Genomic DNA, 120,456 nt, shown 5'->3' on the forward strand with positions numbered 1-120,456 from the left:
GCTGAGACCCCGGTAACGCTTAAGGCTTGGATATCACAACTCCGAAAACGTCAGATCAAATTTTTAAATAAGCGCTATCTTTATAAATAAACCACATTTTTGAGCTTTCAACAACTACATTGTCGACTGAAAAACTATTAAAACTACATTTCGTGACACAATAACAGTAGTATTTTTAAATTTCGCGGCTTCTCTCGTCTGTCTATGCGCGTAAGCACCAAAGTGACTGAAGGATTGCCGTAAAGCAGGTCTCTGGTCGTACGATGTGTATGACGTCATTGACATTTTATAAGACTTTTTAAAGCAAATAAGTGACTCTAAAAAATCTAACACCCAGCAATGTGTAATTTTATTTGCATCTTCTTTCGAATACAACATTCGAATTACTAGACAAAAAATTATATCCTGAGAAAAGTGGATTTTTAGGGGTATTGCTCCATAGACCTCCATTCATTCTGCACTCCGCCTGTGAGCGCCCTCATATGGACCCAGAGTGGAACTGCAACAGTTCAGAACCCAGAAGTTTAATGTGAGTGGGAGTTCTCCCCATATTAGACTTTCTCTGACTGCACGTTTTCTTTGTCTCCAGAATCAAACACACCTGATTCAACTCATCAGCTTATTATCACATGGGTTAATGAGTTGATGAGTTGAATCAGGTGTGTTTTTTTAGGGGATTCAGTTCTACACAGCAAAAAATGGATGCTGGCAATTGAAGGCATAGTCCTCTTTCCTAAGACTGACCTACCAGATATGTCTAATTATCTGCATTTGCTGTTCTCTTCGTCTGTTATTATATGCTTTACAATTGAGTACCAAGTGGAAGCAGCCACTACTTTGGAGTTCATTCAGAGGCAAGTACATCTAGGGCTGTCGCGGTGATGGAATTTCCCTTGCGGTTATTTTGAGTGGCTCAATAGCGCGATATGCGGTATTACCGCCATTTATTTATTTATATTTATTTATATTTATTTGTTGCTATATAAATACGTGTTATGATGTGGTCAGCAAACACAAAAACAATGTAACCGAAACTAAACAGCGTCACTCAGCGCGCAGTTACATTGTTACGCCAACGGACTGTCTTTGATACCCCTTTTCCACCAGCAAGAACCAGGTGCTAGTTCAGAGCTAGTACTATTGCCGGTTGGGAGTTAGTTCGACTGACGAGCTTTCTAAGAACCGGTTTGCCTTTCCACAGGCCAGAGAGCCACCACAGAGCCAGGTCTTACGTCACTGTATACATCTCATGTTGCCCAGCAACGCTAGCGCGGCAGCGCCAAACACAAACACACTAGACTTGTTCAAGATGCATTGGCTTCTCGCAGACCGATTAGCGCATGACATCAAAGCACTGCAAAAGCGATCGAAAAGCACAAGAAGTCGTATGCTCTCCACACACTCCCGCAGCTCTGATCGGTCCGCGCCGCTCCGATGCATCTCGAACAAGCCTTCTATCAGCAATGGCAGTCGTTGCGTTAACGTTACTATTGATGCTCATGGCTTTGCAAACCTAACTTACATCGGCATCCAAACACGGCGAATACAACGCGTTCGTGCAGCTTACCGTAACTTTCATAAACGGAGATTACAATCGAGCTGCTATTAGCTCGATTAGCTGCTATTTAAAAAATGGCGGTCACAAGTTTCTGTTCGTCTTGTTGGTCACGGTAACCCCGCCCCCAGCCGCTGACGTTCTTACTTCTAGACCAGCAATGATTTGGTGCCACTTAAGAACCACTTTTACTGGTTCGGAGCTGGTGCTTTGGTGGTCGAAAAACAAAGAACCGATTTGAAACTAGGCTCTGGCTCCGAACCAGCACCAGCTCTGCCTTGGTGGAATATGTGAGTCATTAAACCGTTCATTCAACGAAAACATTCAAAAAAGCTGATTAGAAAACTAGCTTATATAAATGATAGATGTAATGAAACAAGGCGTTAATTATTATTTTTTACTTTGGGCTCCACTTTTCAAGGCTCAGCTGGCCAGCAATGCTTCATTTTTGGGCAAAGCTGAAGCTTCACTTAATAGAGACCAATGGCATTGATTCAATGCGTGACTCGCTGCTTTCCCCCCACGGCTTCTTCGCGCTGTGTAATGCTGACCAGCGCTGACGCCATTCATGGTAAATACCCTTACACGTTAAAAGGGTGATACGACAAATATTTCGCTTTCCTTGGAAACGGCAACCTTTTCACGAATATACATGACTTGACTTCAAAGACAGACGCAGGTAATCGCACACGCTCAGTCGATACATTCACTGTCTGTTTAGGCTTAAGTCCAAATCCACGAAGCCTCTGTACAAATCACCATGATAAATAGTCTTGTTATCATTATTAACTTATTTAACATTCAATACACATGGTACGAAGTACGAAGGGTGGCCTTATGAAAAAAGAAAAAAAACGTGGTTCGCGGTTGCTGCGGTTACTTGCATTCGCGACAGCCCTAAGTACATCTTGCAGTGATAGTATGCTATAAAATTTAAACATTAAAGAGATAGCCCACCCAAATATGACAGGTCTGTCATCACTTACTCACCCTCATGTTTTTTTTATCAACACTTGAATGTGGGTAAGTTTAATTAAAAAAAGAAAAAGCTGATTTTTTTTTCAAAGACTACAATGAATGTGCATAAGCAATGCTTCCATCACTGCTAGAAGATCCGTAACAGCGCCCCCTATCATAGATAGAATAGATAGGATAGATAGATAGATAGATTCAAATTCACACCCATAATTTGAAAGGGAGCCATCTTTTCAATTCTTCAGGATTTTACTGTTACACGCATGGAATCAGCAGACAAAGCAGCGCTCCCAGATCCTGTCCCTCTTCTTAAACCCTCTTCTTTGTTGGTCGTTGTGTGGAAGGTGGTCGATTAGCTCATACAGTGTGAAGATGCAGAAGGAAATCTCATCATAAGCCGTCCATGTGCCGCTCTCAAACAGGCAGGCAAAGACGGCAACCGCCGGGGCATCACCAGACATCAGCTCAACATAAGCCAAGTCTGAGTATGCACTAGGGCCATCGTATATGATCCACGGTCCTGACCAGCTGTCTGGGTCTCGTGGCAGAAGACTGAGGTAGACTCCCAGGTCTCGGCGGGCGTTCGGGTGTGTGGGGTGAGAATAAACCACCCATGTTGGCGGGAGGAAGTTCTGTGAAGTGCTCAGAGCCGGGGATATGCTGAGAGCTGGTGGGCTGTAGATGGACCTCAACTGTCTCACACAGTGTTGGGATTGCCCGAGCTGGTAGACTGGGGCTGGAAATCCAATCACACTGCCATGACACCCATTGTTCTGCTCCACTAGTTTCTGCACCAGCTGGCCGTTGCGAAAAACGGCTCCATTATCAAAACTAACGGCCTGCACCCGAGACCCTGATACACTCCGGGCATTGCAGTACAAAATGTTGAGTCCGTCTTCCTCATCTACCGACACCATCTGACACTCCACGCTCTCTGGCGCGGACAGCGCCTCTCCAAAATGCCACACATTTCCATGCGTGTCACTATAAAAACAAAACGAGTGTGACGAAGTCTTGCACTTCCGTCCGAAGCAATTTCTGCAGTCGATATGGTAGGCATAGGCTGGGATTATCAGCCTTCCAGATTTTAATTGTGTGCCGTGACCTGGACCCACAGCAAAAGTGGCCCACTCTGCCAGCAATAAAACACACACAAGGGTTTCTTAATTATTTTAAAAACATGTTTGTGCAAAATATCAAACAAAGCAGTGTACATGTGGAAATTAAAGGCCATTTCACACCGTACCGACAGACACTTCGTTGGGTTTTGTTGGAGCTTGTTGTCGCCGATTGAACATGCTGAATCTGCGTTAGGATGTCTGAGCAGTGATGTGGTGTAATCCGTTGGTCTGTGTTAGGGTTGGGAATCGAAAATACTTGAGGTCCGGAATCGGATACTTGTTAAAAAAAATTATATTTCGATTCCTCTTATCGATTCCTTTGTGTGCATTTTAAACCATTCAAGCGTAAGACGCTGCCCACGAGTAACGGTATATAACAGTAATCAAACAAAAGACCAAGAAAATTCACTCGCTGTTCTTGACTGAATAACTTTTGTAACTATATTTGTAATTTATATTTTATTTTTAAAGTGCAGTGTTATTTTACCTTTGATTAGTTTGTGTACCTAAATATCTTAAAACTGTTTATTTCAAACATATATTTGTTCAGTTGTATTTATTTGCTGCGATTGATCATTTTTTGTTTTGTAATTACTGAGTCTTTAATAATGCTTGAAATTTAAATTAGATAGGATAGTTATTTCTATGGTATTTTTTTAACCATAGGCAAAAGTTCCTTGTGTAAGTTTTCTTTAGCCTGTTGATATTTGTTCATGGTATTCAGCCACACTGAAATGTTTTACAATAAGACTTAAAATAAATGTGAATGATATCTAAGGTTTATTTTTATCTTATTGGAATCGATATTAGGAAATCGATAAGAATCGTAATCGATAAGTAGAATCGTAATCGGTTAAAATTCAAACGATACCCAACTCTAGACTGTGTCTGTAGGTGCGGTGAGAATTGGGCTTAAGACTGCAGTCTATAGTTACATCCACTGGCCTCACCAAAAGGAATTAAATTGGTCAGACAAACACAAAGTCACACCATGTGTCACAAGTTGACATGATGGGCTGCTCAAGCAAACAACATTTCACGGTTTACAATCTCACCAAGGAATATTTCACCCAAAAATGAAGATGTGAAACATTATGTGAACCAAACTGGGTTGCCATTGGGTTGAATTCACCCAACAAGGACATTCATTGAAAAACCTCCAGTTGTGTTCCACAGAAGAGTGACTGAAATTACATTTTTGGGTGAACTTTACCTTTTAATCTGGGTTAAGAGAGACTATTTTAACATTGGCTTTACGTATCCGGACAGAGGACTTTACCTTTAATGGTGTCCCCTAAGAGCGTCCTGGTGAGGTCTGTGACGGAGCTCCAGGTGTCCCCTTGGTCACTGCTAGACACGTAGCACAGACGGGTCACGTTCTTCCCTGTAATTAACTGGTAAGACTCAGAGGTGTGACCCAGAACAGCAATGAAGAACAAGAAGATGGTGCCCGTAAACTCATCGTAAACGGGGCAAGGGTTCATTGAGCGGTAGCCCTCCAGTCGAGCGCTACTTAACACCTCCATGTCTTTCCACTGAGGAGAGAGAAGATGCTTTTTTTATTATCAAAAAAACATATAATCTATACGGTTAAACCTTTGGTGCTGTTTGGACCGAAATATTTTACTTTTTTTTTACTTCATTGGAATAGTACGAAAGGTTTTGGCACTTGCTATGGGAACACAAAAAAAGCATGGACATGATTTGAACAGGTTAAATGGTCCTGTAAAAAAATAGTCACACTTGTGTCTGCCTTGCTGCCTGCTGTGAGTTTGCTGTGAGTTTGTTTGCTTCGAGGCTGTAAGCTCCGTCTAAGCCTCGTATTAGCTTCGTATTTCTTTCTGTTTTGAACCATCATTTACTATAATTTTTTGTTGTTTATATACTACTAAATACAGCGTACCAAACATCTCAGATTAACCTGACATCGCTAGCTTCCGTTATTGTTAGCACAACACGCTAGTAACTCGCTAGCCTGTTAACGCACCACCCGTGCAAGGAGACAGTCTGACGGAGATTTCAAAACTAGAGACACGCATCCAAACTTTAATTGAGGATAGTAATTGTGCTGCAGTTTTAGATACTTTTTTGGATGCGCCTAGCATAGTGAACTCTTTACATGATTCGGTTCCGGCTGAATTATTGCCTGTGCAGCAAGGCAAATGGGTAACAGTTAGGGATCGCTCTTGTCGCGGATCAAAAAACCACTCGTCCGTTCTGATTACCATAACAAATCGATTTGCCCCGCTCAGTGAAACACCCACTGAGAGATCGGTTGATTGTGCCCTGGTAATTGGTGATTCGATCACAAGGAACGTGAAAATAGTGATACCAGCCACCATAGTCACATGTTTGCCGGGACCCAGAGAGCCTGACATCAAATCAAATTTAAAAGTGCTGGCTAAAAGTGCTGGCTCATCAGCTCATTAAAATGAGCTGATGAGTTGAATCAGGTGTGTTTGATTAGGGAGACAAAGAAAACGTGCAGTGTTGGGGGTCCTCCAGGACAGGTTTGAGAACCACTGGTTTAGAAGAACTTGATATTGCAACAGAAACTTTTAACTCTCTCTTTTCTAGCACTTTAGACGCAGTTGCTCCGTTGCGCTTAAAGAAGATTAAAGAAAATAGTCCAACGCCGTGGTACAACGAGCACACCCAGGCCCTTAAGAGAGCAGCCAGAAAAATGGAGCGCAACTGGAAGAAAACTAAACTAGAGGTATTTCGGATTTCATGGAAGGAGAGCTCGATTGCTTACAGAGAGGCTTTAAAAGATCTGCTTATTTTTCAACCCTATTAGAAGAAAATAAACATAATCCTAGGTATTTATTTGAACAAGTGGCTAAACTAACGAAAAATAAAGCTTCTAGCCCAGAAGTTTCTAAGCAACACAGCAGTAATGACTTTATGAACTTCTTCACTTATAAGATCGATAATATCAGAGACAAAATTATAACTATGCAACCGTCTACAACAGTATCGCATCAGGGAGTGCATTGTAGTCTCCCGGAGGAAAAATTTTATTCGTTTGTTGCCAGAGCCGGCCCGAGCCTTTTGGGGGCCCTAAGCAGAATTTGATTTGGGGGCCCCTCCCACTACGTGGAGTCACATGTGCTTGACGATTATTGACACAAATATCACGCAATAATGATACATTATAAATTAATACAATGAGGTTATGTATAAATACAAAATAAACACTTCATAAAAAAATAGATAGCCTACTTAAATATATTTTTTTACTTTTACTTTACTCTTTTACTAACTCTTTAAAACTTCTTAAAACTGTCTCAAAACATATCAAAAATAAATGATTTGCTAAAAAAAATGACAACTGAGAAATTAAAAACATAATAAGAGCAAGGGTTCAACAATGACAATTATTGTTGAAAACTGTCAAAAATATTATTATTTCTCAACTGTCTCAATACAGTGTAACTGTCCACAAAATCTTTTTCTTATTATTATTGTAACAGACTTTGTTGGATTGTACATGACAGAATCCAACAAAGTCTGTTACTATAACACCGGTAATGATGTACTGGCGCTCGTTGTATCTGTGTGTGTATGCAATGTATTTTTCCCCTCTGGGCTTGCCGTAGATAGGAATGGTTCAATGCTGCTCAAAACATACCGTAAATAATCATGCAAACATACTTTTATCTTGCTCTTTTTTTCTCCTCCTCTGTCATTTTCTTCGTTCTATTTTCGGCACCAGAGGGAAACTTTTTTGTGACTTGGCTTAACATTACCGCGAGTCCGCTACTATGCGCAGTTGCGCACGAATTGTCTATGCACGCGCGAGGTGTCTAGATTATGCGCATGACTTAAATGCTGGCAGACAGCAGCAGTTGTAGGGAGGTATATTGATCATGAAATCTTAATTTTCTTGTCTTTAATTATTCATTCATTCATATTAATTCATTCATTTATGTCACTTGTTTAAGTCATCTAAAAAAAATATTTTTCGATTTTTCGACTCGATTGGGGGGCCCCCTGGTGGCCAAGGGGCCCCAAGCAGCCGCTTAGTTCGCTTATGCCTCGGGCCGGTCGTGTTTGTTGCTATAGGAGAGGAAGAATTTTGCAAACTCGTTAAATCATCTAAAATCGACAACTTGTATGTTAGACCCTATACCAACTAAGCTACTGAAAGAGATGCTTCCAGAGGTCATAGATCCTCTTCTTACTATCATTAATTCATCTTTGTCTCTAGGATACATACCAAAAACCTTTAAGCTGGCTATGATTAAACCGCTTGTTAAAAAACCGCAACTTGATCATACAAAATTAGTCAATTACAGGCAAATCTGGAATCTACCTTTTCTGTCAAAGATATTAGAAAAAGCAGTATCCTCACAACTGTGTTCCTTTCTTGAAAGAAATGATATCAGCGAGGATTTTCAGTCCGGATTTAAACCGTACCATAGCACTGAGACTGCTCTCATTAGAGTCACAAATGACTTGCTCTTATCATCCGATCGCGGTTGTATCTCTCTATTAGTGTTACTTGATCTTAGTGCTGCATTTGACACCATTGACCACAACATTTTTTTTTAAATAGACTAGAAAACTATGTTGGCATTAGTGGAATTGCACTAGCATGGTTTAAATCATAATTATCTGACCGTTGTCAGTTTGTAGCAGTAAATGAAGAGATGTCTTATCGATCACAAGTTCAGTATGGTGTACCACAAGGCTCAGTACTAGGACTGTTGCTGTTCTCTGTACATGCTACCATTTGAAACATGAAATTAGCTTTCACTGTTATGCCGATGATACTCAGCTGTATATTTCTTCAAAACCTAACGAAACTTACCAATTCACAAAATTAACAGAATGCATAGCTGATATAAAAAATTGGATGACTAGTAATTTCCTACTACTAAATTCTGAAAAGACAGAGATTCTAATTATTGGACAAAAAACTTCCACACGTAATAACCCAGAATACTGTCTAACACTTAATGGCTGCTCTGTTAAGTCTTCGTTGTCGGTTAGGAACCTGGGTGTGCTCTTTGATACCAATCTTTCATTTGAAAGTCACATGTCTAGTATCTGTAAAACCGCATTTTTCCATCTTAAACATATATCTAAATTACGCCATAATAATGCTCTCATTGACAAATGCGGAACAATTAGTTCATGCGTTCATGACCTCAAGGCTAGATTATTGTAATGCTCTACTGGGTGGTTGCCCTGCACGCTTAATAAACAAACTCCAGCTGGTCCAAAACGCAGCAGCTCGAGTTCTTACCAGAACCAGGAAATATGACCATATTAGCCCGGTTCTGTCAACACTGCATTGGCTGCCTATTAAACATCGTATTAATTTCAAAATATTGCTGATTACTTACAAAGCACTAAATGGTTTAGCTCCAAAGTACTTGAGCGAGCTAGAATATCAAAATCGACTGCAGGCGGGAGATCCTTTTCCTATTTAGCACCAAAACTTTGGAATAGTCTTCCTACCATTGTCGGGGAAGCAGACACATTCTGTCAGTTCAAAGCTAGACTAAAAACACCTAGCATTCACATAATACATTATATTCAATATTAGGCTGCATAGATTAGGTCAGCCGGAACTGGGAACACTTCCCTTAAATCCTGATGTACTCGTTACATCATAAGAAGAATGGCATCTACGCTAACTTTAGTGTCTTTGTTTATCCCAAGGTTTTCCCGCAGCCTGCCGGATCCAGGCCGTTTCCAGATCTGACGAAGGAGATTCGCCTGGACCCGATGACAACGCAGTGCTGAAGTGCCAACTAGCCTCTCCCTATGGAGGATCCCTATTCCACTCTACAGATAAAGCGTTGTGGAAATTAGGGTTCACGTACCAACCCCGAAGTGATAAAATAAAATAAAATTCTGTATAAAATTTATAGGCAAGAAAAGTAGTTTGTTTAGGCATGGTTTGTAGGGAATTACAAACCTGCGCACATATATTCAAACGCACATAACTATAGAATCAATTCTTAATGCGCATGTGAACGCCATCAGCGTTTATCACAGGTTCACGTTTAAAGTCTGTTTAGAGAGAACGGTGTCGTCTTAGCGGCCCCTAATTTAATAACAAATGATCATTTCAACGGAAATGAATCTATCAAAACTTACTTTAGCTGGAAAATAACATTATTCAAGAACCGCTATAAAACCAAACAATCTCTGTTACCTTAAATTATATTAAGTTTATCTCTGTAAAGCTGCTTTGAAACAATCTACATTGTTAAAAGCGCTATATAAATGAAGATGACTTGACTTGTGCGGTCAATAATGAGCGCATTGGAAATGAATGGGAGATGAATTTCATCTAGTGGAAGCGACTGATGCTGCAGCCAAACAAAATCTTACTTGAAAGCTCATTTTTTAACTTTCAACTTATTTAGATTTATGGCTTTCTTGCAGGTTAAGAGTAAATGTGATTTAGTATTAATAGTATTTTGTGCATTTTTCATAACAATACATGTAAAATTCTGTTACTTTAAGTTCACTTTTTAAAACTTTTTTCACTTCAGCAATAATCTGCCAAGTGTCGTCTTTGAAAAGAGATCAAACTTCAGTCTGTGCTCTAAAGCATTCAAGATTTACCACAGTTTAAGTTGGAAATTAAATGTTCAGGTCTATGCTCAAAAAGTGAATAAATGGATTATAAATACAGCGTTGTTGCGTCAAAGAACAGAACACACAAAACATGAGCACAATGGCAGCTTTTCCTTTAAACGTTTACTTTAATCAAAGCCATGCTTTTTTGCTGTGTCATGCATTGTTTATTGTGTAAAGTAATGCATTTTTATTTTTTGTTTTAAGGTTATCAAAACATTCCCCATTCCATAGTCCCTAATCATATGTCATTCAATTCATTTCAGCTACTCTATTCAACAATTCAACTGTTTCAACATATTCAACTAATGGCATCAAAACCATCTGGAAGAAAAATAAAGCATTAAAAAGGTATTGAGTTGTCACTTTGCATCCTTCATGTGTTGAGCAAGCCTGTTTGGGCAGAGCTGAACTATTTATAACACCTAGACAACTTGACAAGCGTAAATATAATTTAGTATAAAAAACATTATCAAACTAAAATATAGCATTCACAACAAAAATAAAACATTCGGCCATTTTTTACCAACACGTGAAGAGCACAGGGGGGTTAATAGTTATAATATTGTTGATATATGTTAAAACCAGCTTACTTCCACATAGTTTTTGTAAAAGGTGCCTTTGCGCATGACCAGCAGATGTGCTTGAGCGTCAGCCGGAGTCAGTCTCTCCTCACAGAAGGCCAAGAAACAGCTGGATCGAGGAACGTAGACCAAAGCCGGCACACGGTACGTGACTCCACTCGGCTCCTTCTGGAAGAGTGTGGATCGTGCTGGGAAGTACTGAGACCCCATAGCCTCACTTTACTAAAAAATAAATTGTTCAAGTCAGTAACCTTTTTCATTTACCAATTCAAACTCGAATGCAACATTTGCAATAGTGAACCCTATAAATGTTTTCCCTCCACTGTATAGCAGCTGGTTTGATATTTTTCCACACGAGTCATGAATAATCACATCATGAATATGCATAAGCCACAGTGGCGGAAGAGATGATGTTCACTGCATGGTGGCTTAAACTTGCTTTTTTGTGCTTGACCGCTCCTGCTTGCCGTCTGATTTTCATAACGCGGAAAAGAGCAGCAAGGACATTCTGCTGAATATCTCCTGCCGTGTTTCACTAATGAACTCGTGAAGTCATTTTTAAACAAAGAAAAGCCTTCCTAAAGTCTTCCAACTTTCAAGGAAGTACCGCTACTGAAGTTCTTGGTGATAAAAATAGTGCTGAGACACACACAAAAAACATCCAGAAAGTGTGACAGTCAGTGAGGACTATTGTGTTAAAAGAAAGACAGTTGGACAGAGAGCGCAGTTCACGTCAGCATTTTTACAAAAGGCTTATTCTGGCTTTTAACTCGACTCGCAGCTGAATAGCAAAGCCTGCCAAGCTTTGTAACGGTTCTTTCTTCACAATAGTGTGTTCATCACAACCATAGTTAGTATGAAATACACAAAAACAAGTTGTTCACTTGCTGTGATAATTCTTAATATTGCTGTGATTATTTCAATAATCACTCTAAAGTCTGTCTCACAACAACAAAACAACACCCATGTCTACAAAATCCACTTTCTGGTGTGGTTTCACAGTCTTTGCTTTTGGGTAATTGTGTTAAACATGTTTTAATTTAAAAAAATATTAAAAAGAACGTAGCAAATTATTTAGCTAAAAGAAATGACTAAACACTGGAGCACAAAAAGGGTACTTACAGCGAACAGGCAGCGTCGTGAGATGAGTGTTAGATGCGCGGATGTGTGAGATCGAGAGAAAGTGTGAGAAAGTGCACGTGTTAGTCTGTGACAAGAGCATTATATAGCACAGACTATCAGATGGGGATCCATTCACTGCCATGTTCGCTGTTTGTGCATTGACCTAGAAGTGGGCTTGACTTGTCAAAAAATAAAAACCAATCCAAGACTACATCTGTACATCTATTCAGCCTGGGGTGTTTTGTTAAACGGGCTGGTTGGCTAGGGACACATTGACATTGCCACTTCATTTATATAGCACTATATAATCACAAAACTGTTCAAATGTGCTTAACAATAATGCAATGAAACTAATTACAAACATGATAATAAATAATAAAACACTTCACATTGCATCACATAATACTGCGCATTTAAACCATAAAATAACCTGACCAAAAAATTAATTTATTGAAAAGGCATAAAGAATAAATAATTTTTTAAGCTTTGGGTGCTAATCTAATGTGTTTGAAGGATTGGGACCGGCCGCCTGAAACGCTCTAGCGCTCTGGTTCTTGGACGGAGCGATTAAGGCCGAAATAAAGTGAAATGCAGTAGTCCAGATGAGATTAAATACAGTTTCTGCTTAATTCGGTTATGTTCACTCTAAGGTGACCAGATTTCTGAAATGGAAACCAGTTCAGTGATCAAAATATATTGAAAATGTATATCTCTACTTGTTATTAGCTATGAGTTGAATAATAAATGCGAAACATTTTTGCATGCTTTGTTTTTAATTGTTGTGGATTCCATATATGCTACTATTATTATAATTAATACTATATGAATAATATTATGGTGAATAGTTTGTGATTAATATTATGCTGTTTGCTGGTCAACCCTAACCACCCTTCTGAAAGAAAAAAAACGTTATCACAATATATTTCCCACTGTCGCGATCTCCAGTCACTACGTTTCCCAGAATCCTCTTGGCTCCCTCCTGCACACACTCCATCACGCGCACCTGCCACCATTCCCTCACCTCATCAGCTCCACATGAAAGCACACCCCTAAGCGTTCGTCTGGCCTTGAACAAGGAAAGACTCTCTGACCTGTTCTCAGGTTATTCCTTGTGTCTTCCCCTGGTGTTTCCCTGTCTGTTCTGGGGAAATCTACCTGCAATAGTCATCATCTCAATTGAACTGCCAGCATAGTGATGGGAAACCGAGGCTGGTGATGGCTAAATGAGGCTTCCTGAAGCACTGAGACCTCGCAGCCCATTGCTTCACCCAAAGGTTCATTACTCGAAGCTTCATTCAGCATTGCTCACTAGTGACACCTACAGTAGCTACTGTGCAAAGAAGTAGCGGACAAGTATTCATCACTTCTGATAAAAAGCGGTCCACTTCTACAGTAGTTCCACTTCTTCTAACTCATTCTACTGTGATCAATCGTGCTATCCAGCAGATGCCAAAGGTCACCTAATAGTACTACTCACTAATGTGAAAATTCACACAATAAAGAAACGTCCTACTTACTGTGGTCTGAGGATTGAGCTGCTTCTGAAGAGGCTGGCAGCTGAGCTGGGGCTGTGATACTGGAAGCAGAATGGAGACCAGAACCTCTGATTACAGTAGCACATGTAGCTCCACGTTTAGGGATATGTCCACATGTCAGAGGTTAGGCTTATAGCTGTACCTTTCTGCAACTGCTCTCTGGCCTTCTCCATTATCAACCATGACCTTCAGATAATAATAAATGCAGTTACTCTTACTTTCAACTTGTTAAATAATGATGAACCACTTAATTAAATCACATACCTTTCGAGTTGGGACAACATAAGTGGGATCCAACACATGCAGGAGCTCCCGAAACCCATCATCATCCACAATGGACAAGGGTTGGGAGTCCTTGATGACCATGTTCACCTGGGCCTCATTCACCATTTCTTTTGGAGGTGTTATTGCTGTATGTCCGCTCCTTCAGGCACAGCAAGCATTTCACATTGAAACATGGAATATTATACAGCCATATAGTGAGGATGATTATTATTATATCAGTTTATACACATACCTTATTGTGAGCAACCATTTCAAAATACTCCCGGGCAGGAGAGGACTTCCTCCGTCTTGCTGGCTCCATTACCAGCAGAAAGCAAGAGGTCACAAAGCAAACACATCCAAACACACAATCCAAATCAACCAGCAGTCCAGTCCAAATCTGAAGCAATTCAAATAATCTTAATTAATATAACAATACTATAATATAGCTACTATAATTAATAATAACAATATACTATAACTAATCTAACCTGATATAATGTAATAATATATGCCCCTAACACATATATTGCTGAGAACAGGCGCCCTCAACTCCCAAACCGTTTATAGGTGCGAGTTATAAAGAAGTTATCAAATAAAGATGGAAAACCGCACTCTCTAGTTCTTCTTCTTCTTTTGGTTTTATGGCAGGTTGCGAACCAACTTTAAAGGTGCATACCGCCACCTATTGTGATGGAGTGTGAAAAGAATGAACTAAATACTCCTATATCCTATTATATAACCCACTATTCTTAATAAATCTCATGATTGTATTTATTTGTTTTCCTGATTTTGGACCATCATTTAATAAGTTGGTTATATTCCTGGCATCCTACAGCTTGCAATTCTCCCTTAAGAATCCTCCTTTCTTTATTATAAGCCTTACATTTCTTCAATACATGTTATACTGTCTCCTCTATTAAACATACTAAACATAAACCTGTGTTATGCCTCCCTATAATGTGTAAAGTATGATTTAGATTCGAATGTCCTGTTCTTAAATGTGTGAAAATAACTTGTTCTCTTCTACTTAAGTTGTGAATTATATTGCCTCTCTTTATGTTTTTTTTGGACTTTGTAATAATGCCGACCTGTATGACACGAGCCCCAAACTGTCTGCCATTTCTTATTGCACGTTTCTAAAATAAAATGTTTTCCTTCTGCTCTACTAAGTGACATGTTTATATTTGGGTCTTTCATTTTTAATGATTCTTTGGCTATTTTGTCTGCTTCCTCATTACCTTGAATTCCCACGTGTGCTGGAACCCACTCTCTAGTTATATCTCATATATTTATTAATACCATGTCCACAAAGACACGTTTCAGCCCAAGCCATCATCAGTGTGGGGTGTGAAACACCAAAGGGATTGCTTTTAAACATCACAGGTGAACCCCATGAACGTCCTCAAATCACCGTCAGGTGCATCAGGTTACCAACATTGTAGAAACACACAAGGAATAACACAACAGAACAGGCCATAGATAATGCTCACATGTGACCCTTATAAACAATTACCAAGAAATAAAAATAGACTTTTCAAGAAACACTTTAAAGCTAATTCTTCATTTAAACCATTGGGGTATACTGTTTGAAGCGTATAAATCCAGAAAGCCTCTCGTTGAAGGAGATAGCGCTCCCTATCTCCACCCCGTTGAAGAGGTTTAACTAACTCGATGCCTTGACATTTCAAAGTACAAATATCATGCCCAAATTCATTAACATGTCTAGCCACTGGTGACTTAATGTTGTGATTATGTATGTTACTTTTGTGTTCGTGTAATCGTATTCTTAACTCTCTTTTTGTTTTACCAACATAACAAAGCCCACATGGGCATTTAAGTAAGTACACAACAAAGGACGTACGGCAAGTAATTCTCCCTCTCACAGAGAATATCTTGCCAGTCCGTGGATGTGGAAAGCCTAATCATAGCATTATAATTCACGCAACTCCTACAAGGGATATTGCCCGGATCAAGCGCTGTAAGAAAATTGATAGGCGGAGTGTAAGATAAACCAGCATATCTCTCAAATTATAGGTAAAAAGTGGAGACTGGCCGATCTGTGTATCATAAAACATCCGATTCCGATTTTAAATTCCAGACTTGACTCCATACGATTTTCCTTGGGATACAGTATGTCTTCTATATGTTAAGATTTTGAGATCTACTGGACAGGCGCTACAGACGACAGTATTTCGTAAATCCACACATAAGAATAATTTTCTACATTCTAGAAGTTACCATCCTTCATCTATGAAAAAAGCCTAATCTTATAGTCAGTTTTTGCGTAAGGAAGTGGATTTGTAGTATAGGCCTACTGATGAAGAATTCGAAAACCAGGTGAAAATAGTATATGACCATTTCCTTTCTAAAGGTTACGATAATATAAATCTGGACTCAAGTTTGGATAGGGTACGTGGCATTGAACGAGAATCACTTTATCAGAAAAAAAAAACAATTTCAGATAATCGAGTTGTCTTATCTACGACATTTTCTCCCCTTTCGGGTGAGATTAAATCAATAGTGAATAACCATTGGCATGTTTTATCTAGTGATACACAGAATATATAGAAAATATATTTCATAACTTTGTTGTTAACACAGTATTTGTTAATGTCCAATTAATATTCTCAAAATGATTATATCAATAGTATTTTATACGGAACGTTGCAGGGCAATGAATCAAACATCTAAAAAAATATATATTATTGCATCTTTAATATGAACAATATAATTTTTTCCCCCAAATTATACATGTAATAATACAATACAAATGTTTCATAATGCTCTTAATTATTCCAAAGCAAGATATGAAGAACATTAACATTCATATCAAAGATATTAAAGAACAATCGATTCACACATTAAGAAAAAAGAAGAAAAATTAAAAGATGACATAACAGAAAGAGGTATACGTGTATAATCAAAATAAAGAAGAGGAATTTAAATCTTTGTAGATGTCCATAGTTCTGGTTGCTTCGCGTTTGAAAGTCCTTGCACAGTTTCAAAGTAAATCTTCATGTCAGCCCTTAAAATGGTGATGTTGGGTTTCCTTTCAGACCATTTACATTTGATTATATCAAACTTACCAAGTAATATAATAAGATTTAACATAAAAACGTGACTCTTGTCTATCTTTTTTGTCATAATAGAAAAAACATCTATTTTCTCTATGTGAATTTTAATTCCACTTAACATATTAAATAAATATTCCACATCAATCCAAAATAATTGAACATACATACATTCAAAGAAAAGATGTAAAATAGTTTCAGTATCCTTTTTACAAAATACACAGAATTCAGAAAGGTCATTTTTATATATTTTTAGAAACTGGTGTGTTGGTTAAGTTTTATGTATAGTTGTAAAGTATATTTCACAAACTTTATTATCGATACTGTATTTGTTATTATAAGTCCAAATCAATCTCCAATTAATATTTCCAAAACGGTCATTTGAACAATATCAAATGTTACGAGGCGGAGGCGAATGACATGCAACGTCATCAGCAGGCGACACGTGACATACGCCCTCGCGACGTCATCAGCAGGCGACACGTGACGGACATAACCTGGACATAACGTACGCGCACCTGAAAATTGCATAGACAGTAAAAGAAATTTGCTCAGGATCGACTGCAATTCATAACAGGTCTGTGAAGATTAATAATCGATGTTTGTATGGAGCAAAAGAAAATAATCTATTGACGATTCACAGGAATATAAGAGCAATGTCTGTTGAATTTGACAGAATGCATGTTTGACTTCTGTAACGTTAAGTTAAGGGGATGAACGCGTTTATAGTTCCTGATGAAGACAGAACTCGTGCACTCATCCTCATGCCTTATTTAAATCACAGCTTTTCGTGTTTCTCATTAGGGTTTCGGGTTTAGTTTGTTTGACAGCTACTTTGTCAAGGTGCAAAGCATCTCTAGAGTGAGTAACCCTGTAGGTAACGTTAATACTGAACACTGTTGAACTCGTGTCTCTTTAACATGCAGAATCCGTCATGATGTCGAGGTTCCTCTGACTTCTGTCCTGGCAAAATGAAGAATGAGTCTATCACGTTAAAGATTTGTTCAAAAGCAGAGTCGTTTGCAAGCATAAACTCCCTACAGACAATCTTCGTTTCAGTGCGAGTCTTGTGTTGATGAACGATTGTTGTCATTGAGTTCTTCTCGCTGAAATCATCGGCGAGTAACTGTATAAGTATTAATATATTTATTATACCTTATCATTCATGTTAGCATGTAGTGCTAGAGAAACAACATTTAAATGTAAAAATGTATTTGTAAAAAGTGACAGTCACGTGTATATTCTTACACTTTGTTTGCTTCCATTTCAGATCACTTGATTATCTAATCACAGTATTATAGTAACGATAAAAAAAGAACTGAAATTGAATGCGTTTCTGATTTGTTTATATGTTTCTGTCGGCTGCACAACAATACAGTTTTCTTTCTCGCGTCTCTAGCTTTAAAAATGCAACTTCGCTGCTTATCGAACGCATAAAAGTAACAAGCTGGATATAAACTAAGGCAACTTAGATGGTAACGATCGTGACCGTAAACATTTGAGGTACTAATGTTAGCGTCCTGTCAGCCTCAACACACTGCTGTTCTCCACGAGTCAACAAATCAATTACTGTATACCATTTCATTGTCTGTTTTAAAGCCCCCCTGTGGTGAAAATCCAGCTTTTAATGTTGTTTATGTGGTGTTTTCAATATGGTGTTTCTTTAAGACAAGCCATGTGTAAGTTCATAAGTCGACAGCATTGCTGAGTATTTCCTCCTTAAAACTGCCGTGAACCAAAGACAGTCTCAAAAACACGGTTTGAAATCGCTGGTGTTTCTGACGTCACAAACGACCTTGTAACCAATCAGATCAACGTGTGATCGTCAACCAGTGGATCTCTGAGCTGAGGGAGTGAGTGGAGGCGGGGCTCATTTGCATATTCATAGAACCACGCATACTAAACGAGGCAACGACGTGGAGTTACATTCAAGATATAGGCCTATTAAGGCATGAAGACATTTTTTAAATGTAATTTTGGTGATCAAAGATGAGTTTTAGGGGGTAAAACTATTAACTTAACCAAATAATCCGTTACTAATCAGATTGACGGCTCAAACCGAAAAATCCTGTGAGCGCAAAGAATAAACTCCTACAGGTTTGTGTCGGGTAAGAGCAAATATATGGAGGTCAGTGTTTCCCCTACCATTGTTTTGCGACACCCGGCCTCCGCCCTAAAATGCTGACGAAATCCAGTCATAAAAACGGAATTTACTGTATAACGCGGAATTTCATGGAATTTTTGTATTTTTTGTGGAATAAATAGAAAGCAGTTCAGTACACTTGAAATCAAATTGCGATGTAAAATGTGTGTGTGGTTATTAAACCACAAAGACAATTTAAATACGAATCCTGCATGTTCTATGTGAATGAAGGGTGCAGCCGACGCGCAGTTTCATTTACCACACACACACACACGGAAGCACGTGTGACGCTTGCGCTGTATTTTTGCCTATATATGAAGACACAAATGCGTGAACTTCCTCTCCAGGCTCTAGATCCACTCCTAAAGTCACTTCGTGGTCATTTAACCACTTCATTTGAGAAAAACTATCATCATGACATAAACACACAGAAACCAAAAAGGTCTTCACGGCAACCCGTCAAAATAAAAGTTCGGTTTAACTTGACAGAAATATATTACTGTTGTACAGTAGAATTTAGATATGTCCCAATGTAATAATACACTAACACTAATCCAAATAAATTATCATCAAAATTTAGTTTAAGGAATAATCCATGTTTTAATTTTAACAGTAAAGCTCATTGTGCAGCACGTTATTTGACAAAAAGTTTATTTAATTTCATATGATTAAAATTTATGATAAATGATAAAATTTGTGTTTTATGTCTTCATTTTATTACCAGAAAAAACACAACACAGAATTAGTGTGAATTTTTTTTTTTCATTTTTTTTTTTTTTAAATGTTGTATACGTTTAATGATTCATAATACACTATTTCAATTAATTAGACATGCTTTTTGATTGCTAAAAAATTTACACCACGTATCCGTAACACGCCCGCTCCGCAACACTAGCAGTTTCAACACCACCCAATAGACCCCAAATTGATTTATAAGTGAACAAACAAGTACCAATGTTTACATCTGCGTATTGATAATGATGACCAACCAACTCTGTTGTACAGATCACAGTGATGAGTATTTGTATATGATTGATTGTCAGCTGAGCTCTGACTCTTGTGTGTGTGTAGGTCAGGATGTCCCGCGTGTGGACGGGCGGTCACTCCTCGCCGGTGCTGTGCGCTGCCGTCTCCGGTGAGTCGACGGTGGCGACCGGAGCCGAGGCCGGAGAGCTGACCCTGTGGAGCCCCGCCGGCTCTCCGCTCTCCTCGCTCCGCCTGAGCGCTGACGTCTCGGGCCTGTGCTTCTCCCCGGCCAACGCCTCGCTTCTGTACGCCTGTCACGGGCGGGCCCTGACCCTGCTGGACCTCCGCAGCCTGAAGACGCCGCTGGCGGAGCTGGGGGACGTGGCCGAGGACGAGATCAACGGTGTGTGTGTGGACGAGAGCGGGCGAACGCTCGCTGCGGGCGACGACACCGGGGCCGTGACCCTCGTGGACCTGCAGCTGATGAAGGCCAGCGGGACGCTGCGCACACACACCAACATCTGCTCGTCCGTGGCCTTCAGACCGCGCCGGCCTCAGAGCCTGGTGTCTGCGGGACTCGACATGCAGGTACGACGACTCCCAGGGTCTCTGAAGCGCTCGCTGGCGGCTCTGTGTTACAGGCGCTGTGATGCCAAGGGTTTCTTGGTGAAACTTGACGAGATCATCCTGTTTTATAAAATAGTGTCTAATGGTTGATATAAAGCCTATTTATGATATCTCACTACTTAGTAGGGCTGTCAAAATGGCTGAAAAGCTCAATTCAAAAATCTTTATTAAATATTAGCAAAATTCTAATTATATTCGAATTCTAAAGCAATATTTACTGTTAGAGGGGAAAAGTACTGTATCGTCTCTGATGCCCACAAGAGGGAGCGAGCGAGCGCAATGAGCCAATATAAACCAAATCAAGCATCACATCTTTTATTGAAATGACATTCACTTTTTAAAGTGCATTAGCTTTTGAAACAATTGTTCTTAAATAAGATATACTTTTCTTTAATGTGCACACAAGGACAATTAGGTTTTAACAGTGCATAAAACTGTAAGTGCATCAGTAACCTGAGAAAACACTTCAACACACAGCGTAATTCAGAAACACTCACTTCTACTCACTACATCTACATGATCATCACACACACCAGAAGCTCACACATACACACACACACACACACGCTGAGCACTTTCTGTTGACAGTGTTTCAGCTGATGAACAACACACACACACACACATGCTGAGCGCTTTCTGTTGACAGTGTTTCAGCTGACGAACAACACACACACACACACACACACACAGCTCTGACTGATGTGCAGGTTTTGTCGAGTGTGTTGTTGCACGATTTTGCCTCCAACTGAGAGGGTTTTCGTCAACAGGAAGAACCTTTTTCCGCATTTTTTTTCAAATATAACAAGGCATTGGGAAATACATCAATAGCCTATGCTAAAAAAAATAACTATAAAATTAACTCTATTCTGCAATTCTCTGAACTGCGGTGCGTTATAGATCAACTAACATGAATCATGATCATTATAAAGGTTTCTTAAATGACAAAACGCATTCACTTACATGTATTTAAGAATAAAAATATCAGCCAAGGACTGACTGACACGTCACGCAACCAATCACAGTTCGTTATTTGTTCCGCGTCATGTTTAGTGTGAAAATGTGAAGTCGACGTCCCTACAATAACAGACTGGCGTACATCAGTAATCATTCACAACGTTGTGCAAGTTTCCTGCAACAATAGAGCCGCGAACTTCACATACTTTTGTAAATCCATCAGTGAGCGCTCATTCACAGTTGTAAACATGACGGCGTTCTTCTTCCACGAGGGGTTTCACGTCACGGCATTCAAGGGGATGCGCTGTAAAATAACGCTCACCGTGAGCGGGACATGCAGTACGTCAGGAGAAGGGTTGTAGCGTAACAACAATACAGACTTTGCTGTTACTACTCTAGTGTTAAATTATCGCAGTTGGGTTAGGTGGCTTAGGTTTAATGTGAATTTGTTATGTAAGTTTGTTGTGTTTTGTATTAAGACTACTTATATTTCTATATTTACTAAAAAATTTTAATATATTCAATTTTACGAATTTTTATTTTTTTGTTTTTTCAATTAAAAAGGTTCTTTAATGTCATTCATCATCTTTTTTTAAAGTATTGGTTCAGGCACCGGTACCGTTTTAAAAGTATCGATTTGGCACCAGTATCAAAAACCCCAAACGTTACCCAACCCTAAACTGAAGCCACCGCTCCGTCATATTGGTATTCCCTTACATTCTATCAAATTAATAGGAAAACATCTGATATTACTGAGAAAACGGCGTTAATTCCTGCACATTATGACAGCGCAAACATTCTTCTTCGTTACAGTAGTGAACATCAGCTGACGGATGAGACGCCTCAATACTGATATTACGAATGTCACTCAATACAGATTTATGTTTTGTGCACACAGCTTAATTTGTCATTTACATAATTTGGTAACCACAGTGAAAAACCGTACAAGGTATAATATTGTTTGTAATCGTACTCTTACTGTAAATGATTCAACAGTGGTTTCATTAACAACATATTTCTAAACGGTAAGATAACGACTTTAACGTTGGCTAAATAAATATGGATGCACCGAATTCTGGATGCACTTGGCCGAAAACCGACACCAAAAATGACTTTTCTTTTAATTAATGATTTAATTGTATTAATATTAGACTTTTTAATATCATGAAATTGTATTAATCTGAATTGAAAAACGATCAATAACATAATCAAACTTTTATTGAAAGTAACAACAACAAATTGGACTAAAAATATTTTAGAACAAAATTAAATGTATTATTCTCCATTCAGGTCTTTTCAACAGAATCAAATGTAAAAAAATGTATCAATTATCCAATAAATATTATTATAAGCAAAACAGTAGTAAAGTAATGAACTCTTGTGAATACAAAACGTTTAATATGCTACACAATCATTTTAATAAAAACAACAACAGGCATGATCCTGCTGATTATGTAAACATATTTCTACTTAAATTGAAAATGACTGCAAAACGGTAATAATAATTTTAGTGATAGAACCAAAACAAACTGAGCCTCGAGTCCAGAACATAGTTTTGCAGGGCTACACAGATGATGTTAATGTAACTGCTGTACACACAGCAAAGTAGACTGCTTTCTCTTCAAGAGCAAGAGTTGCTCAGCTTTCTTTTGCCGCCAATTTTCCACAATATATTTTGAAATGTGATACACTGTCCCTGTTAGCACTGCATTTTCACCAGCTATATGTGGATGATGCAAAGCAAAACTTTAACCATGAAAACACTGACAGTGCAAAAAACCACATTACACATGAAAACTTGTGAAGCGACAGAACCACAGTCAAACATTTATTCAGACACCTTCAACATTTCTCACATTATCACAGTTTATTCGCTATTGTTAAGAAAATGGTCATTAAGCATGAGCAGAACTCAGTGGATATTTGACTGGTTTTGTCCGTCCTTCTGTTAGACTCTCACACATGAATTATGTTGAATATCTGTCAGCTGTTAAATTTAACTACACAATTAGATAATACCAGTTTAGCTCAACCAGTGACCAAGCAATGCTTCATGTTGTTCAGTCTGTGTGTAAAAAGAGCATTAGCAATTACAGAAAACACACTTCAGCAAAACATGGTCCGGTCTGGATAATGTTTGGTCCCAAATTTTTATATAGATTTGACTGGTAGAAGAATATTTGCGTATAATGTGTCACAGTTTACTTTATTTTGCTCTCCTCGCTTACATAAATGAACTATAATGTCCTGCACACACTAGTAAAAAAAAAAATCAAAAATGATATCTGGTGTCTGAATAATTGTAGGTTTGGCTGTAGGTCGACCTCCATGTAAACTGATGAGTTTGACTGGTGTCCTTCAGAAATCACTCTAATATGGTGATTTGATGCTCAAGAAACATTTATGGTTATTATCAATGTTGAAAACGGTTATTTACGGGGGTTTTCAGGATTCTTTGATGAATAGACCGTCCAAAAGAACAGCATTAATCTGAAATATAATCTTTTGTAACATTAAACTCTACCGTTCAAAAGTTCGGGGTCAGTAAGAATTATTTTTGTTTTTATGGGGACAGAAATCAATACTTGTATTCACAATGATGAATTACATTGATCAAAAGTGTCAGTAAAGACATGTGTGACAGGTGTGTGTGTGTGTGTGTGTGTGTCGCCCGCAGGTGTGTCTGTGGACCCTCCCGAAGCCCCGTCCCGTCTGGAGTGTCAGTCTGCAGGACACACAGCAGGAGCACACGGGGCAGGTGTTCAACCCTCCTCTGGCTCACTGCGTGTGTGTGTCGTCCTGCGGGGACGTGTGTGTGTGCGCGGCGGAGGACGGCGGGCTGCACCTGCTGCGTGTGTGTGCCGACGGCCGGCTCCGGGAGCGCGGGATGATCCCGGCACACAGTCAGGGGGCGTCGCAGGCTCACTTCATCAGCTTTCTCTCGCACCCGTACTGGCTCGCCAGCGGAGGCAACGACGGGCGCGTGGCGCTCTGGGACCTCAGCCGACACACACTGGTGGAGCACAGCAGGAGGAAGAGGAGGACGAGGAGGAGCCAGGACCCGCAGGACGAGGAGGAGGAGGCGATGACACCCCGCCTGTGTTTCCAGCACGCAGAGAAGGTGAACTGGGTCTGTCCCGCTGTGCTGGAGGGAAAGCCCAGTCTACTGGTGACCGACCAGACCAACTGCCCCACGGTGTACTCGCTCGAGCCACTGTAACACACAGCTGAAAGATCCTTCACATGCATTAAACTTCAAGATCTGCAGCTTATGATGCCTTCCTCAGGCGTTTGCTCCTCTGTTGATCTGATGTGTGTGTTTATCAGGCCCTCACACTGCGACTAAAGCCCTTTTCAGACGGCACTAGTTTAACATGGAGAGGGGGGGGTTGAGTAATTATTACCAGAGCTTGTCAGTGATTGTAGTCCCGTCTGAATGTGCGTCTCAGTCATCATCACGGTCAATATCAGTAAAGATTACAGAGACTTTCACCTGCTGGAAAAAGCCTCAGGTGACTCTAATCCCGTGTGAATAGACCCGCTGTAAATGTACGTAAATATTCCATCATCTCCTGTTTAGAAGTAGTTCACCGCGGTTTCTCAAGTATGGATGCGCTTGATGAAGCATCAGTTGTGTTCTAGACACTGGGAGACGTCTGTGCTAAACTCCAGTGTTTCCACACACCACTCAGAGAGCAAGAAGACCGACAGCACTCGTTAGAGGCACGACTCTTCTTCTAGCGTTAGCTAAGTGTCTATTACCAACAGAGTTTAATTAATACATCATCCAACCAGACCTAACTGTTTTATATATATAAATATAGGTTATATGTGTGTGTGCATGTGATGTCAGGAAGCAGCGTAACACACACATGACGACAGGAGTGACGGCGGTGTCTTAATCGAGTTACTCTCCCACTTCTGCTAGTTTTACTGAGATGTCTTATCCCGTGCGAACTGCCCATTATTATTACAGAGGTAAATTACTTTACTCCATCCACCCTTGTAGAACTAATCCCATCCAAATAGGGCTTAAGTGGCTGCATTTCACTGAGCTTTTCTTTGTTTTGTTTGAACTGGTGACACTTCAAAATCAACGTTCATGGCCTCATAAAAGTAAGATTTCACAAATATTAAGTTGGTAATTCACCTCTGATAACCTTACACTGTAAAAAATATTCCGTTAAAAAACGGATAATGTACCAGAAAATTACCAGGACATTTTCTGCTAAATTACGGACAGTTCCTTCAACTCTAAAGAGAGGGGGTCCAGCGAACGATCGGCAGCAGGAAGCACCTGCCAATAAAACCGGACGTCAGCTGCCGCTAATAACCGGAAGTCGGAGGTGTATGACGCTTTTAGCCAGGCAAATAAATTATCATATATAATTTTAGTACTTATTTACATAAAATACTTTTATTAGTACTTATTTTATATTATTTGATTCAAATCAAGTTACGAAGATCATAGACACAATAAGAAATAAAAAAAAAACAAGCTACACTTGAAATTATGCATTTGTACATGTATAAATATAACTTATGAATGAGTGTACATGTTTGTTAAATAATGATATTTATACCACCGCTGTTTAAATACTCGATTCTGATTGGCTGGAAGGTGTGTAGTAAAACCGTTTAATGCACAGGTAGTTCCAGTCAGTCTGATTACAGTTCGAAATTAATCCGCTACTATAAACACTGGTAACCATAGTAACACAGTTAGACTTGCAAACAGAGTGAGAGAGAGACACACATGAAAACGTTTATTTAGGTAGGCTAAATGGATGATTTTTGCATATCGTTTAATTTGTATGGTGAATATGGTAATTTTGAGAAATGGGCCCAGGCACAAGATGAAATAGAAGACTTGGAGAAGACGTTGAATGACAAAAAGCGGCACAAAGAATTAACACCGACAGAGCTAGAGAAGATTGAAGACGACAAAGATGAGGTCAATACGAAAAAGACGAATAAATGGGCAGTTAACACTTTCAGTGACTTTTTGCGCCAAAGACAGAACAATTGTGATTTCGAGACCTAACGTTACTCTGCTTCTCTTTTAAATGAGACATTGCGGGAGTTGTATGCCTCTGTTTAGTCTACCGCTGGACGCGAATACAGTGTTGCAAGTTTGATGCGTCTCAGAGCAGGTATAAACCGTCACATTACAAAATAGGTACAACATCATATGGACTTCAAGTCAAGCAATGCCGTCTTTAAATCAGTTTTAAAGCGCCACAGGAAGATTGAAAAGACACCAGCGTTCATCATCCGCGTATTACTGAGTCTGACTTGGAGAACATTAGAAATGCTGCACTCTCCCCTTTCACACCCACAGGACTGGGAAGAATAGTTTGGTTTGACATACAGCTAATTCGTTTAAATAAATGACATGATTCAAATAAAGATTGCCTTGTCACTGTCAGTGTTGCCTGTCATTCATAAATAATTTTAATAAATCCATTAAAGAATCATTAAGTTAGCTATTTGCTTAAGCAACGAGGGTTAGACTTTAGAGACGCACACAGGTAACTCGCGCACGCATCTCTCTCTCTCAATCTGTTCCTTCTCTTTCAGTTCTCTGTCTCTATCTTTTAAAAATGAATTTAAATAAATGTGATATTCATTCAAATAAAAGCAATCCGATGGCTAGAACCAACAAGCCGTAACTTAAGAAAATAACCGTCATTTTTACACGTCTGTTAAAAAATTACACCTGAAACATCAGGTGGTTCTTCGCCTCTACGTTGTGCATTAAAATCCTTTAATGCATGGCTAGCCGTGGATTATCCCTTACTTATACATGCATAAATGAATTCCTATGTACATAAACATTCTTTAAACTTAAATAATGAAAGTCCTGTCTAAAAGAAAAAAAGAACATTGTCTCATCAATGACCTTTATTTAAAATCATATTTTGCTATCATTAAGTTACATTTGCAGTACTTGAATACATTCTTGTATTTGTTTAATAAAGCAGCTGTAACTTTTTAAACAGGCTTGATATTTGTTCTGAAATCAGAATGATCAACAACAATCCTGAACAAGATGGTAAAGATCATAGAAAACTGGCTTGAAAAAGCCTAGCCAGAAAGTTTTACAATGTTCTAGCATGGTTTAACAAGATTTACCATGTTTCTAGTGTTAGGGGGTAACAGCTTAAAGACCCAGGACCAGATATGACGAAAGAAGACCAGGAGTCGTGAGGTTCAATCAAATAAGTGAACATTTACTGAAGAATAGTTTGCAGTTTCATCGGTTGAGCCAGGTTCAAAATCTCACGAGGAGGTTGCAGGCCAGAGAGTCTACCGTACATAAAGTCTCACACCAGTTATACCATTTCCAAGGGCATGAATGACATCCGTACATGCATGTTGGCTACTTCTGATTGGCTAAGAGAAAAGTCTAAACAATTCTAGACTCATGGATAGGTGGGTAAGTCGACATTAATCAAGATTATTGTCATCCGAGTCCAAGACTTGGTTCGGTGATGACCTCAGAGGTCGTAGAAATGCATCTTGGGGTCTGTTGTTGCATATCACAAGACCTGCACAGAGCATTCAACACACACACACACACACACACACACACAAGGGAATCACAGTTTCTCCAAGGTTGTAAAGGGCCTAAGCTCACCCTTATCAGGACAGGCTACCAAAACATACTGATAAAACACTCCCCCCTCAGAAAGTAGTACAGAAATGTTTACTTTATTCATTAAAGAAATACACATAAAAGTACAATTATGTGAATCCGATCACGTAAGTTAACCTGGTCAGCAGAAAACAGACTGATGAGGGTCTTCTTCAGACTTGAGCTCTTCTATTAGCAAAGTTAGAAAGAAAGAAAGAAAGAAAGAATTTTAGTTAAGTTAAAGATTAGTTATAATATAATAATAATTTATTGTCATTGCAGTGATAGAATGAAATTACATTAGGGCATCAGTCGACAGTGCAATTTCATGAGGTATAAGAGATCAACAAGAGAGTATTTTGTAAACCGGGCATAGCGGCAGGAAAAAAGAAAGAAAGTGTGAGGCGGAGAATCACTAGTTACAGGAAAAGAGAGTATACTTGTATGCGATGCAAAGTCCGGTCACAATTATTGCAATGTTGGATAATATGTATAATAGACGGATTAAGTGAGATCAACAATAGCAAGGAAACAGGGCAAATTGACATATAACAAACAAGGAAAGTGCATATGAGGTGAAGAATCACTATTAACCAGAAAATGTGTATAATTGTGTGTGTGCTGCAATGATGCAAAGTCCAGTTGACAGTTATTGCAGTTGTTGGGTAGTGTTAAGTGAGAGGAGGAGGTAGGCTTATTCAGCAGTGGCTCTGGCTGGAGCAGACCTGTACCTCCTGCCCGATGGTGTGCTGGGTGGAACCGATCTCTCGTGTTGTGTCCTACACAGTTAGATGATCAAGCAGGCTTTTAGACTGGAACTGAACGAATTTTCACTCTCCAGCAGCTGACACCAATCACTGCAAAACCCCGGATGGGTGTTTTCCGAGTAAAAGCCTTGGATTTCTCCTCGTTTTCCTCTTCCAACATAACCTAGAGGATTCATCAGAAAATTGTGACATTAATATCCAAATTACCTTATTAACAGTACACATGGATGCAGCCACATGAATGACTATTCGTATTGCATTTTGTCATTAAGCACATTTTCATTCATAATTGATACACCTGGTCAGCAGTTCTTGTAAATATCATTGCCGGGCTGCAGTGTGTACATCTGATAATATTCTTGACATGTCTTCTCTCTCCAATTTGTTACACCTGAATATTTGAGGAGCATAACAATGAGCATGATTAAAAAGAGAATAATTGAAGACATGTTGCCATACCAATACATTTCTCAGTTACCTTTTTAACCACATTTAAATCAAATGTGTAAAAGAAAGTAAATACAAACATACTGTCAAGCCAGCAGAAGTGTGCCCTCCTCCTAAACGAGTCTGTATCCACCAGACTTCTGAATTTAGATCAAACTAAAGACAGATTTAACAATCCGGAATCACCCTCCCCAAGGAACACGTGAAGAAGAATTTCAGACAGGACAGCGTCCGTCAACTATTGGGTATTACAAACAAATCAAAAAATGAATACTGCCATTTCCAAATATCATGACCTAACCTCCCTTAAAACAAAATGTGGATCCTATGGGTGCAGGTAATACCTGAAAACATTTAATTTAACAATAAGATATGTCATAAAGCTACTATAATAGTTTGTGAGATAATAAAGGCTTGGCATATTGAATGTACTACTACCATCAAGATTTCGATGTTCTGTACTTGTCCTGCCTCCTGTCGTTTTGTCTCTTCACTGATTGACATGGCTGATGTGCGCTTCCTCTTTCAAAAAACAACAAATGTATTTCATTACCAAACATTACTTAGCCAAAATAGTTTTTATTTACATATTCTATCTATACCTTCCATGTGCCATTTTTGACAAGAGCAGATTCACCCACCCCCGCCTGATATGGGCCATATCATTCTGAAAAGCAAAAGATACATTTGGAAATGGATGTTTAAAATGTACAAAAGTTATAGCTTTCCTAAAAATATTAAGAGAAGGGATAGTGCTTACCTGGGTGAAGTCAAACTCCCAGTTAAACACCTTGTACAGTGCATACTGTCAGACAGATAACACATTTTTAAAGGGGTGCTTGCTTATGATTTCACTTTTCTAACTTTAGTTGCTGTTTGAGCATAAACAACATCTGCAATATGAATAAGTTATGACGATCTAAGTTCAAAGCAAAGGGAATTTTCTTTATACAGAAATCACTTTTTAAGGACAAACAACTGGTAGGGACTACACGAGCTTCCTCCCGGGCTAGTGACATCATCACTAACCCTAAAATTTACATAAACCCACAACACAACAAAGGGCTCTATGGCTTTGCTAAGAACGAGCTGTTGAGGCTCCGCCCTCTGTCCGGGAGAAGCAGCTCATTTGCATTTAACATCAATACAAATGACAGGTGGCTGTTCCTAGACCTGCTGCCCTGCCTTTGGTTTTTCTGATGATGGCATTTCTGAGGGACAATATAAACATGTTAAAGTAGACAAAGATCAACAAATATTAAACATTCTTAAATAACAGTATCAAAGGTAAATACTGTCTGGCTTGTTGGTAATTTTGCATGTAACTGAAAGATCTGCAAAAAGGACAAAAGATGAGGTGAGTTAATCATAACTTGAATGAAATCAAAATGAAGCAAGACTTTAAAGTGTAACTAATTACATTGCACTATGATTGTGTAGGTGCTTTTAAAAGTCAGGGGCACGACACAAGATGTGCTGACACTTAGGGCAATGCGAATGGCACCTCTTTTGTTGTCGGGCATTCAAACAAAAGCAAAGAACACAATATTTTTCTAGAAAGACAAGAGAATGTTAATACATTTTAACTTACAACAAACATGTAAAATGCATGTGTGCTTTGTACAATGCTTATGGATGCCATTGTCCTCAAAATATATGGCATGCTTTACATGCTTTTCCTGAAAGTGCTCAGGCCTTGACATCACCCCAGTTGTACAGTAGGGACAACTGCCTGTCCCAGAAAAGACGACATCTTTTCCAAAAGCAAAGGGTATTCCTACACATGCAGTGTATACGAGAAAATAACATACCTCAAAATAGCAACATATATTCATTCACATATAAAGGTAGAACATTTTAGAAGTCTAATTACATCTTTAACATGGGCAGGTTTTTTGCAAGTTCTTCTCAAATGAACTTTAGTTAGTAAGATTTTGGGAAATAATTGGCTTCTTACCTGCCATAATTGGCAGTTACACAAGAGGTGTAGAGCAGGGTGTACACAGAGTTAGAGATAGAAAGGTAGTTCTTAAAAGAACAGTTTTGTCAAAAAATGCAATAGTAATAAAACAAAAATCAATAAATGGTTGGATATCAGACAATCCCCTGAAAAATTAAATACACAAAAAACGATATGGTTAGTGTTGCACGTGTAGGCTGAGCTTGTCAATAATTCCAATAAATCAGCATTACCTTTATTCTAATCCATAGATTAAGTTGACATGTTAACAAATGCTAATATTTAATGGTTGGTGATTGTAATAATAACGTAGTATTTAAAGTTAATGGTAGCCCCTCACTGTCAGGGTTCTGTCACTTCTGTCTGGTTTTATCTTAGTGGGTGACAAGAGATCTGACATTCCCGGTTTGTCATGTGCTTGTGTTCTAGTTCTGTTTATTGTGAGCACATGGCTTGTCATGTGTTTCCCTTGTGCCATGTGCTCTCCTGTTTATTGTCTAGTCCCTCCCATCTTGTTATCTGATTATTGGTTAATTTGTCCCACCTGTCCTGCTCGTTACCCTCCTTTGTTTGATCCCCTATTTAGCCTTCCTGTGTTTGTAATCCTGTGCTGGTTCGTTGTCAATGTTTCCTGTTTCCTCGTGTTTCCTGGTTTTGCCTGAAGCCTTTCTTGGCTTTCCTTGTGTTTCCTTTCTCCCTCCTAATTTGCCAGGGCTTCCGGCTGTCAATGGCAGCTACTTCCGGCTGCCGATTTTTCCGCTGAACCCCTACTGACTCTAAAACTGAAAATTCTGTATATTTACAGTACATTTTCTTTACTATTCACGGATAATCCTTGTACAGAAATGACAATTTTTATAGAATTTTTATGGCATATCTTTTGGTTGCAAATAGAATTGCAAATTGAACATGGTTTATTTTTGTAAACATTTTCACGTAAACATGCTAGAATCTTATCGCATCGCATTTGGTTAGGACACGGTGTTACTTTGATGTCTTTACTACCGTTCTGGAGCTTGAAAGTGGTAGGGTAACACTTTACTTGAAGGGGTGTGCATAAGACTGACATGACACCTTCATAATCATGACAAGAATATATAGGAGGTTTTATGCATGTTTATGACAACTGACATTAAGTGTCATTCGCTCAATTATGACATTTTTAATGCAAATATGACATTGTTTGAGATGTCTTTGTTATTGCAACTTGACATAAACCAATACATCATAACCTGTCAGTGTCTTTGTCATGACAACTTGACATTACCAAGACAACATAAATTGTCATAAATATGTCATAAACACGACATAGCAGATTAATTATCAAACTTCAGAAACCCCTTTTCTTAATGGGTTAACATTACATTAAACTGTCAGGTGGTTGGTTTTGACATTGGCTGTCATGAGGCATTATAACTGTCATGAATATTTTTCTTGACCTCAACTACAGTGGTACGAATTGAATTTGTCATTAAAATGTTATAATAGCCTCATGACAGCCAATGACAAAACCAACTACCTTCATTTATCTCCGATATTCAATTGCCTAACAAGCCAGATGGCAACTAAATAACATTACGTAAACAGCTTAAATAATTTTCGTTTTTTACCACAGAAGTGTCAGAATGGCTTCCACACATCCGAAATCCGACTTTAAAAAGCAACTTTGGCCGCTATCATCTGTGTGTGTAATGTTGCTTGCGTCTCAAACTTTTCGAGCCGATCAGGTTCTTGTTCCCACAATGCAATGCATAATTCAAAATACGGGTAAAAGACCTGTAAAAGACAAACACGGATAATTCCTTCAAATTAATATGGTATTCCGTATTTTTACGCCACTATCCCATCGCTGTGTCCAAAACCACATACTGTCACAGATGCTACTACATTTGAGTACGTTCTGTTATGTGTAAATGTAATCTGGACTACATTTACCATGTTATCATTGTCACATGAGACATCATCATCATCAGTTGATGATAGCTCACTGTCGTTCATAAATCCTCTCTCCTGTCGCCTCACAAAGTAGTAAATGCACACTTCAGAATCTCGCCGAGAGAAGTTGCTCATCCGGGTACTTTTTTCCTCTTTTATGACTATTGTGAATTCGGACTCTGCTTTATTGGCGTACTTTTCCCGGATACTGTGTAGTCAAGTCAAGTCATCTTCATTTATATAGCGCTTTTAACAATGGATTGTTTCAAAGCAGCTTTACAGAGATAAACATATAATTTAAGGTAACAGATTGTTTTGGCGTTATAGCGGTTCTTGAATAATGTTACTTCCAGCTAAAGTTAACTTTGATTGATTCACCTCCGTCGAAATGATCAGACTTTAAACGCGAACCTGTGATTAACGCTGACGGCGTTCACATGCTCATTCAGAATTCTATACTTATGTGCTTTTTAAAATATGTGCGCAGGTTTGTAATTCATACAACCCAGCCTAAACAAACTACTTTTCTTGCCTATAAATTTTGAAACAGAATTTTGTTTTATTTTATCACTTCGGGGTACACAAGCCGAAATTCACAACGCTTTATCTGTAGAGTGGGAAAGGGATAGTATGGAAGCCTCTGATTTTAGATGCATAGCATGAGAATGACAGTGAAGCGACGCAACTGACGCTGTAGGTCACATGATGATGATGACGACATGATGAATACAGTGCATCTGGATTACATTCATACTACATATATTCATACTGTTAGATCGGATGGATCTCCACATCAGATATATCAGATCCGACCTCGGGTCCGAATCCCTGCCAGAAGATATTCCTTTTGTCTGGTATCTAAAACTGAGAAAGCCAGGGAAGAGCAGAGATGAAGTGATGATAATAAAAAGTTTATTGAATCATTTTAGTTGCGTATGTCTCAATGCCCAGCCTTCATCTGGATGTTACACTTCGTCTGGTCAGTACAATTCCAACAAGTGTTATTATACCAATGGAAAAACACTGCTTCACAACATCGTCCTGTGACTTTAACAGACATTCTCTGATCTCCTTCTCATGAACACAAACATCCCTTTAAACCATGCAAACATATGATTAAACAACAATAGCAGGGAAATAAGTAATAATATAAAATGACAAGTGAATAATAAAATGATTAAATGATAAATCAAATGACAAGTACATAAATGACTAATTATAAGTGATTATAGTATTAAATTGTATAAAAACCAAGAAAATAAAGCACAGCATAGAAGTATAGTTGCTCTCTTAAATGAACACACACAGATTTCTATTGAGAATCCATAGATCATTCTGCCTGCACTGTACATGTTTACCCAATGTGTTCAATGAAGATATGCATCATCATTTTTGTGTAATTCATGCACACCATGTTTGTATATGTGACTTATGGCATGTTTTCACGACAACGATGTCCTATAAACAGACGACTGTTGTCAAAACAATCCCGTTCACACGGATCTGTGAAAACGACTAAAAAGGCTGTAACATTCACGCCAGGCCAGTATTGGTGATGTCACTTTGTCAAGAAACAGTAATGCACATGGGCATGATGTCATCGATTTACATATTTGAAAACTATTATTTCTACAGTAACAAAAGAGGGAAAAACATGAAAATCAAAGAAAATGTTTTTCTAAAGGAAACATCAATAGAAAATCACAATCAAAAGCATGATTCTAGATAAACACAAGCCTAGAATCAATTAGGCCCTACACGCAAGATTGCTCCATTGCAGTAGGTGCTTCATTGGGTATCTAAAAGAAACAAAGAACTCTTGTTAGTTTCTTAATAACAAATAAATATTGTAAAGTGTAAGAGCTACTTACAATAGTCAGTAAGAGAAAATCATCTAGAATAATTTCATTAGGACTGTCAACATTGATGCGGCAACACATGCGATTAATTTGATGTCCTTAATGCGTTAAAATTAAACAAATAAAATAATGAAGAAAAAAATTATATTATATAATAATATATTCATAAAATACCTTTCACAAATGCTAAACACAATTCATAGATTTAATTCAATTGAGTTTTTTCAGGATTGAAGTTATGAGTGTGTACAGCCTAGACACTTCAGTAAAATGCTGATAAATACCTAGAATGTGTAAGGATGAAAATCCCCAAAGGCCACGTTTACAGCTGGTATTAATAAGCGTTTCTGTCAATCGGATCACAAGTGTACGACGCTAAATACAAGTGTAAACGGGTCTAAAATGTTTTGAGTTTGTGCACTTTCCACCACTTATAGGAGTTGTTGTTAAAAACACATTCGCCCGGATTGCTTTCGTAGTGTAAATGTGGACGAATGTGTTCAAACAACCACTAAAACACGTCTTCTCTCCGCCTACTGACCTAATGAGTGAACATTATGAGAAGAGATCTAGCCAGACGGGATTTAAACTTTGTCGGCTGGAGAGTTTGGTTCGAAGATGGAAAACACAAGCACAATGTTCTCTCACCATTCCGGATTTCTAACACACACTCACAGCGATCTTGCGGCTGTCAGAGCAGAAGCGAAAGCTGATGCTCTCATATGTTTTTCCGTTGTCCCCAGGAGTGTTCATATGTAAATTGCATCATTGTCCTTTACGTCTATTGTGATCTCAAGATTTCCAGTCAGTTGATAATACCTAGAATATCTAAATCGACTGCTGGCGGTAGATCCTTTTCCTATTTAGCACCAAAACTCTGGAACAGTCTTCCTAGCATTGTCCGGGAAGCAGACACACTCTGTCAGTTCAAAGCTAGACTAAAAACACATCTCTTTAACCTGGCATACACATAGTTACATTCCTATTATTCAAATCAGTTGCATAGATTAGGTCAGCCGGAACTGGGAACACTTCCTATAACACCCATAGACAGTAAAAGAAATGGACACAGCGACCCCATAGACTTCAACGGAGAAAAGTGAAGTCAATTAGAAGCACTCACTTCCTAATTGCCAAGCGAACTGCGCAGGCTCAAACTGAGCTGGACGACGTAGATGTGACGTGAGCAACCTGTCTCACAGTTGTACGTCTTCTAGAAGCTGTGCCAAGCGGAATCTGTGCCAGCAGGAACAACTTTATGACTCTCTATGGGCTTCTCCCTTGACTTTATGCCTCCACGTCCCCCACCCGATTGCGCGGCAGCTTCTACTTCTGGCTATACGGTAATTTCTCTACTGTGCGACGGAGAGTCGCGTGTTATGACGCAATCGTTAGCCTATTTTTACAAAAAACGCTTCTACGGGGCCATAACGTAAGATACAAGGTAATGGAGCCTTTTATACATTGTCGTGTTTCTTTAGAAATAAACAATTTTGTTTGCCGTATGACATCAAGAATCGTGATAAATATTCGAGACGCTCTTGCAGTATTTTCATGTCACGCCATTCAGTCTGTGCAGCCATAGACAGTATAAGAAATGGACAGAGCCATCTCATTGGAACTCAGTTGAGACAGTTGAAGCGACAGAGAGTCGAGTGGTTATGACGCAATCGTTAGCCTATTTTTACTAAAACTGTTTCTACGGGGCCATAATGTAACATAGAAGGTAATGGAGCCCTTTATACATTGTCGTGTTTCTTTAGAAATAAATAATGGACAAATGGAGTCTTTAAACGCCTCAGATGTAAAGTTATTCGCTGTCAAAGTGACGCCAAAATGAATGGTAGTCAATGGAAATGCTAACGCAAGTGAAGTTCTGCTACAAGATGGCGGTACCCGGCCGGCTTCAACTTCCGGTCGATGGATTACCCCCTTGTGTGCAGCGCCGCATGAAGTCAATATTGACAGGGTGTGGGTTTTAATTAAACCAATGAAGACCTGCAACCTCTCGATTGGACTAGTCTTACCAATCACATTTGCCCACACAGTGCAAGGTCACTGTATATAAAAGCTGCTGACCCGCATGATGATCACTGATGATGTTTAGGCGGCATTGTGAAACGTAGTATTTGTGCACTCAAAGCAGATTTACATGTCTAAGAAAACTATTATTAATTTGAGTTCATTTTAACCCTTTATTAGTAAGACCAGCTGACAGGGCTGACTTGTATGTTTACAGCATTAGTTGGGATTTTTTTTTTCCTTGATAAAAATTAACATGTAGCTACTGTACCTGATATTTTATCCAAATTAATCGATATTGAATCAAAAATTTGAGTCAAGCACTAATAAAAAAAAAAAAGCCTACCAGTTATTGTACCATGTAAGCGTTGTAACTAAACTTAATAAAATTATTTAGTCACCAAATGTTACGAGAATCACGCTACACTTATTGTGACGCAAGGTTTTTGTGGGGGTTTTTGCCTTTTTTACACCCTGTAAAGTTCAATGAAGTTCAATGAAGATGGATCTCACACATTGTATTTATTCATAGACACATTTCAGTACGTTTCCATACATATTGAGGATAATGCTTTTATCTGACATGTGTATGTTGCTGTGTTTAGTAATTCTGAATGTAGTCCATGTACTGTAGTAGGCGTATAATTCAGGCGGTTGGTTTAGGTTTGTTTTTCTGTTTTTCTTGGAATCTTCATGTGGTCCTGTTCGATATCGAGCTTGTAAAACCTAAACAAGCTCTAAACATACTCTGTTGTTGTTGCACTGTACACAGAATTCTGAAAAGTTTTGTTCTGTAATGTGAATTTTTCATGGGTGCTTTGGTGTGCATAAATTTATGAATTAAGTGGACTCTTATGTCATTTGGTTATCAGGTGTCCTTTTGGAGTCTCCAAGTGTCCTTTTTTGGAAAGACTTAAATTTACATTGAAAAAAGCTTACAAAAAATACGTTTTGTGAGAATACCCCTTCAATCTGATGGTTTACTTTGCTGGATATAGCAAATTATGATAAAATTAACATGTTAAACATGACAAATGATGTATGATTAATTTTACGACAAGTGTGCGATTTAATCACGATTAGAAAGTGTTCTCTATTGACAGCCCTTTTGACAGTCTACTGTCATTCATTCATTCTATATTTGTAAATTAAGAAATGAAATACTCACACTCAAGTTCCTGTTCATCAAGATATTCAAATTTCTTCCTTGAGTAACCTTTCCATTCACACGCAACCCAATCGATTAAATAATCCACCTTCAGTGGCCCACAGATAAATTAAAAAGAGAATAGCATTAGTTTTTTTTTAGTTTTTTAAATGGGCTATATATAATTTTTCTATATATTTTAACAAACATGTCAGATCTAGTTCCTCCCCTTTATGACCATAATTATGAAATTTACATCTACAAAAAAAATTCTTACCACTCTTACAAACGACAAGAGTGCACCCACGTTGATAATTGTTTTTACAAAGCTGAATTTTTTTGCCTGTACAAAGATAAAAACAAAACTTTAATGAACATGTCTTAAACAACTTTTTTAGTTCCCATGCATTTAGTCACTACGAGTTACGTTAGGATCGTGCTTGAGAGTCCTATCTCCTTCCCGTGTTTATGTACCCTCGTTAATGGACATTGGCGAGTGAGATTTGCATCGCAAACCATACCCTGTGCTGCATGTATATAGGAAGCGAACCAAGAGACACTCACCAAGCTTTCGTTTTGAAGCCGAGCATTTCATCGTAGATTCAGCTCTGATTTTCATCTACGTGTGTTTTCCTCAGAACCCGGACGTGTTCCTGTGTTGGTGTGATGACGCGTCAGCGGTATCGTCTTCCTGAGGAACTCTGAAAGAGCTCTTCTCTGCACGCTGGCAGGCAATCTTCCCCTGTGCACTTCAACACAAAGAGCATTTCTTCTGAAAGAGGCCTCTTCCACCCTGAATGTTATGGCGCTTATGCAGGTCTACCAGGCCAAAGTGCTTAAAGAGCTGCACGAGAGTAGGTTTGACCAAGGTGTGATGCAGGAACTGTTCACGGCGATGGACCTTGCCCTCCGGGCGACGGAAGTCACTGAGCAGGTCCTTGGTCAAACTGAGTCCACCTAGTGGTCCAGGAGCAACATCTCTGGCTGAGATTGGGGAGGCCGACAAAGTCCGCTTTCTTGACTTCCCCCTTTCCCAGGCTGGCTTCTTGACACCGTTGAGAAGTTTGCCCAGCAGTACAAAAGCAGACGGAGGCGATAGCCCACATCCTGTCCAGGCGGGCCGTTCCTGCCTCCACCCACCGGCCAGTGACAGCCCCTCCGCCTGTTCGTAGATGAGAGCACCCCCCTGTGGCCTCCACCTTCGCTCCCGGGCAGCAAAAGCCGAAGTCCTCACACAGGTGTGTACTTGCCCCTCTCAGTCCACCTTGCCCCTCTCAGTCCCCTCTTCCATCGCCAGCAGGCAGCAGCTTGCAGTTCGAGGACGCAATGCCTTCTCACGAGAGTTCGCTCGCAAGATTGGTTTGCAGTGATCGACCTGAAGGACGCGTACTTTCATGTCTCAATTCTCCCTTGACACAGACCTTTCCTATACTTCGCATCATGGGACGGGCATAACAGTACAAAGTCCCGTTCCCCAAGAATGAGAGTGCTCAGTTAGTGCTGAACTGCTTGAATTTGTTCAAGGGCAGGACAGTGGTCCCACTGAAATTATTTCAAAGGCTCCTGGGCATATGGCGGTAATGCTCCTCTGATTGCTTCACATGAGACCACTTCAGCACTGGATACACGACCGAGTCCCGAGATAGGCATGGCACCGTGGCACGCTCCGAGTGACCATCACTCCGACCTGCCGCTAAGCTTTCAGCCCATGGTCATACTTTGCTTTTCTATGGGCCGGAGTTCCCCTAGAACAAGTGTCCAGGCATCTTGTTGTCTCAACAGATGCCTCCACCACCGGCTAGTGTGGCGTGTGCAACAGGCATGCTACCTTGGGCTCCTGGACAGGACCTTGACTGCAGTAGCTTATCAATTGCATCTAATTGCTAACAATGTTCCTTGCCTCCGCCGTTTTCTACGTTGTTGCGGCACAAGCATATACTGGTCTGGACAGACAACACATCGACCGTTGCATACATCAAAATTCAAAGTGGTCTACGCTCCTGTCGCATGTCGCAACTCGCCCTGCCATCTCCTCCTCTGGAGTCAGAAGCAATGCAGGTTATATTCCGGGCAAGCTCAATCCTGCAACCGATGTGCTCCCACGACAACTCACACTCCCGGGAGATGGAGACTCCACCCCAGGTGACCCAGCTAATTTGGAGGCGCGTCGGAGATGCTCAGGTAGACCTGTTTGTCGCTCCAGACACGTCCCACTGCCAGTTGTTCTATTGCCTGACCGATGAGACCCTCGGCACGAATGCACTGGCACACAGCTGGCCCTGGGGCCTTCCCCTAATGAGCCAACTTGCAAGGTCAGGGAGGTCCTCCGCCCTCCCTGGCGCATTCCCCTGAGGAAGTACCTGCTTTCTCAGGGACCGGGCACCATATAGCACCCGTGTCCAGACCTCTGGAAACTTCACGTGTGGTATCTGGACGGGTCACAGAGGTTTTGAGTAACCTGCCCTCAGTAGTAGTAGATACTTCAGCTAGAAATCACTTCAGCTAGAGCCCCCTCTACAAGGCGTGGTTATGCTTGGAAGTGGAACCTGTTCGTTGAATGGTGCTGTTCTCACCAAGAATACCCCCATAAATGCCAAATCAGAGTAATTCTTTCCTTTCTGCAAGATGGGTTAAAGCGAAGGTCCCTCCACCCTAAAAGTGCATGTTGCCGGCTTGCCGCTATCGCCACACATCACAACGCAGTAGAAGGTAAGTCTGTAGGAAAGTACGACCTGGTCATCAGGTTCCTGAGCGGTGCGAGGAGGTTGACCCACTCCTTTCAGGGACCAGTGGCCTCCTTCTGGGAATTGGCGCTCAACGCCTTGCTGGCAGACATCTGCAGATCTGTGGGCTGGGTGACACTTAACACATTCTTGAGGTTCTACAACCTCCAAATAGAGCTTGTTTCTTCCTTTGTGTTGTCTGAAAAACTGATGATACACGGGTGGATGGGCTTGGTGTCCTGCTTGCAGTGCCATTCCTCTCCTAGGACGTGATATGTCTGCCATTTTGCTGCACAGGCGAGTCACCCAACTGGCGAACCCTGCTTTGGTGTTTCTCGAGCACCTTCACCAGGTATATCAAGTTTCAAGTTTGTTCTTATTTATATAGCACATTCAAAAACAGCAAACGTGGCTAACCAAAGTGCTGAACAAAAGACAAGATAAAGAGACAAGGGCAAACCACACATTAATGACAGAAGCTCACAATGTATTAAAAGCTAAAGAAAGAAAGTAGATTTTAAGAGAAGATTTAAAAACAGTTAAAGACTGTGCCGATCTGATGTAAACGGAAGGCTGTTCCACACCCTAGGGCCGGCAATAGCAAAGGCTCTATCTCCTCTATGCTTTAACCGTGATCTGGGGACAGATGAAAGTCTCTTATCACCAGACCTCAGCTTTCGTGTGGGATTGTATGGACAGAGTAGCTCAGACAAATAGCTCGGTGCCAGATTATTTAAGGATTTAAAAACAAAGAGAAGAATTTTAAACTCAATTCTAAAATGCACAGGTAGCCAATGCAGCGATTTCAAAATTGGAGAAACGTGATAAAATTTACGTTTTCTTTTGAGGAACTTTGCAGCGGCATTTTGTACTAATTGGAGATGGGCAATTGAGTATTTGGATATGGCATAGTAAAGAGAGTTGCAATTATCCAAATGAGATGTAATGAGCGCATGGATAGCAATCTCTAAGGTTTTCTCAGAGAGAGAGGATTTAATCTTAGCGAGAAGACGTAACTGGAAAAAACAAGAACTAATCTTTTATTAGTTTTGAAAAACTCATTTATTTGTTTTTCAAATGTGAGGTTCTGATCCCAGAAAACACCTTCTTAATCAAGTTCTTAATGTAGGATTAAGTAAAAGGAGCAAGGTGATTCAGTTCAATGTTACTGCTCTTAAAGTTTTTATGGGGGCCAAAGACTATAACCTCAGTTTTAGATTCATTCAGAAATAAGACATTTTGAGAAAAACACATTTTCCCTTCATTTAGGCATGCAAAAAGAGATTTCAGTCCAGCATGTTTGTTGCGTTTCAGAGGTAAATTAATTTGGGTATCATCTGCATAGCAGTGAAATTATACAACATGCTTTCTGAAAATGAAGCCCAGAGGAAGTAAATACAGGGAAAAAAGAATCGGTGCAAGAATTGAACCCTGCGGTACTCCACAGTACTTACCCAGTCTAACAGAGAAACTTATATTCGTTAAATATGATTTAAACTGACTGAGTTGGTTTAACCAGTTCCCTGGATGCCCACAAAACATTTTAGTCAGGATAAGAGAATTGTATGATCAACTGTATCAAAAGCCGAGGTTAGGTCTAACAGTATTAGGATCACAGAGTCACCAGAGTCAGTCGCTAACAGTATATCGTTAAAAACCTGTAATAAAGCAGACTTGGGGCTGTGCAGAGGCTTTAAGCCAGACTGGGAAGTTTTTAAAATATGATTTGAGCTAAGAAAAGACTGGAGGTAAATGAGAACAGTTTTCTCCAAAGCTTTGGTAATAAAAGGAAGTGTTGAGATTATTATTAAATTATTAAAATCCCTATCATCAAGTGAAGGTTTCTTGAGAATAGGTGTAACAGAAGCTTGTTTTAGGCTATCAGGGATAGTCCCTGAGCACAAGCATTTATTCAGAAAAGAAACCAAGCATGTTTATATTTACATTTAGTCATTTAGCAAACGCTTTTGTCCAAAGCGATTTACAAATGAGGACTAAAGCAAGCGAGTCAGCGATCTTTCACCCACTGAACCAGTTTAAATGAATCAATAAGATTTAAAATCTCCATTGTTAGAGGTTTAGATTTATGGTTTCTGCATACATGGATATATTGAAGTCCCCTAGGAGAAGAATATTGTTATAATTAGTTACACATTCACCAACAAAAGCAGCAAATTCATTAATAAAATCTTTCACTAGGTAAGGTGGCCGATACACCAGCGCTTACAGAACAGGATCATCACATTCCAATCGTAACAGCTGTACTTTAAAGCTATTGTAAATTGTAGATGGAATAGAACGGCAGTAGCTACTAAAACTGTTTTTTTTTTTACATTACCGCTAGACCACCTCCACGGCCAGAAGAGCGAGGAGAGTTAAAAAATGTGTAGCCTGCCATTCAAGTCAGAAAAAGGACTCAAATCACCAACCTTCGTCCAAGTTTCTGTGATGCACATAAAATCCAAGGCGTGGGTAGTAAAGAAGTCATTTAAAATGAACGTCTTATTGACTAGTGACCGAGCATTAATCAGAGCCATCCTGGAAGGTGGTAAAGAGTCAGAGATAACAAGGACAATTCAATAACAAAGACTATTCAAAGAGCAAAGATTCTAAAGAGTAGCTCCACCACGGCGAACACGGATAGGAGGGTAGCAGGGGATCGTCAACAGAATCCTGGAGAATGGGCCCTCCGCGCTTACCGCATCTCCTGCGGGGCTTTCTGCACAAAACATCATGAGGCCATCTGCACAGATAATCTGGAATTTCCCAGGCAGAGTTTGAAAAGCAGGATTGTGATCCAGCCACAGAGCTTCTTAACTCTGGGTTATATGTGGCAACAAAAAAGTCTGGAATATCCAGAAATAACTGGTGATCATAAACCAGAAGTGAGTAACAGTTTGACACAGATAAAAACACAAAAATAACACAGAGTAGCAGAGATGTCAGACGGCATGCCACATACACACACACATGTGTAAGATGGCGCTGGTGTGTCACTTGTGTGCATGCCCAGTGGTCAGCCCCTATGCTAGACTAGGTGCCTATATGTTGTGATTCCCTTCGGGTGATCCCATATGTGCATTCTTCCACGGTGCGGCTTCCCGGTTGGCGAGCTTGTGTCTTTCCCTTGGCAGAGCTGCTGTCATCCCTGTTGGTGTTGCCTCCACCCTAGCTAGGTTGGATCCTCTGCAGGGACCTTCTATATGTAGCACTGCCCTCTGGCCAGTCCATTTGTGTAACTCCACATGCTACCTCCCTACGGGCAGGATCTGGTCTCTGTAGCGTCCCTTTCTGGTTGGATTAGGCACGCTTTCCCAGTGTTATCCAATATTCACACTGTGTGGGACAATTAGGAACAGCAGTGATTGACTTCTCTATGTAAGCCCTGTCTAAGGGGTGCAGGGGGATCAGGCGGCTTACGCAGAGCACTGGTGCAGCAATTGTGGCGTTTTTCTTAGGGATCCCAATTCATCAGGCACTGACGTAATTCGTAGTGACTGACTGAATGAGAACGTCTAGATTACCTATTGTAACCCTGTTCCCTGAAGGAGGGAACAAAGATGTTTTACGTCCCATCGTCACAATCCTTGTGCTCACCACTGAGCGACCGGGCACTGCTCGGATCCTCAGCAAAAACTTGGTGAGTGTCTCTCTACTCGCTTTCTAAATACCTGCAGCACAGGGTGTGGTGTGCGATGCAAATCTCTTGCCAATGTCCATTGGCTGGTTCTGTTAACTCAAGAAGGTGATGGGACTCTCAGGCACGATCCCAATTCGTCAGTCACTGACGTAACGTACTATAGGTAACCTAGACGTTTTGTTATCTGAAAATATAACTGCATTATGAACAAGTTTAATGTCATTAACAAAGGTTGAACGGTCTTTACTTCGAAAACTCACCTTGCCATAAACCAGAACATCAAAACGAATGCCATATCCCTTGATCAGGGTCCTGGTGTCTTTGCCATCACTGTTCTTGTAGTATTTAGCAAATCTGTAAAGATTACACAAAACCACTCATTTATTTGCAACATTTGTTCACTTCTGAATAATCATCTACAAGTTACTGTAAGACTGGAGCCAAGCTATCTAGACTCAGAAAGGGCTACACTCTTAGACTTTTCTGGAAATCAGCTTCTTCATTACTCTCTCTTCAACATTAGCATCATCATCTTTAGTCACTGAGTCAATCTCAATTTAATTATAAAGCCCAAAAACAACAGTGATTGACCACTGCGCTGAACATTTAGAAGAAAACAAAGACCAAAAACTAAATGACTACAAGACACAAACACACAAATGATGTTTAGACAACCCCCATTTGACTCCGTGATTATAAGCCTTCTCAAAGAGAGGTTTCTAATTTAGCTTTAAAATGTGATTCTGACAAGATTATTCAAATAGAGAGTGGTAGACTGTCCCGCAGTTTAGTGCCGACTATGGCAAAAGGTCACACTTTTTCTTCAGCCTATATATAACGACCAGTAAGCGTTTCTGATTCGATGACCTTAAACATCTAGCTGATAAGGTGCTAGTCCATTTAAAACCTTAATAACAAAGAGTACAATTTTAAACTCTTTTCTAAAACAGACAGACAGTCAGTGCAAAGAGAGTAAGACTGGGGTGATTTTTTCGTATTTGTGAGTGCCAGTCAGAAGTCTAGCAACTGTGTTTTGGACTGTTTGTAAGCGATTTATATAGGATTGGCTAATACCAACATACATTCAGTTGCAGTAGTCTAGTCGAGATGAGATAAAAGCATGTATAAAAGCATCAAACTCAAGTAGTCTTGGCTGAAAGAAACGTACTTGTTACTAACGCAACCTTGGTTCATTGAAATAACAGGAATGACTAATGCGTCGTGTAGGAAACTTATTTTCTTCTCAAGTGTAGAAAAGTCAAAGTTCAGACCAGGAGATTGTTGAGGTATAAGTTCTTTATTTCATCTCTGTAGCATCTCAATCAAATCCAACTAAGGAAAACTTTACATGGTATCTTATAGGCATTTTAGGGGGAGGGCTTTACATCAAAGGGGGGAAGACAAATGGTGATGGTAAACAGGTTTTGGAAACCTGCTTAGCAGGGGTTCACGCACTGAGACAGGAGCTTCAGGACAAATGGTCTCAGCTCAGCAGGGTTTAAACACGTGACACAGGAAAAGCAGGCCTTCTCATACAGAGACAGGAATTCACACTAATAAAGGTGCATGACTCTCCCAAAACAATGTCACCCGGGAACCATGCTCCCATAGTTTTCTCACACTGAGAAGAAACTCCCAAGATGATCAGGCATGTTTGGGACATTTTACAGTAGTTACAAAATTCACTTAATAAACGTCTATATACTATTGTAGTGGAAACCTAAATTAAACCGTAAATAAATTTGTAATCTTCCAGTCGCTAAATGCTTTAGAAAAACTACTTTTTCTCAGAATACCTAAGCCTTATTGACTCACGCAGTGAAACTTAATGAACCTATGGCTCTTCAGCCTGTCAAAACGCCTACCTGTCTTTATAATACGGTACACTCATATTGAGTCACTAGATGCTTTGGGAACACAATCCAATAGCGCCATTATAATTGCAGAACGACAATTGTTTTATGGCCCTCGCGCCTTAGACCCTTGAGGATAAGGGCCCTGAGGGCGAGGTACTCGCCCGAGACTAAGACCACTAGGTAGGAGCCTAGAGGAAAAGATTCTAGCGGGTTGAGTTCATGTAGAGTTCAAAGCACAGCTAAACAGACAGGACCCCTGCTTGGAGAGCAGAGACGTCCAAGTTGTAAAATCTGGCGAAGGTAGCCGACTGCCACACAGATGTCGCCAATGGACTCCGCTGAACCACGCCCAGGAAGAGGCAGTGCCTCTGGTGGAGTGTGCCCCATTATGATGGGGCACTGAATCTTTGCTTCATGACCGGATGCCCTTTGGGGTAGCCTCCAAAGCACATGAAGAGCTGCTCTGACTGTCTGAACTGGACAGAGCACTCAATATATACTCTTAAGGCCTGAATAGGGCAAAGTGCAAATCTTGCCTGTCCTCTTGTAAGGACTGGGCCAGGGTGAATCTGAATAACTAAATGCATCCTGCTAAAGACCCAAAAAGACTGAATGTAACACACACACACACACACGAGCCCTTCCCTCCCCCAACACACGAGTGAAGCTCCTGTTACAAAGTTATAACCCATCGGAATGTCTCTGAACAAAGAGAGGGACATTTCTGTTGGGTAAAGACATAAAAACCATTGAATATATTTTGTTAAATGTATATGTGTTTTTCCCCATGTCACAGTGAAATATCTGTGTTTGGCCACGCCATAAATAGACATTAGAAATACCTTCTTTATGCATATTAAATACCTCTGTATTTTTCCTTTGACTTTCATATGATGTGTTTGACACCTCTAAAATGCTCATGGAACGGGCTATCTGAATATGCAAAGAGATATAAAGTAAAGTGTATTTTTAATAGGTTTTACCGCCATTGAAGATTCAAACTGCTAAACTATACACCCTCCTTGAACACACCCCTCTACCACGAGGGGCACGTTCTTCCGAACAAAGGACAATAAAACCCAGGGTTCCCGCGTGCAACATCCATTCCCCGATTGGCCCAGTGAACAGGAAGGGGATGGATTCCTCCGAGGTGATAAATGTAGGAGCGCGGCTCCGCCCTCTCTCTCTCTTGCAGTCTGACCGTCTCAGAGAAACATGTGATGCTAGCGATCTCCTCATGGAGATCTGATCCCACCATGGATCTTTTCTTTTGTTCGTCTAAAGTTCGTCTCTTCTTTAACTTACTCCCGAGTTCGTCTCCCAGGAAAGGAAATGGACTTTGCCGAACTATTTCCTCGGGTAACGTCACCTCAAAGACTTTAAGCCTTTCAAACACTCGCGCCGAATGCCAACGAACGCCACGTGATCCCCCATGGAACAAAGGCGCCACGCGCAAGCGGCCAACCATGCACGCGCCGGGACGGGCCGTGCAAAAACGCTGCAGCCGCGCTCCACACGACGCGCGCAAGCAGGACAGGACCTTCGTTCAACATGCAGGCCGCTCAAGGAACGCAGCAACACATGAGAGAACCCTTCCACGTGCAAGTAAATTTGGGTTACCCTGTTTTCAGAGCATTAAGAATGTGTTTTCGTGTTGTTTCAGAAGGTTGATGTCGAGGTTTACAATTTACCAGCTCTGTCTCTCTCCCTCGCTCTCTCACCAACTTTCTCCCTTTCCTCTCTCTCTTACTCGCTCACGCGTGTACGTTATCCATTGTCCAAACTTTATGCATTTCTCGTTCATTGATGTCTTATTGTATCGTTCATTGTTGTCTATGTGTTTGTAAATACATATATCCCATGTAACCGTAGTAAATACATAAGTAGTCATGCCTCTATTAAATTAATTATATATTCATTAGATTGATGTGCTGTTTCTTTGCTCAATTTCAAGTCACTTAAGTGCCAAAGGTCTAAATGCTACAAGCTTTACGAATTACAGATACTTTAAAGAGTAACGTTAACGTTATGTGTTGATGGGCGGGAAACCCAATTCTTCTGGCCAGAGAATTGCGTTTCCTGACATCCTATAAAGTAAGATGATATTGTGGATCCCACAAATATTATCCTGACAATTGAGCTAATTCATTTTACCTGTGTGTGAAACATGGCCCGTGTAATTAACTGCAAGCAACTTGTGGTTAATTTCCGGGATTCACATGCACGCATGCAGGTAGAATGACCGATCCTCCCTTATCGGGAGATTTATTAACATGTAAGACAGATCTAATCCAAACATGTATGAATAATTATTAATTACCAATTATTAATTATGATATGCAAATTCCCCACGGATTAGATCCGCCCTGAATCCTTACATAAAAGTGGTGGAGAATGCGGGCACATTTTAAACTTGTTTCTGAGCAAAAATCAGTTTTCAATCTATGTGTATTGTTATTTAATATTGTTTATGTAATATTTAATATTACACGTGCGCATCGGAGTGAACGCTTGCGAACTCCCGATCTGATTTAACAAGCTGCTAAATGTTCAAACATCTTAGTCACTTTTAATCGCTAAAAGTAAACTGCAGTTCATAGTATTAAATTTGTCCCACAAAAGACGAAGAAACCTCTTTTGAACGACGACATTTTTAATGTTAAACTCCCCTGTCCGAACGATGTTCTTCTGTCAGGGTGAAGACAAGATTTAGTGAATCGATGCTCATTCACTATTCTTAAAAAGGCCTTATTTTATAATCGTTAGATTAACGATAAAAACTCCTGGTTAAAACATTGACTTAGCTACTCAATTGTAAAAAACCGAAAAGCATATTATCACAAGTGCTATTTGATATATGCTTGGAGTTGAAAACAGATGAATAATTCCTGTTTTCTCTCGCACAACGCAGCGACGAATCCTGCTAGATGTGCTTGTAAAACATAGCACCGAGGAAAAAAAAATCCAACACTGAAAACATTTTTTTATCATAAATGCTATTTGATAAATGTATTTGTATCCGAACGACAGACGTATAATTCCTGTTGTCCCTATGTGTGTGTGTAGGAAAAATCCTGCCACGCCGTTCTGTGAAATATAGAACCGGAAAGAAATCCGTCGATATTTAAATTCCGCACTATTTCGGATTGATGCAGCAATTGAGGCGTGTAATTCTTTGCACGTCCTCTGAGACAGTCACATGTGAAAGCAGGCGGGTTGCTATGCTACTGCCAAACGCTAGGGCGCGCCCTTGAGTTTCCCAGTATCAGACGGCCTCCACGTCCTGACTTTACCCTCCATGAGCGAGATGTCGCCATCGTGTGGACAATGGTAACAAGGTCATCCTTTCCTAAATAATTTTCTCTCAGCACCATTTCAGATTGTTCCAGTGAATTCCTGAAATTGTGTTTCTAACTTTCAATGCATGTGCAAGTTCCAGTTTTAATAACATGATTTCACTACTGACTGTGTACATTTATTTTGAATTTAGTTCAAACCACGTTTGAATTTAAAATTCAAAAGTAGGTATTAGCAGTTTCTGATGACTAATCAAATATAATGCCAACCTTCAATTTCCTACACTTATTCAAATTTGGTTTGAAACAAACAAATTTCAAATTAATTTGAAGGAAGTCTCCGTTCCTGTCGGGAATGGTTTTATGGCTTTATTTCTATATTTCCTTTTTCAAATTATTTTTAGTAATTTTGATTCGATACGTTGTGACAACTGTATCCTTACTTTCTAGAAGTTACTTAACATCTATGCATATGCTTGATTTGAATTGTAGTTAAACCAGTTTGAATGCAATTTAAATCAAGGTCTCTGTCAGCCAGATTGACCACTAGGAGGAAGTGGCCCAAACCCTTAGTGGCCCAAACACGCCACTGCAGCTTGCTTCCTCCTGTGCTCTTCCTGCTGCACTTAATCTCTTCCCTGAATAGAGGCTAGGTTATTCTGATAATTAACATTGTCATAATTCCCTTTGTTTTTACCATAATTTTAGTAAAGCCGTTGCCTTTGATTTAAAAAAAAAAAAAAAAAAAAAGAGACACTCAATTTGATTTAGATAAAAGAGCTTTAATTCACGTTGAGGTTCAATTGTTCTTCATCCTGTTTTATGTTTGTAGGTAGAAATCTCTCTCAGGCTGTGGTGATTTGACAGTCAGCTCTGCTCGAGGTCCGGCGGGCTGGTTCGTCTGATCTGCGTCACCAGCACTGACTGAGCACGGGTCTCGGACTTTCCTGTATCTTTCCCTTCGTGCGGCCCGCAACACGACATTACCAATGCGGCACCGCCGGTTGTGTTCCAGGTCAAGTTGCTTGCGAGGGCGCACCTAGGTACAGATGCACCGAAAGGCCCGGGACACTGCTGTCAAGTGTTTGGGGCGACAGAAGGACCAGCCACGATGCTGACTTCGAGCGGAATGACCTCATTTCACCCCAGGCAAACTAGAAAAAGGTATTAAACCCATCCACTTAGTATTGGCCACAGAATCTATGAATTCCCCCGGTCATTGAAGCGTGTGGCTCCCTTCTCCTCTCCGAGCCACAAACCGCAGGCTTAGGCCTCTTCCCTTGTAACACTTCCTGTGTACTATTGACGCCATTTCATTACAGAACTTTCCATCTTTAATGGTTGCATGTTACTTCAAACTTTGCTATCTTGCCACTGCTCTTTTCTGTTGTGCTCTGTTCCTTTCAGTTCACCTAGAAGACAGAAACTATCTGAGACCACAAGGAACGCTGAATAATAGTTTGACAAACCAAGCCGTTAGCATAGACAGGTGACCCCTAAGCTACCGCCCTGTTAAATTTTATTCAGGCCCATACCGACCCACCTAAATTGTCCCACCGAATGATTTAACTGTCTGCATCAGTTAACCAAAATTTTCATACACGGCATAGCCGGTATTATAGCTCGTTAGACATAGACGAACTTGCATTGGTCTCTCTGTGTGTGTTGTGTTCCTCTCGCCCACAGTGAAGCCAGTATGTTCCGGTCCTACAGTCCCACAACCCGCTGGGACAACATGGAGACATGGCTGAGATTCATGACACCTCCATTCCTGCCCAAGGTCGCCAGTGACAGAGCCCGAGCAAAGAGCAGCTGGACGCAGACGTGGACACGCTAATGTCGCACCAACCCAGCCAAAGCTCCCACGACAAAGACTGGGCCAAACACGTCAAAACCTCGCTTTCCAGCTCACCGCGCAAGCACGCCTCCACAAAGGAGCCGCATCGCCCTGGAGCACAAGGTTGCAACGCCGAGGATGACAACGACCCCGAGCTACAAAAGGAAGTGGAAAGACTTCAAACTGCCCTGGCTAACCTTCATCGACACAGACCGAAGTGAATAGTCAGAGAAAAGAACCAGAGAGGAACTCGACGAGAAACTCCGACAAAGTGAAGCCTCTTGCAAAGAGCAGAGACCGAACTGAAAGAGACTCGAAAGCGCACGGCCTGCGAAAAACTCAAAAGAGGCCCGTGCGACCATCCACAAGCCCGTTCAACAGAGACAAGATCTCGAACACGAACTTGGCACCGATCACACAGAGTTGCCACACTCTTATAGACTGCAGCATGACCTGAAAAGGGGAAACACACACCACAAGTTTCCCCTGACCGGTCCGCACATTTCAGCCAACGCACAAGAGCTGAAAAGGGGGGTGAAAAAGCCCGCCTTCCACACATCTCTGACAATCTACAGGACATTGATTTTTCACCTGCAGTCTCCAACCGGTGAACACACGTCACAGACACCCAGCAGCACAGACCTAGAAGAACCTGTGCTACCACCACCGGCTCCGAACGAGTTTGCTGTGGAACTTACAACGAACCTGTGACTGAGGACACAAGTTTCAAGAAACTTTCCCTCCAAAACCCGTTAGCCACCATAGTTCTTCTGCCCCCACGCAATGCCCACTCAACGATGCGTGAAGGTCCCCTCAGTAAGAATTCCTAAAACCCCAAATTCCTGAACTGCAAAACCAGAAGACACACTGCACGAACACCGTGCAAGACTCAGCTAAAAGGTCCTTGATCAACATCGGACATAAAACTTTTAAAAGTAGATGAAAGTGTGCTCAAAGAGTTGCAAGACTCTGCGTCTGTAAAATTAGAATTTTACTGATTTAAAGGAATCTTAGACGGACATGTAAGCCTCAACGGCCGACAGACTATGCACGACTCTTTTGAAACAAACGGTTTCTAGATGTTGAGTAAATCGGCACCGCTAAACATTAGGTTCCGTGACAGTGAAGAGTTACATAGAACACCAGCTCCAAATAGGGTATACGTCACCTTGACGCCAGAGTGTAGTAAAATCACCTGAGTTCTAAACTACCGTTAACCCACGGGCGTGCACTTGATCATCGCGATCCAACTAAAACAAAACGTGCAATACGTGTTTCGATCACTGGCTTGTCTAAATGCCGATAAAACAATAGCTGGAATTGACATCTCTACTTCAAGTAAAAGAGCCTTAGATTCTCAACTGGTATCAGTAACTTCAGCATTAAAGCGTAAGTCTGTGTGAAAAGGGTATCATCTCAGCAGCTTGTAATCTGTACCGATATCCATTCCGCTTTGGTTAAAAGGAAATCCAAATCGCGGTATGACTAAAACCTGTTTCTGACAAAGAAAACTCAGAACGGTGTTATCTATGTAGACCCGGGTGATGCTCCCCTTTCTACGATGTAAAGGCCCTCAAAAAAAAAAAAAAAAAAAAAAATTTGTTGCTAGATTGATGTAATTCACCTAAATTTTGGCTGCATCTACAAGCAGAAAGCTACTAAGCGATCAAACCAAGTCACGTGCTGAAAAATCAGCATTTATGCACGAGAAGGGACGTAACTACATGCGCTTAGACAAGCGTTGACTTGCAGCAATTCTATTTCCTTACTTTGTAAACAAATAGAATAAGTCATGTAAAGTAAAGAGCAAAGTTCCATTAGTACAATTAGCAAATGCCAAAACACATCTGCAGTTTACTAAATGGAACATCAAGTTCTTGAAAAACAAAGTATAGGCGCCTCCTGTTAACCCGTTAAAACGTGTGTGATTCATGTAAAATGTACAGACATTCTTCAAGTACTGTTGAATTGTTCTGACATGCTCTGGTTCCCATGACAACAACTTGCCACAGGAAGTGTTAACTCGTAATGTCACTTTTGTAAACAAACCAGCCTGGGTGGCTAAGCTAAATCTAGCCTAGCATCAAGCTAACTTAGGCTAAGCTAACCTAACCTAGCTCCCGCACAGCATAGGCTAAGTGAAATAACTTCCACAGTTAGCAGCTAGCATCATTTACTTGAACCCTTAATCACCGCCTGTGTTCCACAGGGCAAAGTATTCTAGAATACTTTCCTCAACACCAGTTAGGGTTTCTAATTATCCACTTTCCGTGTTTGCAATTCTTATTAGCTAAAGTTCACCTTCACTGGTTTAGGAATACTCCTTGCTAACCGTTGAAGACTAACTTCGCAGAGCCCCTGTTAATTAAACTTAAGTTTAACTACATGTAAACTGCGTAACTAACTACAGAAGAATTTGTATAACCATAGGAATTTTCATCTGCATGTTGACTAAACCTTTGGAGGGACACACACGAGGTGGTTTTGAACATGCAACCGCTACAACCCACTATAAAGTGTAGATCAAAGCAAATCCAAAGTTTAGTCACTAATGCCACTGATTATTCTCGACTTCAGATCATTCCTGTGTTTGATCATTTTATTCCATTTTGCTTTAATTTTTATTTTATTTTCCTCATTAATTATTTCATTCCTTTGACCTTGATAATAATAGCAAGCAGCTATTCCCTGGTCTATTAGGTCATCTATATGATTTAATTTTTTTTTTTTTTTTTTTTTTTTTTTTTGGCCTCTCTTGTCCGAGTGTGGTTCCATCTCCTATAGGGCCCAGAAAGGAAACAGACCCCCTTATTTGTTATTTTGGCTTAATTTCAACCAGTGCACTCGTTTTGTGACCCTTCAACACCACTACTAGAGTCCTGAGGATTGACAATAAGCAGAATTTAAATAAGAAAGCACCATCGGAACCACACAAAACTTAGCCTAACAGTCACAGCTAAGATAAGGACACAAGAGACACTTAGCTTTATGCTAAATGCTTAACGAACCTATTAAGCAGTAGTTCTGAACTTTTAGGGCCACGCATTAATCACTCACAACAAGTGTGCCAGAATGCCACAGAGCCCCTGCCTAACCGCTCATCAGTCACGACACCAGCCCAGACGCCAAGACTTCTGTAAAGCCTAATCAAAAAGGGGGTGGCACGAAAACTCTACCTAACCACCACCAGAGACATTGATTTGAGCCTTGAAGGCCTGCTAGACACTAGCTCGAACACCACGCTAATGTCAGCCCAACTCTCTGAAAGACTCAGTGCTACAGCTGAGCATCAAAACAAACTCTCAAGTCCCAAACATGTGAGCTGAACGTGCAATCCTACAGCCAAAACAACATTTGGCTCAAAACAGGTAGCTTCCGTTCACCCAGTGTACCGATCACGTACCCACTTCCGATTGGCCAAGTCCTGTTAAATCGCTTTGAGCCTTTAATAGACCCTAAACAACTGAATGTCTGAGCTCAAGTTCAAAAACCCCTCCCCCTCCAGTCACACAGGTCAAGAGAACCTAACTGGCAGGTCACAGAGGTCACAAGAACTCCCTCAGCCAGCCATAAAGGCACAGCCTCAGCACCAAATGGAGATGTGAACTTGCTACCCTGCACCTTTCAGCTCACCAAAGACTGTGACTAACCAAATGAACTTTGAGACAACCACCTCTCTACCCCTCCAACCACCCACGACCGCCGTCTGCACCCACCGACAACCGGTGCCTTCAGCCAACCTGCGTCGACAAGCACATGCTGCGTGCACTAAACAACATTCAGCGTTCTGCACCTGATGCCATCACCGCGCCACAGCTTGTGATGCCACAGTGCAAAAGGGGGGTAATGCCAATGTATGCCGCTGCACGCCGCAGCACCAGAGGCACTTGCAAGACACTTTTTCCTCCCTTTCTCTCTTTCTCTCTCCCTTTCACTTTTACCAGGATGCTGCTGTGCCTCCAGCCAACCAGAGGGCAACCGCACTCGGACATCTCACCAGGTCTGGCACCAGGACTCCTTTTCTGCCGGACCCGCACTCAGAAAGTGAATGTGCCACCTGATCCTTACAACGCCTACAGAACACACTACCCCAGCGTAACAACACAATACAGCTGGGTAGGTGCCGATGGACAAAGGACTCCCGCACTCACGCTGAGACCGTGGTTGAACACATGCTCAAGCAACTTGAGAAAATGACTGTCACGAGCACTCACAACAGAGTGCATCCCTGCAGACCATCGACAAGACACTGAAGGGAACTGTGGTAACTTTCAACACTCACAGCGTTGAACCCCATGCACTCCAACACTCACTCCATGAAACAGCTGTTTACTGTCTTCCAGAATGACTGTGCTCAAACTCAGCTGGTAACAGCCCTGATGACAAACCTGCTGCAGGGGGTGAACTCCTCCATCGACAGCCTCGCCAGGGGTAGAATTCCACCGCACCTGATACCCTTAAGCCTCGTGAAAACCGTACTGGCGTCCGCCATCACCACGCCACGAGTACAAATACACCTTTCCTACTCTCTGGGTAGTGCCATCCCTCTCTGCGCCGACTACAAGCAGAGAAGTTGGGGGGTTTTCTCTTGAACTTGCCCATCATAGAGTCAAGCCGAATTTACCGGCTCAAGAACATTATCAAGGTCAGATTTCGAAAAGTAACATTCACATCAAGATCCACACGCCGGACGGGGTTGACTGCAACGACGGCAACACAAAGCCGTCCTAAGCTCCGAACCCGTACGTGTGCACATTGACCAAAGAAATTCACTATCTCTGCCCTAACAAGCCTCCCCTCAGAGACAACACTGACGGAATCTGCGGGCTGCAGATCAGCGACAACCGCTGCCCTGCCGAAGCCAAGCTACGCACTCAAGGCATCAAGACCCAAGCAGAGAGTGTAAGTGACAGGCGGCTCGCTAACACTCCTGTGCGCACAGCTGCACTCACTTACGACCAGAATGACACCGACACCTGTGTCACCTTGCTCCACTAGAGCCTGTGAATCCAAGCACCGGAAAGTGCCATCCCTCACCTTGGCGACCTGGCATGGTACCATCTTCCATGCAAAGAGTACAAATTAAAACTGGAAATCCCATCCTTCTCCAGGTACCACACTTTCACCCTAACTCCAGAACGGGAGTTGTGGTTTGCGAAAGGGGGGTGATCCCAGCTAATTGACATTGCTCCTATCGACACAGCTCTCCAAGCTTTGTCTCTACTACCCATTCTGACTACCTCACCTGTTATCCAAGCCTGGACCGCAGCCGACACTGCACGGTGTACCTCTATGGTAGTCAGACACACCCTGACACTGGGCTTGACCTTCATCCTATACAGGAGACTCAACGAGATACAAACATCTTCAGCCAAGCTCACGAAAGGTTTCGGACGAAACCCGCAAAAAGGGGGTGCCAAGTCAGAGACCAGGCCAGAGGCAGCTTCGAACCTCATAGAGCTGAATCCTCAGCCCTAATAACCACCTGCTGCATGAGTCATGATTCACCTGCCATCCGTCCATTGTGATGATTGTTGTCCGATTAAGTCCACACAGGGACTTCATCAGACAAAAAGGGGGACTGTAAGGACTGGGCCAGGGTGAATCTGAATAACTAAATGCATCCTGCTAAAGACCCAAAAAGACTGAATGTAACACACACACACACACACACACACGAGCCCTTCCCTCCCCCAACACACGAGTGAAGCTCCTGTTACAAAGTTATAACCCATCGGAATGTCTCTGAACAAAGAGACGGACATTTCTGTTGGGTAAAGACATAAAAACCATTGAATATATTTTGTTAAATGTATATGTGTTTTTCCCCATGTCACAGTGAAATATCTGTGTTTGGCCACGCCATAAATAGACATTAGAAATACCTTCTTTATGCATATTAAATACCTCTGTATTTTTCCTTTGACTTTCATATGATGTGTTTGACACCTCTAAAATGCTCATGGAACGGGCTATCTGAATATGCAAAGAGATATAAAGTAAAGTGTATTTTTAATAGGTTTTACCGCCATTGAAGATTCAAACTGCTAAACTATACACCCTCCTTGAACACACCCCTCTACCACGAGGGGCACGTTCTTCCGAACAAAGGACAATAAAACCCAGGGTTCCCGCGTGCAACATCCATTCCCCGATTGGCCCAGTGAACAGGAAGGGGATGGATTCCTCCGAGGTGATAAATGTAGGAGCGCGGCTCCGCCCTCTCTCTCTCTTGCAGTCTGACCGTCTCAGAGAAACATGTGATGCTAGCGATCTCCTCATGGAGATCTGATCCCACCATGGATCTTTTCTTTTGTTCGTCTAAAGTTCGTCTCTTCTTTAACTTACTCCCGAGTTCGTCTCCCAGGAAAGGAAATGGACTTTGCCGAACTATTTCCTCGGGTAACGTCACCTCAAAGACTTTAAGCCTTTCAAACACTCGCGCCGAATGCCAACGAACGCCACGTGATCCCCCATGGAACAAAGGCGCCACGCGCAAGCGGCCAACCATGCACGCGCCGGGACGGGCCGTGCAAAAACGCTGCAGCCGCGCTCCACACGACGCGCGCAAGCAGGACAGGACCTTCGTTCAACATGCAGGCCGCTCAAGGAACGCAGCAACACATGAGAGAACGCTTCCACGTGCAAGTAAATTTGGGTTACCCTGTTTTCAGAGCATTAAGAATGTGTTTTCGTGTTGTTTCAGAAGGTTGATGTCGAGGTTTACAATTTACCAGCTCTGTCTCTCTCCCTCGCTCTCTCACCAACTTTCTCCCTTTCCTCTCTCTCTTACTCGCTCACGCGTGTACGTTATCCATTGTCCAAACTTTATGCATTTCTCGTTCATTGATGTCTTATTGTATCGTTCATTGTTGTCTATGTGTTTGTAAATACATATATCCCATGTAACCGTAGTAAATACATAAGTAGTCATGCCTCTATTAAATTAATTATATATTCATTAGATTGATGTGCTGTTTCTTTGCTCAATTTCAAGTCACTTAAGTGCCAAAGGTCTAAATGCTACAAGCTTTACGAATTACAGATACTTTAAAGAGTAACGTTAACGTTATGTGTTGATGGGCGGGAAACCCAATTCTTCTGGCCAGAGAATTGCGTTTCCTGACATCCTATAAAGTAAGATGATATTGTGGATCCCACAAATATTATCCTGACAATTGAGCTAATTCATTTTACCTGTGTGTGAAACATGGCCCGTGTAATTAACTGCAAGCAACTTGTGGTTAATTTCCGGGATTCACATGCACGCATGCAGGTAGAATGACCGATCCTCCCTTATCGGGAGATTTATTAACATGTAAGACAGATCTAATCCAAACATGTATGAATAATTATTAATTTCCAATTATTAATTATGATATGCAAATTCCCCACGGATTAGATCCGCCCTGAATCCTTACACTCTGAAACCAGAGCAGAGAGAGAGTAATGACCTGTTCTCTGAATGGAGTAGAGAGTACGTTAGGTACATAGCTGTGTCTTGGTTTGAGGATGACTTTACAGAAACTCAAGGCAAGACGAGCTCACAGAGAGTGCTTGCAAGTCACACACTCGCTTGACTGACGCTAGGGGTAGTAGGAGGGCGGTCTTTAGGAGAAAGCGTTACAGCTCATCCGACTGGAGCGGCTCGAAGGGTGGGCCCCTAATGGCCCTAAGGACTGTAGATGTTGGAATTGTAAGAGGACAAAGCCGGTTCAGCCTTCTGGCCACCGTCAGAAAACGAACGACAAAGTTGTTCCTGCCTATAGACTGCCTGGCCACAGGAGTGTGGTACGCTGCTATGGCATCCACACAGACTTTAAAGCGGGGAAGGGATGCGCCCCTTGTCCAGGATGAACGAAATGGGTAGATTCCTGGCGGGCGGCTCACTGACGGTGCCCCGGCTGCAGGAATTCACTCGTCGAGTGGCTGTGGGCCGGCATTTCCAGTTCCGACCACTCCTAACCGAATGACAATTTCCATACAGGCCCTTAACATCACCTGGCTCCTTGGGTGGTAGGAGGCGGAGTCCTGCTTGGAGTCCAATCATTCCTCTGTATTTAAAGCTGCCAATGTATTGGCAAATTCCTAAGAGACCAGAACAATCTTACCAGACGAGGGCGCTGGTTATTGCAGGAGAAGAGTACTAGGGAATCCCCTCGCTGCAGGGAGAGGGAGCCATGCGGGATATCACCGGTGTGAGCTTCACTTAGTCCCCTAAACTCCCACGACTCCATTGCTTCTTGCTCTCAGGCTCTCATAGGGAGAGAACATTGGAGAACGAGGGATGGAGCCACTTTCGTCAGAAAAGCATCTCGCGAGTACAGCATTTGATGAGCGTGGCTTGGCATGGTGCAATGCTGCCTGAATCATAATCATACACTGTTCGTTCGTTGGCCAGAGGAGAACCTGCCCCCGACTGAGCCTGGTTTCCCCCAAGGTTTTTTGGTCCAGAACAGTTAATTCATGCGTTCATGACCTCAAGGCTAGATTATTGTAATGCTGATGCTCTACTGGGTGGTTGCCCTGCACACTTAATAAAATGCAGCAGCTAGTTCTTACTAGAACCAGGAAGTATGACCACATTAGCCAGATTCTGTCAACACTGCATTGGCTTCCTGTTAAACATCGTACACATTTAAAAAATTGCTGATTACATAATGCATACAAAGCACTAAATGGTTTAAATCCCCAGTACTTGAGAAAGCTCTTAATGCATTATAGACCTTCACGTCTAATGCGATCTCAAAACTCTCGCTAGTTGATAATAAATAGAATATCAAAATCAACTGCAGGCGGTAGATCCTTTTCCTATCTAGCATCTAAACTTTGGAATAGTATTCCTAGCATTGTTCAAATAGCAGACACACTGTCAGTTTAAATCTAGACTAAAAACACATCTTTTTAACCTGGCATACACAAAGAACATGTACATTTCTATTATTCAAATCAGTTAAATGATTATTAGGCTGCATAAACTAGGTCAGCCGAAACCAGGAACACTTCCTATAACACCTGATGTACTTGTTACATCATAAGAAGAATGGTATCTACGCTAATGTAAGTCTTTCTGTTTATTCTGAGGTTTACTGTAGTTAGCCGGATCCTTGCCGTATCCAGATCAGATGGTGGACCTGTGCCTAGACACGACCACAACGCATGATGTAGTCAGACAGATTCGGACCGTATTCAGATCAGATGGAAGACCTGCACATAGACACGACCACAATTCATCCCTAAAGTGTCAGCAGAGATTGTGTCAACTAGACTCTCCCCTGTGAAGGCCTCATCGACACGACAGCCATCGGCGCTAATCCTCAATAAACCCGTCTCCCTACCGGCGTGATGACTCCGATCTTCAACCAGATGGAACTGGATAATATTCTGAATGTTCTGATCCAATCTGACTTCTGACCTGTAATGCGGCCTGAATCATAATCGTACACTGTTTATTCGTTGGCCAGAGGAGAACTGGCCCCCGACTGAGCCTGGTTTCTCCCAGGGTTTTTTTTTCTCCATTCTGTCACCTGATGGAGTTTTGGTTCCTTGCCACTGTCGTCTTTGGCTTTTGGCTTGCTTAGTTTGGGGGCATTTAATATTCTACAATATTATTGATCTGCCTGAATTGACACCATTATATGAGAAATGGAATCACACCAGGGCATGATACAAGACAACCGTGCTTAGTGCAAGTACAACCTCAGAATAGGTGGAGCATTGGGGCACGCCGACTGAAGTTTTAGAGCTCTGCCTAACAAATTGGCTTAGACTGTAGGGGCTAATAATGAAATTTCCATTTAGAGCAACAGAGTGTTGCTAGACCAATCTAAATAGAGTGAGCCTCAACCTCTGATTATTGTAGTAATATTCCAACTAAGTGTACATGGGAAACCATGGCACGATTATATAAAGTTACATTAGGGGAAGTTAAGTTCAGAGGAAGTTAAGTTGGTCAGCTTATTTTTATGGTATAACCCAGAGCCGATCCTCCCTATTGTCACAGTCCTCGTCTGCACCAGTCTGTCTTTGTGTCTGCACTACACTTCCCAGAATCCTCCTCTTCTCCACACCTGTATTCACTCCCTCACTTACCAGCCTGTCCCTCGTTATCATCATCAGTGTCACCTGTTTTCACCTTGTTATGTTTGATTCATGCTTGTATTTAGTTTGCTTCTGGGGCTCGTTCTTCGTACGTTGCTTAAAACATCCGAGATCAAATGAGACATCTAAGATGATATCATCGTGCTAATCATGATCCGGCTAATTGGGTTCTTCGAACACACCTGTTGTTTATGATTAGTATCGCTGGATTGAGTTATCTGAGATAATTGCGCGTTTATGCGCTGGGTTAAAAGGGGATATGTATCGATAGTAGAAACATTGATCAGCAACGCTGCTATTGGCTGCTCACCGTGGCCAAAGAGCGCGCTCAGTTTTACTCTGCAGCAGAGCAAGAGCTATTGCTAGAAGGTTATGCTGAATTTGAAAACTTAATTACAAGTTTTCACCTAAAATGTGCAAAGCCAGGAGAGAGGGCTGGCAAAAAGTAGCAAATTAAGTTTGTAGCGACCATTTAGATGTTTTTATCACTTATTACAGTATATATTTTTTTTATTTGAATAATTTCTAAATAATTAATAACTTTGTTCATTGTATCGCAGTCACCACCCACTACTAGAACATGGGAACAAGTAAAAGTGAAGTACTACAATATTCTACATAATGGTAATTTGTACTATAGGCTACTATAGTCTCTTTTAAAAGGCACTGTTAATAAATGTTTGCTTGTTTATAAAAGCAACCAAGAAAAAGGCTGAGAAAAAAAGAAAAGAAAAACAAACAGGTGGTGTCGTGCAACCCCACATTATACCCCGGCAGAAGAGCTGGCCCTTGGGTTGAATGTGAACCGACCCATCCTGGGTTCAGCTCTTCCTCAGACACACAGCAGGGACCAGTAGCAGCAACTCCTTCATTACTGGTAAATGAACTTTAAATGATCTTACACTGTAAAATATTTTTTTGCTGCACTATAGGCCTATAATCCCAATGGCTGGTCCAGTCATATCACCTGTTAAACCTTGAGTAGGCCTAGTGATGAATTGCTTACTTGTGAAAGTGTGCATGTGTGAAACTACATGTAGCCTAATTAATGAAAAAAAATATGTTGCCATGAGTTATTGATCACATTTCCCCCAGTGTACTTCATTGTAATGAAATTGTGTTTTCCTCTTTTGTGCAGTTTTAAACACCAACACATTTATCTGTTCCTGGCTGATCCATGTGCAGTAAGTGGACTTTTCCAAACTTTACATCAAAAGGGAAGAAAGTACAACACTTTGTAATGCCCATTTCCCCACCAATGCACAGGACAGTGAAGAAACTCTCTCAGATGACTGTCTTTTGGAGAAAGTATCTTTAAATAACTTTACTTCATTTACACTTGAGTACCTATTATTTCTGAATGCAATATGTGTTGCAGGAGTCCACATCTACAGAAAGGCCTACAGAAGAGTCTGCACAAAGCAGTTATACAGAGGTGGGCAGTGTATACTTTTCCTTTTATTTTTTGTTGCATAAGGCTTGTGTTGACAGGTTTAACCCAAGCCCCCCTGCCCCTAGAAAATATTATTTATTAATAGTATTTTGGGGTGGAAAACTTGACAACTTAAAGAAAAAAAAAAACTGGCACTACAGAGTTAGAGAAAGAGTTGCTTCAAAGGAACTTCAGAGTAAGTGGTAATATATTATTTCACACACAGTACTTTTGCTGACCTTGCATAGTATCTCTTATTGCAGGCAAAATATGACTTGATCACTGGCTTTTCTTTACAAAGAACAATTTAAATAAAAAATCAAAGAACTAAGCATATTTGTCTTGTCTTTTATTAAACATTTAATGAAATGTTTTATATTTTTGCTGATGTTGGAAATATTGTGTAATATGGCACATGTAATGTCACAGGCCCTGTCAAGTGCAACCCTCAGGCTTTTCAGACACTGAAATCTTCCCTTTAGTTGGCCAAAGTTCATTTCATTGTGTGACCTTGTCCTGGCTAGAGCTGCATTGTAACTGTGTATGTAATACAGTGAGCTTGATATTGATACCATGTTCAAGTAATGTGCATAAATGTGAATCTCTGTGCTTCCACATTTGTGATACGGAACAGTCACACACCATCTAGAGATTTTAGTCTGTCAACTGCCTTTTTTTAATTTGATATAATATTACTAATCTGGAATATTAAGAATTGTAATAGTAACTTGGCTGCACATTTACATTGTGATCCCCCTTTCTGTTCACAAAATCCCCTTCATAGAGGCCTTGATGGGAACATGTGTGCAGTCTATTGACCAATCACATTAGTGAAGCCTGAGGGACATATCTGTGTCATAATCGGCATGTTCATGATTGCATGATCTTCATTAAAAATTATGATACCTGCGTTGGCTAAAAAAAATAAACCTGCTATAGCCTACAACCTTGGGTCTAAACTGGCTTGGAAATGCCACAAAAAAAAAAAAACTAAAAACTGCTTGAGCGCCAGGGTAAACTTTGTGAATGACACGACAGACAGCACTTATCAAGTTCTCCGCATCTCCAATAGTTTAAAGGAAAAGAGCCACTCGCAAATAATATCAGGACAATGCACACAATTTGTGCTGTTATTAAAGGCCGACTCCGACGAGTCGAACATTTAATGTGCGTTTCCAAAAAATAATTGATGTAAATGACATCCTCACGAGTCATGAGAAAAATTACATCTCTCAAAAAGTACACTATCGCGCTGCGTTAAAAGACTTCTCGTTTCACCTCCGCTTATAAAGGCGCGATCTAATCCTGTTTACATGAAATAAGCCTGCTCACGAGCAGGTTCAAGCTAGCGCACCTGTTGCTATGACAGCAAGTCTAGGATGAGCTTCGAAGAACCAAACGATCCAAGATCATGCCAAATCGTCAACAATCAAATCCAGCTAACTGAGTTAGCGACGTACGAAGAACGAGCCCCTGTTCAGTCTGTCCTTGTCGGTCGTTGTAAATGTTACAGTGTTTGCCCTGCCTGTATCCGTGCGAGTATTTGTGATATTGTAAGTAAAGTTTATTGAAATTGGATCTTTGACTTCAGCCTCTTCATCTGCCTGCACCACACCCGTGACACCTATACGCACACTACGCAAGTTGCGTAGGGCCCCGCAAATTGCTCCCCCTCGTGGCAAAGCCTGTCAATCAAAGTTTACAACATTGATGAGATAACTAAGCGGAACTATCCTTCTGGTCACGAAAAGAGAGACTGAGAGAAAAACGCCATGTGAGTGAATTGCGGGAACAGCGATCAGGCAGACTTGTGTTCTCTCCTCTCCAAGTTTGATGTCAGCAAAGAACAGTAAAGTTAAGTTACTGTGCATATCTCTCTATCTGTCCGTCTAACCTAGCAGCAGTGCATCTTTTGGTATTTCTGTGTCTTGCTTGCTAATGCCGGCCACTTCCAGGGCTGTGTTCTGTGCCTGACAAAAAGAAAAAGGGAGATATAAATATTAATTACGTTTGATAATACAAAGGGCAACGGTGTTTGTTTATAAACTGCAGCTCGGAATAGATAACCGCGTCGCGCGTTAACATGAGATCATATGTGCGTGCACGAAATGAAACGTGCACTTTCCAGTAAAACATCTGTGGGGACCAGTTACCAGTACAATATGGGCATGATGGCACTCCTCATTAGGCGCTCATACTTTTAATACGTTTAATACAAGACAATGATTATCGAGTCTCCAAGTCAGTTTAGTTACAACTCTGCAATAAAGCAGTAAATAATAACCATCAAGTATCAATTATTGCTTTTATCATTTAAAACACAGTGACATGCAATTGCAAGCCATTTTAGCTTTTATTAATTCACACAGGATGCATTTTTGATATCAATAATTAAATTTGTACTATGTAAAATGTGAATTATTGATATTAATATTAAATATGTCTATTTCTGATATCAGGAATTACATTTTCATTAGTACTAACTAAACGAGGGAGTATTGTAGTGGGAGAACTGGGGTAGTGGGAGAACTGGGGTGTCAGGTGTGACTGTGTGGCAATGGCAAATGGTTTACATGGCTCATGGGTCAGGTAGGAGGGCCCCTTAACAGATTTTTGCTTAGGGCCCCAGGGAGGTCAGGATCGGCTCTGGTATAACCTCTGGTTAGATATAGTCTTACCTTAATTAATTGTAATTGTGTACAGATCTATGGGCACTAAATAGCACACTATTAGAAATAAGCAAGCATGGTGTGGCATCTAAAGGTATAAGTCAATTGCCTCTGTCTAATGACCAAGACCTACGAGTTTGTAATTGTGAGATCCATATATCCGGCCAGTGCGAGACTCAAAGTGTTATAGGAATCCGAATGTGAGTGTGATTTTAATAAAGAGTTAAATAGAATAATCAAGTGTGTAGATCATTTATAAATGGTCAATAACTAATTGGCATTCTGACCTAATTTCGAGGTTGTGATAAAATGGAGTCAGATAAAAGTATAATTGGAATTAGATTACTTTGCCACACTGAAAAGACCAAGCGTGCAGGAGTGGACGGGCCCTACAAAGTAACAGTACAAACACATATTACCGTAAGTTGTGCACTGGGGTTTCACTACTTTCTGGTTCCTTCTTGTCTATTCTGCGGAAGGAGTACTGGGGAGCACACAAGCCCATATCCAGGTCACAATCCCACTGGATTTGCACTGCCATTATTCCCCCCTGAGCACAGAAACACTTAAAGATGTCAGTTTTACAGCAGTGCACCAACAAAACACACATATTCATCAACACAGAGTATCATAAGGGGATTCAAGCTTATTCATGATCAAATCAATGTCAAATAAACATAAAATAAATTTCTGACATAGACTGCCATGGTCTGAAAATCCTCTCGAGTCTCTTCAAAAATATCTTTGACTCTGAAAATTGGGCAGTTGGGGTCCATAATTCTGTTGAACACACAATTTGCTATGTAGGAGCTGCTCATGTTTGGTAGGATATTCCTTCTGCAAGAAATTAAGAAATAAGCAACACTATATTAACTCACTTTATTAAGTAAAATTGATATGTTTGATTTGCAGCACTTTTTTGCACATTTGTAGTTAAAATACAGACAAAACGGTGCTGAAATATGTGTTAGATAAAGATGATCTCTTTCATGATGAACAAAGATGAACATACTTTTTGAAGTTAAATTTGGTGAATTGAATATTATTCTTTATGTATATTGTGAAGTTCTCAGCATCTGCCAGGAGCGCTGGACTGAAATAAAGGCAAAAAACATGAATATTACGAATAACTGCTGAAACTAAGAAACAAGTTTCAACGTGTATTCTTTTAGTTTGAGATGGTGAGTGGTGGGAGTTTTACTTTGGAGGTTCGACTTTCTTCTCCAGAGGACACCAGGCCAACACTTCACATGTCTTCACTGAGTCTGAGAAATCGACACATCTACCTGTCTGAACACCTGAAACAGAGCCATGTCTTAATAGTCAGTACTGTATGGATTTAAAGTCACAAAAAGTGATATTTTGTATGCAGTGTACAGATTGGGCCATACCATTCCCTTGCGCATCTTTAAAGCCTTTGGTGCAGTTCATATCAGATGTGCAAATGGATTTCAGGGTTGGATACTAAATGAAATTAAAATCAATATCAATAATATGATACAAAAAAAAATGAATAAATGTAATACTAAGCCAAAGACAGGGAAACGTCAAATCAGTTGATTAAGTTTTAGAATAAATTAACAAACAAATCTAGAAATATAATAAGAAATAAAGCACAGTATAAAACACACTGAACCACTAAACTTATATCGTATGTAAAGGGAATTAAAGATCTAGAGATGCCAAATCAAGCAATATACAATATATCATAAGGAACATCAGTTCTGAAAATGCATTTCATGCTGGTTTATTTTACTTTTACAATAATATTGATATGATGTTATTATTAAGAATGAGTTTTGAGGTGTCGTTTTTGTTGTGTTTTTGTTCCTAAATGGAAGCTCAAAGAAGAGGAAATATTACAAAAGAGCACTTCATGTCTCACCTCTGCACATTTTGACTGTGTTTGGTTTGGTGTGAGGATCATGTTGGTCATCAGAAAGAAAGAACTGTCCTCCTGCAACATGCACACACATGTGATTGTGATCAGTGACACCTGAAATACTTCCTCATGAGTATAAGATGTCTAAAGGCATGTTGATAGAATGTAACGATCCCAGACTGCATACGTCAATAGAATGTCCAGCTATGCATTTGTTTGATGAAACAATTTTGGAATTCTGATTTGTGCTGTTAGTAGTACAGAAATTACAAACTTCACTTTTAAGGTAACTAGTGAGACATATCTTGCATTATGGTATTGTAAAAGTGAGCGCATAGCAAATCCAACCAAGAGCAGAAAGACATTTTATCCCTTAAAACTCATCTTTGATCACCAAAATGACATATTTAAACTCTTCATGCATTAAAATAGCTTGAATGTCACTCCACACCCTTGCTTGATTTAGTATATGTGGCTAGCGCAGTTGTTATACCTTGTAGACATTTTCGACAGGTTGAATTTGTTGAACACATCGATGCAAGGGAGAGATGCCAACATCTTGCGTCTTTCAGACAAAGTTAATGCATTTGTTGGCAAATTGGATCTTTGGCGTGATCGGCTGATTAATAAAAATTTACATGTTTCCCAACTTGGCTGACTGTGTACAAGAGACAGGGATAAATATCTCTCCTTTGATGAACAGTCGCTCAACATGTTGCCCAGGAAAATACCTTTCAGTTGACATGGAGGAGCAGTTAGTCGAACTAGAAGAGCGACACCTCTATAGTTCTTGCTCTCTGCCTTCGTTTTGGTTGAGTGTGATATCCTCAGTTGTCTGATCCCGGCCTAAAATTATTTCTTCCATTCGCCTTAACTTCAAAATTGACTGCCTTGAAAACTGAAATCGGCTCCAGGTGGATGACATCAGGCTTGCGCTGTCCAATATTGAACCGTGAATTGTGTTTCTTTGTAAAAAGAAGCAAGCACAGGTGTCCCACTGATTGATTATGGCATGGCTAACGAGACACGCCCTTTGTCCCAAAACGTCTCTGGTTACTCACGTAACCGTAGTTCCCTGAGAGGAGGGAACGAGACATTACGTATGGGGAAATCCATTTTCCTCGAATCATGAAGTCTGATAGAATAACTCTTTTGCTTGCAAATAGCCAATGGCGGTCCCGCCATCACCTGATTGGCTGACACTGCTCAATATAGGTGACAGCGGGCGCCAAAAACCTCAGAATCTTAGCTGAACGAGAGTAAGGAGACTGTAAGTCTTTCCCACACGGCAGGTTACGTAATGTCTCGTTCCCTCCTCTCAGGGAACTACGGTTACGTGAGTAACCAGAGACGTTCCCTTATCGAGTCGGTCTCTCGACATTACGTATGGGGAACAATAAAACCCCCGCCGCGTGGGAGAAACCCCGCCCAGCTCTCAGGAACAGACACCGGACCTGGTTGAAACATCTATTGGCACAGAGCCAACTCGGCATCTGCACCAACGATGGCCCCTCCCATCAAGCTAAGCACGCTGAACTGAATGGAGGGAGATTGCAGCAAAGTGATTGGTGCTTAGGAAAATACTGCCGGCTATGAATGCGGACATAACAAAGGGCACAATATAGTGAACATGATAGCTATGCTAATAATAACTCGCACTGTCTGACGACTAGTCGAACCGTGGCTAGAGCGCGCGCCATCGGGGCAGTCTAGCCTAGTCCAACGACAGCTCAGCTTTCTCTCCCTGCACTGACAGACATGTGGTGCGAATGAAGGGATATCCAAGTTATAGAATCTCGTGAAGGTATACAAGACGACCAACCTGCCGCGAAACAAATGTCTTGAATAGACATGCCTTTCGCCCACACCCATGATGACGCCAAACTCCTAGTGGAGTGGGCGTGCACCCCTATAGGGAAACGGCTTCCCGGGAAGCATAAGCCAGCCAGTGCACAGCCTCCACTATCCAGTGAGATAGCCTCCGTTTCGACAGCGTGCCGCCTCTTAGCACCCGCGTAGCAGACGAAGAGCTGCTCTGAAGTTCGAAACTGGCTAGTTCTGTTCACATAAGCACGCAGGGCACGCATGGGGCACAAGCGTACTTCTGAGACTCTGAACACTGACCTCATCCGGGCAAAATGCTGGAATTGCAACCACCTGGGCTCTGATGAATATACACAGTAGATAATAGCCCCATAATAGCATAGCACCTCAATAAACAACAAACACATAGCCGTAGCTACAACTGTGAGTAGACGAGTTAGCACAGAATAGCCAGTTGCACTGAAGGAAACGGGGCAACATAACAGCATAGCACATGTACGTAACAGCATCGGTCGCTTTAGCGCATCCATGCATGTACATAACGCAGCATAAGTCGCCGTAGCGACAGAACTGCGTAGAGACAGAAACTGAGATGTACAGTTCGATCAGGATGGCTAGCTGCACGGAAACGGGGCAGCATTACAGCATAACACATGGTAAATTGCACATCCGTGTACGTACATACATTCAGAAACTGTGAGTATGCACGGTAGATTAAGATAGCTAGTTTTGCACTGAAAGAAACAGAGCAACAAAATAGCAACACACGTCCTTATACGTACATAAGTGCAGTGTAGTCGCTGTAGCGACAAACTGAATATGCAGTTAGATAGGATAGCTGGTTGTTGCACTGAATGATAGAGGGCAACATAACAGCATAACACATCAGTGTGCACATTTTAAACATCTGTGTGTATAATGCAGCTCAAGTTGCTGAAGCGACCGAAACTGCATGAATATGCGTACACAATGGTCCATTACATTGAAGGGCAGCATAACGCTTCAATATCTACACAGATGCAACGCAAGTCGCCGTAGCGACGACTGAGACTATGCACAAGCATAGTTAAATTTTTGTGTACAAAAAACACAGCGTCAGAGGCATAGCGACATCGACTGTGAATACGTAGTTAATCGGAATAGCCGGCTGCACTGAGGATACAGGGCAACATATAACGGCATAAATCATAGACGCATATCAATGTACAAAACACAGCGTCTGTGGCATCGCGCAACAACTGTGACTACACAGTAAAAGAGTAGCCAGTTGCACTGAAGGGTACAGGGCAATATATAGCGGCGTAATAGTTACACATATCAGTGCGTTGTGTGTACACAGCGTCAGTTGCATCGTACAACAATTGTGAATACGTAGTGATCAGAATAGCCATTTGCACTGAAGGATAGGGCAAAATATGACGGCATAAATCATTACACATATCAGTGTGTAGTGTGCACAAACACAGCATCAGTTGCATCGCACGACAACTATGAATACGCACTGCGTAGTAATCAGGATAGCCATTTGCACTGAATGACACAGGGCAATATATAAGGCATAAAACATTACACATAACAGAGTGCGGTGTGTACGTAACACAGCGTCAGATGCATCGCGCACGAACTGTGAATACGTAGTAATCAGAATAGCCATTGCACTGAAGGATACAGGGCAATATATAATGGCATAAATCCTTACACATAACAGTGTGGTGAGTACGTAACACAGCGTCAGTTGCATCGCGCAACAACTGTGAATACACACTGTGTAGTAATCAGAATCGCCATACAGGGCAATGAATGCTGCGGCGGGGGCTGGGCGCCAGCCACCGGGAAAGCATTGACTGCTATATGAAATGGTATAGCTCGTCCGCGGCATCATGCACGGGGACATAGATAGCCATCTCCTCGGGTTTCCCCGAGCTTCCGCTCTGCCATGCGTCTCCCGGGGGAGAGGCTTCGCCTATGAGGCGGGTAATAATGTTGGGGAGAGAAGCTCTTTTGCTGAGACATGTAATGTACCTTGTTATTGAAACAGAACACAGCGGTTTCAGAAACAACACATTCTCGTCGAACTCTGGGCGGGAACACGCCCTCTTCGCACCGGTCCGACGAACACATCCCGCGCTCTTTCCTCCCTGACACGCACATCAGGAGCGCTGTTTTTTTTTTTTGCGACTTCCTGAACTGCCTCTCGCTTCAGCTTTACGGCCCGCGCCGAGGCCACCTTTCCGACGGCAGCTCCTTGGGCGCTGTCCACTCCAGCACCATATCTGCCACCGCCTCAGTGAGAATGGCCATAAGCTCCGCATCCAAAGAGGCGAGGGCGCCTTCAGACGGAGACTCGGACCATTGGCGTCGTCATCGTCGTAACCGAACGAGATAATTCCCGTGCTTCCTCAAGAGGGCCGTAAATGGCCTCAAGAGTAACTCACGGGCTCTGCCACGTGAGGATGGCGTGGACCTTGGGCCGACGTCAGCGCCTCAACAGAACCCGCGAATGGAGATCTCTGCCGTCTCCGGTCCGCGGCTCGAAGGCGGCAGACTGGGGAGAGGCAGGAGACACAAGGTCGTCGCTACGTGTAACGGCCAGCCTTGCACGAAGGATCTGATGGGAAGCTCCTCACAGGCGGGACATCCCGATCCCTCGAGTGCCGCCTCTGCGTGGTCCCGACCCAGGCACAGCACACAAGTTGTGTGCGTCCGGGGATTCAATGGGTCCACCACACGGGCGACAAAGAGACATAATATAATCCACCGGAACGCGAGAGGGGAATTAAAACTCCTTAATATACTCCGCTCTGAATGCGTACATCAACGGTGAAACAGACTCGAGTGAAGAAAAAAGATTCTAAAGTTTTTGGCGGCCGCCGTCACCTATATTGAGCAGTGTCAGCCAATCAGGTGATGGCGGGACCGCCATTGGCTATTTGCAAGCAAAAGAGTTATTCTATCAGACTTCATGATTCGAGGAAAATGGATTTCCCCATACGTAATGTCGAGAGACCGACTCGATAAGGGAACTGTTTTTACAATGCAAGACGAATCTAATGCAACATGTTTTACATGTAAAATAGTACGTTATTACAACCTAGTTCTCTTGTTCAACGTAGTTATGGTGTTTAGAAACATTTTTGATAATTCATGTTTCATACCTGTCCGTTACATAGTTTTATAAGTCACAATTTATAAAAAAAAATTCTAAAAGTTATGAAAAGTAATTTATAAAAAAAAGTACAAAAGCAAAAAATAAATCTATCAACAGATTATAGATTACGGTAGGTTATAGATAGATTTTATATAGAATATATAATCATTAGACCCGTCTCCTCCAATTTGGGGTGACGCCACATGATATGGGAGGCTTGGGGGGGCTTTAGCTCCAAAAGGTTGAAAACCTCTGCTCTAGTGTGTGTCACAAAAATAACTAGCTTCCGGCAGACGGCCGTACGCACCGACTTACGCCAAAAGAGTGACCCTTGAACTTGACGCACAACGTAATGACAAATGCGGTTGCCCAGCCCTGTTTGTTTGAACCGCAAGAGGTGTCAAAGCTCCTCCTACATCCTACATCACACATCGTCAAGTGTTACTCTTTCGACGTAAGTCAATATGTACGGCCGACTAGTTATTTAAGTCGATAAAGTTTTAAATATGGATATCTTTCTTACAAGAACGCATCGCTTCACTTCAGAAGGCCTTTATTAACCCCTCTAAGCCGTTTGGGACACTTATGATGGATAGATGCACTTGTATGGACTTCAAAAAAATAGTGCCTATTCACTCCCATTATAAGGCTTGGAAGAGCCAGGACATTTTTTTAATTTAACTTAATATACTTAAGTCTGTCAATCATCATTAGAAAGCCACCTTCAGCTAGGGATGCACGATATTGGATTTTGGCCGATATTCGATATGCCGATATTTTCAAACTAATTTTGCCCGATGCCGATATATTTGTTTTTTTTTTAAGTGCAAAAAAAGCTTATTAAAGCATCTACCGTAATTCCTCAAATAAAGGCCGGGGCCTTTATTTACCTGAACTGCAGATGGTAGCCGGCTTTTATTTGAAGCAGGCTTTTATTAGAGGCAGGCCTTTATTTCTAATTCGCGATCCCCGCCCGCCCGCCAGCCAAGTTTCCATGGTGACGCGTCATGCTTGGCACGTGTTCACCACAGCCAAAATAGCGCTGTATGACAGATGTAGCGCTTTTATTTCTAAATATTAACAAACTTGCTTACCATGTCATCAACTATCTTCTATTCTGACTCTCAAATCTGTGTAAGTGAGTTTGTTTTGTCGTTTAAAACCCTTTATAAATGATCTTGATCTGTAACGTGAGATGGGCACCGCAGTTCGGAGATTCCTGTTGTATTTGTTAAGTTACAGCGCGTGAATTCTTCAGTTTCTCCCGAAATACATGAAAGTAAGTGGCCGGTGAACTGGGAGAAGAATAGAGTAAACTTTATAGTTACTTACACACTGTGTATCTGATATGAATAAAACACGTCGCCAAATATATTTGAATGGATTGTTATTGCTGCTTCCATAGACACCATTGTGTATTTTACAAACTATAAATTTATTGTTTTGCTATAAATCATATCTATTTAAATGTCTGAAACCTAAAATAAACATGTGGTTAAAAACACTGAATAGTTGTGATATATGACAAGCGCTGAGCGCGTCCGTCTTTGAGTGTACACTCATTTAAAGTGTACCTATTCACACTATTTTTTCCCCGGCCTTAATTTGAGACCGGCCTTTATTTGTCCGCGTTGACCACGCCCCCGGCCACTATCAGAGGCCCGGCGTTTATTTGAATACCGGTCTTTATTTGAGGAATTACGGTATTAATGTTCTCAGTCAAGAGCAGTGAGTGATTTCCTCTTTGTGTTTTGTTAAAGGGATAGTTCTCCCAAAAAAGGACAAGCGGCAGCATATTATTACGGTCTCTTTAAGAGCTGCACGCGACGCGTCTAATATACACGCATTTGACAAGCAGATTTTCTCTGTTTGCTTTCACTTTAGACATAACCAACTTTGTTTATATAAACCGTGTGTGTATTTGACAGTATCAGCGCAATAAGACTCGAAAGATTAGTCCAGTATGCAGACTCTGTGACAGGCTTTTAGTTCCTGTGAGCGTCGGGTGTAACACGCTCAGAAAAGCGGATGTTAGAACAGCGCATCAGCACGTGAATGACATGTTTAACTAGCAAGACTTTGACGCGCATGCAAATAATGAACTTTTGTGAATTGCGGTGTCCCGTAAGTGTAACGTCTCAGGTTACTATCGTAACCTCGGTTTCCTGAGAGGCGGGAACGAGACATTAGCCAGCAGCGCCGCTAGGAGCACTCAAAACTGATAGGCGAAACTAGACCAACGTCTGCTCCGGCTTACCAAGTTGTGCATCCACTGCAATGAGGCGAAGGCTGCACTGGACAGGGCAGCAGAACGCCATAAGCCCTTGAGCACAAGAGCTAACACAGTGTCGACGGCATAGCGGTGACAGCTGCATAACCTGAAGCCACACACAGAGTTAACAGTACGTTGGAACTACTGCGTAATGTGGAAACAGCTATGTAACCTTATAGTCATAACACAGAGTTAGCAGCAATGGTAACTCTGCAATACAGACTACTGCACAGCTGGTGGTAACAGTTTCATGAGTACATTGATAAAACTCACCGAACCCATGACGCTAAGGTGGTGCATCAAACTTGGAACCCTGGCGAATGTGTTCTGAGAAGACAGCCAGCATACCTAAATCCCGTAGGCATTAAGCAACCATTTAAAGCATCGAATTCAGAGAGAAGTCTCTGTATAAAACAGCACGTCCCTAGTACCACCCACCAAGCACACAAACAGCTGGTAGACTGCTGCCAAGTGATCCACGTACATCCACAAATCCCTTACAGGGCCAACATCACTCTGAGCATCGGCATCATGCGAGGCTGAAACTCAGCAGATAAGGCGGGCAGGGATCAACCTGTGCTCTGAACGGTGTAAGCGACTTCGGAATGTAGCTTGGTATCGGACTGGGAGTGACGCTGCAGTCATCAGGTCCGAGACAATGCGACAACATTCACTAGAATGAGCGTAAGTCTACAAGTGCTTCGCTGGGGCGAGAGCCGGTGGTAAGGCCATCTCAGGGAGAGCTCCGTCTCAGCACTTGTCAGTGTGAAGTGTCTTGCTCAACCAAGGACCCAGCAGCGGACACACAAGAAGGTTCCACAGCTTGGGGCTGGGGTGCCACCTTGTAGAACATAGCCGATGTTCTATAGCCAATGTACAGAAGTGCAAATCAACACATAACTGAATGTACATAAACACAGTGCCAGTGGCCTTAGCGACGACAACTGTGAATATACGCAGTTAGAAAATAGCCCCATAATAGCATAGCACCTCAGTAAGCAAACAAACAGTCATAACTGTAGCTACAACTGTGAATATATGAGTTTGCACAAAATAACCAGTTGCCCCGATAGGAACGGGGCAATATAACAGCGTAGCACATGCACGTACAGCATTTTTCAGAAACTAAGATGCATAGTTAGATTAGGATGGCTAGCAGCACTGAAGGAAACAGGGCAGCATTACAGCATAACACATCCGTTTACGTACATACATCCAGAACTGTGAATATGCACGGTTAGATTAGGATAGCTAGTTTTGCACTGAAGGAAACAGGGCAACAAAATAGCAAAAACACGTCCTTGTACGTGCCGTGTAGTCGCCATAGCGACAGAACTGAATATGCAGTTAGATAGGATAGCTGGATGTTGCACTGAAGGATAGAGGGCAACATAACAGCATTACCCATCAGTGTGCACATATCAAACATCTGAGTGTATAATGCGGTGCAAGTCGATGAAGCGACCGAGACTGCATGAATATGCACAGTTCACATAATGGTCAGTTACGTTAGCAACATAACTGCATAACGCTTCAGTGTGGACACAGATGCAGCGCAAGTCGCCGTAGCGACACACTGTGACTATGCACAGTTAGATAGGATAGCTAGGTGCACCGAAGGATACAGGGCAACGCGATAGCATAGTCACATTAGTGTGTACAAAAACACAGCGTCAGAGGCATCGCGACATCGACTGTGAATACATAGTAAGTCAGAATAGCCGGTTGCACTGATGATACAGGGCAATATTTAGCAGCGTAAACATAGCACATCAGTGCGTAGCGTGTACACAGCGTCAGTTGCACCGCACAACCGCAATCAGAATAGCCATTTGCACTGAAGGATACAGGGCAATGTACAACGGCATAAATCATAACACATACAGTGTGTAGAGTGTACATAGACACGGCGTCAGTTGCATCACACGACAACTGTGAATATGCACTGCGTAGTAATCAGAATAGCCATTTGCACTGAAAGAAACAGGGCAATATATAATGGCATAAATCATACACATAACAGTGAGTTGTATGTACGTAACACAGTGTCAGTTGCATCGCACCACACTGTGAATACGTAGTAATCAGAATAGTTATTTGCACTGAAGGATACAGGGCAAAATACAAAGGCAAAATTCATAACACATAGTGTGTAGTGTGTACATAAACACAGCGTCAGTTGCATCGCACAACAACTGTGAATACGTACTGCATAGTAATCAGAATAGCCATTTGCACTGAAAATTACAGGGCAACATATAATGGCATAGATCCCAACACATAACGCTGTGTAGTGTGTACGTAACACAGCGTCAGTTGCATCGCACAACAACTGTGAATACGTAGTAATCAGAATAGCCATTTGCACTGAAGGATACAGGGTAACAACGGCAAAATTCATAACGCAGTGTACGGTGTGTACGTAACACAGCGTCAGCGTCAGTTGCATCGCAAGTCTGTGAATACGTAGTAATCGGAATAGCCATTTGCACTGAAGGATAAGGAACAGGGCAATATATAATGGCATAAATCATACACATAACAGTGCGTAGTGTGTACGTAACACAGCGTCCGTTGCAACGCAACAACTGTGAATACGTAGTAATCAGAATAGCCAGTTGCACTGAAGGATACAGGGCAATATCGTGGCATAAGCATAACACACACATATCAGTGTACATAAACACAGCGTCAGTGGCATCGCACAACTGTGAATCAGAATAGCCAGTTGCACTGAAGGATACAGGGCAATTTATAGCGGCATGAATCATGAACACATATCAGTGTGTAGAGTGCACGTAAACACAGCGTCATTTCATCGCACAACAACTGTGAATACGTGGTAATCAGAATAGCCATTTGCACTGAAGAAACAGGGCAGCATATAACGGCGCAAATCTTAGCACATATCAGTGTGCAGTGTGAACAAACACAGCGTCAGTGGCGTAGCGACAACAACTGTGATTACGTGGTTAAATCAGAATGGCCAGTTGCACTGAGGGATACAGGGCAATATATAAGGATATAACAGTTAAACCATAGAACATATCAGTGTGCAGTGTGTACATAAACACAGCGTCAGTGGCATAGCGACAACAACTGTGGATACGTGGTAATCAGAATAGCCATTCGCACTGAAAGAAACAGGGCAATATATGACGGCACAAATCATAGCACATATCAGTGTTTAGTCTGAACATAAACACAGCGTCAGTGGCGTAGCGACAACAACTGTGGATACGTGGTTAAATCAGAATGGCCAGTTGCACTGAAGGATACACGGCAGCCTGACGACATAAGCTGTAAGCTGTGCACCTCCATTACCAGAGCGGGGCGTCCTGACGCGGCGCTCTCCGTGGCCTGTCTCGCCACATTCCCGGTCCCACCCTCTGCCAACGGTGAAGATCCGGTTCGTTACGGGTTCGAACCGTTTTGGCGGCTGTAGCCGAATTAGGCGGGACGAGGTGCCGACGAAGAGAGACATCGAGGAAGGCTGGACGTATAGAGATCAAAAGTTTCGGTTTAATGTCTGGCCGCGGCGCGACTAAATTTTATCTGTGAGAGCTGGGATCGAACACGGGTCTCCCGTGCGACGGCTTTGGGTTTCGCCACTGAGCCACAGGGGGAAACAACCACTTTCGCGCCTTCAGACACAGAGCCATCGCCTTGCCTCGTCTCTCTGGATGCGTCTTCGCATGACTTACCATAGGACGTCGTGAAGACGGAATCTTTCTTGAAGTAGCCTGGCTGTTAGATACCGGGCTAAGTAAAATAATAAAAGTATCCTTTCCGACGAAGCCTATCGCGTCGAGTCCGTCTAGCGAGCCCGCGAAAAGGACCGGAGAGGCGACGGGCAGGTTTAAAATGTATCTGCTGCGAGAGCCGGGATCGAACACGGGTCTCTCGCGCGAAGGCTTCAGGTTCCGCCACTGGGCCACAGGGGAGAACGACTGTCAACTCTTCTTTGGGCGTGAGAGGGCCCACCAGCAGCCGCTGGCGGCAGTGGGCCTCATCCCTGCTGATGCCCGGAGTTTATGAGGGCGCGCACTGGTAGACCAGCACGTATGCCAGTCGTCCGTGAGTGCGGCCTCGGTAGATCCTTGTTTGGGTAGAGTGAGTCAATACCGCATATATGTGGCATGTAGCAGCCATCGGATGTGGGGAGGAAACATGGTGAGTAACCTCTATTGCAACTTCCACGATGACTTCAGATAAGACTTCTAGCATGAAGAAAGAGATTCTGACGTAATTGTCGCGCCAATGCTATTTATCCCGCACCGCGGACCGGTCAGCATTTGCATGTTTTGCGTCAATTGGCCAGCTGTCTCCAGCTGGCGTTATCCTATAAGATTTCAGTGAAAATGGAGAAGGGAGGAGTTCCCATATACGTCAGTATGACGTAAGTAAGGGTTAATGCCCGACGAGGTGTCCGTTGTAAGGTTTTAATGGACGACGGCGAGGTGTAAACCGGCCGACGCGCAGCGGAGGACGGTTGCCTCCGCCGAAGTCCATTAAAACCTTACAACGGACACCTCGAAGGGCATTAACCCGCTTATACCATGGTCACTTGCCAAATAAAACATTAGTTTATATTTTAATTAGGCTAAATCTAGTTTTTTTAAATAATAACTTGCCTGACGATTTATTTAGCAACTTGAGATATATAGTCCGCTCAGCTTGTAGAACCCTTCAGGTTCAAAAATGCATTTTTTTTTTCATGAAACACAAAGGTAGGCATAGTTATTTTTTTATTACACATAAAACACTATGTGTAACACTAGTCTACACTAACCACAGCCTCCGAAGCACCGCTGTAGGTCGACTCTCCGATGCTGGACTGGAGAGCCGTCAAATAATGTCGGTGACAGGCCATCGATGCGAGAGCAGTCTGCGGGCTTACTGGGCTCCGTCAGTCCGTGAGAGACTGAAGATGAAATAACGAAGTCGCTCATTGTTGTATTAGTAGGCTATGTAATATCTAACTAACGTTAGATGTTTGTTTTGATAGAGCAAATTGTTAACGGATACTTTGACTGCCTGTTGCTATGGTTACTCACAGCTGTTGTAGGCAGCGCATTTATTTATTAATTTGTAACGGTAAACAGGCAGTTTCACCAGAACTCCTTTACTAGGTGTCCTCTATCACTTTTTAACGGACACCCTGCAGCCAATCAGAATCGAGTATTCACCCAGACCATGGTATAATGTCGAAGTGACCGCCTTGAAAGGGAACTCTACCTCTGCGTTTACATGTGATGTGATGTGAATGTACGTCGCGTTGTACAGTGTGTTGAGATGAAGGCGCCAGAATTGAACTGATAGAATGCACGATACTATGATTTTTCTTCAAAAGCAGATCGTGGAGACATTTTAATCGTCCATGATCAAAAACCGTGAGACGCACACCCCTAGTTGGAAGTTTAAGTTGCTGGCGCTCATGCTTCGTTCACGGTCGTCATGTGCGCATAGGAAACACGCCACCCTATCGGCAAGGCTTATCGGCAGAAATATTCATATCGGCCGATGCAGATGATGGTCATTTTAGCTTTTATCGGCCGATACCGATGTTGTCCCGATATCATCGTGCATCCCTACCTTCAGCACATTACAATTCTGTCAAAACGGTGTCGGATGTGTTCAGCCATTAGCATATAGAGATTACAAAATGGCTATCATAAACTAGCGCTAAAAGGTACCTACATTTATGCAAAGGAGCCGGGCTGGGCTTTTTTTTTTTTATAAAAAAAAAAAGTCTATAGTCATTTTTGCTTATGGTTTAACTGAATCATCGAAGGTCAGAAGAAAGTACATTTGTCAATAAAGTGAGATTAAATGCATAAAAATAAAAATGTGATTTTATTCATTTTGAGGAATATTGGATCTTTTCTTTGTGCAAGTGAGATGAGTACATGCACACTCACATTTAATCTAGAACTACAATAACCATCATGTTTACACACACACACACAACGCCTCAGCACTTTGATTTGTGTCAACATGGGGACAAGAGAGCTGTCAGTCAAAAAAATGGAAAAACAAAGTAACTTGCATTACTTATTTGAAAAAGTAACTCAGATATTTTGTTGCACATTTTTTAAAGTAATGCGTTACTTTACTAGTTACTTGAAAAAGTAATCTGATTATGTAACTCAAGTTACTTGTAATGAGTTACACACAACACTGGGTGACAATACAGAACCAATAAAGTTTGTGTATAGTTTCTTCTTCTCTTTATCCTAATATGGTAATCGAAGTCACTGTTTTTATGCCTGTAAATAAAAAAACTGTATGCATTGTATGTAATTCTAATGCACTCTTAAAACTGATGTGTTAAAAATAACACATCCTGTATAAAACCACACATCCTGTGTTAACGCATTCGTGAGTCTAGTTAAGAACAGTACAGTTTGGGCTACTTTTAACCAAACAAGTTTTTATCCCTCTTAACAAAGACAACACAAAATTACACACAATGTGGTAAAATAGTGATAACACAAAGGCTCATCAGAACTACTGTATTATAGCATACATTTTTTTAACTGACATTGCAAACACAAAGTGGTGTATGAGAATGCAAAAAATCCTTCAGCCAGTAACTTCTCTGTGGTCATTGACGTGATGTGTTGGCACTGTCAAGAGTTCATTTGTGCAATTAAAATCATCTAGCCTGTACCTCGCACCATATCAACAGACTACCTCAGGTGGGATGATGTATTCAGCCACATCCCAGATCTGTTCACCGAGCTCGGTGGTGTTTGTTAGAGCGATGCCTTTCACTTTGGTTGTGACAGAGCTAAGGATGTTGTCAGTGTCCTGGTGGTCTCCACATATAATCACAAAACTGTATCAGAATCACACCAGAATCAAAATAAGTAATCATTACTATTGTATGCTGAAGGTCTGTGAAATAAACTGTGTGAATGTCATTTGTTTGCAAATCATTTAGGTTAGATTAGACTTAGACTTAAGCAACTTACCATAAAATCAAAGGAATCGCAGACAACTGATACGTGCGATAAACTATTCCAAGTCTGGCGGATTTTACCACTAGAATTCGTGGAGTAGAGTATTCACAAAAAAACTTCTTACACTTTTCCATTGTGATTTAGGCTGCTTGCTATAGTTGAGATGTCAACTCAATCCTCTTACGTTCTCTTCTCTTTCTGTTAGAGGAGAAGTGAAAGAGGTCTGAAGTTTTTAGGCGTGTACTATAAAGAGCGCAGAGACACGTGAGTGAAGTGTTTTGAGCTCTATTGGACAGTTAAAACCTTGAAATTTGCCTTTAGAGCACAGAACTCAAAAATTGCAAACATTCATTTATTTTCCCCATGTGATAATGAGCTGATGAGTTGAATCAGGTGTGTTTGATTAAGGACGGAGACAAAGAAAGCGTGCAGTGTTGGATATCCAGGAGCAGGATTGGGAAACACTGCTCTAGTCTAGAGCATCAAAGTGTGCACCCCTGACATATCTATTAATTGAGGGAATGCATTAATATCACTTCCCCGCCGGAACACGCCCCCCTCAGCTGGACTGAGTGGCAGAAGAGCTGCAGCGTGACTGGAGTTAATAGGGGAAACTGCGTTAACGCGAGTAAAACAAACTATTATCAGTTTAAACTAAAAGTTGGACTCGATATAGTGTTCCTTACAACTTATCAAAGATCCAGTGATCCATGGATATTGACATGCAGCCAGGAATCGTGTTTCCTGACATTTATATGTGCCTGATTTCGACGCCGGGGAAATAAATGAAGACAATTTGCCTGTAAACGTTTTATATAAATACAATATAGATAGGTCTAAATCCGAGTGATCACTTACATTAATGTTATACTGTATATCATCATATCGTCCAGCCCTAAAACTTGTATAGTTTTTTGTCAGTGTTTATTTAAAAACATCCAATTATGCAGAATATAGTCTGTTCTGTAGCTTTTTGCAGTCTGTTAAAATATACAGTACCTCAGATTTCTGGTCAAATCTAGTTGTACAGTCAATCACAAAGCTCTTTCCCGTTTTAGATGTGTTTTGTGTGATTTTCACGGCGGTCACGCTGAAAACAAATGCTGCCGCTCAGTCTTTTTGCCACTTGTGGGCGTGACCGCATTCACTCCGGCCGACGGTGACGTCATGCGCATACCCTCTATAAGACAATTACTCTATAAGAGGGTATGCGCATGACGTCACCGTCGGCGGGAAAAACGGGAAAGAGCTTTGCGATTGACTGTACAACTAGATTTGACCAGAAATCTGAGGTACTGTATATTTTAACAGACTGCAAAAAGCTACAGAACAGACTATATTCTGCATAATTGGATGTTTTTAAATAAACACTGACAAAAAACTATACAAGTTTTAGGGCTGGACGATATGATGATATACAGTATAACATTAATGTAAGTGATCACTCGGATTTAGACCTATCTATATTGTATTTATATAAAACGTTTACAGGCAAATTGTCTTCATTTATTTCCCCGGCGTCGAAATCAGGCACATATAAATGTCAGGAAACGATTCCTGGCTGCATGTCAATATCCATGGATCACTGGATCTTTGATAAGTTGTAAGGAACACTATATCGAGTCCAACTTTTAGTTTAAACTGATAATAGTTTGTTTTACTCGCGTTAACGCAGTTTCCCCTATTAACTCCAGTCACGCAGCAGCTCTTCTGCCACTCAGTCCCGCTGAGGGGGGCGTGTTCCGGCGGGGAAGTGACGTTAATGCATTCCCTCTATAGCTTCGGAATGGATTAAGGTATTAACTTACTTTTTTTTCTATGAAAAAGCTGACATTCGTCTGCGTAATAATGAGTAGACTGTGTTGACTTCCGCGAATGATAAGAGTAGTCCTTACCGGACACCATGTGTCAAAATGATTGATGACTTCCGGTTGCCCTTGACCTTTGACCTTTTCCGGTCCCGCCTTTTCCGGGTGTGCATCCGGTATAGATAAGGATTGACCTATTGACCCCACCCATCCAATCGATTATGCGTTTTGACAGGTTGTGCATCCGGCGTCTATTGATAAGGGTCGAGCAGTTGACCCCGCCTATCCGATCAATGAAATGTTTTGACAGTTTGACCATCTGGCCTGTATTGATAAGGGTTGTGGTGTTGAGCTATCTGATCAATCAAGTGTTTTGACATAAGCATTGTGCGTTTTTATGGCAGAAAGTTTGAAGCGGTTGTTATAGAACATGTATCACAGGCATTCCAGAGGCCATTGTGGTTTCCTGTGTAATGTGAGCCGAAAAAAGTCAGTGTCACAGGGCGTCCCTCTCCTCCCTCTGCATGTGTGTCACAGACGCTCCCCCTACCTCTGCAAGTGTGTCACGGGGGTTCTCGCATACCTCTCCAGCTCTGATATCTGAAACAATGTTACATAAACAGGGTCTATCGTTTAAAATATTATTCAAATGAAACTAGAGTTGAAAAACATACTGATCTTTATAAATGTATAAACGAAATGATTATAAAACAATTTAAGTTGAAAACGTACTGTTAAAATGGTGTAAATGAAATGGTTATAAAATAATTTAACTAAGGTTGAAACATACTATTCTTTATAAATGTATAAATGAAATGGTTATAAAATAATTTAACTAAGGTTGAAACATATTATTCTTTATAAATGTATAAATGAAATGGTTATAAAATAATTTAACCAAAGTTGAAAACATATAGTTAAAATGGTGTAAATGATATGGTTATAAAATAATTTAACTAAAGTTGAAAACATGCAGTTAAAAGAGTATAAATGAATCGGTTATAAAATAATTTAACTGTATGGTTGAAACATGCAGTTAAAAGTTGTAAAACAAAAAACAGCGTTTCTCACGAATGAGTTTACAATGTCTATAATAGTAAACAGTCGTGACTACAGTGTCTATAAAAGTAAACAGTCGAGTTACAGTGTCTATAAAAGTAAAAGCATCGTGTCTCATGTATGCCTATCCGTGCATGCCTGTCTGTGTATGTGTGTGTGTGTGTGTGTGTGTGTGTGTGTCAGGGTGTCAAAGCAGTAAACAATCGATCTCTGATACACGAGATGCGGTCTGTATTCGTACAACCGATCCTAACATCGATATGACGTCTTTGTCTTCATTTATCTCCGCTGCACATGGCTGATCATGCCGGTCGTTTGTTTTTTAAAACACGGCTGGTAATCATTCTCGCGGGGCGCTTGACAGGTTTGATTAAATTATGACGCTATGGTTGCGATCTGTTCCATCACGACAGCGATAGCGACATCCTGGATGCGAAGTTATTCCTTATGCAACACCTCCATCTAGTGGCGAAAGAGCAGTATTTTTCACCGCGTGCTACAGGTGTATAAATAAAGCTCGGATTCCAGCCAAACACAAAAACATTTGTCAAATACCCTTGTCTGCAGGCCATCACCGCTCACCTTCGTCAAGATGCAAAAAAGTAAGTGTTTTATATGTTATATTAATATACTGTTTTTATACATTAGGAATAATTCATTACTGGTTTAATCATTGGTTGAGTAGTTGCTGGAGTTATTGCATCGTTTTATCTAAAAAGATTGTTTTAACTATATTATTTTTCTCTGATGTTTTTAACTGTTTTCTATGCTATTGTTACCTTTTATCTGTTATTTTTATCTGCTATCTGTTATTTTTATCCGACGCTTGATGATGCTGGATGCGTCGGTTAAAATCTCTATCATTGTTACGATATTAATTTTATACATACCCATGGCTTTTATTATGAAAAGACTAGGCCTTCCTTAATGTAGGTTGACTGTATAGTTAGCATGCCACAATGTTTTTTCTATGTTCGACAATAAACAGAGACAAACATTTTTCCTACCTTAATCGTTTCCCATATACTATCGCGGGGGGTGTAGACCGAACTCATTTCGATCTCCTATTATAGTTCTTGGCTTGGCTTATATCATCTGTATGCTAACTGTGGTTTATGTTCCATTGATTCTATGAGTAGTTGTATGACAAACTAGTTTTTTCTGCAGTCTACATGGTTCTGAAGCTAGATCGTTTTGTTTTCGCGATGTTTTAAAACCTAAAAGCCTGTTTTAACACTGCCTGAAAGTTGTTATTGTTGTTGTTAGTGTTTTAAAGCTGGCGCCACATAACACCCCCTAGCCACGGGTAGACACGTACTTCATCCTGATTTGTGAATTAGCTCCATCTAGCGGTTGTAAATGGTATGACATGTGAAATAGGTCCATCTAGTGGTTGTAAATGGTATGACATGTGAAATAGCTCCATCTAGCGGTTGTAAATGGTATGACATGCGAAATAGGTCCATCTAGCGGTTGTAAATGGTATGACATGTGAATTAGCTCCATCTAGCGGTTGTAAATGGTATGACATGTGAAATAGGTCCATCTAGTGGTTGTAAATGGTATGACATGTGAAATAGCTCCATCTAGCGGTTGTAAATGGTATGACATGTGAAATAGCTCCATCTAGCGGTTGTAAATGGTATGACATGTGAAATAGGTCCATCTAGTGGTTGTAAATGGTATGACATGTGAAATAGCTCCATCTAGTGGTTGTAAATGGTATGACATGTGAAATAGCTCCATCTAGCGGTTGTAAATGGTATGACATGTGAAATAGCTCCATCTAGCGGTTGTAAATGGTATGACATGTGAAATAGGTCCATCTAGTGGTTGTAAATGGTATGACATGTGAATTAGCTCCATCTAGCGGTTGTAAATGGTATGACATGTGAAATAGGTCCATCTAGTGGTTGTAAATGGTATGACATGTGAAATAGCTCCATCTAGCGGTTGTAAATGGTATGACATGTGAAATAGCTCCATCTAGCGGTTGTAAATGGTATGACATGTGAATTAGCTCCATCTAGCGGTTTTAAATGGTATGACATGTGAAATAGGTCCATCTAGTGGTTGTAAATGGTATGACATGTGAAATAGCTCCATCTAGCGGTTGTAAATGGTATGACATGTGAAATAGGTCCATCTAGTGGTTGTAAATGGTATGACATGTGAAATAGCTCCATCTAGCGGTTGTAAATGGTATGACATGCGAAATAGCTCCATCTAGGGGTTGTAAATGGTATGACATGTGAATTAGCTCCATCTAGTGGTTGTAAATGGTATGACATGTGAAATAGGTCCATCTAGCGGTTGTAAATGGTATGACATGAGAAATAGGTCCATCTAGTGGTTGTAAATGGTATGACATGCTGATTTGATTTTAGGATCGATAATCTTTTTTAACTTAATTAATGTAATTAATTTCATTTATTTATTATTATTATAATTTTTTTTATTTGTTATTTTTATCCATGGTGTGTGTGAGTGTGAGTGTGAGTGTGTGTGTGTGTGTGTGTGCCTAATTTGTTAAAAGAACAGCCATTTAGATTCTAGCGTCAGTTACCCTCTCGAGGCTGAAGGTTGTAGATGCGGGTTGCATTACATTACACGCGTATGTGTTTTATTATTCAGAGTTGATGTGTATAAAATCAGCTCACCAATTTGTCTTTCATGCATAAACAGGTTTTATATTTTCCAGGCACAAATACCCCGAACATCGAATTGGCTGCCTTCCAAGCCATTAACGATGCATGTGAGAACTTTTATATTGTTTTTACAAATTAAAAATGAATTATTTTATTTATTTTAACATAATTTTTAATTCGCAGTATTAGATGTCGTAGATCTTACGCATGATGATAATGATGGTGAGAGTGCAGGATCGAGCGATGAACCTTTGAGAAAGGTCAGAAAGACCGGCGGTTCCAGCACGTCCGATACCACGCCATCCACACCGCTTGCCGTACCACCCCCCAGTCCTATCACCCCGCATGCCGGTCCTCCTGCCGACCCTCTGACCATTCTACCTAACACCCCACCGGCTACTCCGCCGGCCATTGCCCCTGATACCTTGGCTATCAACCAGTCGGCTGATCCATCTACCAGTTGGCCTGATACGACAGTGTTTTACGGTAAGACTAACTACATTATCGGAAGTTTAAAAATCTAAATTGAACAAGACGATTACGATTTTGTTATTTTTCTACACAATAGGTTCGACCGGAAAGCATGATGATGTGACGGATTGGAATAGCGATCAACTGGAAGCATGGAGCTGTGGTTCTTGGGTGAGCGGGGTCGACGACGAGGTATCGGCCATAAAAACTAATCAAACTATAGATGAAAACAAGTGCTTTCACCAATCGTCGGAAGAAGACCAAGGAGACATCGATGCTGAAGAAGTAGTACCAGTGACTCGGCCAGCTGATGATGAGCATCCTACCCCTCTGATGCATGCGCTTATTGATTCAGTAGAATCATTGAGACAGCAGTTTCGTGATGCACACACCGATACACAAAACCATTTAGAGACATTGCATGCTGAGCTTCGCGACGCGCATATCGAAACACTTGGTAGAATAGAGACGCTGCAAGTTCAGGTTTGTGATGCGCAGATCGAAACACATAGTAGATTATCCTCATTTAGCCGAGATCTTCGCGGCTCTCAGCAGGAGATACATGATAGAATCGATACGCAAGATCGATTTATTCGAAATTTGGGTGACGAAATATTTCGTCGTGTCAATAGAAATGAGCACATGTTCGCCGAATTCCATCGTGAACTGATACTTTTGATTCATCATCTTCTTCTCATTCTCGTTGATCAGTCGGATGAGTAAAATAGAGTTGTGTTATCAAATCATGCATTTCATTTATTTCTATTTCATGTACGCTTTTTAATACTTTTTACATATACACTGATTTTGTACTATTTCGTATATGCTTTTTTTTTTATCTTTTATATACTTTTTTACATATACTCTGATTTTGTACTATTACGTGTATGCTTTTTATATTTCATGTTTTGGTCTGAAATCTAAAATGGAGGGTGCTAAAAGCTTTGACGCAGACGATACAGAACTGTCACCGGACGAAATCGAAATGCTAAGTATGCTTCCGAATTCTTTAGAAGACTATTTGGTTAATTTAGAATCTTCGCAACCCGTCGCTAATTTGGATCTTTTCGAATTAGCTGTAAATCCAAATATGAATTTGTTCGATCCTGTTGTGCAATTTGGCGGTGTTTTAAACAACCAACCATCGCAATCACCAGTGCTCCCTGACGGTAATGATACATCACAAGCATCGACATCAGGTAATGTTGATTCCACTACACAGCCACGATTAAGCCGCGCCGACGTCGATAGATTGATTCGCGACGGTGGGGACGTTAACGGATATCATGTTTTACCACAACCTCGTTTCAATGGCGTAACGCTGAGAAGGACTATGAATCTGAGAGATATTAACTCGACAGATTTGGCCTCTTATCATACTTACTTACACGACATGTTCGCAGGGGTTGTTAATTTTGCTAGAGAATTCGACCACAGTGCCCCCGTAATCAATATTACAGTGTCAGCCCCCAGTCTCCAAGAACCCGTCAGCGGGATTTTAACTAGCGGTAATAATTACGACATAGATTCGGTTTTTGATCAAATTGAAAAAGTTTTACAGAGTAACAATCGGCTACTATCTGACCAGTCCGTTGAAATCGACGCGTCTGTAGTCTTTAACCGACAAGGCGGGGGTCGACGTAAGCTAACAGATCTGGCTGTTGATGAGGTGATTAAAAGAAAAAAGATGAACTTATTCTGCCCCACAAATATTTCGAATAATTTGTGTTTCTCCATCTGTCTCGCCCGTTTTCTTAGCCCCCAATTACCCGAGAACGAGTTAGAAAAACTGGCTATCACTATCCAAAACAACGCCGGCATCTCAATCCAAGATCGAATCGGTCTTGACGACATAGCATCGTTCGAACGTGCGCTAGACATTAAAATCGTTGTATTTCACAGATCTAATGCTATGATCGTAGAAACGTTCAAAAATTCTGACGAACCCCACCCAAAAACGGTTTTCCTATACATCCACAAAGATCATTATTACATGATACTGAATTTGGAGGGATTCATGGGTTCTAGATACGTGTGCTCATTCTGCTATAAAAGTTATAGCTGTCGCAGAGACCATCGATGTAAGCATGTCTGCAACATCTGTTTCGACGCGGATTGTTACACGTTCCCTGTAAGAATCATACATTGCCCCGATTGTCTGCGTTACTGTAAATCTGCCTATTGCTTCGAAATGCATAAAAAAAACTCACCTCCCGGTAAGGAACACCCCGCCTGCAATATTATAAAATTTTGCAAACTATGTAACAGGCGTTATGACGTTAAACCAGGCGACAAGAAAACCAAACACACATGTGCCTTGGACAGATGCGAGCATTGTCGAGAGCGTCTGACGGGGGTTGGTGAGCATCAATGCTTCATACAACCCCTACCGCCTAAGGAATCGTGTGAGAAATACATCTTCTACGATTTTGAAACACGTTACGAGAACGGCAGACACGAGGCCAATTTTGTTTGCACCATCACATTCAAAGGGGAGAAATTTACCGCTCATGGTACCGACTGTATCGCTAAGCTAATCAATCGCTTCAGACAACCGCGATATAATGGTTACTGCTTCATAGCGCATTATTCATCCCGATTTGACTCCTTTTTAATTCTTGAGTTTTTCAGCAAAGCCGGGATAGCGTTGGACGTCATAATTCATGGCTGCAAATTAATTTTCATGTACGATGAGGCGTATGCCCAGCGATATATCGATAGCTACTCATTCTTCCCAATGGCTCTTGCCAAAATGCCCGCGGCGTTAGACTTAACGACGACTGAAAAAGGTTACTTCCCCCACCTTTTCAACAGGGTGGAAAATGAGAACTATTTCGGGCCATACCCTGACAAAAAGTTCTACAATTACGATAACATGTCGGTCAAAGAAAGACAAAAGTTTTGCGAGTGGTACCAGACGGTTGAGGGCAAGTTCTTTGACTTCAAGAAAGAACTGCACGAGTACGGTGTTAACGACGTCGTCTTATTACGTGAAGGATGCATGAAATACAGGGAGTCTTTCATGCATTGCACCCAACTCGACCCTTTTTCGTTCACGACGATCGCCGGCTGTTCGATGGGGGTCTTCAAAACACATTATCTCACCAGAAACACGCTCGCCCTCACTCATAACAAAGCGTACGTCCATCAGAATAAGGCATACTCGAGCGGTTCAATTGAATGGCTCGAGTATATAAAAAAGACTCGAAACGTAGACATCCACCATGCCTTAAAGCACGGCGAAGTATCGATCGGTAAGTACTTTTTAGATGGATTCTATGAACACGATGGTATTCGACACGGTCTAGAGTACGCGGGTTGTATTTTCCATGGTCCATCATTTTCAAAGATTTTGAACCGATTGAAAATTATTACGGCCTTATCAAAGCGACCGTGTACCCTCCCCGCAAATTACTGCATCCGGTTCTCCCTTACAGATGCCAAGGAAAACTCATGTTTCCCCTTTGTGCCGCGTGTGCTCACGAGCAAAACCAGACCACGAGCTGTACCCATACGGATAAGGAAAGAGCCCTCTCCGGTTGTTGGGTGACTATCGAGCTTTTTGGTAGCCAAGATAGACGAGGTTTGGCATTTTCCACAACAGTCAGACACGTTGTTCGCCGAATACGTAAAAACATTCTTGCGTTTGAAACAGCAAGCGTCGGGCTACCCGTCGAATGTTGTCACGGATGCTGAGAAAGAGACTTACATTCGCGACTATTTTGAAAAAGAGGGGATTCAACTAGACCCTGAAAAGATTAAGTACAACGCCGCCCAGAGGGCAATCACAAAATTAATTATGAATAGTTTGTGGGGGCGCTTCTCTTTAAGACAGAACTTGCCTCAAACGACTCTGGTGAGCGACCCCGAAGATTTCACCAGAATCGTTTTTGGTAATACCGACACATTGACGTATTTCTCATTCATCTCAGAAGACGTTGCTCTCGTCCAGCATAAACCGTCCAAAGAGGATGTTTGCAAGGCACGCGACGTGAATGTTTTTGTAGGGGCCTTTACTACCGCGCACGCCCGACTGGAATTGTACGAATTGATGGATAGACTCGGCGAGCGACTGTTATACTCTGACACAGACAGCGTCGTATTTGTGTCTAGGGATGGGGACTGGGAGCCTCCGTTGGGGGATTATTTGGGGGATCTTACTAGCGAATTAGACGATGATGACCACATAACAGTCTTTTGCTCGAGCGGGCCCAAATCGTATGGTTTTGAAACGGTCAAAGGTAAATCGTGCATGAAGGCTAAGGGGATAACCCTGAATGCTAAAAATTCCCAAGCTATCTGTCTCGAATCCCTGATTGGTCTGGTTGACAGCTATGTGACGTCGCATGATGGATCCAAATACATCCTGGCTCAGACGGAAGACATTGTGAGGAATAAAAAGTCTCTCACACTGCACAACAAATCAGTCGTTAAAAGGTTTAAGGTGGTCTATAATAAACGTAGGCTTCTGTCTGATTTCACCACACTTCCTTATGGCTACTGATCAGATGATGCATAGTGGGGGTCAGGATGTTTCCGATTTTGATTTCAGACTTCAATACCCTTTCAGTTGTGTCGTGAGTGGGCCTTCCAACTCTGGAAAGTCATATTTTGTAAAACTTTTGTTGGAAAAAGGTTTGAATATCATTTCCATGAAAATTGAAAACATTGTTTGGTTGTATGATTGTTGGCAGACTTTGTATGATGATTTACTTCAATTGTACGACATTAAATTTGTGCAAGGAATACCCCAGACTCTGAATGATGATGATTTACTGCCTGTCACCAAGACAAACTTGCTCGTGGTGGATGATTTAATGGATCAAGCTAGCGGTAACGTGGAACTTCAACGTGTTTTCACCCAATACTGTCACCATCGCAATCTCAGCTCTATCTACATAGTGCAAAATTTATTTGCCCAGGGTAAGTCCAGCCGAACCATAAGCTTAAACGCCAATTATATTATTCTGTTTAAAAATCCACGAGACGTCAATCAAGTGGCGATGCTAGGACGTCAAATGTACCCGGGAAACACAAAATACTTTATGGAGTGTTATCACGACGCTGTCGATCGGGCTTTCGGCTACCTAATGATAGACTATAAAGCGAAAACTCCGGAGCAGTACCGTCTCAGAACAGGCTTACTTTCCGACCGTCAAGTGGTTTATATCCCGAAAAAAAGAAGAACGCTATAAATCACCATGTCTGCCAGACTTTGTAAACATTTGCCTGTGTTAAAACTGTTACATAAAGCCAGTCCTAAACAGCGACGTCTTATTTTACAATCGGCGTCCGACGAATTCATTTTAGCGCTGTGCGAAGTGGCGCTTAACATCCTCTACGGTACCATCCCGGTCAATAAGCAACAGTATCGAAAGTTGAAAAAGAGAAAAGCCGAAATCAAATTTGTAGCCGATAAAAAAATCGGCATAACGGCCAAGAAACGAGTCTTTAACCAGAAGGGTGGGTTCCTGCTGCCACTCCTAAGCGTCGCAGTACCCTTTATTACAAGTTTAATAGCGAATCGATAGGATGGAGTATGCAGAGAAGATGTATTTAGTTCCGCACCATCAACTGGATAAGATGAAGAGTGAAAACCCCCGCGAGAACATTCAACGGAGCGTAGAGAACGGTTTGGATGACGCCATAAGAAATATTCTACGTCACACAGACTTGAATCCGTACGAAAAAGCCAAACTTTACACCAATACCCTTACCAGGTTTTTGAACATCGTTAAACAAGGCGATCGTGAGAGTAGCGTTTTAACGCTTTCGTTACCTAATACTGATTCCGGTCATAAAGATGAACCAGAGGGGGGTGCTGCTGGTGCTATCGTTGAAGACGGCAGAGCTGTGGGGGAGAATATTATCGATGAAGTTCTGAAGAATGTCCCTTCGAGAAGCATGAAAAACAGCAGATACATATTAGACAAGATGTCTAAAGCTAATGGTCTAAGCGCATGGAACGAATCGGGCGAGTTTGTGTTCAGGGGCAACACCGTACGAGGGTCGCACATGGTCGATTTGTTAAAAAATGTTACGGCCCCTCAAAAGGTTAGGGATGATCGGAGACCTATAGGATGGACAGAGTTTCTACGAGCGTTTGCTGAATTAAACATCCCATTTTCTACAGTGCCGAATCAGCAGGTCAGACACAAAATTAACTCTCTAAAGCGTAAACCCGGCACCCCAAGCCCTCGCCGTGTTAGACCTTATAAAAAAACACAACGATATTCGCCTTACGCTGTTCCAGAGTCCAAAGACACTGTGTTTAAATCACCGACTCTCAAACGAAAGCGATGGTTGGAATTTTAACGAATCTTTCTACTCTATGTATACATTAAATAAAAGACGATAAACAAATATATAATGATTTTAAGCTTTTTATTTATACGTCAAACACGTTTGCACACAGTGAATGCATGATAACATTTTATCATTACAAGCATACGGTCTTAATCTCTTCACAAATAGGGACACCATTTTATCATTTTTAATAGAATCATCAGTGTATAATTTCATCACATGGTTATAGTCATAGCCTCTAGCTAGATGATAGAGAAAAAACACACAATGCTGTCCGCAGGTATCCGATGAAAAATCCTGGACACGTCTGCCGGAATGTAACACATCAACATCGTTGGTTGTTAGAAAGTTATTGATGCTGATTGGAAAGCGGGGGCTGTCGGGTGGATTGCCGAAGCTATCGAAAAAACAAGACGGTCCATCTTGGGTTAAATAAACGGCGACCCAATGCTCTCCCGGCAGCTGTGCAGGGTGAGTGTTTATGATCGCCATCGAGGGTAAGATCCTCAGCGTTTTTTTGGGGAGTTGATCGCATGGTAGCACCCCGAGAAAATGAATCCTGCACGTAATTTTATCCATGATAGCGGCGAGTTGTAGCGTATTCATCTCAGTAGTAATCGACTAGTACCTGTCTACGGTTAGACAGTTCTATAATCGAGTCAAATACCGAGTAAATTAATAAATTAACGGTATTGGTTGTGGTTGTCTGAATCGTGCTTCGAGTCTGATATTCCCGGACTTGATGAGGGATATGTGCTGACCGCAGTCTTCATCAGGCGTCAGGTTAAATGCATAAAGTGTGTATCCGTTCAGGAAATCACCTCTGTCTATGGAGAGTGCTTGGTTTTTAAGATGTCTCCCCGTCGTCATCGCCAGCTGATAAAATTCGCGTACTGCCGAACCAGCTCCGAAATTAGGTTGTAGAGGCTTTGCGGGGAATTGTTGTCCGTCGACATAGACGGCTAGGAACTCCAGGTCGTAATGTTTGAATGCAAATGGATTTTTTTCGTAGGAACCGGTGAATGCGTCATTGTCGACCAGAGCTATGACGATAGATTTTGGTAGGGTTCCTAAAAACAGATTTTCTTGATTTGAAACACGCGTCCCCTCAGGTATGGAGAAATTTTTTAGAACCACCCTATCTATGGGATACTTGGCTGTTGTCGAGAGTAACGCCTGGGCATGTCCCAGTCTCACCGGCGGTGCTACAGTGACTTTCTTGACAAATAGGGATGCCGACTCTATTTTTATTTTGTAAGCCACATCATCGCACCTCATCAGACAGAATTCATCTTTTGCTCTAATTAGGCGTATTTTGATGTCTACACCGTTTAACAAAAGTTTTTCTTGAAAGAATATATCGCTATGTATAGGGGCCATCAGTTCCACCACCTTGCTTTCGCTAGTGTAGACCGATCTCTTCGTCAGCCCTGCGTTACGTCCGACTGGGTCGTTAGAATCCATATGACCAGAACTGTCTTTGTAAAACAGTCCGGCGGAGAAAAGAGATTCCAGAGAATCTTTACTATAGTTGATCAGACTCTCTATGATGCACCGATAAGGATAGGTGTTCGAACTCTGCGATATCAGACGATCGCCTAGGGTCACGTCGACTTGTGAAAATATAGTGGCTCCAGGATAATTTATTAACGCCACCCTTGCTGGATGTACGATGTCTGCTCCATTAGGTCTTGTGATTTTCAGGCGTAGGTAGAGCATCGTGTTATTTAGATCTACATAATCATCCCCGTTCCCCGCGATAAAAAACTCTAATGGGGCGGTGTCCGATATGGCGGATAAAGGGGCTACTTCTAAATAACTGTTTTTCTCAATAACCGTCTGTGTCAGCGGGACTGTAAATAAGTCCAACTCGGACTTGATGCATTCTCCCGACATACGATGCAGTAGCGCCATGTTAGAATATTTGTTTTTACGAATCTCTTGACGGATGATTTTTGACTAACAGACTTCTTACGCTTTCTGCGTGTGACTGGTCGCTTCTTTGGTCCACTTGTTGTTTTCTTCTTCTTCTTACCGCATTGACCACGCCTCCTCACACCCGGTGGTTTAGACATTCTCTTACGGGCCATGACCATCAGCCCTGATCCGTCTTGACCATTAGCATTATTGGTATGGGCACGCGTCAATACGTTTGAGACGACGTCGGATACTATATTTTTAGCAGCGGATTTTAGATGGGGTTTCGCGATGCTAAATCCTCTTTTTAACAGAGGTATGGCCATCCTGAACAGACCTCTGAAAAGTCCTCCTAGTCCTGCTCCATACATAACCGATCCGCCGGAATACCCTGGCAAACCCCCTCCGGCCTGATTTCGGTAATAGTCCACATAGTCGGCTGTATGGGGCTCTCTAGGGTTATAGTAATAACTCATTTTTAAAGAATAGAATGATTCGCGGGTTTAAAGTGTAGTTTTACGATGACTTTCCCGTAAGAAAATGGTATTTCGCGGTTTTGGTCGTCCTTCAACTCTATGGTAATGCTGGTGATGTGATCCTTGTTTATCGATACGTAATGGGGGGAGTCGTAACTAGCAATGACTGCGTCATTGCTTTTACCGGATATATGTACGCATCTCAAAAGGGGGACGTAAGAATCACCGACCGATTGATATTGAATGATGTCGGTGTAAACGTACAATGTGTAGAACCCACCGTTGATATCGGCTTGATGAGGAGCATACGTAGTGACGCTCGTAGTAAAATCGGCTGCTTCATGATAGTTCGAACGTCCGAGATTATCGTCCGGTATCATTCCTAAAATAGTAGCGAGTTTACCTTGGAAACTGACTGAAATGTTGGGTCTCGCGACCAGAAACACTTTGTTTTTTAATTCATCGTGATTCAACACTGCCGAGGGTACGAGAACTTGATTTATCAAACGGATAATTGCACGAATGTTTGCGTAGTAGCCCCCGCTTATTTGTAATTTCCTCGATACAAAAAACCCTGATAAGTCTTTTTTAAAAGGTGCACTGTCTGTAGGGGTTGCGTTATTCGCGGGTCCTGGGGCAGTGTGTAGGGTAAAATAACCGTCTTCATCGTTAAAGTTATACCAGCTTCTAGGATATTCGATTTCGGCTAGTCCCAACTCCCATTGTCCTTTCAATTCTATAGCTTTTGCTATCCTGGTTGTGTAGGCGGATATACGATTTCCGGGGTAAACTGCCGATGATGCATTGCACGGTAGCGTGACGTAGAAACCTTGATCGTCCATGGTAGTCCTTCACTCGTATGATCTCATCCGTTAAACGCTGGCTTGTTTTAAGGAGATTGTAAGTCCACCAGAGTTTTTTTATCTATATAACTATTGAATTTTGAAGGCCAGCCTACCCATTTCACTAAAACAAGCGTAGATTTCCCCTGTTTTTTCTGACCTAAAATCTTTTCCACCTTAAAAGATTTGTTTTTACTCACAATTATTTTTTGCATCTCTTTTTCATAAAAAACTCCCTCGATGGCATCGCCGTCGTAATCTGTGAGTCTGTAGACTGGTGGTTCGCGCGGAATGCGCTCGGATACGGTGAAAAATTCTTCCGTGTAGTTCTGCTCATAACCTTTGGCGAATGGGCCTCTCACTTTAGAAATCCTGACAATGTCGCCGACTTTGAAATTAAATGGGGGTCTCTCGGTCTTCTTTATATCCCCGTACAAGTTTTGAAACACATGACCCTCATTTAGTTTGTTGACGTCCACGGGTCTCATTTTAATACTTCGGTGATAACTGACGTTGTACCCCTGCATAATGTCTTGTAAAACATCTATGTATCGTCGTGAATTTGTAGCCGTTAAAAATCTCCACATTCGACTTTTTAACGTTCTATTAAATCGTTCCACGACGCTGGCTTTCAAATCGGTAGCGGTAGCGAAATGATTAATATCGTGCTTTTTCATTACATCTTGAAATTGTTTGTTAAAAAATTCCTTTCCCTGATCCGTCTGCAATTTCTGCGGCACACGCCCCTCTTCGAGTATAGACTCGAACGCTCTAGTAACCTCTACACCACTCTTATTTTTCAACACGCGAACCCACGAATATTTACTAAACACATCTATACAGGTCAGCAAATATTTATTGTCGTCATTATCCTTGGCATAGGCTGTCATGTCCACAAGATCGGCCTGGAACTGCGTATCGACCCCGTACACAACTACTCTATTTCGCTTGTATTTTATAGGGGCTGTTTTGTGTAAAGTGTAAGCATCCTCACCAGACAGCCATTCTGAAACCTTTTTATCGCTTAGATGGACCCCGCTATCTTTTAAGACGGCATCTTTTAATCGTTTTTTACCCCCTAAAGAACCAGGGTTGGAGGGTGTATAATAAGCCTTTTTCATGAGCTCCGTCATGCTGTCGTTTCGATCGCTGTAAAAGAATAACTCGTACATGTGGTTTGAATCAATCTTTTATTAAAAAAAGTTACAGGATACACAATTTAAGTAAATGACATTAATATAATAATAAAAATCAAACAAAGTAAATAGAATAATATTAGTACTACAAAATCTAAGTAAAATTGAATATAATGAGGTTAGTACAAAATGGATATAATAAAATATAGAATAATTGGATATAACGACGTTACATGCATAGTCTAAGTAAAATGGACGGTGATAAAAGTAGGATAGTCATAATGACGTCACTGATAGTCGAGCCAGAAAAGAAAATCGCGACAGCCCAACATGTGTTTGTCTAGGATGTAATTGACAAACAATTCAATAATTTGGGTAGTGTCATCCACGTCATTGTCTTTTCGTTTTGAAATCAATAGTTGGCATACATCTGTTACATATGTACACATACATAACAAATCGGGGGTTGCATACGCATCGCTACATTCAAGCATCATGTCCAAAGCGTCTTTTATCAATACCCATGGTGCCGCCATACCATTGATGCATATATCTGTTAAATTTTCCCATGAACTAGTTGCACCTCTTATAAATTTCATTTGTGTCTTGAGAGTTCTTACACGTCTGGTGTCGAGATCATCATAATCATCATCATCACTATCATCGTCGTCCGATTGTCTGTCGCACTCGATGACTTTTCGCAGCAATGAAATTAGTTGTTTTCTGTAATGTTCTTTAAACCTGAATTTGATGAAACTCTTACGGCTAAATGCCTCAGTCATGGTCATCCAGTGGATTTGGTCACTGTCCATTCACGATCGCGAGACCTTCCCAGAGATCGACGACGTCGTGAACTATTTCGTCGCAGGGTTTCTCCAGAAGTCCAACTCTGATTTCTTCAAGCTTAACACCAATGAATGGCTCGTCTTTTAATTCGTGCAGAATAGTCCCGACTGTTCCTTGAATCCGTTGAGGGTGAGATTTTAACCCACACCGTTTTAGCACGATAGCGATGATGACATGAAAATAGGGTCTAAACAGTTTGGCCGAAAGTTCATCAAAATGCGTGTCTAAGTAGTAGTTAGGAGGGTCAAACAGGCAGGAATGCTGCAGCTGGCTGGGGTGATCAATCTCACACCCCTCGCACTCGTCCTTCAGCTTCGTTCCGATGAGATGTTGGAGCAAAACCACGGTCGCAGCTTTTATGAGTTTGAACCCCAACACATTGAAACATCCGTCTGTGACGTCGAAGGCTTGATTAGCATGAGGCTGGGGGCCGTCGATTTTAGATATATCATACGATTGCCGATCGTTATGGAGCTTGAAAATTTTGAATGTCTCGTAGGGCCGGTTGCGTTCGACCCCCAAATCCTTGTCTTTGTCGGGCTCGATACTGTTACCCGCCCCGTTGTCGTTTTGCGTGTTCAATGGTTCGGGGTTGCTAATGTTACCCGGACCCCAATCGTTTCCAATGCACGTTTCAAAGCCTATGCGACGTTTGATCGTTTTAGTCGAAGTCCAGTCTTTGTGGTGGTCCGGCGGATCACAGGCGTTGGGAGGGTCAAGAATGCTGCCGAAAGAAATTCCGCAGCTGCACACATGTTCGGCTTCTGAAGCGCCATCTTCAGCCATGGTTTATAAATGTTGCATAGAGGGTTTGGGTGCCTGAATTTATGGTCGTTGTAGTAAAGGGGGTGGAGACGTCGATTTATAAACGACGCTTGGGAGGGTCCCCGCGTCGAGGTTTATGATGGCTGTAGCGAATGGTGGCGGACGGTAGACACCCCATACTGCTGCGCACACATCTCTCAGGGTGGAACAACTGTACTTTAATCTTGTTGTATCTGTCATGCATGTCGCACCATTTGAACATTTTGTTGATGATTGAAAAAACACCATTCAGCAGATTCAGATCACACCACTTGAACAAAAATTGCATTTCATACAGATCGTGATGATCCTTGGGCAGGACAGTTCCTGACCGGGTGTTGGTGAGCTTAGTCTTGTCTTTACAGCTGAATATGTATACAGAATCATTCGGCTGCTTGTTAGTATGGTCGCCTACCACACGGTATTGGACATTCGGGGTCTCCCCAACCCACTCAGCCACATACAATGGCTCTTCCCCAACGTCATTCAGATCCTTCCAGACAAATTTGTAAAATAGACCCCAGTCTTTTTCAGGAAATGTCACACATGGGTCTTCCCCAGCCTGAAACTCACCGACGCCGTCAGTGGTGTAGAGCATAACAACGCGTGTTGGTTTGTGAAATTTGTACCCGAATACACGATTACTAGACATCATAAATTCACCTTCAGTCCATTCCGAAACTTCATGGAGAAAATTTGTCAAACGAACATGACCATAAGGTTTTCTCGGAGCCATAGTCAGACTTTCCATCATCCTACTGGTCAGTCCCGTCTCGGGGGTTTGTGGGGAGGCTAAACCATCCATGCTCATGTAGCTCATGTTTCTGTTGGTTGTAGAACACACTGACCCCATTTATATATAGGGGAGTTTGGAATGCCTGTGATACATGTTCTATAACAACCGCTTCAAACTTTCTGCCATAAAAACGCACAATGCTTATGTCAAAACACTTGATTGATCAGATAGCTCAACACCACAACCCTTATCAATACAGGCCAGATGGTCAAACTGTCAAAACATTTCATTGATCGGATAGGCGGGGTCAACTGCTCGACCCTTATCAATAGACGCCGGATGCACAACCTGTCAAAACGCATAATCGATTGGATGGGTGGGGTCAATAGGTCAATCCTTAGCTGTGTCCCAATGTGAAGGCTGCGTCCTCCGAAGGCCGCATTTGAAGGCCGATTGGCCGCATTTGAAGGCCGATTACGTCACAGCGGCGTGACGAAGGCTGTCCCAATTCAAAGGCTGCATCTTCGAGGGCCGCATTTGAAGGCCGATTGCGTCACCGCGGCGCGATGAAGGCTGTCCCAATTCAATTCCCCATCCTTCAAAGGCCGTATTTGAAGGCCGGTTGCGTCATCGCGGCGCGACGAAGGCTACCCTGATTCAAAAGCGACACCAAATTCCCCCATTCGTTTCCCCGTGAAAGGAATGATACATAAATGGACGCTTTGCGGTCTATCCTACCCGATCCTACCCCATAATTCATTGCGCGCCGGTGACGACAGCATTTTTGGTGCAGCATTTGGTGTGTAGCCAACAGTTCAAATTCAAATGTTGGTGTTCAACTATGCCTTTTAAATCCGTTCATTTTTCGTTTTTCAATTATGGGTTAAAAAATGAAAAACGAATGGATCCAAAGACTATTAAACTAAAAATAGTTTAGTGATAGTTTTTTAGATTAAAGTCTTTGATTTTACTAGTATTGTGATTGACTATCAAACCTTTCTACAAATACATTATTTGAAATATTTAATAATATAAGGTAGCCTACTTTTGCGTCCATTTGTTTTTCTTTTCTTTTTTAACCCGTAATTGAAAAACTAAAAATGAAAGGTTGTTGTATTTTAAAAGCCAAAGTTGAACACCAAAATTTGAACTGTAGGCTACACAAATGCTGCAAAAAAAAGAAAAAAAAAAAAGACTTTTTGCCCCTTTATTAAACATTTAAAATATTCACAAATTACTATGGGACAAATGTCGATTTTACTGGTTTTCTAAGACCAGATTAGAACCTGGAAATTATATTTTTCCCACAATGCTGAATGAGAAGAGCCATGTCTCTGGAACCATGATTTACAGGCTAATGATAATAAATGTGTCTGAATAAATAACGAGGCATTTTAATTGTTCGTTTAAAAGTGAACATTTCAAGCTTTAGGCTAGGTATATTTTGTTTCAGTTCATTTATGAGACGCGCTCCAGTTCACGGAGATCATGAAAGCGCGACTGATTGTTTTATTTTATTTTACAAAAGCACAACGTTTTCTTGTTATGTGAGACAAATAAAAGTAGTTGCGAATGATGTATTATTCTTTTCTGTATGACCAGACATTATAGAGTATTTTTTTTAAGTTGTTTCCACTGTTGATGGGAAAATGCAAGTGTTCGCGGCCGCGCCGTGCCATGCAGTTCGCGCTCACACTCCCACACACATTTGCGTCAAAATCTTGTGTTTATTTGTGATAATCTTAGCCCTGTATTATGACTGACATTTGACGAATTTCTTTGTTCCTTTTTTGTATAAAAGCGCCTTCTAAATATGTAGCCTAAATGTAGGCTAATAATATTATTATCATTTTTGCGTTGAGTTCACTGAAGACAGTAATATGTTAATCATAAAATAATTTATGAATGTTTTATTTTTATATAACCTAACCTTGTGTTTGTGGTGTATTTCTTTTTTATATGTGAAGTCTTTTTTAGCTTATTCTATTATAGCTACTGAGCTTTTTCCTCCTAAAAAAATGACTTTAAAGACAAGTGGCCTAAATGTCGTTTAGAAAATTCATGTATTTAACATCCTCAGTAAAATATAAAACATAAAAATGACAATAGCCAATTCTGGCTCCATAGTAGTTTACTCAATTATAACAAATTAATCATCAGGATGGCAGCTCCGTCTCGCACTGTTGCTTGGCGCCATGGAGCGGTAATCGGGAACACCTGGATGCGCAATTAGGAAATCCTATGAAGGCTACAAGGTGCGTCCTTCGAAGGACGAATAGGCTGCATCCTTCGAAGTCCGCGGCCTTCGGAGGATGCAGCCTTCACATTGGGACACAGCTCTTATCTATAGATACCGGATGCACACCCGGAAAAGGCGGGACCGGAAAAGGTCAAAGGTCAAGGGCAACCGGAAGTCATCAATCATTTTGACACATGGTGTCCGGTAAGGACTACTGATAAGCTTTTCGCATTTGAGTGCAAATCTATAGCATTTTACCGCGAAACAGAGAAATGGTACTTTACCCTAATGATATATAAATCTGTTGGTGTGTGAACCAATCACAGCTCAATATAAAACAAACAATGACGTTACCAGGTGTCCTTGGAACGTAAAAAAGGGGAGGTTTGGAATAAATCCACGCGTCTTCCCAGAACGGTCTTTGGACACAACACATTTGGATTGCTATGAAGATACGTATTTGTACTGGTCAGATTTTACAGAGTTCAAACTTAGATTCTTTTCAAAGAAAATCAACATGGTCAAACGACTGATGTGCAAATACTGTGCACAGTGCCATCTAGAGGTTGTTTTTGAATGTGTTTGGTAAATTGACAGAAATTATAAGAAAATGTAAAGGGAACAAATGTTCATTTTGAATTGAATATTTTGTGTTTTTCAAAAAAAAAAAAAGTATAGTGACTACAGTCACAGAAATGTAAATAGTTATTTTGTTTCTTTATATTTTTTCACCCAGTTTTTTTACAGGTGTTCTAAAGCCTTTGAGGAATCAATATTTGATGTAAAATCCCTTATTCATTATGGTTTACTCTTTTTATATACTGTAATAAAAAACAAAATTCCGTTTTTGTATTTCTTGGTGATATATCACATCAGAACACATACAAGTGTCTGAGAGTCTATAGAATCCAGAAATATGACTTTCTTCACTCTGCTATGAAAATTGGCCCTTCCAGAAGCCAAAATATCAACATAGTGCCAGGCGGACTTAAAACCCCTTAGACCTTGAAGGGTTAAAGGTGAAACTAATATATTATATAGACCCATTACATGCAAAGTGAGATATTTCAAGCCTTTATTTGTTGTAAATTTGATGATTATGACTTACAGCCCCAACTTCAAAATCTCAGAAAATTAGAATATTACATGAAATCAATTAAAAAAAGAATTTTAAGTACAAAAATGTCGGCCCTCTGAAAAGTATAATTATGCATATGTACTCAGTATTTGGTTTGGGTCCCTTTTGCATGAATTACTGCCTCAATGCGGCGTGGCATGGATGCTATCAGCCTGTGGCACTGCTGAGGTGTTATGGAAGACCAGGATGCTTCAATAGCGGCCTTCAGCTCTTCTGCATTGTTCGGTCTCATGTCTCTCATCTCTCTCTTGGCAATGGTTTTGGTACTTTTGGCAGTGTGGGCAGGTGCCAAGTCCTGCTGGAAAATGAAGTCAGCATCTCCATAAGGCTTGTCTGCTGAAAGAAGCATGAAGTGCTCTAAATGTCCTGGTAGACGGCTGCGTTGACTCAGGACTTAATAAAGCACAGTGGACCAACTCCAACCGATAACATGGCTCCCCCCAAACCAACACAGACTGTGAAAACTTCACACTGGACTTCAAGCATCTTGGATTGTGTGCCTCTCCATTCTTCCTCCAGACTCTGGGACCTTGGTTTACAAATGAGATGCAAAATTTGCTCTCATCAGAAAAGAGGACTTTGGACCACTGAGCAACAGACCAGTTCTTTTTTTCTTTAGCCTAGGTAAGACGCTTCTGACGTTGTTTGTTGTTCAGGAGCGTCTTCAAAAGAGGAATACGACATTTGATGTCCAGAATCCGTCTGTGTGTGGTGGCTCTTGATGCAGTAAAAGCCAGCTGACTGTAACCAGATTCAGCTGTTTCCCTGCGCTCTCCGGCGAGCGCCTAAAAGAGGCAAATTTCTAAAAGAAGCAAGCGACGTTGATATAAATGTCGCGCCACGACTGTGGCACATGCCTCTGCATGCCGAGGACAAACACAGTGAGTGTGTTGCCTGCCTGGGCAAAGCCCACACAGACGCCACTCTTACTGAGACGAGCTGCTCTCTCTGTGAGAGTATAGACTCTCATCTCTCCGCTCTCAGATTGCGTTCTTTTCAGAGCACGACTTAGCCCCTCGTTCTCTCCCATTTCCTTTTCCTCTCGAGCCTCGAAGGCTGCCCTTCATCTGCATGCCATGCAGGCTAGAATTGCGAAACATTATTGGATAATTCTTATAATTCACATTTCTCTGGGCCAATCGGAATCTTAGCACTTTTTCTTAGCCAATCTTAGCACTTGCGTCAGAATCTTGAAGCACACAGCGTCTACTGAGCTCGCCATTGGATGAGACACCTGACTACCACGCGAGTCTGATGGAAACTCATAACGTGAAGGAATCTTATGTGAAATTCGAGGTAAGTCAAGCTTTTTTGAGCAAAAACAACAGCTATTTGTTTGCTTGATTCAATTAACGTTAGCTACCGCTTTTTTATGTGATATAATTTACAATAATATTGTAAATGGTAAATGGACTGCATTTATATAGCGCTTTCATAGACCCAATGGCCACCAAAGCGGTTTACATATTGCCTCACATTCACCCATTCACTCACTCATTCATACACCGACGGCGGTGTATTGTCGTCATACCTATGAATTACGTTAAGCTATGATAAAAGTGGTACCGCCAGACCTGGAGATCGGCTGAATGGTTTCCAAAACGTTAAAAAATAACTGTTTTACTCGAGGGAAGGTGGAAAATGAGCTTAATTCCCCAAATGGTGGAATATCCCTGTAACGTTAGCTAGGCTTATCGTTAGCCGGGTGCTCTGCCCTGAGTTCCGAGATATACGGCTACTACTCGAATTCTGAGCTACCCTAAATATTAGGTTGTCGTGCGCGCTCACGCGTTAGGCAGTCATTCATGATGTGAGTAAGTTAAATCTGAGAGTTTACACAACAGCTGATGCGAGAGTAAGTGTAACATAAAGCAATTTGCAATTTGGCAACCGTGTTAATCTCTTGTTTACATTTTTACATTTAGATTTAGTCATTTAGCAGACGCTTTTATCCAAAGCGACTTACAACTGAGGACTAAACCAAGGGAGTCATCGTGAAGAGGCAAAAACAACGCAAGAAGTGCTTAAAATACAAAGTTCAGACATTGCTCGGAGTAGCATAAGCCAGACAAGCGAGGATTTAAAGGAAAAGGAAAGAATTAAAAGAAAATAAAAAATGTATGTTAAGTGCTCCCGGAAGAGATGAGTTTTCAGTTGTCTTTTGAATGTTGTCAGGGATTCTGCATTCCGGATGAGGGTGGGGAGATCATTCCACCAGCATGGAACCGTGAATGAGAATGTTCTGGAGAGTGATTTTGTGCCCCGCTGTGATGGTACCACGAGCCGTCGCTCATTGACCGATCGTAGGCTTCTGGTAGGGATGTAGACTTGTAGTAGTGAGTGAAAGTAGGAGGGAGCTGAGCCTGTGGTCGATCTGTAAGCAAGTGTCAACGCCTTGAACTTGATGCGAGCAGCGAGTGGTAGTCAGTGCAGAGAGATGGCCATTGGTATCCATTGGCGGGTATCCATTGGTGATAAATGCACGGCGGCCGGCTTGTCCTCGCTGACCGTTCGAAAGAGAACGACTCGGTTACGAACGTAACCTCGGTTTCTGAGATAAGGGAACAAGTATTGCGTAGGCGGCCGTGCAGTATTGGCGTTTGTCGCTTCAGTCGATAAACCTGAATTGATGGCAAAACGAGCGTCTTTTATAGGCAGTTGCCCCTTCTGCCCCATTCTGGCGGGCTCTGCGCTCAGCTCGGTGGGCGAGTAGCATGCGAGTAGTCTCTGCTCTGGTATGGCTGTGTAGTAGCGCTGCGTTATTATACAAAAGGCTTCAGTATTCTGAGAAAAAGGAGTTTTCCCCATAGCGTATAGCTACGCAAAACTCGTTACCTTATCTCAGTGAACCTAGGTTACGCGATAGTAGCTGAGTCTTTCCCTGTACTCTGTTTAGTGGCGGGTTATTTGAACGCTGTGTACTTTTGCCTGTGAGAGGAAAATAGTGCAGGGCATCGTTCATTTTAGATAAGTGTTTTCCTGCATAAAGTTACAAGCAGGGAATTTTAGCGGGTGATGCGTAATCAGTAGTAACATTTTTGTTTTTCTTTATGCTCGTTTTTGCAGCAGGATTCCCCCTCTCGTTCTTGATGATCATTGTTCTCTGCTGTTGCTATAGTCACAGCCCTGACGCTTCTCTTCCGCTGTGATGCAAGAACGCAGTTATCTTGCAACTAAAAGAAGAGGATTGTTTTTGTCTGGTTCCATTTGTTTATATTTTACTTTTATTTCGAGGCTCACTTTTATGTGACTACATGGTTGCTTCGTGCAAGCCATTTCTTGTTTGAATTCAGTTTCTGTGGTTTATTTCTACTGTTTTGAATATTGGTATTTTGTTTATAGTGAGTTATTCTTATGATTTACCCATCACTTCGTGACTAAATTGTGAATCAATTTGTTTTATTTATCTATTTTTTATTTTCTTTCAGGAGCTGAGGTCCCACTTGTGAAAGATCTTTTGTGGTGTTCCTTCAACGTTTGTCATGCCATGTGACATCCAAGAAGTTCTTGAAAAACACTTTTGAAAACTGTGTAGGACCGAGCACCAAAACACACTTGTAACGAATCAGCAGTAAGAGGCGTGTCTCCTAATGATGGGGAGGAGAGAGCACTAAAAAAATAAAAGAGGAAAATCTCTGTGGAACTTAAAATGAAAAAGAAGGCTTACGATCAGGCAAGAGGTAGAACTCGTGTTAAAATCGGAGAAGCATGAGAGAACTCAAGGATCGGGTGGCCTAACATCAGACGCCGAGTTTGCTTTATTTCTTCTCGATAGGTTAGTAACATTGTTTAGCTTTGTTTCACAGAACTAATATATGCTGGCTATTGCTTGAATATACTTGTGTGTCATCTTTGCTTGTTTTTTTTTTCATTTGCGATCTTATTGTCATTCGCTTCATCTATGAAAAAAGACACATTCATTTCCACACCATATAAGCCTGGAGCATCTAAACCTCCTCCACTGTCTGTTTCAAGCATAGGCTCCCCAAAGTGTGTCTGAAAAGTAAGATAATATACTCCTAATATATGTTTGTTTCTTTTGGTTCCTCATTTGATCGATATAACCCCCTATAAATCTTGTTATAGTTGCAATATATTCGTTACCATGTCGTGCTCTTGCTATCGAGTTGATCATGATAACTGTGTTTTTGGGATGGGTGTTGAGCATTGTCTTTCACGTGAAACGGAGCTGAACCATTGAAGCGTTAAAACACACATTACTACCAAAACACATTCGAAATGGATGACCATTGTAACACATTGCTTTAACTTATTGATGACATCATACCCTCGGCCGGCAGATACAGCAGATTCCACCATTGTCACACAAAAAAAAAGATTCCGCCATAGTATGGAATTCTGGGGTGGGCTATCAAATTAGGGGCGAGAGATTGGTGTAGTAGGGACGTGTTTGTTTTGGTGATTTTTATTATCAACATTGGGCAAAAGTGTTTTTCAAAAACTACTGATCCCACCTGTAAGTGTTTGGTTGTGTGATCTGAGTGCACCATGGTGTGTCTGGAAGTGTGCTTTTGGAAAACTAGCTCTGGTGATCACTCCTGTGGGGAACCTTGGCCCTGTTGTGGCAAAAACAATAATCAAACAAAAAGCATCACAGCATATGAGACATCAGGATTCAAATTTTTTTCTTGATGTTTTCAAGATGATTCAAGATGTTTTATTATTTTAAAGGAGGTTGTTCACAAAAACATACCACGACAGCTACCTCGTGGCAGGAACAAGACCTGAATCACACAGTCTATTAGTCTCTATATGAAGTGTTTATATATTTGTTTCTTTTCTTGTTTCTTTATTTAATTATTTAAAACAGTTTTCAGCCATGCACCTCTAATAGTGAGTGTATTATTTTGTTGATTTTCTGTCTTGTGATTTAGTATCATTTGTGTTTCTGTGAACTATGTAAAGTTTATTTTTTATGTAAAGTTCTTTTTGTGTATTGTATTTATTTCTTCTTTATTGGTATTGTTGTTTGAGATAGAGAGCTGAGAGCAGTGGTGGTTCTAGCTCATATGACTAGTTATATTTAGCCTATTTTATGCATAATATTATACTCATAACGAGATGAGTGATAGTTTAATAGGCTACATACCTTTATTTTTTTGCACGTTTCCCATCTTCATTTTATTTATCTAATGATAGACTTCAGGTGACAGGAGCTTCAGAAATAAGGGGTAGAGAAAGTGCCCAGCTTTAAGTTCCTGGGTGTCCATGTCAGTGAGGACCTCAAGTGGACCGTTATTTGGACTAATTGAAACGTCGCGCGTGATGTCATCGAGAAGGCGAAACTAGTAGCGAGTGGCTTCCGGAAACGAACGTAAACAAACAATGGATGAAGCGGTGAGTGTTAGCTGTCCTGTGTTCAGAAAAACGTAAAAAAAAGAAAGAAAACCCGACTATGGACACGTTCCTGGATTGCTCGAAGAGGACAGTATGGGCTGTCAATCCTCCTAAGAGAACTTGAGGTAAAATATTGTTTTCTGTTACTGTTGCCACAGCTCCACGAACCTTTCCTCCATGTCATAACTCCACCTAGTAGCACCATCGTCTCTCTTTCGTTTCGCCATTTTTGAAAGTTGTGTACGGAAAAGCTTCTGTGCTCCCATTGGTCAACCTCATACATGTGACGGAATCCGTCGTGGACGACCGTTAAAAAAATTAAATATGCTAGTCTTTTTGTCGTGATGTCGTGAAGCATCGCAGACGCGACGTAGGTTGTCGCCCACTATGACACACTATACGAGATGATACGATCGAATCTTGCGTCCCGATGCCCGTTGTCGTTTGCGAATCCCCACGACACCCTTCGTCAAACGGATCGTGCCAAAATCGGGCTAAAATCGTGTAATCTGAACCAGGCATTAGTGATTGATTCCGAACTGCATACATCTGACGAATCCCTGAGGTCTTCTGATCAGTCACATCTAACGATTCCAAGATCTAGAATAAAACTTATGCCGAGTTCACACTGCACGATTTTCAAAGTAGTCGGGTCACTGTTCTTTTCATACTGCACGACTATCTGGGGTAACATTCAGTTGCTGCTGTGTGTGCACACTGCACGATGGATCGGCGACAGGAGGTTTCACACTACATGACTTTACAAAAGAAAGAATTGCAGACAACTTCTGTCTGGTCCGCAAACTACGTTTTACAACTAAATGCGCGAGAAGCGATAAGGAAATAATGCAAGATCACATGTGCGTGAGACCAAAATTGTTATTAAAAATGAAAGCCAGCAAGAAGATTTGCGATCCAAATTGTCTGCGCGCTGATTTGCAGCGAAAAGAAGAAAAAAAACAGATTATGCAGGAGGAAATGGTTGGGGAGACGAGGATTGTGTGTTCTGCAAAGAGAGATGGGGGTAAATAAATAATTTTGCAATGTGCTGTTGGTCAAGCAAATGTGTGTGCTTTGTTTCTGTTTGATATACTTGTAAATGTAGCTATTAAAATACTGATATTCTGGTCTATAACTCCTCCCTGAACTTCCTGCTGCCCTGTATCTTGCTCTCTCATTGGCTGTAGGTCATAGCCAATGTAGTTTTCAGTCAGAACACATTCACACCGCAGGATTGTGAATCGCGACATGTCCAGGTATTTAGCATGCCAAATATCTGACCGCACCTTCTCGATCAATCCCCCGAAACTGGAATTTGTTACCCATTCACATCAGATTGGCATTGACTATTTTGAGTTTTAAATCATTGTTAAAAACTCATCTATTAACTCAAGATTTTAATTCCTCTGGGCGTTGAGTCATATTTTTGAGACTCTCTGTAATTGAAGCTCTGAGACTGGCAAGAGCAGCTTCCAAATCCTCAGTCCTCATCCTGCTGGATCTGCTGCCTTTGACAGTTAACCACCAGATCCTCCTGTCAATCCTAAAGATGAAGGGCATATCAGGATACGCACTCCAATGGTTCGAGTCTTACCTCTCAGGTAGGTCCTTTAGGGTGTCGTGGAGGGGTGTGGTGTCTAAGACCCAACATCTAGCTACTGGGGTGCCTCAGGGCTCAGTGCTTGGACCACTCCTCTTCTCCATCTACATGACATCACTAGGATCTGTGATTCAGAAACATGGCTTTTCCTATCACTGCTATGCTGATGACACGCAACTCTACCTCTCATTCCAGCTTGACGATCCCACGGTAGCTGCTCGTATCTCAGCCTGCCTGACAGACATTTCTGGCTGGATGAAGGAGCACCACCTTCAACTAAACCTTGACAGAGTTGCTTGTGGTCCCGGCCAACCCAACACTTCATCACAACTTCTCCATTCAGCTAGGCTCATCATTCATAACTCCATCCAGGTCAGCCAGGAACCTTGGAGTTGTGATTGATGATCAATCGAAATTCACAGACCACATTGCTTGAGCTGCCCGGTCCTGCAGATTTGCTTTATACAACATTAGGAGGATCAGGCCCTTGCTATCAGAGCTACTCAACTCCTTGTCCAAGCGCTTGTTCTATCCAGACTGGACTATTGTAATGCTCTCCTGGCTGGTCTTCCAGCTTGCTCTGTCAAACCTCTGCAATTGATCCAGATGCTGCAGCCAGAGTAGTCTTTACTGAGCCAAAGAGAGCACACGTCACTCCTCTCCTCACACAATTGCACTGGTTGCCAGTTGCCGCTCGCATCAAATTCAAGGCACTGACGTTTGCCTACAGAACAACCACTGGCACTGCTCCCTCTTACCTAAACTCATTACTTCAGACTTATGTGCCATCCAGAAACCTGCGCTCTGCTAGCGAATGTCGTCTTGTGGTACCATCTCAAAAAGGCACAAAATCTCTTTCTCGGACCTTTACCATGGCTGTTCCCTGTTGGTGGAATGATCTGCCTAACTCAACCAGAGCTTCTGAGTCAGTAGCCACTTTCAAGAAACTGCTGAAGACATATCTTTTTCGGCAGCACTTGATCCATTAATACTTACACTTTATCTTCTATTCTATATCTAATTATAAAAAAAATGAAATAAAAAAAAGTACATGTACTGCGTTAGATTAAACTGGAAAGGGTCATAGCACTTGCATATTGTTGTCCTATTGTTAGTTTGACTGCTTCTATTGTTCTCATTTGTAAGTTGCTTTGGATAAAAGCGTCTGCTAAATGAATAAATGTAAATGTACATTTTTCTGTTGTTGTTTCATGCTATTTTGTGTTTTCTTTGTATTTTCATATTACATTTTATTATCTCTGTACAGCACATTTGGGCACTGGTAGTTGCAATAAATTGTGCTGTATAAATACAATAAAGAAGTACAATAAATAAAGAAAAGTTAACACTGCTGCCCTGGTTAAAAAGGCCCAACAGAGACTTTACTTCCCCAGAACTGAGGAAGGCCCATCTCTCTGCCAGACTGCATGATAGAAAGCACATATTGCATTAATGTCTGGTATGGAAACTGTTCAAGGGTTGAAAGAGCTGCACTGCAGAGGGTCATAAAAATCTCATAAAAGATCATCGACTTCCACTGCCCCCCCTTGGGGACATTTACAGGCTGTCACAGACGAGCCTGTACCATCATTAAGGATAGTACTGACCCCTTTCATGATCTGTTTGCACTACTGCCATCTGAGGACGCTAGGGGTGGAACGGTACATGTATTCGTATTGAACCGAAACGGTACGGGCGTCACGGTTCGGTGCACGAATTTGCACGCAGAATACACGCTACAAATAAAAAAAACCTCTTAAATAGCGATGAATTTCGCTCTATTCGCTTTTGGTGTGACTGTGAACGCAGCAATGAACAGGCTGCGATCAAGATTGCAATGCAGGAGTGTGTGTGTGTGTCTGTGTGCGCGAGAGAGAGAGAGAGAGAGAGAGAGAGGCGCGATGAACAGTGTGTGTGTGTGCGAGAGAGAGAGAGAGAGGCGCGATCGAACAGTGTGTGTGTGTGTGTGTGCGCGCGCGCGTGCGAGAGAGAGAGGCGCGGTGTGTGTGTGTGTGTGTGTGTTCGCGCGCGCGAGAGAGAGAGACGCGGGCGCGAATCGCGCGATGAACAGTGTGTGTGTGTGTGTGTGCGCGCGCGTGCGAGAGAGAGAGAGAGGCGCGGGCGCGAATCGCGCGATGAACAGTGTGTGTGTGTGTGTGTGTGTGTGTGTGTGTGTGTGTGTGTGTGAGAGAGAGGCACGGGCGATCGAACAGTGGAAACGTAAAAACATACTCCGTCATTTTTTTCATACAGGACATCATTAAAACTGCAAATTGTTTACTTATATTTGTGTACACTCGCAATAAAACACAACATTGTGCTTTTGTCACACTCTAAACTCTTGTCAAACTGTAACCTACACCTGTTAACAAAAGTTTTTATGGTAGTATTATTTTATACGGAAATCAATTATTTATAATTCAGATGAGAATAAAGTTAGTTAATTAAAATGAAGGAAAACAAATATCTTGATCTGAAATAGCAAATTAATTTTAAATTCATTCAGGTACAATTACCAAACATATCTCAAGGTCTTTTCGTCTTTTTAATAATTTAATTAATAAACTAATTATATAAAACTACTGTCAGTGCACTACAAATAAACTGGTTCTATGCCTTTATTAATAAAACTTATTTAAAAAAATACAAGGCTTAAGACATTTATAAAAATGCCTTCTGCATTTTTGCTTTGCTTTTCACTCCCTTGTACCGAAATCGTACCGAACCGTGATGTCTGAACCGAGGTATGAACCGAACCGTGACTTCTGTGTACCGTTCCACCCCTAGAGGACGCTACAGAACTCTTAGGGGCTGTTTACATGACACCGTTTCAAATAAAACCTTAAAACTTTTTATGTGTTTTGGCCGTTTGTTTACACGACAACAGCGCTTTGGGTGCCTGAAAACGCAAATTTTTGAAACCGGGTTTCAAAGTGCAAGTTTTCTGAAGATGATGATGCCACAAACATGTGCATTACGTGTTCAGCCTATAGTGTTTCATCTCCATCTAATGGCCTGGCAGCAGAACACAGCGTTTTTAGTCGTTTTGTCAATGATGTTGTCTGTAAGTGAAAAACTCAAAGGAAAGACTTCTCCGTTTTAAGCACATCGTTGTCGTGTAAACGCACCCTTAGACTCGCACTCTCAGATTCAGAAACAGTTTCTACCAGCCATTTTTGAACTGAACTCTTCCCTGCCTCTATTCCTACACAGCTACTTTAACAATTTTGAAGGACGTGCAATGCCATATTACTGCAATAATATGCGCAAGATATTTTAATCTTTTTTCTTCTTTTTTTACATTTCTCCATATTTTTATATATAAACTTATTGGTTTTTTTAATGTGTGTGGAATGTGGACAAATACAGTTTTTTTTTTTTTTGGTATCTTCCCGAAATAAGACTTTAGATTGCACCTGAATATGCATACATCCCTATAGTGGGTGAAAACAACAGTATGTCCAAAATCCTAGTATTCATAAACCAGTAGTCAAAATGTCCCCGGATGACCTACAGCTTCTGACCAGATTCTGAAGTGTTTATGAGAGGGACTCCTCACTATCTATCCCATCGCTGTGTCCGAAACCACATACTGTCACAGATGCTACTGCATTTGAGTATGTTCATTTTATGAATGTTATAAAGAGATTGTTCATTTTATGTTTTGTGAGGTAAGTTATAATAATGCTTTGTTTTATTACATATACTTAAAATTATAATATAATATTGTGTGTACTCTGTAACGTTACTGGATGCTCATCTGTAGCAAACGAATATGGAAAATACCTTATTGGAGCCAAACGTTGAGGTTGGAGTAAATTGACTTGGGAAACTAGCTTGACCTGCATTGTGGGATATCCACCGGAGGCTGGACTTGAGCTAAAACACTGACGTTACAGAATCAGCCCTGTTTTGGCACTGACTACATGTACTTGTCTAATCACTTTATGCTGTTAACAGAGCTGAACTTATTTTGCACCTGGATCGCTCCCTTAAAATAGAGTATTGCCTAAACATCTGAACTGTTTAGCTACTTATTACAGTTTTTTTTATTCGCTTTGGTACTATTTTCAAAAGTAAGGTGTACATTTTCAAAACTCTTAGTGCTAATATCACAACAGATCATCAAAAGTGCACTTTTTTCAAACATTTTATCATGTTTTCAATTGTGTTAGTACAATTCACAAAATCACAAAGTATCCTTTTCACAACACAAAATAAGTGTTTCATCTACATAACTGTTTCATTCACAGTAACTGCCTGTCATAAAGCTCTTATTATCAAACTTTTGATTTGGATCTCTTTTTGTTCAGTTTAATACATTTGTCTATTATTTAATCCAACTGATCTTAATGGTTAATCAATGAATCATTTGGTACACCTATAGATTTTCATTTCAGCAATATAGCCTACAGTATATGGATTTTGAGAACTACAGAAATAAAATGTGTGTTTGTACAAATGTCACACAGGTCGAGGGGAGGAATGCTCGGATGACCAACCACCCCCCCTCTCTTACTGAGTCACCACCGTGGGGAGCCGACACCACAGGCACACAACAGAGGACTACGGAGACGCAGGTAAGTTTCAAAGGAGGAACAATCTTTATTGAACAATAAAACAAGGGGCATCAATTGGATAGCCTTCACTGTCCTCTAGATATCCTTCTGCCACGGGCGGGCGTGTCGCAACTGTCACTGTGTCCCCTGGGCGGCAATTTAGGGACTCCGTTCACCAGCGGCGCTGCAGACTTCCAGACTCAGATAGTGAGAATGACAGGTAAGGGTTATTCACAGTACACAGCTCTCCCTTCGGTTCACAGGGGGGCGAGCCAGCGAATCACTAGACGGCTTCACCAGCGATGCTGCATGCTTCTGGACTCAAACAGTAAGTAGAACAGGTAAGGATATTAACAGTACCGAGAACTCTCATCGGCACACCGTAATGGAACAATGGTTTGAAGGCTTACTTTTTCCCAGCAGTGCTGCAGACTTCCGAACTCGGGCAGTAAGTATAGCAGGTAAGGATCCTTCGCAGTGCGGGGTACTCTTCGGTCCACAGGAGGAAGACAGTGAGTTAAAGGTTTACTTCGCCCATGATGCTGCGTCCTTCTGGACTCAAACGGTAAGTAGAACAGGTGAGGATCTTCACAGTACAAAATACTCTCTTCAATGTACAGCAGGAAGACAATGGATTAAACAGGGTACTTTACCAGTGATGCTGTATACCTCTGGACTCGGACAGTAAGTAGAACAGGTAAGGATCTTCACAGTACACAGTACTCTCTTCAGCTCGCAGTAAGGAGACAGTGAATTAAAAGGTTGCTTCCCAAATGATGCAGTGTGCTTCTGGACTCAACAGTAAGTAGAGCAGGTAAGGATCTTCGCAGTACAACGTACTCTCTTCGGTACACAGCAGGAAGACAATGAATTAAAATGGTACGTTACCAGTGATGCTGTAGGCTTCTGGGCTCAAACAATAAGTAGAACGGGTAAGAATCTTCACAATACTCTCTTTAATTCACAGTGAGGAGACAATGGGTTAAAAGATCGTTTCTCCAGTGATACTGTAGGCTTTTGAGCTCAAACAGTAAGTAAAACGGGTAAGAATCTTCACAGTACAATGTACTCTCTTCAGTGCACAGTAAGGAGACAATGGATTAAAAAGGGCACGTTACCAGTGATGCTGCATGCGTCTGGACTCAACAGTAAGTGGAACAGGTAAGGATCTGCACAGTACTCTCTTCAATTCACAGTGAGGAGACAATGGGTTAAAAGATCGTTTCTCCAGTGATGCTGTAGGCTTTTAAGCTCAAACAGTAAATAACAATTAAGGACCTTCACAGTACAGAGTACCCTCTTCAGTGCAGCTGTATCACACTGGACTTCCAATGGGGAGCAGATATAATAACTTTCCACAACGTGTAAATGGGGCTAGGGCCACTTCTCAGCAAAGGCACAGCACACTTGTGTTCACTTCAATTCCACAGCCACAAATCAATGTGCATCAATAAGGCAAAAGCACTGCAATTCACTCACACGTTAAGGCTGGTCAGAGGCCCCACTCAGTTTGTTGCGCTCGCTCCACGAGGGATTTCTCTCTCAATTCCTCCTCAACACACTCTGAAACACATAGCTCTTCCAACAATCAGATCCACATTTACTGCGTCCTCTTCCAGCAATTTAAATACTCATAAGATGAAATCAGTTCACTTATCTCTTCTCTCTCCTTCCACAGCACCAATCCAGACGATAGCTCAGTCCAGCAGACTTCCCACAAACGATCACTCTGATCCAGCCAACTCAAATGGGCGATCTCCACACCCCGACGGTTTTCCTGAGGAAGCTTGTCTCCAACACTGCTCCAAGTCAACCCTTTACGCTCTTCAAACACTTCAAACCCACTGAACATCAACGACCCCACTGAACATCAACGACGGAACATCAACGACCAACACTCTCTGAATGGTCCCTTTTTATCCTGGCTTGCGTAACAGGAAGCCTGTGTGAGCGCGGCTTCTCTCTCTCTCACACCTGCAATGCATTAGCGCTAATCAGTGCGGGCATGTTTACATCACCGGAGTGGGGCGTGTTGCACACAATACCTTCCCCTGGGAAACTTAGGACTCTCAAGGGGGTTCCGCTTGCCGAGCGATTTTGTCACCCGTGACACAAACATATAAATTACGTGTAACCACACATGATGAATACTCGTTATTGCTAATTGATTTCACACCGTGGTAACCACAATTGGTCACTATATAAAAGTGGGGGTGTAAACACTGGCAATTTCTTTTAACATGGAGCAGGATAGATCGCAAGGAATTGGAAGAGCTCGTGGACAAGGAATCCGTCAGAGAGGTGAGAGAGGTGAGAGAGGTGGGCAAAGAGGTCAGAGAGGTGGGCAAAGAGGTCAGAGAGGTGAGAGAGGTGGGCAGAGAGGTCAGAGAGGTGGGCAAAGAGGTCAGAGAGGTGAGAGAGGTGAGAGAAGTGTGGGCAGAGAAGTCAGAGAGGTGAGAGAGGTGGGCAGAGAGGTCAGAGAGGTGGGCAAAGAGGTCAGAGAGGTGAGAGAAGTGTGGGCAGAGAAGTCAGAGAGGTGAGAGAGGTGGGCAGAGAGGTCAGAGAGGTGAGAGAGGTGGGCAAAGAGGTCAGAGAGGTCAGAGAGGTGGGCAGAGAGGTCAGAGAGGTGGGCAAAGAGGTCAGAGAGGTGAGAGAGGTGGGCAGAGAGGTCAGAGAGGTGAGAGAAGTGTGGGCAGAGAAGTCAGAGAGGTGAGAGAGGTGGGCAGAGAGGTGAGAGAGGTGGGCAAAGAGGTCAGAGAGGTGAGAGAGGTGGGCAGAGAGGTCAGAGAGGTGAGAGAGGTGGGCAGAGAGGTGAGAGAGGTGGGCAGAGAGGTCAGAGAGGTGGGCAAAGAGGTCAGAGAGGTGAGAGAGGTGGGCAGAGAGGTCAGAGAGGTGAGAGAAGTGTGGGCAGAGAAGTCAGAGAGGTGAGAGAGGTGGGCAGAGAGGTGAGAGGTGGGCAGAGAGGTCAGAGAGGTGAGAGGTGGGCAGAGAGGTGGGAGAGGTGGGTAGAGAGGTCAGAGAGGTGAGAGAGGTGGGCAGAGAGGTGAGAGAGGTGGGCAGAGAGGTCAGAGAGGTGGGCAAAGAGGTCAGAGAGGTGAGAGAGGTGGGCAGAGAGGTCAGAGAGGTGAGAGAAGTGTGGGCAGAGAAGTCAGAGAGGTGAGAGAGGTGGGCAGAGAGGTGAGAGGTGGGCAGAGAGGTCAGAGAGGTGAGAGAGGTGGGCAGAGAGGTGGGCAGAGAGGTGGGCAGAGAGGTGGGCAGAGAGGTGGGCAGAGAGGTGAGAGAGGTGGGCAGAGAGGTCAGAGAGGTGAGAGAGGTGGGCAGAGAGGTGAGAGAGGTGGGCAGAGAGGTGGGCAAAGAGGTCAGAGAGGTGAGAGAGGTGGGCAGAGAGGTCAGAGAGGTGAGAGAAGTGTGGGCAGAGAAGTCAGAGAGGTGGGAGAGGTGGGCAGAGAGGTGAGAGGTGGGCAGAGAGGTCAGAGAGGTGAGAGAGGTGGGCAGAGAGGTGGGAGAGGTGGGCAGAGAGGTGGGCAGAGAGGTGAGAGAGGTGGGCAGAGAGGTGAGAGAGGTGGGCAGAGAGGTCAGAGAGGTGAGAGAGGTGGGCAGAGAGGTCAGAGAGGTGAGAGAGGTGGGCAGAGAGGTCAGAGATGTGAGAGAGGTGGGCAGAGAGGTGGGCAGAGAGGTGAGAGAGGTGGGCAGAGAGGTCAGAGAGGTGAGAGAGGTGGGCAGAGAGGTCAGAGAGGTGGGCAAAGAGGTCAGAAAGGTGAGAGAGGTGGGCAGAGAGGTCAGAGAGGTGAGAGAGGTGGGCAGAGAGGTCAGAGAGGTGAGAGAGGTGGGCAGAGAGGTCAGAGAGGTGAGAGAGGTGGGCAGAGAGGTCAGTGAGGTGAGAGAGGTGGGCAGAGAGGTCAGAGAGGTGGGCAGAGAGGTCAGAGAGGTGAGAGAGGTGGGCAGAGAGGTGAGAGAGGTGGTCAGAGAGGTGAGAGAGGTGGGCAGAGAGGTCAGAGAGGTGAGAGAGGTGGGCAGAGAGGTCAGAGAGGTGAGAGAGGTGGGCAGAGAGGTGAGAGAGGTGGTCAGAGAGGTGAGAGAGGTGGTCAGAGAGGTGAGAGAGGTGGGCAGAGAGGTGAGAGAGGTGAGAGAGGTGGGCAGAGAGGTCAGAGAGGTGGGCATAGAGGTCAGAGAGGTGAGAGAGGTGGGCAGAGAGGTGAGAGAGGTGGTCAGAGAGGTCAGAGGTGGGCAGAGAGGTCAGAGAGGTGAGAGAGGTGGGCAGAGAGGTCAGAGAGGTGAGAGAGGTGGGCAGAGAGGTGAGATAGGTAAGCAGAGAGGTCAGAGAGGTGAGAGAGGTGGTCAGAGAGGTCAGAGAGGTGAGAGAGGTGGTCAGAGAGGTGGGCAGAGAGGTGAGAGAGGTGGTCAGAGAGGTGGGCAGAGAGGTCAGAGAGGTGAGAGAGGTGGTCAGAGAGGTGAGAGAGGTGGGCAGAGAGGTCAGAGAGGTGAGAGAGGTGGGCAGAGAGGTGAGAGAGGTGGTCAGAGAGGTGGGCAGAGAGGTCAGAGAGGTGAGAGAGGTGGTCAGAGAGGTGAGAGAGGTG

General features: G+C 41.8%; 3 protein-coding genes and 1 long non-coding RNA gene across 4 annotated transcripts; 1 reads left to right on the top strand and 3 right to left on the bottom strand.

Annotated features, from left to right (window-relative positions):
• Positions 1–2,712: 2,712 nt before the first annotated feature.
• Positions 2,713–12,054, bottom strand: neu4 (sialidase 4). The gene is made up of 4 exons (XM_056264608.1): positions 11,955–12,054; positions 10,842–11,054; positions 4,931–5,186; positions 2,713–3,662 (listed from the first exon to the last, which is right to left on the bottom strand). The coding sequence occupies exons 2-4, from the start codon at positions 11,040–11,042 to the stop codon at positions 2,800–2,802; spliced, it is 1,320 nt and encodes a 439-aa protein (XP_056120583.1). The 5' UTR covers positions 11,043–11,054; positions 11,955–12,054; the 3' UTR covers positions 2,713–2,799.
• Positions 12,055–17,326: 5,272 nt separating this feature from the next.
• On the top strand, positions 17,327–24,766 carry wdr53 (WD repeat domain 53). Its single transcript, XM_056264609.1, has 3 exons — positions 17,327–17,404; positions 20,042–20,524; positions 24,195–24,766. The coding sequence occupies exons 2-3, from the start codon at positions 20,048–20,050 to the stop codon at positions 24,735–24,737; spliced, it is 1,020 nt and encodes a 339-aa protein (XP_056120584.1). The 5' UTR covers positions 17,327–17,404; positions 20,042–20,047; the 3' UTR covers positions 24,738–24,766.
• Positions 24,767–28,980: 4,214 nt separating this feature from the next.
• On the bottom strand, positions 28,981–29,894 carry LOC130097721 (uncharacterized). The gene is made up of 4 exons (XR_008808330.1): positions 29,807–29,894; positions 29,453–29,606; positions 29,267–29,312; positions 28,981–29,084 (listed from the first exon to the last, which is right to left on the bottom strand). It is a non-coding gene; the product is annotated as an uncharacterized LOC130097721 (long non-coding RNA).
• An 8,243-nt stretch (positions 29,895–38,137) lies between these two features.
• Positions 38,138–95,098, bottom strand: LOC130097703 (P2X purinoceptor 4-like). The gene is made up of 12 exons (XM_056264644.1): positions 94,968–95,098; positions 93,702–93,815; positions 81,668–81,812; positions 67,731–67,802; positions 67,237–67,309; positions 67,047–67,143; positions 66,858–66,938; positions 66,541–66,682; positions 66,265–66,395; positions 44,915–45,008; positions 38,569–38,634; positions 38,138–38,400 (listed from the first exon to the last, which is right to left on the bottom strand). Exons 1-12 carry the CDS (start codon positions 95,096–95,098, stop codon positions 38,293–38,295), a joined length of 1,254 nt encoding a protein of 417 aa, XP_056120619.1. The 3' UTR covers positions 38,138–38,292.
• Positions 95,099–120,456: the final 25,358 nt, after the last annotated feature.

The sequence above is a fragment of the Rhinichthys klamathensis genome, unplaced genomic scaffold, assembly GCF_029890125.1.
Source record: "Rhinichthys klamathensis goyatoka isolate OS25496 unplaced genomic scaffold, OSU_Roscu_1.1 h1tg000223l_1, whole genome shotgun sequence".
Classification (NCBI taxonomy): Eukaryota; Metazoa; Chordata; class Actinopteri; order Cypriniformes; family Leuciscidae; genus Rhinichthys; species Rhinichthys klamathensis.

Excerpts from the sequence above, each read along its gene's own strand:
- LOC130097703 (XM_056264644.1), bottom strand. The coding sequence starts at position 95,098 with ATGACGACGGGGAGACATCTTAAAAACCAAGCACTCTCCATAGACAGA. Across the intron at positions 66,939-67,046 it reads AAGAAAGTCGAACCTCCAAA|TCCAGCGCTCCTGGCAGATG; the intron begins GTAAAACTCCCA and ends CCTTTATTTCAG. Across the intron at positions 66,683-66,857 it reads ACCAAATTTAACTTCAAAAA|AAGGAATATCCTACCAAACA; the intron begins GTATGTTCATCT and ends AATTTCTTGCAG.
- neu4 (XM_056264608.1), bottom strand. The coding sequence starts at position 11,042 with ATGGGGTCTCAGTACTTCCCAGCACGATCCACACTCTTCCAGAAGGAG. Across the intron at positions 5,187-10,841 it reads TTTACAAAAACTATGTGGAA|TGGAAAGACATGGAGGTGTT; the intron begins GTAAGCTGGTTT and ends CTCTCTCCTCAG. Across the intron at positions 3,663-4,930 it reads CTTAGGGGACACCATTAAAG|AGTGGGCCACTTTTGCTGTG; the intron begins GTAAAGTCCTCT and ends TATTGCTGGCAG.
- wdr53 (XM_056264609.1), top strand. The coding sequence starts at position 20,048 with ATGTCCCGCGTGTGGACGGGCGGTCACTCCTCGCCGGTGCTGTGCGCT. Across the intron at positions 20,525-24,194 it reads CTGCGGGACTCGACATGCAG|GTGTGTCTGTGGACCCTCCC; the intron begins GTACGACGACTC and ends TGTCGCCCGCAG.